Genomic DNA, 137,852 nt, shown 5'->3' on the forward strand with positions numbered 1-137,852 from the left:
AGCACCACCACATCACCTAATGTTAACTTGGTTCGAAAATTAATTATCTGCTACTTGTTTGTGGGCCTGAAATGGGCCATTGAGCTAAGGCCCAATCCAGAAACATCATATTATCTATGTCACATCAAGACTCGTACATAGGCATATTATGCAAGCAGCATCGAAGCAACAAAAGCAAAAGGCCAGTAAATCGAATCAAGAACCTCGGACACGTCATGATGTTGTCACATCCCATGTGAACAACTTGGATTAACATAAGATTTAACCCAACAAATATCTCCGTGTGTCCGTAAGCATTCCAAATCGATAGACTTCGCCTACCCGTCTTGTGATTGGTGAAGCTTCCGTGGGTCCCGCAATTTTGGGGCGGGAGTACGGATTGGACTGTGGTCGACGTGCCACGTCAACGCGCGCCGCACCGCAGATCTTTCGGGGGGCCTCCAAAATATCTGTCTCGGAGATGGCTACGCTACGGTGCTCGCCACGTTGCGGTCAGAGGGCGGTCCCTCCACGTGGAAAAGCGGTGCCACGAAGGAAAGGGGCCCAGAGGCCCCACCGCCCACATAAATATCTCCCCGCCCGCTTCCCATGGTTTTGTTTTATTAGCAGTCTCCTCCTCCAACGCCACCGGTGCGTCGACAGGAGGCGATCCGAAGCGGCGGACATCAAGGAACGAGGTCTGCTCCTCGCGATCGGGTCCGAGAAAAGGTTTCCTGGGAAGAGATCTGCGCCTGGATGGGCGACATTTCTTCGAATCGGCCGAGCACGGCTGAGATTTCGGCGATCGAGGGCCCGAGCAAGGTCAGTAGACGATGATTTGTGCCTCACTGTACGGTTGTGAGTAGTTCTAACTTTTAGGTGTAAATTGATCGGTTCAAAGGTTCAGGTCTTCAAGAAGGAATCTTGGTGTGTATGTATTGTTTGAATTAATCTGGGTTTACTTACTCTTAGGTTTCCATCCATTTCCCCTAAATCTTAGGAGAGGAGCGTCGATATTGGATACAAATGGAACATTTTGATATCTTAAATCGGATTATCTTCTTCTCAAGAGAACAGGGTGGAATTGTGAATTTTGCTAAGAGCGTGGATCACCTTGGTTTTACTGTAGGTTGATCATAATACCAAAATGATTGCTGCTGTTTTAAGGAGATATTTTTTGTTGAAAAAGAAGATTATGCAAGAAAGTGAAAGAAAAGGTGTGATTCATGTAATTGAGATAGATGTCATCCTGCAACCAGTTAAAGGTTAGTTTGCATCCGGTTCTTTTGTTAACTTCTGAAACCAAAACATTAGATAAAAGGCAATTCTAAAACTCTGCAGGAGGTTGTGCGTGAGATCATGTCCATAAGGTAGAAAGATGCAGTATTTACCCAATAACCTTTAGACCAAAAAATTTTTGACCAATTCCTTCGAGTAAGAGGTCTTTTACCCCTTAAAACAGGAAACAGAAACAAAGTTCTGGGATTCTGCTCGAACTTCTGGGTGCTATCATACATGTTTTCCACCGTCTTTCACTTTTATTCTTTGTATCATCTCATCTTGTGTGACAACTGACCAGATGAGCCTGTATTCTCCATGAATTTCTGGAATTCATATATGATAACAACAACAACAAAACCGTAAAAGTCCCAAAGGGAATTCATATCCGATATCTTACTTTTTAGTTACGATTAGGCTATAGTGCTGTTGCCATGTCTTGTTGCTTGATTTGACAAGATCGGTTGTGTCGAGAGAAGGCAGTTACACAGCTCTTTCTCTTCCTCTTGAATTTACACATCTAATTCCCAAGGGGAATTTGCCAAGAAGTCTTGACTCGAGGTCGAGCAGGGATTGGGCATGGATCGGTAGGAAATGAGTTGAATGGGCATATTTATATCTATGTGTATATATGTGTGTGTGTGTGTGTGTGTGTGTGTGTGTGTGTGTGTGTGTGTTATGTATAAAACTATATATGGAGATGTAAATAGGGCTGACAAGTCATTCACTATTTCAAAAGATTAGTCGGCAGACAGTGTAATTATGTAGGCCAGGGATGGATAACATGGACTAACCTTGAAATCTTGTGTTGCTGACTAGTACTTATATTACTTATGACGTCAACTTTTGCAAATATTTGATTACATTCTCACTTCATAACCTGTGTGCTCATTCCTTGGTTGTCTGTTCTTAGTTAGATTAGAAATATTGTTGTTTGCATCATCTCATGTCTTTTAGTGTTTTTAGCGTATTCACTAGTTCTTACCAAGTTCATTATGTATATTTGTATATTTCTCTTATCCTTCAGGATCCTCAGGTAGCAGATTCTGTATCGAAGGGATGGACAGATGAGAAACATACTTTGTTTCTTAACTCCATTGAAGCATCATTTGTCAATGAGTTATACAACGAGCATTATCATTCAAAGGCTTTTCAAGGTTGGTTATCAAGGACAAAAGAACATAAAGGATCAACCGGACCATCTGAAAATGATATGAAATATGGCCAGGTAGTAAGAGATTCCCACTGCCCCTTTTTTTACCCAAGTGGTATATTCCATAGTTTAACATAAATAATATGCAACTCTGCAGTTTAAGGTTTTGCGTAAGGGATGTTGGAAGAATCTCAGATTTGAAATGGATAATAATCATGCAGCAATCGAGAATGGTTCTTTCCCTTTACATACAAACCCATGGGTTCAACATTTTCGATCACCTTACAATATGAAGGAAAAGCATCTTAAGTCATCTGACAGAGATGATGATACTGAGTTCAATAGAATCTGTCATCAAGATTCTATTGACAGCAGTACAGGTATTTCTTCTGCCATGCAGCCTTTGTTCACTTGCCTTGTCTTTCCCTATTGATCCTATAGCTCATTATCTTCTCGGTTCCCGATTAATGAAAGGGAAAATTTTGAGTTTGTTATGCACTAATCATTCTACCGTCTGCCAGTATTAAGTCGACAACAATCGCCATTATACAGAGTGAATTGAAAAGATGGATTTTTTTCTCTCTAAACATGGACAAAATTTGAAAGAAAGATGTTGCATAAGGGTATGCATACATTATACAAATGGCATTGTTTTCAAAATGCTGCACATCAGAAGTCAGTGCACTTTGGAAATCTTTATAAACACATCTGCATACATTTTGATACCACTGGGTATATGTTTGATTGGTCTTTTGCTTTTGCTGTTGTAGTACGAGATGAGAGAGATCTGTCACAAAGCCAGTTCAAATCTACCTAGATTTACATTTTGCAAAAAATGTATCAGTTCCATGCTTATTTTTAGTGCTTCTTGCAGACTCACCGATTACTGTATCGTCTGTTTTCTCTTACAAAGAGATTTACATTCTTAGAGCAATAAAAGAAGTTACATTAAATGATATGATAAATGCACATTAATTCCATTTTTAGAGGTTATAAGCTTTGCGAATTGTATATATTCTCAAAATCTCTAGTTTTACAAATTCTGAACCTCATGAAAATCCACAAAGCTTATCATAGTCATCTTTATTTTACTCGAAATATGTGGTGGCCTGAAACGGGTAGCTTCGTTTTGCAGAAGTGTCGGATCAGAACTTTATTGCTGATGAACTTATAGTTGGGCAACAGTCGAGTAGAATCTGCAGGAAAAGAAGACGGGGGACTGCACCGGTTGATGAACCAATCAAGGATCAAGTAATGGGTGTGCTCTTTGTTCACAAGGCTTACAATTTTGTAGATATCTATCTGAGTTGAAACAAAGTGTGCACCTTGCTGTGAATTACAACTAATGTCTACACTTGGTGGCTTTGCAGGTTGTTCCATCCAGAAAAGCACTTGTTACCACAATCTCTGATGTGAACCATGCTTGTCCACATCCAGCAAATTTCAGATCTGATGCCACAACGTGTGAAGTGATTGCAAGCATTGTGCCCCCTGAAACTGCGCTTCATTGTGTAAAGATCAGGAGGTCAACAGTTGAACTTGAAGGATGCCAACCGAAGCTCATGGCACAGAGTAGTGGACACAAGATTTAAGGCTCGATCTTAAGCTTTTGCTTGTGATGCAAGTCAGATGCATCCTTCAAGGGCCAACATAATTTATTTGTTGTTTTAATATTTGTTTGTTTGGTATCTGCAATATGAGTGAATAATTTGTCCAATTACTTATGTTTCTTTTTTATTTAACGGCGAACCTCGAGTGAGAGGGTAGATCAAACTAACCTGAAAATTTTACATAACAAAATGATGAGCTACAAAAACTCTAAACGATCATTATGCCCATGGCATAAAAGCTGATACATCATATAACAATTTAGAAGAATACTAAATTTAACGTTCGTTAAAATATTATATTTATCATTTAATCTGATTCATATGTTAAGATCCAAGAGCGACATAAAAGCATATCGCAAGCATATCGTTTAGAATTACATAAAAGAAATATAGATAATATAGTTGGATCGTAACATCAATTCATTCACTTATCATCTGCTGATGTGAGATCATAAGCTTTCTTAACAAGGCTTCTGAACTCATCAAAAAGTTGGCTTATCGGCGAAAAAACAAAATGATGAGAACATAGGGCCATCCATCCTCGAAAGAGCCTCGGAAGGGAAATACCATGTGAAGATGCAGTACATAGTACATAGCCCAGAGGTAAAACTCAATGAATTCCCAAGATAAAATACTTGTTGAGTCCTAAATTTGTTGGAAACACAAAAATGTTTCTTGTGTGAAGGAGTGCAAAGAAAAAATCGTTTGCAATCAGCAAAAGAATAGAGCAATCCAAGTTTCTATGCACAAGATGTAAGCAAAAATGATCAAGGAAACTATAAGATGATAAACCTAGTTTACATGAAGCAAAAGAGAAGGCATACAATATGACGAGCCTTATGAATCATTTTTAAGTTGTCAAAAGCCCATCAATAAAAATCATGGTTCATCAAGAATAAATTACTGAACAAGCACATAGCAGTCTCTCGTGGATTTGAGGGCACCGGTGACTTCTCATGGCGAAGGAAAAGCCAAGGATCAACTTGGATGAAGAGAGCAGAAACAATGACCTCCGTTATTATGAAGGAGAGACGTCATCATCAAGTTTTAGTCTGGCCTTGGCTTGATAGTCCACTGCTTGATGGCTTAGCCACATATATTTGCTTCATTTTAGGGGGGCCGATGTTCTTGTCCATTCCAGAACCCTGCTTCCTGACCTGGAATCCAGTGGTCCTCCGAAGCCATTCACCTCCAGAGCCTGTTCTCTGAGAGATCCCCCGGTGCTGCTCATGTCCAGCTTGATTATGGTGCTGCTGGCCTGATGAAGTTGGTCGCAGACTCTTAGAGGGCAAGCCGGTTGTCTGGCCACTACCCTCACTGCTACTTGCACGAGTGCCCCTGCTATCAATTCCGGATACAATTGTTCTCGCTACCACCTGTAGATCCTTCTTCTCATTCGCACTTGCAGTACTTTCCAGAGGCACAACTGTCTGAGTAGTGGCAGTGCCGCAAGTTGGCTGCTTTGGTGGACCTAGCTCATCTGAGATCTCGGAAGCAGTAGAGTTCGGAAATGGGATGCTCCTACTAATTTCAGAATTCACTGATGGACGAGGATCGCCAAACCTGTTATTTCCGGTGGTTGCATCTCCTGAAAGATTGCGGCCTAATTGTGAAGGAATCCTACTCTCCACGTGATGCTGCTGTAGCGGCATGGATAAGGGAATCGAGTGGAGTGGTGGAGGCACATGAGACCAAGCTTGCAATGGAATATTGGCAGCCGGCTGAATAAAAATGTGAAGCCCAGTTAGTATAATAAGTATAATAAATAATGGAACATATCAAAAATCTAGATGTTTTACCATCACTAAAACAGGGGCATATATATCAATCGACCAATCAAAATAAAACAAAGAACACAGTTTTATTCTTAATTTTTGTAATCTATGATGCTGCAGATTGATATATTCAACTTGCGAAACATTTACTTCTCACAAAGGATCCATGTGGTTGAAAATTTGATTTTTTCACTCCTTTTGGTGCATCATGGAGCGCAATGGAAGGGGGAAAGGAGGAGGGCAGGGCACGCACAAAATTAATGCTGCTCACATGATATGTATTCTTTCCACAATGACTTTGAACCCACTAAACCAAAAGAACACAGTCATGACCAATCATGTTGAGTAGACTTTCCAATTTCAGCTTGAGTATACAAATTCATATCTCGATTGCTCAAAGCAACCTTGACTACTTTCTCAACAATTTCATCCAAGTCTTTGCCCTTTCTACCTTGTTTCAAACCCTTCATCCCAGGATCCTAACCTCGAAGGGTGCACCAACCAACCAAGCATTCCAATTGTTGATTTCACTTTAAAAGCTAGAGAACATTAAAAAAATGGTTGCCTCAAAGCCTCTCCCAACAAATATTAACGAAGGTTTTCAATTTATGATCTCTACTTTTGCTGGTCATTTTTAAAAATCATACCTGGAATGGATTCATGTCAAACATGGTCAAAGGAGAAGCCACCATGAGAGGTGAACCTGGGCCTAAATTCTGGATAGCTGGCGCACTGGTTGGGGTTCCCTGACCAGAAACAGCATTTAGATTGCTCAGGTCACCCTCGCTGTCATTAACCGTAGAACATACTTGATTTTGCTTCCATTCTGGTTGCTTCCCAGCAGGTATATAAGTAGTTCCCATGAAACCTACGCCTACTTGCCCAAATTGTCCAACCGGAGCAAAATGATTGTAGAAGACCATATGTGGCGGGCATTGAACACCAGGAATTCCTCCAGGGTTGATAAATGGGCCAGTAAACCCTGCCGGTGGGCGATAAAAGGAGTCAACGCCAGGGTGGTACTGTGGCCAAGACCCCAGTGCCCCAGAACCCAAAGCAGCACCTTTTTGTGGCTGTCCCTGAGAGCCAGCTGACTCATCATTGGACCCATAAGCAAAAATACGCCCATCTAGTATACCATTCATCTCAAAGCTGGGAAAATGAGAAGGTGAGGCTCCAGGAAACTGTGAGAGCACTGATTGGGATGTCTGTGGGCTCGGTAAAGCCGGCCATACTGAGAGTGCAGTATCTACTGAAAGATCTGCTGGGAGAGCAACTGTCAAGGATTCTTCACAGGATGACTGACCAGTTACTTCATGGCTATTTGCTGCACCTGTTGCAAACTTTCACAATTAATACATTGGACAAGTATCAAGCTGCGGAAGCCAAAGCAATTAATAAAGCATGAATTTCTTAAATGTTGGAGACTTGGAGTAAGGTAGGACTCATTTTATCACCTGCGGAAGCCAAAGCAGTGCCATCTGCAGAAGAGAAGCTTTTGGTGTCTGAAGCTGTACCAATACCAGATCCAACCATTTCATCATTGGTGATGGCAGCAACTGCAACAGCAGAAGCAGCTGCTTCAGCTTCCGCCTCTGCATCTTCAAGATCTGCACATGGTTCGCCAGGGCACTGTTCTTTGACAAAGAACATAGAATAACTGTTATTAGCCAGGTTTTGACCTATTTTTAATTCTGGCCTGCATGTATTTGGTGGCCCAGTTCCCTTGCAAATAGCTCGGCTGACAGGAGGTAAAATGTTTGGTGGCATCACGGCTCCTGAACTCGGAAAAAAAATTGTTCAACTAAACCGGGGAGTTACAGTGTCCAGTGACACTAGGCAAAACCAGCATTTAAAGCAAAATACACTTACCGAACTGAATTTTCTCATCAGCAAACAAGGAATTAACAGGGCTTGCACATGAAGAGAAAGGTTTTTCCGGAGTCACAACAGATGATACGAGTTTGTGGGGCTCAAGAATAATGCTAGAAGCTAACTGTGAACCAAATTGTGTTGGCTTCATAGCTTCATCAAGCTGAGTTTGAGTCAGGGCAATCACCTGACAAAGTCGATAATAATATTGTCAGAATGTACATGTATCACAGACTTGACAAAATGTCGTGCATGTAAAACGCACTCTACATCTATTAGGAAATGGAAGTCCAATACCTAAAGGTAAGCCTCATGTCCAACAAGACAAGAAAATTTTGTTTCATTCCTACGAAAATCCCAAAAGAAAACCTACCAATATGATTATCTATACTACAAATTTCCTCAGCATAATATTATCCAAACTAGTAACAGGCTAAAATTCAGCCCTTTACACCAACCCTGGTTACAGGTGGGCTTTGGAACATCAAGACCAGCAAACTCTGGTAACATATCAACTCCCAACACATCAACATCAAGATAGAGAACCTGACTGAGAAGATGATTGTGTATGAACTTATTTTGTAACAATTATTTTATGAGACTATTAGAGAGAATTAATAATGCAATATAGACTGTTGTAGACATTTGTTGCACCTATTCAACTTTGACCTCCAAAGAGCTGTTGTGCAGAAATAACGAGTTTGTTGAGCGAGAAGGTGCTCTAAACAGACCTGAGGATGTTAAATGTCCAAAACATGGTATACGTTGTTCTATGCCCATGAAATTTTCACTTCGATCTTTGGGAATAGAAGTGTTATTTATTAGTAACGGATACACTAATGCTGGGATAAGATGCAATACAGTTTCTGAATGATATGAGTTCTAGCTTGAAAACAAGAAAAAAAAGCCAAAGAAAAAGGCAGAAGAGAGAAATGATATGGAGATGAAAGAGATCATTGGAAAATGAGAGGAAACAGAAGGGTAAATAGAGCCAGTAGCCACAATACTTTTTTTTCCCAACAGTTCCGACTGATCAAATATCAATAATGTAAGGCTAGATATTCCAGCATTGGCCTAAACAATAATGGGTAAGTGTGGTGGAAAGACTAGACAAAAACAAACAAAAAACAATAAGAACAACAAGCTCTCAAATATTCTAAATCCATTCATGAATAATTATAACCTAACTAAGAGCCTAGACTGTCCAATTTAGAAATCTGTTCATAAAAATTACTAATCTGGCAGCCTAAATTGCTTAATAGGATTTATACCATAGTACAATACCATATGGCTACAAGCAGCAACAAATTCAAACAAAACTACATCCATATAGCATCCAAGTTCAAGACTAACCAAAAACTACGACACCAATGAAAAGATAAAATGTTGGCAAGTTTGTGCTTTTACAATAACTAGAATATTGAATGTACTATATAAGAGGCATTTATTAAAGAAAAAGAGAAAGTGATGCCAAAGCCAACTACAAAAGCAGGACAACAAAAGAATCAACCACAATAGTTCTCCTCTCGTAAGCTTACCTGATGACTCGTGTGTGTACTGTCCCAGGAACTCAATGGCAATACAGCATATTCGGGACACGTGTTTTTGTTTTCTAGTAGACCTGGAACGAGTATTGACTCGCTATCAGATACGGCAGGTACAATGATTGCCTGACCTGACCTGTAAATTCAATGTAATCAAGAACCTACTTGTGCAAAAATCAAAACATAAGCCATCCAGGGAAAAGAGCTTACTTTGAGTCATTCAATCTTCTTTCAAAATCAGCATTTACCGACGGGGTGCCAATTGGAGGTAGAGTTTGAGATGTCAAATTAGCAGTGGTAACAAATGATGGCTTTAGTCTAGTAGATTCCCTTCCCTCTGCGACAAGAGAATTAGCACAAACAATAGTAGTTGTGTCGCTAACTGAAGATGTCACTGCTTTATTAGGGTTGGAGCTAGCAGCATTACTTTGTGGAACAGCAAATTGCTTGCCAGGTCCCTGTTGACAATATGAAGAACAAAAAGAAACATCGCTTTAGAACATTTTCAACAGAGAGACAAACTTATGATCTGAGAAAGATTCGAACTACCTTTGGCACCCTGGATTTTGACTTATTTTCTTTTGCCCTCTGTTCTCGGCGGTCATTCAGCATCTGTCTCTTGGACCTTACCTCGATAAAGTCATCCTCATTACTAGGAACTTCAATTCCTGTCTGTTTGAAAACACGAATAACTCCACTCAACAGAGGAGCATCAACATCGCCCTCAAGACTATCACTTGCCTTGATATTGCCTTTGCCAGCATGAGACTTGTCAAAGATGCTTTCACTCTTTAAAGTAGTTTCATTTCTAATGACTTTCTCTGTCCTATCAGAGCTCACAACTAAAGAGATAGAAGCACCTGAACTTAGGTTGTCAGGATCATTAGCAATCTTGACTGACCTATCCAAAGGTGCATCTTTCTTATCTAGGTTCCTTATAGAAATCCCAGTGACCATTGAATCCTCATTTGGCCTCTCATCCTGCCCAAAACTATTTAATGACTCTGTACCTTGTGTTTGCTTCCTCGCAATATTCTCTCTGACTCCAAATTCTGTTCTTCGAATATTTCTCCTGGCTCTTCTCTGAAAGCCACTTGATTCTGCCTGCAATGTATCTTCACCTGGAAATGATGACCTTGTACCAGCATTTTTTACACTATAAGTGTATCTCTTCCTCCTCCCACCAGAGAAATTGCCTGGATTCCTTAAGGGAGGTTTTCCTCCTGGAAAGAACCTGGAGGATTGTAGTTCAGTATGCTGCTGTTGATGTTGAGATTCTTTCCACTTACCAGTGAGCCTATAGCCCTTCTTCATGGTGGCATCATCTTCACCATGGCTTTCAGCTTGGGAAATTGAATTGTTTGCACCTTTCTTTTCAACCAAAGATGATATTTCTGTCCGACTCTGAGAAGCTATAGAAACATTCTTTCCAGAATCTAACAATGCTCTATGCTGTGAAGATTCGAAGGGGTTTTTCACAAGATCAGTTTGTTTACGTGAAGAACCAGAAGGCTTTTCATCTCGTGATTTGTCTGAATAGTAATTTTGGGTTGTTTGGTCACACAAAGAACCAGCAGGATTCTGATTAAAGGAATAGGGAGCTGAAGCAGAAGGCTGAATGAAGGCTGTGCTAGTAGGAGCTAGTGGCAATATACTGTGAGAGATGGTTGCGGTATAGCGCAGCTGGCCAAACTGGAATAAAGGAGGCTGCGAAGGGTGCACCTGTGGTAGAGAAGGGTTTATATGTGTATGCATATGTATCGGCATCTGAATAGAACCAATCTGAATGGCTGGGACGGGAGAAGGTATCAAAGAAGGACCAGAAAACAGACCAAACTGGAGACTAACAGGTGCTTCACCCTGACTGACGACAATAGAAGGAAAAGATAAGTTGGGTGAATCCGAGGCTGTAGATGTCATTGGACAGCTTGTGGCAGAAGTCACTGAATGTTGAGCTGGCAGTCTTGAGCTCTGAGATGCTTCAGCACCATTTACAGAATAGCTAGATTCTGAGATTAGATCAAGAGACAAATCTTTCAATGACTTTTCAGGTTCACTTTGTAAAGAACTATCCATAACATCTTCTTGAACAATAATTTCACAATTACTGATGGATTCTTCCAAATTACCAGCCGAACCTGCATGTATCCTGAATTCCTTTTCGCTGTTGCTAGAAGTTATCTCAAACTTGTCTATACTAGGAAGTTTAACCTCAACACCTTCATTAAATCCAAGAATTACTTGTTCCATCTCCCCAGTTGTAGTCTGCACATCAGAATGTAAATCTTCTATCTCCTGGACTGAATCAAAATTCTCATCAACACCATCATGTGCTTCAGCTATGTCTTGGTATTCATCACCTTCTTGCTCCTGTATCTCTTCATTGTTCTCAACAGGCCATTCATCATCAACTCCAGGAGAGATTGACCTTGAAGCCATCATTCTATCGACAGCACCACCCTCCAATGGCAATACAATATGCTCACTGTCAGATACGATAGTCCGCTCACCATCAGCAGAAGCTGGCAGCGGGGGAGAATCCCTGGAAATGTCCATCTCATGATGCAAAAGCGCAGGCGAGCTAGGTGGGCTCGAAACAGAAGGGGACAATTGGGAGTCATATCTTGGGCTCATCTTCTCTGCCTCTTGCTCGAAATGGCTAGCATTCTTTTCGAGAAAAGCTGTTGTTCCACCTTGCTGATGGGTTTCATGAAACACATTGTCATAACCTCTGTGTAAAGTCTTTTGCTCATATCTACTTGGATGATTATAATGCACATCATCATCTATGAAACATGATGAACTTGCTCCTTCTGCTGGATCTCTGAAAGAGCTTCTCTGAACTGATGTCACAGATGGAGGTGGAGGCACACGAGGCTGCCTCAAGAACTGACGATACCTCGTAAATGAGGAAAAGCCATCAACCACGGAGTTATCCGATGATATTTCAGTATATGGAGCCTGAGGACTTCCCTGTGAATTACCAGGTACCATTCCAACATCTCGAAACTTAACACTATCAATAAACTCTGAATTGATGTCATTATTTCTCTTGAAATAATCAACCTCTTTGTTAGAGTTCCACCTTTGTTTCCTTGGTTCATGGTATTCATCTGGCCTCTGTGATGTTTCAATCATTGTTGCTCCTTTTGATGATGGCCTACTAGACCTTGTCTCAATACCACCATGAAACTCTTTCTTGGAGAAGCCTCCTCTATGACCAAATGCATCTTGCCTTGGATTATGATAGAGATTGTCATCAGCTTGTGAAGGAAGAATTGTGCTGCCATAAGCATGTTTTTCTCTTTCAGCAAATGAAGGAAAGGTATCCCTTGGAAATTGAGACTTAGGACCCACTTCCAGAATCCTATCCACAGACAAAGAATCAAATAGGGCAGAGCTAGTGATTTGTTCTACCATCCTCTCACCATCCTCCCAGCCTCCAACTTCTGTGTCTTGTGGTACATCTCTTTCCTTTACTACTCCAGGGACTCGTTCCTCAGAAGCAGTAACAGAAGAGTGAACCCTATCATCTTTTCCATTATCTTCAACCTGCCGTCTCGCAATTCTGGCTTCCAACTCCAAAAGTTTTTTCCGTGCAGCCTCTTTCCTTCTTTCTTCCTCCATCTGGTACCTCCTCTTTTCCTCTTCCCTTGCAATCCGTTGCTCTTCAGCTCGCCTCGCAGCGTCCAACCGCTCCTGCTCTGCTTTCCAAGCAGCATTTCTTGCCTCTTCTTCAAGCATTCGCCTCCGTTCCTCCTCCTCTCTGGCCACCCTATCCCTCTCCTCCTCTTCCTTACGTGCAAGCTCCAATGCTCTGGCTTGCTCTTCCACGATGCGTTGGCGCTCCTGCTCCTGCGTCCTCAGAATTCCTTCAAGCTCTGCTTCAAATGACTCCCTGATGGGGTCAGGGAAATCAATCTGTTTTTCGAGATCCTTCTTTTTCTTATATGCTTTAGCATTCATGTCCCTGATGCCCCCTAAAAAGGGATCCTTGCTGTCAAATTCAGTGTCTTCAAGATATGGCTTTCCAGCACTTGGTGCTGACCGCTTTTCTCTACCAAAGTTCAGCGTTGGATCATTCAAGGAAGTGCCTCTAGTTCCAGTAGAGAATTGGCCCTTCAAGACTGTGGCATTCTGAAAGGAGCCTCCTTTGGACCAGTTATTGGAATGGCCATGACCATGAGTCCCACTAAATGCTTCTGCTACAACTTTACCAATTCGAGTGTGCTCAGAAGAAACCAAATCCATCTTGGCGTTTCGATAATCCTGGCTCCTCTTAGCAAAACCATCACTACCATTTTCTCCAAAAGATGACTGAATATTAACACCCTCCGTACTCATTTCCCTGTTTCCACTTATGGGCCTAGCATAATGCCTATCCCTGTCGACTCCCGGTGAACTGGTGTTCAATCTATCCCTTGAATTCATTGGAAACCTCCACAAGCCAAAATCCTGACTTTCATTGCTTGCAGCCCTTACATCCTTCCCAGAAGGATACCCTTTGAAGGGCTCCCTGGACCAAGCACTGCCACCTTCGGTATCATGCAGCCCTCGGCCATCATAAGCATCATGAACCTGAACCAACTCGGACCTCAAGAACCCCCGATCCCTCTCTCGTTCAGGGATGCTAAGCCCTATGTCGCGCTCATCGTCAGTCCAATCTGACGTGTGCTGAAGCCGTACGAGCGGCAGCAGACCCGGCAAGTCCCTATCCTGTCGCTGTGACTGTTCTGAAGCACAGAGTGGTCGGATCAGCCCCCCATCACCATCTGACATGCTGTTGGCAATAAGACGAGAGGATTTGATCTGCGGCCTCATCTGAAGAGGCGAATGTAACTCGGACACCTCCCGCCTTTCCGACTGCTCTTCCACTCCTAGCTTTTGCTTCTGCTTCTGGCTTGATGTGTCTTTCTGTTTCGCAGGTGAGGTGAAGGTGGCCCGAAGAGATGGGAAGTCCTCGCCCCTCAAGATCACAGCTTTCTCGGAAAACCCCTGACCTGGTGTGGCATTGAGCGGCTGGCCACCAGGGCGAGCACCAGGAGAAATGTAGGAACTACCGGCAAGCTCGTCATTAATGATCGCCGATCGTCCCAACTGCGACTGGCCTCTGCTGCCGGCATCCTTCTCTGGAACCGGGAGGGCAGGTTTGCTCCAACCCAGGGCGGAAGTGCCCGCCCGCGATCCAAGACCAGGGCTGCCATGGGTGGTGGCAGACCCCGAGGAAGCCGGGTCGAAGCGCTCATGTTCCTTCCTCAGCGACGGCAGGTTCAAGGGGGGCGGAACGGCAAGCTTCTGGGCGGTCTTTGCTGCGGAGGTGGCCGAGCTCCGGGACCTCGAGAGGACTACCATCCCTCCCCCGCCTCCGCCTCCGCCGCCGGAGCCGGGGCGAGAGCGGCCATGGACGGAAGAGGAGGAGGAAGAGGAGGGCTGGCCATAGGATCTATTGAGATTAACCGACACGAATTTGCTCTGATGGGCCATCCCAAGAGGACTCTCCGTCCCCCGCCGCCGCCTCCGCCGCCGCCGATCGCCGGGGCAGCACGTCGAAACCCTAACCCTCGATTCCCCCTCGATCTATTAACGCCGACGATGAGGGTTAGGGTTTCGGCAATAGAAGTGACGATACGAGGAAGCGAGTGAGATTACCTCTCTCCGTAGCGCGCTTTGGCGAGGTGATGGAGAAGGTGGCGCGGCGAAGCGGACGACAAATGGATCAAGAGCGAGAGAGAGAGAGAGAGAGAGAGAGAGAGAGAGAGAGAGAGAGAGAGGGAGGAAAGGGAGGGAGGGGGGGTTGGGAGGGGAGGAGGAGGGGCGGCTCCTTCGTTGTTGGGGTTCGGTTGGGGAGCACGCATAAAAAGAGAGAGCGTTGAGGAGGAGACCGAAAGCACGCAATTAGCACTCTCTAATTAGACCCTCTCATTTGGTTAAGCCTTAATCCTCCTTCAAAACCCGATCTTAATTACAATATTAAAGGGAAATCATTGATCGAATACAGAATTAAGGATGTTATCGGGTTAAATTTTGATCTAATCCTGTTATCTTAACTTATCGGATTCCTGTTATTTTTATTCGATAAGCGCATATATATATGATTTTAAAAAAACCTCTAATTTTAAGATTTTCTTATAAAATATCTTAATTTTAAAAAATTCTTATAGATAACTCGTGAGGTATGAAAAGATTATTTTATCTCTATGAGTCACTAGTCACCTCTACGTATAGCTTTTCTTTTCCGTAGGTGATGAGCAATTATTTCGAGACGGAGGTGTGATTAGACGCCTATGGATTGGTTAAAGAATAATGATTGATAGAAATAAAATGATCATTAAAAAATTCTATAGGAATTTAAAAATTAGAACAAGAATTTCTCAAAAATTTATTTTTTTTAAAAAAATACACATATATATATATATATATAATATAAAAGAAAGTTAGTTGCTTCTTAATCTTTTATGTTATTCTTAATATATTCACATGTAAATTAAAAAAAATAAATATCTAATTATGATAATAATTAATATTCATATTGATTAACTTGACTCGATACACGACCACACGGGGCAAGGAATCATACATGAATAAAGAAGGGGCTTGAATGCTCGCTCGATTGTTAAGGGGTCTCGAATGTTTGTTTGTGGTTGACTTACATGAAGATTAAGGTCGATTGAATTTCTTGACATGATCTATTCGATATTTAAATTAATAATCGATGATGAAATAATTTTAATAATTAATAATTAATTTTGGTTATCGTGTCGAATGTGGTTTTTATAGTAAGTTAATCAATAGAAATATTTTAGAGTACAAACAAAATTTTTCCTGCTTATCATTTTCAAAGTTAAAAAAAAAAAAAGAAGATTAATATCATGTCTATCTCACAATAAAACTGAATATGATTTGGCATTAAAGACCCATTGAATTGGGTTTAAATATGTCAAATAAGTTCAATATCAGAAGAAAAACATGTCATTATCATATATAGGATAAAATGATGAGAAAAGTTTTAGAATTTGAAGCGTGGAAATAAAGTTGTTGTGGCTAAGAGCCAAAATCCAAGAATTCACTTTAGCTAGTTGGGTGAAATGTCCACTTTTGTTGGTTACAAGTTTAGTCATAACCTTCAATTATATTGAAAGTTCAACTTCTGTCATTCAATAACATGATTGTACATGTATTTGTATGAATATTGTCATGATAGTGATCAATTTGAAAAGTTGGTCAACTAAAGGTTCCCCACTAATTTATTACAAGTCAAATAAATATCCAACCCTCATGGTTGCATATATCCTTTTGCATATAATTCAGATTATTATTTGAATTGGTTTTACTATTTTCTTTTTGAATCATATTTAACATTGTTAAGTATAGTTAATCCAAATTCAAGACATGAAGATATACTCTGTATTTATAGTGGTAGAATTGATGAAAGTTTGGTGCATTGGATTTCTTTTATTCTTTCAAGATCTATCATTGCTCCATGCAATGCAAAGCATGTCTTGAATCTTAATTTTCCTCTTTCATACATTCTCAATTTGAGAAGTCACACATCCAAACATGTGGCCCTTCCCACTCCATTGCTTTCTTGCAATATCTTTTTGTCATCTAAGTTTCTCCATGATTGGAAGGCCAAACATATCATAGTCAAGCTTTGGTAACAGCCCTTTATTTACTTCAAGACAACAACAACAACAACAACAACAAAAATCTTCCAATAAGAGGGTCATAGCTATTCTTCTTCTTCTTCTTCTTCTTCTTCTTCTTCTTCTTGAGGTGAATGTTAATAAGACAAGACTAAAGGCAAATTTGGATGATGTCAAGATGGAGACAATTGCATTTCTATTTGTCAGCAAAGTTGAGGTAGATTTAACTTTTTTTTATCTTTTTTTTTTTCTCTTTTGTAAGGAGATGTACAAAAAGTGATGACAAAATTGCCTTTTAATCAAGTTTAGGTTGGATTCAATTCTTTTTGCATGTGCATTGGATAAAAGAGATTGATTGCATGAGGCCCTACACACACCCTTTGATTGTGCTTTCACTCTTTTCACATCAATGTCTATCAAGATTTATTTTCAAACTATCTCTAATCTTCTTAGCATTCAACAACAAAAGTTTATAAGACTCATTAGACTCAAACAAATATTAAAACCCTATATATAAATAAATAAATATATATATATATAATATTTATAAAAAAAATACATAAATTGATTATTATTATTATTGATGATAGTAAAATTAACAATTTTGTATTTGCTTATCCCCTCGTTTATTATTCATATTTTGGTATAATTGATTAATTATAAAAAGTTAGATTAATTCGTAATCTTAAAGAGCCTCGAAAGATCAATCATTTTAAGTCCATCAAGTAAGAGTAAGACTCGTGTCGAGTGATAATTTGTAAGCAATGTATCGTAGCTATAAATGCTAACCCCCATAATAATGGAGTTCGTATGAGATATTGTTTGTTGTTCTTTAATGTTCTATATTTTAAATTATTTGTGTTGTAAAATATGAAAGACTTTCGAGGGAAAAAAAAGATAATATTTAATTTTTTAAAAAGATATTTATTTATAGTCTCCATATTTTTCAAGCATGAATGTGAATTATTTTGTTTTTATTTTTTAAAATTTCTTAATTCTTTTGGATTAGTAAAATATTTTATAATATTATGGGCTAATTATATATTACTCATGTAGTTAGAATTCTTTAACATCTTAGTTCCTAAATAAAAAATATATATTAAAATCTCTATAATATGAAAGTAAAATATTTAATCTTATTTATCTTAATGCTGTTGACTTTATCGATGACAGCACATGTATGAATGACACTGCACCGCTCTACCTCACCTATCTCCTCTTCCACCTCTCTTCTTATCTCGATAATGTAGATATCTCGTATTCCTCTTCTTCCTCGTTCAATATCGACGTAAATACTTTATCACTTTACTTTTTTATCCTTTTTGTTGTTGATATTTAGATCAATATCGACAAAGCTAATCACTGTGTCATTGTCATCGTCATCGATCACTCCCATCACAACAACTATGATGTCACCATCAATCATCCACATTAAATTTATTTTTTTCTATCATTTTTATGTCATTGTTATTATGTATTGTGTTCCGTCAGAAAAGTCGACAATATTAAAGTAAACGATGTTAAATGTTTTATACTTTCGTAACTATAAAAAATTTAATATAATTTTTTAAGTATAAAATCAAGATGCTAATTAGATTTATCTACGGAGCTAATATATAATTAGCTCTAATATTATTATTATTAGGTTGAATCGATTGGATCCTGACCCCGAATCCGATAATTAATTTTGGGTTATCGGAGTCGAGCACGAGTAAGTTCGAACATCCAAATCCCTCTCCACCAATAAACCAGGAGGCGGAGCAGCAGAGAAGAGGAGACCATGGAAGTGGGGAGAATGGCGACTTGGGTGGAGGGGCAACTGCGCCGGCTGCTGGTGGAGCACCCGGTCATCGAATCCTTCGAGTGGAGGCCAAACGAGACGTTTGGCGCCTCCGTCCCCTTCGTCGCCACCGCCGTCGCCACCTACGTCACCCTCGTTTTCCTCTTCGGCCGCAGCATAATCCCTCTCCCCCACCCCTCACCAGCCCTCCTACGCCTCCTCTCCTCCGCCCATAACCTCCTCCTTCTCATCCTCTCCGCCGCCATGGCCGCCGGCTGCGCCCTCTCGGCCACCGCCCGCCTCCCCTCCCCCCGCTGGCTCTTCTGCTTCCCCCCCTCCGCCATCCCCCGGGCCGGCCCCCTCTTCTTCTGGGCCCACGTCTTCTACCTCTCCAAGCTCTACGAGCTCGGCGACACCCTCCTCATCCTCCTCGCCGTCCCCCGTCGCCGCCTAACCTTCCTCCACGTATACCACCACGCCGTCGTCGTCGTCATGTGCTACGTCTGGCTCGCCACCGCGCAGTCCCTCATGCCGATCGCCCTCGTCACGAACGCCGCCGTCCACGTCGTCATGTACGCCTACTACTTCTCCAGTAGCGCCGGCCGGCGGTGGCCCCCGCGCTGGAAGAGGGCCGTCACGGATCTCCAGATCGCCCAGTTCGTCTTCAGTTTCCTCGTCTCCGGGATCTTCCTCTGGTACCACTTCACAGGCGGCGGGTGCGAAGGGATGCGCGGCTGGCTCTTCAACGCTGTCTTCAACGCGTCGCTCCTCGCCCTCTTCATCGACTTCCACCTCAAGGCGTATAAGGAGGCCAAGAAGAAACCCAAGACGAAGGCCGCCGCCGCCGCCTCGCCGAAGGCGGCGGAGTCATGACGCTCCCCCGCAGCGGTGATGGTTGGATTCCTCAGCCATTCTCGACCGGGCGGTGACGGGACCCGAGGAAGGGGCGTGGAACTTTGTAAGCCGTATTTATTCTTCTCTCCTTATTTTTAAGCTTATCTTTGAAACTTGGAAATGAGCAACACGAGTTGGGATCCGATTCAATTCAGAAGATTGAAGAACCTTGAAACCCTTTTTTACTTTGCTCAATTTGTTTGTGCATTTTATTCTCGCATTGTTCAAGAAATTGGGTGTTTCTTCTTCAGCACTACAACTTGTCTGCCTTAAAGAGACCCAAATTCTTAAGAGCTCTACTAATTCGAGTGCCAAAGAATGTAGGAGTATATGTTTGAGTTACTTCACCCTCTTTTGGTTTTAAATTTGGCTAATGTACTTTGAGGGATTTTTATATGCAACTAAACAAAAGTTACCATGGTTTATATGTAGCATGTAGAAGAACAAGATTTTGCTGCACTAAATTGGTATTTGCTATCAAATTGGAGCTACATTAGATAAAAAAGATTCAAACATAGGCTACTTTTTTGGTGTCTGCTAATGCTTTTAGCAAGACTAGTGAAGTCTCAGTTCTGAAAATTATATCTCTTGAATAGGGAATTTCATAAGACAAGGGTATGACTAATTAAGCTATCAATTTGCAAAAACAATTTTTTGCTGAGCTTTAACTATTTGCAAATGCTTGTCCTACCTGCAAGTATTCTGGTACTCTTCTTGGTAATTTGGATTTCAAAATTTGACCATACAAAGTTCTACACTGATTGGCTTGATTTTGCATCTAAAAGGTGAAAAATAAGCTCCAGAGCAGATTTATCGTGTTGCTTTTATCATTTGGATCTTCAAATTGACAGATCAAAGCAAATTGATCCCTAAATGCATCTGTTGGCTTCTGACCAGAGCACATCACCTTAAACAGTCATGTTGTAAGTCTATCTCTCTTATTAATTCCCTTTTACATGAATGTGATCAGAAAAGATTCCGCGGTGCATGAAACAGTCACTAGTATCATATATTATCCTTATTAGCTAATCAATATGGAAATAAAATTATCAGCATCTTTTCACACAAAACTTTGAATCTTTAAATAAGCAGATCCTGTTAGAATGTCGCCAACCTTTGTTGTATGTGCAAGTACTTCTACATGTACACCGCTGTTCCGGTGTCCAGGTGCTTGCTATCTGATACATCTCATAGTAGTAATCAGACATATTAGCTTCCTTGGATGCATCTCATTGGATGGCTTACTCTGGCATAACTCTGGATGAGTTCAATTTTCATAGTGCTTGTGTTTAGCTTTGTGTGACCAGTGATGTTGCTTATTTTGTGTGCTATATCTTTTTTTTGGCAATTAGATCATTGAATAGTATGATTCACTACTGACAGTACAAAAAATATATTGAGCTGACAGATGACCCATTTTTGGTAGTTATGCTTTTAAATCTGAGTTTAGAACACAAAATTTGAAAACTTGCATGTGTTATTGTAATTAATCTTCGTTAGCTACTGTAAATTAATTATTTGGTTGAAACTTAATTTATATTGTTAGTCTTTAGAAACTGATTGTGATGTTAAAAATATTGGAGTTATTTTTGATATTTTATATCTTTGTATTATTTCTTTTAATTTAATAAATTTATGTTAACTTAGAAGTGAGTAATCTAATTTTTTTTCTATTAATAATAAATACTTTTACCGAGAAGATTACAATTTCACCAGGTTCTCATTTCCTCAGATCTCTCTAATAAATGCTATTGGCTCTTAATAGTTCTTTGACCCAACAAGCTCACCATGGCTTGCTCTGTACTATCAAAGCATGCATGTGTAGTTTATGATAATTTTCATTAGTGCTCCAGCTTTAGGGTATAGTCAATAATGAGTGAAGCAAGTTTCTATCAAGGAAAAAGGTACTAAAGCAGCTAATCTGAGGAGGGTCATTATGACGACCTCTACAGATCCTTCCAACATCGGCACCGTGTGCATCATCGAGAACTACAGGAGATGAGAGATGAAGAATTTATGATGCAGAACATCACTTATACGTTGGTGACTGGTTCATAGAGGCGATACATAAAGTTGGTCTTGCTGCTAATGGCCATGGCATGGCCGAGATTAAGCCCTCAAGGTTTCTTCGCAGGTGGGATGTCGACGATGGCGACGAAGTCGACGGAGTTGGCGGCCATGGCGTCGTCGACGGACTTGGGTAGCTCGAGTGCGCCATGCTTTTTTCCACCGGAGGTGTCCGTGGACTGGCTCAAATGGTCGGCGCTCTTCCCCCATATAAGAGAGTAAAGGCCGATGACTATGACAACCGCGCCGATCACCCTGTCAATGGTTTCCGAGAGAACTCAGGTGAGTTGCGCTGTGTGTGTGTGTGTGTGTAGAGGAGAAGGTAATGCGATGGTTAGAGAAGCGGGTACCTCCCGAGAGCGATCTCCTCTGCAAGAATGGTGGAGCCCATGAAGGCCACTATGATCATGCAGAGAGGGCTGAAGGCGGTCACGAAGACGGGCCCTCTCTCCTTCATTACCACGGCCTGTAGATAATATGCCATCCCCGTGCACATGATGCCCTGTGCAAAAGAGATGATTTGTCAGCATCTCTCTCACTCTATATATATGTACACGCGATCATTTCATAAAAAGCTTAATCTTTTGGGAGTATTGATCATCTGATTCAGAGTATCCATCGGTGGCTGTCCTATATCAGTGAGAAGTGTAATCTTACCGAGTAGATGGCGGTGAAGAGTCTCATGTCGAACCCTATCGACCAAGGCTTGACGCCGCGTTCCATGAAGAGAGCCACTGCGCCACCTTGTCCAGCGCCCAAGACGCATATCAAGGTGCTCAAGGATAGCTCTGCAGGGTACGCCTTCAAGGTATGCGACTGCACCCCCGATTCCCCAAAAGTGAATCAACAGTTCTTTCACATGGCCAACACAGTCCGAGAGAGAGAGAGAGAAGGTAGAAGGGATTACTTGGAGTATGAAGAAAGCAGACCAGCAGAAGCAGCTGAAGAGTAGCATGAAGGTGCCGGCGAGCCAGTGGGCATCGCTCTGGGCGGCAGCATCAGCAGGGTGGTGGCGCCCTCTGTTCCACACGAACTCCATGATCGGACCTTTGTACAGTATCATGATCAGCGCACCCATCACCGTCACCGCGGTCCCAAAGATCTTCGCCTGACTACGCCGCTTCTTGATATCTATTATCTCCATTCTGATCACGAAACGGCATGCGATTGATGTGAGATGCCGTACGTGCAGTAGCAGATCAGATACATAGGTAGCTGGTGGAGAGATCGAGCTTTCACCTCAGAATAATGGCGTTCACGAATGTGACCGCAGGCAGGATGTTGTAGAGAGCAGAGGAGAAGCTTGCCGATGTGTTCTTGGTGCCCATGTAGTAGAAGTTTTGGTCCAGCACTGGCCTGAATGAAATCGATGTGATGCTTGTGTCAAATAATAGCCAGATTTGATGCACAATGCAGTAACTCAAACAGTGTATGGTTTGTGGATCGATACTCCAGCAGTGCGAGAGCCATGATCTTGAGGAAGATGGGGAGTGTCATCTTGGGCCTGCCTTTCCTGCAGTGATACGATCAACCTCTCTCGCATAAGATGAAGCACAACACACGCTATATGCGTGGAGCGTGGAAGAGGGAGACGAACCTTTCGAACCACAGCGCGAATGGACCGATGACAGCGGCGGCGATGGCGTTGCGGTAGACGACAAGCACGTAATGGCTCATGCCCTGCTTGAGCGAGACCACCGAGACCACGTACATGCCTGCGTAGCCAAACTGCAAGAACACCATGGCCAAGTACGGTCTCACACTCCTCCAAACCTCACCGACACCCATGCTGCTTGCTATCTTCTACTCCACACGCTTCTCCTCGCTCCGACCTCACAATGCATGCAGAGCTCGAAACCCTAATGCAGGCTTATATAGGGGAAGGAGAAGCCACGGCCCTCACGTAAGGCCACCGCACTCCATTATGCTCGTTCATAAACGACACCAAACTAAAGGGCAGTGCGGTCTTCATGGTCTATAATTCGGAAAGGGACTTAAGAGGGAAAACTACAAGCGAGAGGGTGCAGTTCCGTCTTCGGGGTCTATGATTCGCAAAGGGACTTTAGGAAGAAAGCTCCACAAGAGAGGGTTGATTAAAGTGCTCCACTGCTTTTGGTGCTTCGCATCGCATGTATTGCGCGATGACGCCTCAAAGGCGCGGCCAGTGGAAGCAAGAGTTAGTGCAGTCTGATGAGGGCTGGCCTCCTACTACATATGATGAGGACAAGTTGTGCGCAGTGTAGGGCGAGCTCGACTCAGGACTCCAAAGTCTGGAGCTTATCCGAGGCTAGGGTAATTCCAGGGGGTGAAGCTTCTGGTAAGGTTGGCGAAAGCAAGGGTTGCCAACACCATGAGTTGGGAACAGAAGACACTGCTAAAGTGCATGCACAATAATGTTGGGGAGGTGGAATCCTCTCTCTCTCTCTCTCTCTCTCTCTCTCTCTCTCTCTCTCTCTCTCTCTCTCTCTGTTTTGGAGTTCTACTTTCTATTATTATCAGATCAATAATAGACCAGTTGCCCACTCCGGTTTCTTAATTGACATGCAGCGACAGCTGCTTGTAAAAACCACCTTATCCATGCAGGCTTTACGTGATTTGTTTGGAGACCAATTCTGCTTGTGAAGACAAGGAAAACTTTGTTTGGAGACCAGTTCTGATTTGGATTTGGTCTCACCAAATCTTCAAACTTCTGCACCTCAAGCTGTATCTGCTCCGAGAAAACAAACAAGAAGATAGAACCATATGCATCCAAGAAATATGTACCTTCTAATTTGTGGAAGAGCCATCTGAGACATGGGTACCTATCCAGTTATATACTGTTGGTGTGAGATTTGGTGTTCGACCTCATGCATCAAGGTTGATCCAACTTTCTCCGATTTTTCGAATCTTATCAAGTGTAACTAGTTCGAATTCTAATAAAACTAAGATCCTTCTGTCGTTCAAGTTAGTATCACATGAAAATAGAAAGATCAGAAAAATCTGAAGTCCACATTATATTTGGAGAAATCATTATCTAGTCTCTGAGAATATTGATCCTATCACACAGCATTTACCAGTGATTGTTCTAACCATCAATATATTTAGCTTGGGGTTTTCTTGGGGATCCTATGGTGAAGTCCTCAGGTCCCTCATGCCACTGCCTTCTTTGCTTTTGGGCAGAGGTCATCATCAATCACCAGATAATTAAAGCTAAAAAAGATGGCCGGTCAGTGTAAGATAAAAGAAGGCATCTTTGATCATGCAATCTATTAATAGATCATCTATTTGATTGGAGGCTTGTCATCTCCAACTTTGTCTAGAATAGCTCTTCGTTACTACTCAAACTAGCTTAAGCATCATCTATTCGATTGGAGGAAAAAGAAGAGAGACATGAAAATATAAGCATGAATGTTTGCATTCTGAATTGATGGATCACAAGAATTAAGACAAAAGAATGTTCTTCATCAATAATCCTTTCAAGAACCAATAAATTAAGTCACACTAATTCTTTAAATTTCAACTACATCTAATCATCTTATCGGAGTATTACAAATCTCCCGAGCTATAGGTAATTATAAAGATATGTAACATTATATTATTTTTCATACTCGACAACATATCATATCAATATTTTGATGATCCCAAATGATATAGAACAGATGGGACACAGGAATATAATAAAGCTTGTATATTATTTGAGGTCGTTTTGGCATGATGTGAATGATGTCCTACCGAGTGAAACGATGGCACATAATTGAATGAGATTATCAAATAATAAGATGATCACTTGAGTTAAAGTGGGAAATAGCAATTTCTTCACAATCTCAATTGCATCCATACATTCTTTTCTTGCACCTATCTATGCTCTTGAAGCACAAATTGAGGATGTGAAGCAAAGACTAAACTAACACTCTCATCAACACACTAACATCCCAACATGTTGAATTGATGTTAAATGAATGAGCTAAGGAGAATTCATTTTGCACATTGTGTTTATACTCTCTAATATAATTTTGCAACTTTTTTATGAATTTTTATTTATTTATTTGAGTAAAAACATGACATGCAACTTGATATGGGTACTTCAATAATCTTTTCAATCAATTAATTTTTGTTCTAATTTTTCTATACAATTTTCCTTATCAATTAACATGTATATATATATATATATATATATATAATGCAACCAGGGGAACATGCTCAACTCGGTGACTCGGTCCGTTACTGAAGCCAACTCGGAATCCTTCCCCGGGCCACGCCGAGTCGGGATTCACCGAGTCGCAACGCAACTCACCACTATACAAAGCGTTTCTTCACGATCGTGTACTCTCAGCCCCCTTTGAAACCCTCTACCGCTCCTCTTTCCTTTCTTAGATCAGGTCTTTTCTGCCGCTTCTTGGGTGGAGTCGCTCGACAACCGGAGCCCTAATCTTGGTGAAAGGACTGCAGAATCCTTCATGGTCATATGATATTTTCGTTTCTGTCTTATGAGTAGAGGATTGCTGATTAAGATTCCTCTGTTACTAAATTTTTCGTATAGTTTGTTGTTTGCTCGTATAGTTGTAATAGTCTCGGAGATGTTAGCAACTTTGTCTCTTTACTAGACTTCGATCATGATAAAGCTGTTGTTAGGAAGGTGCCCAAAATATCTGTAAGCTTTGATATCCCCTCTTCCAAATGTCTCCAATCATGATGTGTGAATGAAACCTAAATGCTTAATACAAGTCCAAATGAGTAACGAGCACCACACAAATGCATGATTCAAATTCATATATACATTTCTTTATTTTTTGCAAAGGGGATAAGTGGCGAAGGGGATTTGAGCCCCGAACCTTCCGATAAATGGTTAGAGTCTTTACCCGCTAGGTTAGCTAACACCTTCCTGCAACAGTAGAAATATATCGGATGAGATTTGAAACCTTTAACCTTTGGTAAATGGGTTTGGTACACTGCCACCAGGCCAATGTTTAAGGTATTCAAATTCATAACTTGCTTTGATATTACGATAAGTGTATTTTCTAAGTACCAAATGCTTAAGTTGTTAGGCAAGTGCTCAATATATTTAGAAGTTTTAATGGATTAAATATTGGTAATTAAGATTCCAATGGTACTGAGTTATTATATGTGTAGTTTCTTCATTTGCTCATATAGTTTTGAGACAGATCAGAAGGCTTACCTGTACAATTGAAAGGAAAGAGAGACCAAAAAAAGGAGAAAATGGAAGGGGGAAAGAAAGGTGATCATTTTTTCCGGATCAGTTGGTCAGTAGGATCAAAGATGAAAGTATTGCTTGCAAGGCTGTGGCATGGGCTTTCTTGTCTGTGACTTGCTGACTTGTAGGTAACATGTCATGACATGTCTGAGAATAGAATCTCACTGTGGCATGCCTTTATTGAACGCTTGTTGAGCTACACACCTATTGTTTGGGTTCTGTCTCCATTTTGGCCTTTGGTATTTACTTTGAGCCTTCCTTTAGATTTATAGTCTCAGATTTATCTTCTATGACAATATTGTCATATGCAAAAGTTAATTCTGTTGAGAAGGAAAGAAAGAGGTAGGTCAAATGTGAAGTTGACTACGAGGAAATATATACTTACTTCCACATATTAACAATGAGTTAATGCATTTTGCATAGTTGCATCTCTTTGATGGATTTATTAATAGTAAGTTCCTAAGCTCATCTCTAGTTAGACTCTTTGGATGGTGATATTTGTATTTCTTGGGGTGTCATTGAGGTCAAGCAGGTGTCATTGAGGTCAAGCAGAAAGCAGTAGGGTTCCTTTAGGAAGATAAATATATTGTATGTCCCTTCCATGATTTACCATAAAGAGCACATTTTGCCTGTTCGTATGGCCTATTACCTAATTGTTTTTTCTCCAAGTATTTGGCTCAAAATGCATTGTCAGAGCTACATACACAATGCTGCTCATTGCTGAACTTGCCTGCCTTTGAACTGCTTAAAATGCAAGATGTGCTTTGCTTTGCATAGATTTGCCTCATCTGTTGTTGCAGAACACTTTGCTTACAGGAGTCCGTATTACATTCCTGAGAAATGTTCTATTTACTGAGTTAAATTCGGAAAGAAAAAGGAAGAAACAATGTGAAGGGAAGAAGAAACAGATGAAGCTTCTGGGTAAGAACAAGTCTCATCCATAATTGCCTTCTGCAATCAGTTTTAAGTGACCGGTCACCAAATTAGGTTGGCTTTTACATTCTAAATGAATTGAAATGTTGTGATAGAGAGAGACAGAGAGAGAGAGAGAGAGAAAGAGAGAGATGGTCCAACAGCTCTTGGCCGACAGACCCATCATGGCCGGCGGTGGCGAGCAGAGCTGTGCCTGCTTTGTCGGCCTGCAAAGCCAAGCGAGAAGGTATCCCCACAGGTTGATGCAGACACCACAGAATAAAATGCCACCGTCTTCATCCATGCATATCAGTATCCACTTCTATATTATTTGCTGGTCTGGATGTTGAGTCAAGCGCATGCATGTACTAAATTTCATGCATGTTTTCCCAGGTCAATCATGCATCTGCATTCTTTCATTTCTTTATAGGCATCACTTTATATCACCATGTTATCAATGAGAAGAATGAGGTTGATAAGATAAGAACATCCTATACCATAATCCTTATTATTCCCTGTATGATTAATAGTACAGGAGGCAGCATGATGATACCAATACATGAAAAGAAGGAACAATGGATTGTAGACAGAGAAAAAAAGAGAAGACATGTGATGCATGTTTTCAACGAGAAGAACGAGGTTGTCAAGAGAGATATAATGCTTACTACCCATTATTACTTATAAATTAATAACATGTGATGCATCATGATGAAAAAGAAAAAGGAAGAAGATGAGATTATTATTATTATTATTTTTTCCTTTGGTATAGGATAGAGTTAGTTGACATCTTCTAGGCTTATCGGATGAGGTTTCCAACTTTAGATCTTATCATCCTCTTAAAATTTTAGATATACGAGTTAAAATGTATCAAGATGAGCTTAATTTGTTGTAATTTGCAAATCATATGCAAATTATAAGGTATTTGCTTCTATGATTAGGGATAAAAAATCTGAAGTTTAATAGGTCTCATCAAATCTTTGTATGGTTGAGAGAGACAGAGAGAGCAATTATGAGAGGTAAACAACCTCAAATAACTTAATATTTTAATCGGTATATATATATATATATATATATATATATATATATATATATATATATATCATGAATTAAGCATGCATATAATGCTAATTCTATACCTAACAATCAAACATCTGATTTATGTTTTGTTTGGAGGTTCAATTGCCTCCTAATCCTATTCTTTTTTACTTTCTTGGACGTGTTATATCATTCAAATGTTTCCTTTTCGACTTTATTGGACGTTGCATTTTTCTTTTCATGTAAGCTCAATTTTAAATAAATAGGATATTACGACTTGTTGTTGTTGAATATGATCAACATCATGATGAACATCAAAGGAACAAGAAAAGACAACTCAAGTAGTTTTTTGTCTTGAAATTTGAATACAAGGGAACATGTTGGCAATGTCATGACCATAATTGGGATTTCACAAAGATGTGGACTAGTAATATATATATATATATATATATATATATATATATATATATATTTTATGCATCATTAATTACAAATATGAAGACTTATGAAAATATTTTTTTCCCAAAAATCATACGAATTAATTTGATGAATTTAATCGATACGATCAAAAGGATTTAAGTTCAAATTAATAGAATTAGGCGCGCTTTAGTCCCATATAAATAAAAGGGATTCGAGGATTACAAAATATAATATCGATCATATTGAGAATTATTATTATTATTATTAATTTTATTATCATTTATTATAAATATATTTTATGGATGTAGAAACTAGAAAGCATTAATACTAGTCAATGACATGACACTCCCACATGCGGTGGATGCATGTGGATCCAAATATGTCATCGTATCTTCGAGAAGCATCAAACATATTGCTATGTGATGTTTGTTCCGAACAAATGTGAATACAATATTGCATATACATGCGATGGACTACCATGAAATATAATTCCACATATCAAGCCATGAATCCATCACAATACGGAATGACCAACTTATATTTATTATACATATAATTTAGATTAATGGCCCACCCACACTATGTAGTTGGCACCCAACCAACCCATCCAATTGCAACACGTCTCTCATTATTAGATCAAATTCCAATTGCATGTTGCCAAAGGAATATGATTCAAATTTAAAGCCAAATTCTCTCTCTCTCTCTCTCTCTCTCTCTCTCTCTCTCTCTCTCTCTCTCTCTCTTCCATATAATAATAATACATGCACACATCCACCAATTTTTACCCAAAATTCCTCAATTTCTTCTTCTTTTACTTATTGTTTTTACATGTCTATTCTTTCAATGTTTCAAATTAACGGATGTGCCCCTACAAATTTACATATATTTTCCTTTTAAATATTAAAATCCTTCATTCATCCATAACCATACTCCTATGATAAATAAATAAATAAATAAATAATATATTAAAAAATTAACAGTGAATTATGTATCGACTTAATTTAGAAACTATTAATATTTTATCTATGAACACATATTAGAAAATTTACCAATTCATCCGGTCCGTCGGTCGGGTGATGATTTTAAAATTTCCTCTAAAAAATTTTAATACCTAAAATATTGATAAATTTTTATATTTAAAATATTAATTTGATGATGGTATATCGGATTCATTTACTACATATTAAAAATTTAAAGTATTATCTAATAAATTTATATATAAAAAATTAATTTGATGATAATGTATAAGATCAAATCGTCAAGTGTTTATGATTCAAAATCTCATAAAATAAATAAAAATATTGAAGAGTCTAATCATTATAGTGCAATTGATAATAAGCGTATAATTGTAAATATATACTAAGGGTTAAATACGAAAACCATTAATGTTGGAGGGGTATTATGTTAATTTGCCTTTTCTTTTACAGGGAACCGCGAGCTGGAAACGAAGCACTCCGAGAAGAGGCGGCAGCAGCAGAAGGCGAGGAAGAAAACAACACGTTGAAGAAGAAGAAGAAGGTAAAGCACAGTCGTGATTGAAACGAAACAAGAAGAACCAGAGAGAGAGAGAGAGAGAGAGAGAGAGAGAGAGAGAGAGAGAGAGTTGGATGGATTCGACGTCGCGATCATACGGCCGCACCCCCACAAACCTCCCTTCCTTTTACCTAATCTATCTTCGTTGACGTTCCCGATTGGTACGCGCGTCGGGGCGGAGGGGTCGGTGCGCTATCCGGCATGGTGGATTCCTCCGCCTAGGGGAATTGATCCCACCCCCACTCTTCCACTCGGGAGGGTATTCCTTTCCCTCCTCCTTTTGTCTTTTATTTTCCTTTTTCCCGGTTTTGTACCCTTGACTCTTGTTGCGTCTGGTTGGTGCTTTTCTGGCTTCTTAATTTGCAGGGTTGATCTCTTTTCTTGTGTTTTTTATTCTTGACGCGCCGGTCGCTGATCTCCGAAGAGGGATTGGGGCGGACGAGCTGAAACGAGGTGGGTTCTGCCGTCTTCTTTGCTCCCTTTTTGGATTTATCTTGTGATTCGATGGGTTTCTTTGAGTTCTTGGCTGAAATTGATAAAAGCTAGTTCATTTCTACCAGGTGCCTTGATATTTGATTGTATTGGTGCTTCATTTTGGGCCACAATCCCTTTGAAAAAGGAAGAGCGTAGGATAGGTTATTGTGTGAGGGATTTTAAATTGAATTAGACATAACCCTTGGTTTTTGATTGTATTGGTGCTTCATTTTGGGCCACAATCCCTTGGAAAAAGGAAGAGCGTAGGATAGGTTATTGTGTGAGGGATTTTAAATTGAATTAGACATAACAAGGAATATGCAGACGAAAAAAGAATCCTTAGTTTCAGACTAGACTGCATGACGGCTTATATTGTGCGAGGGATTTTAAATTGAATTAGACATATCAAGGAATATGCAGAGGAAAAAATAATCCTTAGTTCCAGACTATACTGTATGGCGGCTTATAAATTTGGAAGAAATAAAGGTAGGATTTTGAATTATTCAAATCTCAGTAATGGTAAGCTCGTTCACTGAGTACGCCCACTTGGTAATTTGCCTGGAGACAGTTCTATCGATGAAGCAATTTGTGTTCATTTTCCTACTTGTTCTTGTGGTTGCTGATCAAGTCAGTAACTAGAATCTTGCAAGAGTAACGTCTATGGTTAATGACAGAAGGGCCTGAATGACCCTTTTTTGTCTATTTCAAGATGATGAATTTTAGACCCTTAATTGTGTCCGACCTCTTGAAAGTGTGATTCTTTAATATATGTTATTAATTTTTCTGTGTAACGTGTAATACATCTCAAGTTCTTTAACTGGACAACTTATTTAGTATAGGATGCTTTCGTTCTTGACACTAGTTAGCAGAAACTAAGCTGAATGATGCCCTATGAAATGCAGGACACATTACAGCAACTAATAAAAACTCATAATTGCATATCAACGATGCATTTTTTTTTTGGCCAGACAAGGACATGGAACAAGAAAACTAAGGGTCATAATCGTCTTGGGACATATTAGGAGGTCAGCTTGTCATATGAACTCTTTTTGTAAGCACCAAATATTTTTAATAGTATCATGCCTTGATAGTGTAGTAATCTGGAACTTCTGGATTTATTTATTGAAACTAGATGCAGTGTTTTATTTATAGACATCACACCAGCAAAAGCTAAACTGAAGTATACAAGTAACCTTAGATTTACTGTTGTATCATCTTTCTCAAACTAAGCTCATCTTTCTCAAAGAATAAGTTATATAAAATGCAGTATGCATTTTTATAAAATAACAAAAATAGGTAGTCCCACCACTTTGGAATCTGGAGAAGGTCAAATACCCAATGCCTTGCCCAGCTTTAATTTATGTTTAGCATAAACTTAGTTTTGCCTTACTCCACCAAATTTGTTGGAGTTTAACGTTTCTATCTACTGAAAATCACTCTGAAATTCAAATTTTCAAAAAGTTAAATCAAGGTGAGATTATTTGGAAACATTGACAAGAACTATTTTCTTTCTGTACTTATCTGTGTAAGGTTGACTAATTCCATAGGTGTAAGGATCAAAGAAACACATGGTAGTGACACAGTCAGACTCTAAATCTTGCCCTTGTAGTTTTCTTCTTTCTAGAACTTATGCTATGATTATCATAAGATAGTTGTACATTTTATGGTTAGATGCTTTTCTCCTGTAATGCCTTGTTTAATTTGATAATTCTCAATGTTGCAGTTACTCATCTGTGGATCTGTTAGCTTGTGACTTTTATGTCTTGGCAGTAGAAGAGGAGCTCATATCTACTCTCGCATTCATATGAACATTTCTTTGGAATCTATTGCAGGTGCAAGTATGAGCTATGAGCATGGTGAAAGGTGAGCATTTTTCACTTCTTTTTATCAACTTTTATATTCTGTTACTTTTATATTCTTTTTGTCAATCATCATATGAAGTTAGATTTATACGCTTTAAATCTGCTTTTTTTCTGTTGAGGTCCTAACTATACCTGTTTTGCTAGTCATGCTGAGAAGGTTCTCTCAAACGGAGATGTCTATGTTGGAGATTTTAATGGTTTGCTTCCTCATGGAATGGGGAGATATACATGGTTGAATGGAACTATCTATGATGGTCAATGGGAGAAAAACAAAATTACTGGCAGAGGAAAGATACTCTGGCCATCAGGAGCTGCATATGAAGGTGAAATTAGTGGAGGTTTCCTCCATGGATCTGGCAGTCTTTTTGGATTTGATGGATCAGTTTATAAAGGTTCATGGATGATGAACAGACAACATGGAAAGGGAATCAAAACTTACTCTAATTTAGATGAATATGATGGTTTCTGGAGGGAAGGGTTGCAAGAAGGTTTCGGCACACACAAATGGAGTAATGGAAACACTTATAGTGGAAATTGGAAGTCTGGGAAGATGAGTGGTAAAGGGGTCATGAAGTGGTCAAATGGTGATCTCTTTGATGGTGATTGGTTAGATGGATTAGAAAATGGATCTGGCTATTATAAATATGCTGATGGGTCACTTTATGTTGGAATCTGGAGCAGAGGGCTAAAAGATGGACATGGAACCTTTTTTCCAACTGGAAGCAGAACACCTTGTCAACTTACTTGTTCTAAATCTATTGTGTGTGGTAATAAAGTGCAAAGTCTTGGTCCTGCTTCATTTTTTAGTAATGAAGGACCCGTGAGTAAAATGTTGTCTAAAAGAAGCACAGTCAATAGATGGAGCATGAATGGTTGTCTCCGAAGTACTAAACGGATATCACATAGGCCGTCTTCCCTTGATGGCATCTGGAATGTTAATGATGCTTGTGTTAGCAGTTCATCGGAGAACACATCTCGTACATTATGTTCAACTGATGAAAGTCAACTTGAGCTCCTAGATGACAGAATTTTAGTTTACGATAGAGAGTACATGCAAGGAGTTTTAATAACAGAAAGAATGAGATATTGTGACTTTGGAAGACCACAAAGGGCTAAATGGCACTGCAAAATGAGCAAGCAACCAAAGAGACCTGGTGAAACTATTTACGGAGGTCACAGGAGCTACTATCTGATGCTAAACTTGCAACTTGGAATTAGGTAATATTTCTTAAGTTAATGCACCCAAGCAGGTTGTTACCACTTCATTATGTAGCTAATATGTTTTGCAGTTACAGTTTACATAACCATGTTGGAAACCTGTGTACCTTCTCTCAGCTTTTTGTTTAGACCTCACTTGTGCTCTCTACTTATCTCTTTATGTTATGAGCTATTACAAAACCAATTTGTGCCCATATTTCACTGGATCATGAATGTAAGCAGGTTTTCATGTTGTAAAAAATGAGTAGATTTGAATTGAAAGTAAATTTTTTAAGTACCAACTTCGGAAGGACATTTGAGCAAATTACATTTTACACCATTTAGCCACCTCAACCAAACTATGTTTTTTTCCCTCCCTTTTCTTGATGGCTTCCTGCCCATGAAAAGAAAGTAAAGCAAGATTACCCGAAAAAAAATCTCTGGATTGAACTTAAATGGAAAGTTTGCCTGGGACTAACTGGCTGACCAGATGAGTTTTAGTTAAGCCAAGAATGATAATATGTCCATTTAAATGCCAATAAATTTTCCTTCTTTTATCCTGATGATGTAAAGTTCTTAATGAAACAATGTTTAGAAGCTACTGTATCTACAAATTTATCCGTTCAGCATCCAATAATTAGCATCTCTTTTTGTTTAGTAATTATTTGCTTCCTGATCGCAATATAAAGAAACTGGAGTTCTCATTTCAAAGTTGACAGGTACACGGTTGGGAAAATCACACCCGTGCCTATGCGTGAAGTCCGTTCTTCGGATTTTGGGCGTCGAGCTAGAATACAAATGTACTTCCCGAGCAGAGGCTCCCAATTTACGCCTCCACACAACTCGGTGGGTTTCTTTTGGAAGGACTACTGTCCAATGGTTTTTAGGTAATTGGTCGACTTTCCAGTTCTTCCTTTTTGCAGGTTGACCCTCTTAAATAAATGTATTAGTGATGTAGCTATTAAAGCAGGTTAGATAATAATTCTTTATACTACCTTTCATCACCCTAGGATCAAATAACAAACAACTGTCTTGGAGTTGTTTGTTGATAACCATCAATCCATAAGAGAACAAAGAACTTGTGAAACCTCCAGAAAGTACAATTCATATTCTTCTAAAAGTTTTGTTCCTCTTTGGTTATAGAATCTCGAGTTGCAATCATAAGTAACTTAGCAAGCATGATGCCATTAATACTGGTCCATACAATGAGGATCTGGTGGCCTTGTGTAATCCTTTTCATTTAAAGTTTGCCACTCCCTGTCATATAATTTAGATTACAGATTGTATCTGTTGTCCTATTTACATGTGTAGGATTTTATGTTTCCTTCTTTTCAGTTGGGTGTTAAAAAATGGTGATTGCTAACAATATATGCTTGCAAATTTGCCGGTCCAATTCACATATCTTGGGTAAGTCTTTTCTATCATCTTGGAATCCACAAGCAAGCAGAATAACATTGATAAAATGTTACCTGATCATACTTTGATTATGACAGTTGGCTTATTGAAAATTTATTAAAAGTATTATAATTTACTATTTCCTAAAAGTAAGTTTTAAATTTTGTGGTGAAGGAGCATGCCAGTGATGCTGTTTTGAACTTATGATATCTACGTCTAAATCCGATATATGATTCTAAATGTAAATCATTTCAATCGATTTTAAGTTATATTTTAAAATTACAAATCAATGTGTAACTTGTCAGTAGAGAAATCTCAATAAGAAAATAAGTACCGCATTTCTTGAGGCTATAGGTGATGGCTTGTTTTCATTCTTTTCATGAGAAACCTTCAATCACTTGTTTAATATCTTAAACAGGTTTGCTCTTTATGATAATACAGTCAACTTTGACAATTAAATGGTAACATGTTATTAGGAACCTTCGTGAAATGTTCAAGATAGATGCTGCTGACTATATGATGTCGGTATGTGGAGGTGACGGTCTCAAGGAGCTTTCTTCTCCAGGAAAAAGTGGCAGCATCTTTTATCTTTCACAGGATGAAAGATTTTTAATAAAGACCCTCAGAAAATATGAACTTAAGGTTTGATATGCATATTCCCACAGTCAAAACTAGATGTGTAATTTTTTGGCAAGGCATTTGCTTTTCCTCAGCCATTTTTTCGTTAAACATTTCTTCTTAGCCATCTTATATTAGTACATTACTCAGTCAAAATAGTGGCATAGAAAACAGTTTAGGTTGAAAATTGTCGATGTTTCGGATAGCAACTGAATTTGTATCAACACAGCATACAGATTATGATTGTGCAAATTTCTATTTCAGATTCTACTGAAGATGCTTCCCAACTATTATGGTCATGTTGGAGCTTATGAGAATACCCTGATAACAAAATTTTTTGGTCTCCATAGACTGACCATAAAAGGAAGGAAGGTATATATACCCTGAATTTCTAATGCATTTCTGGATTGCAAATGATTTTGCTGCCGTCTAATATTTTGCTTTTGCAGGTTCGCTTTGTTGTTATGGGGAATATGTTCCGCACAGAACTGCGAATTCACCGTCGGTATGACTTGAAGGGTTCATCTCATGGGAGATCTACAAGCAAGCATAATATTAATGAGAACACAACATTGAAAGATCTTGACCTCTCATATGTCTTCAATTTAGAGAAATCATGGCGTGAGTCGCTTTTTAGGTTAGCTGCTTCTGATCCATTGGGTCTTCAGGATGCTAAAGCTATAATCATATTTTTTTTTTTCTTTGATGAGAAGGATAGGCAACAACCCATCCAATTTCATTAAAGCAATGGAATGCAAAAAATAAAGGAAACAAGAATGGTGGGCCTAATCTTGAACACAAAACAAAAGACAGGAAGAAGCTTTATCAAATTCCATGGAAAGAAGAGACCTGAAAAGAAAAATAAAAGAAGCTCTTCATATATTTCTTGGCATGGTTTAAAATATCAGGTACTACACCTTTTATGGTCCAGCCTGGTTCATACCGATGTACTAACACACGATATGCTTGTACGTACTATTGTACCATTAAGGAGGGAAGAAGAAGAGGAGGTGGAGCATAGGAGGGGAGAGAGATGGAAAGTAGAGGAGGAAAAGGAGGACGAGTACCTGGGCTAGTGTTGGTGGGCCGGTGGGCATCAAGAAGGGATCACGAGGGGTCGAGCATGATAGAGAGGATTTTAGCCCTATATTAAAAAAAAGAAAGAGAATAAAGGATGAACAGAACCACCTGAAAAGGGTCAGTCTATATGCTGGTTTTCTGTCAAACTGGTAAATATTACACTGTATGAACCGGTTCAGGCAGGATATAGAACCATGCTTCCTGGCAATATTGACTCTCCAAGAATGGAACCACCATGGGAGTTCTTAAGAAGGTCATTTGCACTATTGTTAAAATTGTTGATAATCTCGCTTTATCCTTGGCCCTCCAAAGTTTATATAATATAAAATAGCAGAGCCATCTCACACCTTCATCCATAAATCTAGAACAAATTCATTTCTCCAAGCATCTCAAAGATCCTCCAAAAAAAGTAGGGATTTGTCTAATCCCCAAAAGCCTGCAATGAGAGCCCACACATCAATAGGCCTTCACAGTAGAACAAATTATGATTGATATTCTCACAATGAAAATTGCATCACATAATGTAAATTGTAAGTTGTAGGTACTATTTTATCTATCTGCTCACATGCTAGAGATACTGGTCAACCACTTGAGTTTTTTATTTTCTTTTTTCCGCAGACAAATCTCTCTAGATTGCAAGTTCCTAGAATCACAATCTATAATTGATTATAGCATGTTGTTGGGACTGCATTTTAGAGCTCCTGAACATCTGAAGGCTTATTCAAAATCTCAGAATTTACTGAAGCATAGTGCAAATTCAGCAGATGATAACGGTAGGTATCTTCTCCAGTTCTGGTATCTAACTAAGCTAAATACATAAACTTCTGTTTGTGTTCATATATCTGCCATCTGCATTTTAATGAACAGCTTATGCTTTGACAAATCAGTATCTTTTGACAAATTAGCATCTTTTATACAGCTTCTACAGCTTACCTGATTATCAATTTTAATTATATTGTCTATGTTCTAAACTTCTAATTGTATATAATGTTCCCTTTTTTCTGTAATTTAATCAATAGTCATTCTTTATATTATAATTGATATATATGTTCTGAGCAAATTAATTATATTAGCAACCTCTAAAATTTAGCTAATCCTTTAGAAAGATGCATAGTAAAATGTGAGGTAAGTTCTTATTGACATACATTTCATCTCAAAGTTTTTTTAACCTTGTATAAAGCAACCTGGTTCTGTCTATAGACATGCTCCTTTTTTTCACAAAAAAGAGAAACTATATTACTTAGAAACACTCAAGAAAAACAGGTTGCTTTTGTCAAAATTTAAGAGAAAAAAATTGTGAAATGCAATGCTTTCTAGCATAGCTCACCAGCCAATTAGTGCTCCTATTACCTTTCTTGAAGACATGGGTAATCTAAACTTATCAAAATCACAAAAAAACCAATGGTGTCTCTAACATTGTTGAGATTTGAGAATAACCCAAGGGAGGATCGCTTGGTCATTCAGGCAATCAGCCAAAACAGAAACATCAGATAGTGTAAATGTCAAACCCTTTCACGTGTGACCATCTGAACCTTTCTCTAATAGCTAAAATGTCGCAGTATAAACTTATTTGATTCTTGATGAACCAGTACCCCTTCATGTGTGGCCATCTAAACAAGTACCAGAATCACTATGAAGAATAGAGCGAGCACCCCTAGCTTGAAGCTATTGTTTCCCATGAGTCCTTTGTGCTAAGCTTCAAACCATCTTGGCTCCAATTTTCCCATCTTACCAATTTATGATAGATGATAATATTTCCCTTGGAATTAGGGATATCAGCATAATCAAGTGCTTAACTATGACTTTTTAAATCAGGGTCATCGTAATAGTTTCTTTTTTTTCTCATTAGAGAAAACATCAGTTGGTGGATTTCATAAATGCCAGAGTATCGGCAATTAAGGTTCTTTATCTATTTGCATTTTGGCATCGGCCTTTGGATGTTGAGGAGGATGTTTTTTAAATATTGAGTGAAGTAATGTTGAATATATATGAATTGCAGAAACCAAATGAGCCAGTAAATAATCAAACACAGTTCTATGGAGATTTATGATGGCCACGTACTTGCATATGTTGTGCCTTAGTTTCTGCATACAGATTTATCTGCAACATCTAAGAATAGTTATAGTTTAATGGAGTCCATGATGGAAGATCTTGAGTATTCAGTGAAGAGAAGATATTTCTCTATAAGCAGTTCGGGTTAAGCTTTATAATTTAATTAGTCAAAAGCTCCATGAGTTCCAGCTTGCTTGTTCTTTAGATTTTGCTAACTATATATTGACACATTCTGTCTTCCAGCTGATATTCAATTACGTGATGAAGTCAAAACTCCACCAAAGGGTTTACGCTTGGTCGCTCATGAACCAAGTTCCGTCAGTAGCCTGCCAGGTTCACACATACGAGGCAGCACCTTAAGAGCATCTGCAGCGGACAATAAGGAAGTTGATCTTCTTTTGCCTGGTACAGGAAGGTACTGTTTCTATAATCCTTTCCATAGCATCTTGCAAGGAACATAGTTGGCAATTTTGTTGATAATAGTTCCCATTTTGACACAATTTATTGTTTATTTAGTAGTCAACATAGTACTAAAGTAAAATAATTATATAGTATTGTTCACATAAAACCTTGGATCAGGTGCTTCTCTTCTCACAGTTGCCTGAAAATTGCTTTTTGTGATTTGATTGGTGGTAGTCATGGTCCGATCTTTTTCCTTCTAATATTAAAGGGTCTTAGTGCCACGTGCTGTAGTTACATATCTAATCTGCCCGCTATTCTGTACAACAGAAGGATGAAAATTTCTTTTGGGGTCTCGAGTAATATTCATTAATGTTTTTAATTTGAAGGCTTAATATTTTCTTGCTTACTAATATGCATTATTCTAAGTGGAAGTATAATCTGAAAAGATGTGCAAACTTATGCTGTGAAGTCACTTGTCCTAAAACGTATGAAAGATGATGGATTTGTGATGGTATTCATAGAAAGTGAAACTCTTAAATCAGGGTTTTTGACAGCAATACAGGGAGCACAATCACTCTATCTGACAGAAATTTAGATAACATTCCAGGGTTGTTAAGTAGTTTATCATTCAAGACACCAGCTTCTTTTTTATTTGTCAAGGAAAAAAAAATCCTCTTTGGTACTGTCAAGTTGAAAATGCTGTGTTCTCATGGACTTTGCAACCCATGTGCTGCCTCCTATTGTACAAATCAGCCTATACACCATGTAGTTGGTTGAGGTAATTCTACAACATACTTCTAAAACCTAGGCAGTGATGTAGCGGAACATAGGTGCCCAAGAAACTACAAACTTCTAAAACCTAGGCAATGATGTAGTCAAACAAAAGAGCCCAAGAAGCCTGAAGCATTTTACACAGATTTTAAGGAAACCATATGTGGACTTGAATGCTGAAAAATAATGATCTTCTTCTCCACTAAAAAGGTGAGATGAGTTTACATATTGCTAATCTTGCTAATGTTTGCTGCCTTTAGACATTATAAAAGAGCTTATGGTTAAAATTACGCCAAAGAATTTGTTTGAACTATTCCATTTGATTCCCTGCTCCCACCGCCATGCATGAAAATATGATTTGTCTTAAATTAACAATGTTTTGATTTTGTTCTGTTTTGCATTGATAATCCCAAATCTACTACTATATTTTATTGTTGAAACCTAATTGTCCTGTGACCATGTCAGAAGTTGATTGACTTGAAACCGCATCAAATGAGATGCTTATTGACCAAGCTTTCGTACCAGTCATTTCTTCATTAGACTGTTCAAACATGCTGTGATAACCATGGTTTTTGGACTCTACCATCCCTAAAGATATCCGGGTTGCCGTGAATCTTGTGGAGGCTTGTGCAGAGTTAGTTAAATTAACTTCACATACAATACCCTTGCTAACACTCTGTTAATTGTTTAGCATGTTGTTAGAACTTCCCTTGAAGCCTTTTGGCCATAAAAAATTTTCATTCTGTTCAGATTGTCTCGAGTTTGAGAAACTTCTAGATTTTTCTAGTCATCAACAACTCCTGTGTTGATGTCCAATTATAAGCCTGCCTATAGTTTTGGAAAGAACTGCAAGAAAAACAATCTCGTAGAATGTCCGTAACAATATATATTTTGCCATCATTAAGATCTATAAAAAACATATATTTAGTCAAGTTAAGAGTATTTAAATATTAAAGTTCGTCTTTGTAAGTCTTCATCTAACTCCTCAGACCATCAATATTAATCATTTCAACTCCTTTAATTACCATAACACCGTCAATGTTAGTCTCAAGCCTAATGAAAAAAAGGTTTGAGTGTTGTGTTAGGCCATCGACAATTAACATAAAACTATGTCAGATTTCATGAATATGAATCTTAACCATATCTTGTAGAATGTTCATATTTAGGTTTAAATTTTGTTTAACATTTGTGGGACTGAGTAATTTCAACACTGTAAACTTTTGGCTAAGACATCCAATAAAATTTTAAACAGGTTGCGTGTACAACTAGGGGTGAACATGCCAGCTGAAGCTAATTGGAAGCCTCTTCACAACAAAGGGCTACATTCAGCAGAATTTAATCCTGTTGAGGTCTATGATGTTGTTCTCTATTTTGGGATCATAGACATATTGCAGGAGTACAACATGACGAAGAAATTTGAACATTGCTGCAAATCACTCAAGTGCGACCCGCTATCGATCTCTGCTGTTGCACCAAAGATGTATTCAAAACGATTTGTTGAGTTCCTGGAGAAAGTTTTCCCTGATTAGATATGCAGCGGAGGAAAACCTTCTATCCGGTTGACAATCTTTCTCAAAAGTTTTGTGTAGCATCCTGCAATCTGTCAGTTGGTGGAAGAAGCTTGGTAAATGATTGTATCTATTCCTATTTGTTGTATGCAAATGACAGAATAATTCCATAGTTCAAATAATATGTTCTCAGGTGGTTCATTCCTCCGGTATAAAGTTGTTCATGGAAAATTAACAGACCGTACGTCCTAACCAGCCATAAAGAGGAGTTTTGCGAACATGTTCGAGAAAATTATTTTACAGGTTGAATGACAAATTATCATAACCTTCCCAGGTGGGATGACAGATTTGGTGATCCTCATCCATGTTACCTGAGCCAGTGACGGTTTGATCATGGTCAATGATGGTTGCAACCAAGGTAAGTAATATTGTACCGTACCGATGTTTCGAGGTTGGCTCGGTATGATACGGTACCGACGTACCGAGCAATACACCAGGACGTATCGAGCGATACATCAGGGTTTATCGAACAATTTTAAATATTTCTTCCTCTTACTATAGCACGATCTGTCCGATAACGGACGGTCCGCGTATCGATATACCGTCGAATTGGTACGTATCGCCCGTACTGAACGGTACCATTCGAAATTACATATCATAGTTACAACAATACATGATAACATTGTATGAATTGTTGTATAGTGTAGTAATGTTACAAATTCCTGCCATGAAAAGTAGTAAGTGAGAATTATTTGAATCTTTAATTTCAAGGAGTAATTCTTGTGTTCCATGTAAAAGACTTGGTGCTTTTGTATTCTATGCAACCCTGATCCAGTCGATCCAGATCACTTCCTTTCACAAGGAATTTGAAATATTGAAGAGGGAGGGTACATGACTTTTTTCCGAACCTGATGAGTTAGTTTTGGGCATTTGACAAGAATTAAAATCTTCTATGTGTCGTAAACTTGTTCCAGATTTGATTTCCAGGAATGGCAGTTTGAATCCTTCACATCCATCAATTACCTTAAGCCATCGGAATTATGTCCTGATATGACCATTTACATCTTCCACAATTGTATCCACAGGATTCAGCTTGGCCCAGACAGATGCATCTAGATATCCGAGCTCGTATAGCTCATCCAGGATGTGATCATCTGCAGGTTCCAGGGCCCAATTGAAAAGCTGAAATTGACACAATGCATCATGATGCACATCGCTCACTATAAAATCCAGTGAATGAAAAATAAATGGTGCATGCTCCTAAGTAATCACAAGTACCTGTCGCGGAGTAGCTCTGTTTTCTGGATTGCAATCTGGGCTAATTCCAGTCCCTTTCAGTCCCAATCGACTGGCAGGGAAAGCACATACACGAACCTGCAATTAAACAACAAGGATCATCTCAAGCATTTTGATTATGTCCAACCATCCACGATAACCAGATGGTACAAGTTAACACATCAATGCTCCCAAGAAAAGGGTAGTAAAGTGATATTTCAGATGAAAAAGATGGAACATATTTAATTGGACTATAAAATATCGATAATATCGTATCAGAGTAAAAAAACTCGTGACAGCAACTCATGAACCCCAAGTTGCTGCAGAGTTACATCCAGGTCAGGATTAAATTCATATATGTAACAGATACAACTATCAAACAGACTGGCAAGTAAATCGAAGTCAGCCCAATGCAGTGTCCATTAACATTGAAGTGGAACCAAAGGTGAAGTACCATGAACTTTACAGTCTGGTGAGAATTTTGTAAAATGATTGAAGAGGTAGTCCATCACTATTTGAAATAGGATAGCACTAAGGATTATAATAGAAAATTGTTAGGTGTGCTGTCAGAGGCACCATCATATCCTTCTTACTTGGGAGTTAAAGTTAGAACAGTACCGACCTTTCTTATAGCACATGTTCAAGGGTTGGAACTTCACATGTCCGATTAAGAATAGAAGTGGCAACTTGATTACCATTGCTGTTTGGAAGATATTTAAAATGAGAGAGAGAGAGAGAGAGAGAGAGAGAGAGAGAGAGAGAGAGAGAGAAATGAATATGCCATCCGGCATACATATGCATCTTCATTGGGAACATCAGAAACCAACAAAAACACGAGTCCAACCAGTGATTTAAAAAGCGCTAGGCGCCAAAAGGTGCCAAGGTCCAAAAACGCCCGAGGCGCTAGGCGCTCGCCCAGGCGCTTGCCCGAGCGAAGCGAGATGCTAAAATATAAAAATATATAATATAATTAATAAATATAATTATTTAAAATTTTAAATAAAAATATGCTATTAAATTAAAAAAATCTAAGATATAAAATTAATAGTATTAAGAAACCTAGCAATAATTTCAAATAAATAAAACATAACAGTATTAAAATCAAAATAATATATTATTAATCTATTAACAGTATTGAAAATTAATTATTTTAAATAAACTTAATAATATTAACAGTATACAGTATACGTATACTGTTAAAAGGAAGTGTAAAGGGGTGCTGAGCCTGCTGACTAAGAAAAGAGGAAGCGGCAGCGGCGATAGCGGTAGTGGCGAGCGGCGAGCAGCGGCGAGCAGCGGTAGCGACGAGCAGTGGGAGGCGCGAGCGGCGACAACGGCAACGACAGCGGCGGCAGTGGGAGCAGGAGCGGCGAGCAGCGGGAGGCGCGAGCGGCGACAGCGACAGCGGCAGCAGGAGCGGGAGCGGCGGGATGTGCGAGCGGTGACAGCAGCAGCGGCAGCGGCAGCGGGAGCAGGAGCGGGAGGCGTGAGCGGCGACAGAGGCAGCGTTTGCGAGCAGCGACAGCGGCAACAGAGGCAGCGTTTGTGAGCAGCGACAGCGGCGAGCAGCGGCAACGGGAGAAGGAGCGACGAGTAGCGGGAGGCGCGAGCGGCGACATAGGCAGCGTTTGCGAGCAGCAACAGCGGTGAGCGACGACAACGGAAGCGTTTGCGAGCAGCGACAGCGGCGAGCAGCAAGATTGGGATTGGGATCGGGAGCGACAGCGGCAGCGGCGAGAGTTAGGGTTGGGTTCTCACTTATATCGATTTTAGTTGGTTCGATTGAACCAACTAACCATCAGAGACCGAACCAGGACCGAACCAGACCTAAAATCCTGGTTCGGTCGCCTTGGTTAACCCAGGCGCTCGCCCGAAGCGCCCAGCGCTTGGGCTCGGGCGAGCGCCCAGGCGGCGCCTGTTTGAAGGGCGCCGCCTGGGAGATTAGCAAGGCGCTCGGGCCTCGCCTCGCGTTGCCCGAGCGCCTTTTTAAATCACTAAGTCCAACTACCCTGAAAAATTCCACCAAAACATACATCAACATATTATGGAATATAGTCTAACATATAGTCTAACATTACTTACCGTATTTGGAGCAGAAGTTGGCGGTATAAACAATGTCAAACCCCCATCAATGCATAATCGATTACGGTATATAGTGGCTGGCCGAGGAGCTAGATAGCTGGACCAGAAATGAAGTCATTCTTTAATTGATATCAAAGTTCTTGCAAAAAAGAAAGGAAAAGAAACTAAACTAACATACCCTGGAATAAAGGAAGACGTAAAAACTGCATTTATTAAATCTTCCTTGGAGTCAAATTGGTCCACGAGTAATCCCTTTGGCCTCCACAATAGTTGAGTGATAGCAACTGCATGAAACGAAAATTTGTAAACTCCAGCAACATTACTTTAAGTTATCATTGACATCAACAATACAAGTCTGGTATCAGTTAAATAATAATGACTTTTCATACAATATTCAAAATCTTGAATGTGGTCCCTAAGCTATGTAATTCTAACAGGTTTATAAAGCCATAAAAAAATAGTTGATGAAATAACTAGTTTTGTACCAGGATGGCAGGATCCATTATCATAGATGAATCCAGAAAAAGGAGTGAGAAGCCCATGAGAGTATGAATACCATATAAAGGCTAAAGATTGTAATGTCATTCAAATTCAACATCAGCACTCCTTTATCACAGTAAGCTTACCACGAATTCTTCCACTGGATCTAGTGTGCACATCATCTGGAAGAAAATCATTCAGAACATCCCTAAGTACTGCCTGAACAAAATAACATATAAAAGCTAAGTTAAAATAGAGTTTCAATTTTTAACAAAGATAGCATGCAACGATTAAAGTATTCTATATATTTTTTGGGTGTGCTTCTAATTTCTTTAAAAAATAAACATCATAATAAAGTAATATAATAATAATAAAGAGCACAATGAAGTAACTAAAGGCACAAGGGTACTTTTATAAGTATTTCTGCACTTAGTTTATGCATCACACAAGGACCAAATGAAGAAAAGAAGACTAATTTGATTCAGTCTAATTGTGACCTTCCAAAATACAAATAAAAAATCAGTGCTAGTATATAAAAGTACCCCAAGCCGAAATGCAGTGCCTTTAAGTCGGCAATCTTCAGCCAGAATCTTGGTTGCCATCAGAGCTTCTTGCATGGTCTTACCAGAAGCAATTACGACACAGACTACGGCACCAGCTGAAGAGCCAGCGAGTGGTGTGGTTTCCTGAATCAATGAAATGATTTAACTCATTATGAGATCTACAATGTAGACACACAAATAAAGTCTAAACATGATTAATTAACATACTGAGACATAGCTTCCATCCAATCCACACCCATATGACAGCCATGTATACAAACACACATTAGAATGCCATGCCAAAAGGCAATTTGGTGGAAACACTAATAAAGTTCAAGGTGGATTGAAGTCAATCATAGAAAAGTCTTACTTTGCATTATCTAACGTGCATAGTAACTCTTTTCTAGTCTTGCAGTCCATGTAACCAGCAAAGTCACATGAAATGAAAAGCTGGACTAATGCCCAATGGGAGCATAGATACCAAAATAATATATATAAGTTATTGTAAACATCTGCAATCAGATATCCTATTTTGCGTCTAAAATGTTGTAAATCAGGTCACTGACTTGGAAAGGACTAGACCTCGTAGCTAAGACCTTAGAAAAAGGATGAACAAGTAACATTGTCTACAAAAGAAGGATGGCCCTTTTGAGAAGAAGTTGAATGCTACCTACTCCTGATGCCGAACACCTAAAGCTTCAGCAAGCAAGGCAGAATGGAGAGTGAGAGATCAAGGCACCGAAAAAAATGAGAAAAATGGGGGTTTTACAGTCTTCTCATGTTATCAGGAAGAATCAAATCAAAAGTCAATGCTGACACATAGACAGAAAGAGGACCTTTTATCTTTACCAGAATTCACACATAAGTCGTAGGACTAACATACCGATGACATAAGAATAGACATTGCTATGCTAATAAATTACTGCCTAATCTCTCTCTCTTTCTCCGTGCATTGAAGAAATGAAGGACTTTCTCCAGGTGCAACAACCAATACCATAGCAAATAATCATTTTCATTATGCTTGCTGGGGTTGTAAACCTGTTACATAGATCTAGTGGGCTACCACAATTGACTAAATATTCCCTCCTTAGCATGAGAACTATGTCAGAAATAAGCTTATAATACCTGCAGCATATATATACACTTTCAATCATATGCAAAATGTTACAAGGACACTTAAATTTACATGCACTGGGAACCGCTGATTTGTTACTCAATTTTTGTATCTTTCTATCCCCCAATTCTACCTCAAGACTTAGGACATGATAAATTTGATCAATAGACATACATTCATGACCTACCTCATACGGGATACAGTAGCTCAAGATACAACACCTATGAAGGTTCTAAAGCCCCAAACTGGAGGCTAATAAAGGCCATTTTTCCTGTTTTCACCATTATTCGTTGGTCATTCACCTCCCTGTAGTCATTCATATTTTGACCAAAGATGGAGGCATAACCTCTCGTCTGACCCAGCTGAGGAGGGAAAGGAATGTCATGTGGAAATGAAGGTAGCTCTTCTTCTTCTTCTTCCTCCTCCTTCATGCAGGTGTCTCTGCAACAGTCATTGTTGTTCTGAGCTACTTTTGGCCTTTGCAGCTTACTTTATCTTAAGAGAACTTTATTTCACAACAAGTGTTACCTAAGCCACAGTTTTCCTCTCGTTCAAAGGGTCCAAATAACACAAAGCCAAGCCACATTTTGGGGAAGGAGCTAGACGGATCCAAATTGAGGCCGATCCCAAGTTCTCATTCATATTTTGCATGGAAAGGTGTTGCTCTTTGTAGTGCTTTGTCTATAGTCAGAGATTCTATCTCTTTTAATGATGTTTGAAGAATATACTGTTGTACACGTATAAAGGAAGGGCAACAGGATTCCCAATTGTTTGGCAATCTATGGTAGAGCCTCTAAAGCAACTACTACCAGGAGACGGGACTGGCTATCAAACCGTTTCTGGGTGATCTGCTCCGACATCAGGGGGTGAATTTTGTACTCGTTTTGGCAAGTAGTAAAAAAGGAAACCAATTCCTTTCCCACCAAACAAGCAAGAGGTATAAACAAACTACCAACGTGCCATAAACTCCCAAATGAATTGCAAAAGAAAACTAAGTTTGATTCCCCAAAATGACACCTTTTCTTCCACAACACGAAATGCTAAAACAGGCAGGCATCTTTGGAACTAAAAGATGATTGAATCCTTTCTTCCACAACACGAAATGCTAAAACAGGCAGGCATCTTTGGAACTAAAAGATGATTGAATCCATAGTCAGAGGAACAAAGAATCACCTTAATGTACCCCTTCTCGAGAAGGAATTGAGCCACCCCGAGATGGTAGGGAAACAGTAAACCAGCCGCGGAGAAACTGAACCCTGGGCTCGTAACCTTCTTTCGCTCCTTCTCGGCCTCCACATCCTTCGACCTCTGCTCCCAGATCACATCTCCATCGACCGACTCCTCCACCACAGAGCCGTTCGAACCCCCTCTACCGTCAACATAGACCTCCGCGTCAGGGGGCACGGCGACGAAAGCTGAGCCCCTGCTCCTGACGAGCAACGATGCGAGGCCCAAGAAGAGCTCGCCGGTGGCCACGGCGAACGACTTCTTCTCGGGGGGCAGGGACGGGGGCAGCGGCGGTGGTGCCTCGGGTTTGCCACGGCGGCCTTCAGCCCGAGCGCGAAAGCTGAGGCGGGCGGGCGCCGATCGAGAGTGGAGAGGGTTGGAGATAGGGTTCGTAAGGAAGGAGCGGCCCCGACGGTGGCCGTCGGCCCGAGGGCGGATGCTGACGCGGAGCGGCGCCAATCGAGTGGTGGCGATGGAGTTGGTGAGGGAGGAGGGGAAAGGGGAGCAGGATTTGGGAAGGAGGGAGGAGAAGGCCATGAGGATGAGCAAGGCGAGGAGGCTTCGGCCTTCAAACAAGGCACCGCTCGCTCCACCTCCTCCCCGCCGCCTGCTATTTATATACGTACGGGGATACGGAGGAGTTGGGATCCTGTCCAAGTATTACTAATCCAATAATGTTGCAATACTACATCCTAGCCGTTCCGATCGCCAACCCTCTAACATCCAATCGTTCATTACGGGTCACATTAGTTCCCTGGGCGCTCAACTGGTGGGGCTCACCGTAATCGACCAATGACGTGAAAGAAATATTGGCTGAGACGTTTCCTTCCTTTGACCTCAAGATCATGTTTATAGAAAATAATTTGATCTCAGTAGTGTGTTATGTATAAAATAAAATAAAAGTAATTAAAATTACTAAATTAATTTGACCAAAACTTGTATTAGGTGTTCTTAAGTCAGCCTCCAGTCCAAGGTCAGAAAAGTCAACTCCATGTCTTCTCTGTGAAAAATGTGCTGAAATGGATGCTGACTAGGCACGACCAACATGTTAATCCTCCACGTGTCCCTTTAGGCATATCAAATGGTTCTCTTCGTTTGATTATTTTATTTACTTTAAATAAAAAAGAAATATTATGACAATTAATTTGACCTAAGGAGATTAGATAGTCGACAGGATCCATATATATGACACAACTGCAACAATTTTTGGCAGGCATTGTTGCTGCTTTCACTTAACGTGATTGATACATTAATCATGCAATTTGTCATACTGTCAACATCAATTCTTGTGCCGGTTAATAAGATCGATAAACATGAATAATAGGCACAAATATTAGGTGAAATGATACATGTTAATTAGTTCTGACATATCTCTCTCAAGCCAATAGTTTCACCACTTGTGATACTTGGGACCGGAAGAACAGAAACTTGTTAGTTATCTTAATAAGAACCCATGTTGTGAGATTGGTATCTCAAATGCTGCCATTCTTTCTCCCCTGGCAAATCCATTGCGATCGTAAGATGATATTTCGAAAATATTCAAATCCTTGCATGCTTTGATGAGCTCCTCCCCGACCTTTCGAGCGGCTTCCTGCAGCCAAACCCGAGCACCATTATAAGAAACCCATCATGCAAACTGAAGAATTTTTGGTAAAGTTAAGTTTCTGGTACCATTGTTAGAATGACAAACTTTTTTAAAAATTCTAAGAAAATTTGCACAGATAGATTGCCACAGTACATTAGTAAACTACCACGACAGCCAGCCTAAGCAACTGCTTTGATGCCAAAGTAGTACCAGTGAATGAAAAGGCAGAGCATATAAAAAGGAACTTACCATCATAACCTTTAGGCTTTAATAGAACATGTAAAACTCCATGCTGAAACTTTCTATAATAAATGCTGTAAAGAAGTTGATACTTGCCAAAGGACGACCTTACAGGTTTGCAAATGATTGACAAGTGATCCACCATGCAACATAACCTAGCTATTTTGAGTGTGTGTTTTGTCGTACAGATTCAGCAATTATATATAGAAGTTTAAAAAACATGTTGGAAGTAGTGGAGTCATGAAATGTTGGTTCCCAGGTGACATGATCAACAAGGTTCTGAAGCACATGAAAACCACTAGTAAGTACTATCCAGCTAATTTTTTAGCAGTGATCCGCAATCTGCAACAAAATGTCGATATCATCCACCACGTCAATTGCATATACTGCACATGAAACCTACTGTTTGTCAGTATAAAAAATGATCAGATGTATCTTTAGGTTCTGAGGCACACATAAAAGCTGTACTAATTCAAAACAAATATCCACCACATCACATGGATATGGTGCAAAATGAATCTACTGCCTATTGGCACAATACCACAAAGCGACCAAAGTTTGCTCGATTTAATCGTAGAGGAGTTGCAAAAGGCAAAGGCCAATCAAGCTATGTCACTAATTCCAATCCAATTAATTGATCTCTAAGGATCCTAATAAGATTATAATACAAATTAGACAGACAATTTAGCTACCAGATCTTTGTATTTAAAAACTCTTTTGATGAAATTTTGAGGGATGACAAAAATATTAAAAAAGAAATTGCCCCATAAGACCTCTTTATATATATATATATACATATATATATGTATACATATATATATGTATGTATGTATACATATATATATGTATGTATGTATACATATATATATGTATATATGTATACATATATATATGTATATATATATATATATATATTTATTTATTTATGTATGTATGTATGTATGTATCTTTATGCAATTAATTTACTAGTAATTCTTCTCTCTTGTTTTTACTTGGGAGGATCATATCTTATCACATATTAATCATCAAATGATCTCAATTTAGTTGATATCTTTGTCGAATAAACAACAAAAGATATGAAAGTCAACAGTCATGAATTAGAACAGATAAGGAATGGTGAGGTGCAAAATTCCTCAAAGGAGAAAAGAGCACCTGCAATGTTTAGGTTCACTTACTATACTGGTACATGGAGGATCTCCACGAATGGATCTTTGCAATTAATTTAGTAGTAATCCTTCTCCCTTGTTCTTACTTGGGAGACATTCTCTTCAAATTGGAGAAAGCCCCATCTGAGGATCATATCTTATCACATATTAATCATCAAATGATCTCAATTTAGTTGATATCTTTGTCGAATAAACAACAAAAGATATGAAAGTCAACAGTCATGAATTAGAACAGATAAGGAATGGTGAGGTGCAAAATTCCTCAAAGGAGAAAAGAGCACCTGCAATGTTTAGGTTCACTTACTATACTGGTACATGGAGGATCTCCACGAATGGATCTTTGCAATGTGCTGGCATAGAAAAGAGTCTTCTTGTTTTGATCATCAACCAGCAATGCATATAGTTGTTTGTTGGAGCAGAAAACAGAGAGCCTGGGCTTCGTAGCCGAGCCATTGTACTTTACAGAAGAAACACGCATCAATTAGCAGTAAAAGCTTAAACCCTAGCGTAACAATGAGCCCAAAACTAGTTACATAAAAGACGGACGAAGAGTTCGAACCTTTCTTTGCATCCTACGGTTCCTTGTCTTTGCGCTCTCTTTTCGGGAATCATTCCTCGCTTCGACCCGAAGTAATGGCAGGGAGGACGCTGCAGAAGCAATGAAATTTCAATATTAATCCGACGAACATCACAATGTACACTTTACACGATCAGAAAACTTACGGGAATGATTGGGAAAGGCGAGGTGAAGACTACCACAGAACCGGATCCTAAATCCTTGGGAGAGCGTTGACGGCAGCCCCAGTGAGTTCCCCGTTGTGGAAGGAAGCAGCCGAAGAGCCATCGCTCACTCAAGCAAGCAATTGCTCTGTGCGGAATATTACCAAACGGTTGGTCTGCAGCCAATGCCGGAATGTCGCTTTTCGTATTGCCATAGATAGCAGTGAAAGACAGCCTCGTGCGCACGCAGAATAATTGGACTAAATGGGCTATATATCAAATAAGCCGATCAAAATGGGCCCGATCTAATGAGCCGGTCAAAATTGGCCCGATCTCATGAGCCGGTCAAAATTGGCCAGATTGACTGGGCCGGGCGATTGTCCTGACGTAGACATGAGAACGCGGAAGCTAAATGGACGGCCATGATCTTCCCATGCAACGCTCTCGGCCACGCCTAGGATGCTCATGTGATGATTGATTACTCTCTCTCTCTCTCTCTCTCTCTCTCTCTCTCTCTCTGTTATCCATAAAATTTTTCCTTAGTCATGACCTTTGTGATCATCTTTCTACATTCTATGAAGCAAATTAAGAAGGGGAGGGAGGGAGAGATCTAAATTATATTTAAATTTAAAGTTTTCTGAATTGTTTACTACCTAAACATTTCAAGGCTAGCAATTGTCTATGTTTGAAATTTTTGCATGGGCTTATTATGTTTAATTTTTTTGTGGTCGAAAAAATTTCCATCTACTGCTCTTAGCAACTCATTTTGTGGATCGGATTCGATATGAACTATGTTAATGAATTATACTTTAGTAAAAAATGTTTGTGGATGATTCATGCAAAACTCTGACTCAAATCCTCATCATCATCATCACTATCATTCAGAATATAAAGAAATAGTTTTATTATGATATGTCAATCGTTCACCCTTGACTTCATTTGCCATCCCACATATTCTAATATTATCTCTCTACACATGCATGCATGTGAAGAGGAAACTCAGATGAAGAAGACAAAAATTATAGAAAGAGAATTGATGATGCTCCTCCCACATGATCTTGGAATCTCCTTCCATTGGATTACATCTGCATGGGTCTTAGGATCCTCTCACCACCCAGTGCAAAGAGACAGCCAATTATGAGCCACCATGAATGCCCCAACAATAATATATATCCATCAATGACCACTGGAAAATAATTGGCTTCTTTCTCATGCAACTGTTGATCTGTGCATTTGCTCTCATGTCACCAACTCAGGAACAGAGACTGACTTAAAAAGGGGTGGTCTAAGAGAGGGAAATGGGATGATACAGGCAGTGTCGTGCTGTGCTGCACTCATGCAACTTCTTCCTCTGCAGTCTTTGTTTATTGATTGATTCCAAGGAAATTAGTCTGCATGGCACATGTGCACATGAATGGGGACATCCAGTCAAACAAGGAGCAGTAATCTCAGCTGGTTTCTAATTAGTATTCATCTCTTGATTTGGATAATCTGTCACAGGCTTATTTGGAGCTCTATTTCTCTTGGTTGATGTGATTTCCCAGACACTGACATCACCACCAAAATGAGAATAAGAACACTAGTAATGTTATTTTTGACTTGATAATACAGAAGTTCATCAAAAGAGAAAGAAAAAGTGACGATTAAAGCACATAGACAATACATATAATTCAGTAGTAGAGCATGGAAAGTTGATGTAATTTCTGATTTGTATGGTCATTTTATATTCAGATATATTCTGATCGACCAACTCTTTTATGATTGCCACCAGCTCCCACGGAGTGCAGTGTAAACGCATACATGCATGCTGTCCTTGTCCTTCTCCTCTGTGTTATCTCTCCCCCCAAGACTTGGTACAGTAGAGAGAGAGAGAGAGAGAGAGAGAGAGAGAGAGAGAGAGAAGAGGTGGTCAGGAGCATGGAAGGTGCTCATCTCCACGCAGCACTTTCCACAGCTCATTTTAACGTACGTCTCCCTCGATGCTTACACTGGTGTTTGCACTGCAGGCAATGTCTCCACCACCGTGGCCATCTACATCGACCAAGCCTGCGATCTGCTGTCGGCCTTGGCGACCGCGGAAGTGTTGAACAGAGCTGCGACGGCGTGGGCCGCAGTGAGGGCGGCGGTGGTGGTGCCGTCGATGAAGGCGGCAGTCGTAGTGTGCTTGGCCATGTCGGTGATGCTGGTAGTTGAGAAGCTGTCGATGGCCCTTGTCGCCCTCTACGTGAAGGTCTCCGGGCGCACGCCGGAAAGGATCTACAAGTGGGCGCCATTGTCGCAGGATGTCGAGCTCGGCTCTCTGGCCTATCCTCTGGTCCTCGTCCAAATCCCCATGTTCAATGAGAGGGAGGTAACTTGATCTGCACATTTAGCCATCATAAACATTCTATCTATCAAAACATTGATGCAAATAATTGAAGCAAATTGTACCTGGAATAGCTCGTTTTGCATAGATAGATCGTAATAGATGGATGAAATGTATTAGAAATCCTCTGACAAGAAAGGAATGTAAGTTCTATGTAGAGTGTATCCTTCATAGGAAAGTTATGAAGGGGAATAATATCTGCATGCAAACCAGGAAGCATCAGAAATTGTATGATAGATGTAGATGTGATCAAAATACTCACATTGGAAAACTATGATTTTTCTCTGAAAAAAGAATGTAAACTCTGTGCAGCTATTCTGATGCAGGAAAGCTATAAAGATCTCACAAAAAATATACATCACACTCCTATCTCAAATTCTCAAAATATCGCAAAAAAGATCGAGCAATCAAGATTAAAAGAAAAGCGGAATGAATGATTTTGCAGGAACCCTGTATCATTCTGCCTGTGTTTCTACTTTGAATAAGAAATATCATAATTCAATCTGATCAAACAAGCAAATGATTGACATTGAGAGTTGAAGTTGGATGGATGATTTTGGAGGAACATCTTATAACTTTCCCATATATGATACCCTACACATAATTTGCAATCTCACAGACTTTAGGTGTTGGACATCAAGTGCATATATCTCAGTGCACTCACTACATTCATGTGATAGATGGTTTGATGGAATCTCTTTAGGAACATAGTTCACAAGTCTGTGAGATAGTGTGCAAGGTGTGAGGGAATGGAAGAATGAGATCTGTTCAATCCATCGCATTCTGCAGAATATAGAACAGAGTTGGATCCTTCACTCACTACTCTAGGGTTCAATGCTTTGTGGTTTTAGATGCTACTAACCTTTTGAAAAGAACAAGCTGTCTAGGTGGAATGGATCACACTGAAATGTTTCTGATAAACTTAAATTGTTTGAGATTCAGTCAACTTACAATAGCAGATTTCTGAGGTCAGCTTAACAAAGAAAACATCATAGTAGTGGCAACCAAGTGGAGTGCATTATGGAGGATTGCTCTGATCATATACTATTGCAAAGTCTCTAATGGTGCACCTTTATCTTATACGAGGAGTTCAGGGCTACTGTGCTTCTTCCTTGTCTGACCCAGCCACTCCTTGCTCCATGTGATCATTCTCTCTTTTTTTTTTTTTTTTTTTATCTTATATGTATGTGGAAGGATTACAATATCTTTTTGATGAATTCTTCTAGCAGTTTCAGTTTTCTTCTCTAGCTCTTTGACTGTAGATGCAGGCAGAATCCAGCTCTTGTTCTTTACTCAAAATGGCCAAATCTCACTGTTCAATTCTCTATCATTTCAGAGAGTCAGCTGTTCCTAACATTTCTTTCTCTCTACAGTCAGTGAATTTGGTGTCTTGGAGCACTCGATCCATTTAACACATCTCCCTCCCTCCCTCCCTCTTAAAAGTCACATATCTGCCAGCTAAAGATATGTCAGTGTGCTGCCAACTCATGGCATTCTGGAAGACAGTGGACATTAAAGCTAAGCTAAGGATTGCCATTCAGGTGTCACTTTGAAGAAACACAAATGAGATCAAGTTCATAGAAAAAAGGATAATACATAAAGGGATTAATGACTCCAATAAGAAACATGTTTTGGAAAACAACATGACAATCATTATGCACCATTAAGCATCAAAATTAGGATAAAAAGAAAAGGTCCAATTTTTGCTCTTTATATACTACTTTATCTACATGCTTGTACAATATAATACTTCCAAATTTACTTTCCACATTTAGATTGCAATTCTTTGTTTATCAAGGTTTTGAGGAAATATTCCCATGTTGTTCTCTGAGTGTTCTAATGATGTACAAACTGCATTTTGCAGGTTTACCAGATGTCAATTGGAGCAGTGTGCACGCTGGAATGGCCATATGACAGACTCATAATACAAGTTCTAGATGATTCAACAGACCTAACGATTAGGGTTAGGTTTCTTGCAATAAATTGAAACATGATCAATGTGACATTGTGAAGAAAACTTACTACACTCTTTCAATTTGAAGAATCTCTTTTACTCATCAATAACCAGTAGTATATTTGCAACACATTTTGATATATTCTGTGGATTTATACATTAAGGTGGAGATAAATTGAGCTTGTTCATACCTTGTTCCAAATGAAAACATAACTAGCAGTCAAAAAGTTGCATTTCTGATGCATCATAAATGACTATGTCATCTGATGAAATCATCTTCTCTTTGTTTTTCTCTTTTTCAAGAGAGCTGTCATCCATCTTCATCATGACATCAAATTACACTTTCAGACACCTGCACTGCAAATGAAGCACAATCAGTATGTTTTGGAGAATGACATGAAACCTAATGATGTGCAGGAACTGGTGCAAGAGGAATGTGAGAAATGGTCTAAGAAGCAAAGGAACATACATTACATATCAAGGGACAACAGGAATGGGTATAAAGCTGGTGCCCTGAAAGAAGCAATGGATCTCGACTATGCGAAGAAATGCGATTATGTCGCAATATTTGATGCAGATCATGAGCCTCCATCAGATTTTCTTATAAGAACCATCCCTTTCCTCATCCATAATCCCGAAATCGGTCTTGTTCAAGCACGTTGGAAGTTCGGTAAGTTTATGAATCAAGAACAGCATGCATTTGAAGATGCAATTCATGTTAAACAAAGTTTAAGCTGACACTGGAGATTCTTTTCATTGCACTCGAAAGTTAATGCCAAGATGATGACTGACTTCTCTGCAGAGAATGCCAATGAATGTGTAATGACAAGGATACAAGAGATGTCATTGAACTACCATTTCAAAGTGGAACAACAATCAGGTTCTTCAACTATGGCATTTTTCGGATTTAATGGTGAGTTTACCCTGTTTTAGGTTTTATGATTGGTAAGTATCACTGAATATTCAGCATACTGCAATTGTAAGGAAAGAAGAATAATATTCAAATGTTAATTAAACTGACAAAAATCCTTACATTGCATCAAGAACAGTTAATTTCATATTTTAACCATTATAGTCTACCATGAAACAAGCTCACATGAAAAGCCTTCTAAACAGTATCAGGATGGACAATGCAGCATTTTCGTTTAGGTCTTATACTCTCATGCATAGTAAAATATGTGGCTAAACGAATATAAAATCCATGCTGAGCTTAAATTATACCAGTCATAAGTATTATATCTCTACCCAACTTATGAACAGTCAACAAGCAAGATAAGAAGTAATCAACCACCTTCTAATCTATGTTGTATCGAGATAGCCAGGACGTGCATAATTTGAGGTTTCTAGCATGATTCATTGACATGGTCTACTGATTTCCTTCTTTTGCATTAGGAACTGCTGGTATTTGGAGAATTCTAGCTATTAGTGAAGCAGAAGGTTGGAAAGAGAGAACTACAGTTGAGGACATGGACTTGGCTGTTAGAGCAACACTTCAAGGCTGGAAATTTGTATATATTGGAGACCTTAAGGTTTGTGTTTACTCGTCAACCTCTAGCTAAACTAGCAATTCCAAAGTCATGCATGTATAACAAGAGACAGACTTGTGCAAAACCTACAAGAACAAGGCAGCAAACTCCTTTCTCTGTGACAGAATCTATCCACTCTGAAGCATGGAAATGGATATGGCACAATGCAGATACTCCATCATAATAAATATTCAAGAAGCAGAAAATGCACAAAAAAAAAAAGCGAAAAAAGAAAAGAATTTGTATCACTTTTGTCTTCAGAAGTTGCAAGTGCAAGACCAATAAGATTTTACAGTCTCCTGCACGCTATATATTTTTCTTTATAAAATTAATCTGTCGATGACATCAAATTGTTAATAACGTACTTGATTTTGATATTGGTTTTCTAGGTTAAAAGTGAATTACCAAGCAATTATAAAGCCTACCGTTATCAGCAACATCGTTGGGCTTGCGGACCTGCAAATTTATTCAAGAAAATGACAACAGAAATAATAATGGCCAAGGTCAGCTCTTATTCTTAGTTGTTCACTTCAATCCACTGATTATGAAGTTATGAGTGAGCATCATACTGTGCAAGTATGCATAGCTTGATTAAGAACAGAAATCACATAATGAACAGTTGTTGCCAGATTCTCAGTGAAGCCTAAAGTTTTGTGTCTCATTTTGTTTGACTTCTCTTTCTCTACAGAAAGTGCCTTTTGTGAAGAAATTCTTTTTGCTCTACAACTTCTTCTTGGCAAGAAGGATTTTATCCCACAATGTGACTTTCTTCTTCTACTGCATCATCATTCCAGCATCTTCATTTTTCCCTGAAGTTGTGATTCCAAAATGGGGGGTGTTCTATATCCCAATAGCCATTACCCTTCTCAATTCAATTGGAACCCCAAGGTCTGACACTTTTCCTATGTTATTTCTTTTGCACTTGAAAACATCATATGCATCTTGATCAAATCATTCTCTTTTCACATTTTTTATTTCTCATCATTTTGACAGGTCTTTACATCTAATTATCATCTGGATATTCTTCGAAAGCGTCATGTCCTTGCATCGATGCAAAGCAGTCTTCATTGGTCTGTTTGATGCAGGGAGAGTAAATGAATGGGTTGTCACAGAGAAAGCAGGGAATGCATCAAAGACTATACAAACTTCAACAGCTGCTAAGAAATGTCCAAACAAGTTCTGGAAAAGGTAATTCTGATGACAATTATTTGCCAAAAACTTGGTCTAAATCCCTTTCAGGGATGTTTAACCCACCCCTTGTTCTTTTTGCTGTCAGGTTTCATTTCTTAGAACTGGGGATGGGAGTACTCCTCTTGATATCTGCATGTCACAATTGCATCTTCAGAACAAACCTATATTTCATATTCATCTTCCCTCTATCTCTGTCCTTCCTCACAATGGGCTCTGGTTTTGTTGGTACTTATACTACACAGCAAAGTAGCTGAACACAGCTTGGGCATCACAGTTGTCCACCATTTCATCCTCTCTCCACAGATTCTTTTGTGTCACTAATGATTCATGTACTATCCTTTATGAATAAGAGGGACAGTCAAGCACCACCCTGGAGGAGGAGAATTAAACTGATTCCATACCGAACAACTGCACTAATGACTGAAAAATGTAGCAGGCAGAAGGAACATATAGTCATGTACATCGAGGGCAAGTTTAGGCCCCTGTTCTCTTAAAAGTAACACAAAGCAGTTACACCCACCAAATAGCAGTGTAAATGTTCAGTTTAGTATAGATTTTTGTTCATCTTGTTTTCCCTTGATGACTTGCTGAAGAAGTGACATACTGTTGAAGTTTTGTAGCTCATGCTCTCTCAGTCACTCTCTCTCTAAAAATGAGAGAACTCTATTTCCGTTTCTCAAAACATTGGATGTGAAAAGGCAGACATATTTATCAATTTAGCAGGTACTCGACCACATTGCAACAGTCAACATAAAATGATGCATTTGAGTGTCTAATTATCCTTGCAGATATATTGAGAGCTTTAAGATTTCTTTCAGACGAGGATAGACAGATGCATTCCTGGTTGGATTTAAGATTTAGAATACTATGGAAACCCAAAAATGATGATAATATTCAAATCAAATTACTTCCTTTCTCTTTTCTTTTATTGATAACTGTTATAATCAATTTGAATAGCACAGTGTAATCAAATATTTGATTCCACAAAAAATTATAGAAAATGTACGACCAAATACACTATAGACTCCAAAATGATTCTCGGTTTGCAGATACAGGAATTATCGGTTTCTTGAATAAAAAGCACATTATGAGGATTAAGCATGCTACGAAATACAATACCAAAAAGGATCAATCAAAATATACAAATCTGCCCAGAAAGCATGCATGTTTCAAAGGAAAAATGATCTGCCGAGTTGTTTAGTCATTGGATTGATTCCAAAAGAAGTGTCCCGCATTGTGATTGTTCTCTTTACTTGACTCCAAGCAATTCGAAAAGAGAACCATCACAATGCGGGACACTTCTTTTGGAATCAATCCAATGACTAAACAACTCCAATTCGATTCGTTCGAGAAATGAAACAAAATGTCTGCCGGAACAAGAAGAACAACACTACTTTTTCGCCTATCGGTGCTCAAGAACCATCCAAAAGTAATCTTCCTTTTTCTTGGAAAGGAAAAAAGCAAACCTTTTTTCCCTAATCCAACGCTCAACAAAAAGAAACAGAAGCCAAATCGATCAAGAGGACGGAGACCGCCCAAAGACGCATCGGCTGGTGATGAAGAAGCGTCTTCCCACTCACCACACTCTCTGGAGAAGACGTCGAAGGTGTCAAACAGCGGCGATGCCGACGATTCGATGGGTCCAATCGCCTATGGTTTCCGGAAGATTCATCTCGAAAGCACACATACAGACGGGACCGACATCGGGAAACGAAGCACCGAAAGCGCCCGATCTTTTCGTCTTCTACTGGGAGCCAATCTGACGTGTAGCTGCATCGTTTTTCCACGTGTCCAATAATGTCATTCATCATTTTTCCACGTGTAATAATGGGTTTTTATACGTAGTGATAGACTTTCATGGGATATATTATTTACATAATATAATATGCAGCGACCGCCGACGAATGATTAGAAAAATATCGGTGCCGACGCGAACACGCAAACGACGAAAGATACCCAACGCTTCCGCGTGACGTGCCGCGTTCTGAACCGGACGTCTACGTCGGCCCCGCGTGGCGACTGCGGGCCCGTTCGTCGTCCTGTGGTCGCCGCCTCTCGCATACACAACCTGGTATTCCACCCGGGTAAAGGTTCCAGATCTTTCCACGGACTTTCGCCAGCCCACCATATCAAATCCCCCTTGTTTCCTCTCCCCAGTTCTTCGACCTTCTCGGCGATCTCGATCGATGGCGGCGGAGGCGGAGGCGGATGCGGAAAGCGTACTTGCGCGCTTCGAGGAGCTCCTGCGGAGGGCGGGTGGCGACGAGCGGCGGGAGATCAGCTTCTTCCCCGTCGTCTTCGCCGTGGTTGGCGCGCCTGCCGCGGAGGGGGCTGCGCCGGGGCTGGAGCGGGTCGTCATGTTCAACCCGCTCACCCGCCGGGTGGTCATACTCCAGGGCGACCCGGCGCTGCTCTCCGAGCTGATCTCCCCAGAGCCGGCGGCCGGCGGCGGAGGCCCTCCGCCGGCCTCCAAGGCCTCGATCGAGGCGTTGAGGACGGTGGAGCCAGGCGAGGAGGACGCGGGCGAGGAGTGCCCCGTGTGCCTCGACGGGCTGGGGGGCGGCAGGGGGGCGGCTTCAGATGAGGGCGCGGTTCCGCCGTCGGTGAGGGAGATGCCGTGCAGGCATCGGTTCCACGGCGGGTGCATCGAAAAGTGGCTGGGGATGCACGGATCCTGCCCGGTGTGCAGGTACCAAATGCCGGCGGAGGAGGGAGAGCCAAAGACCATAGGCGACGCCGGAAGGGAGAGGACTAGGGAGCTGATCATTACGGTAGCATTTGGAAGAAGGGATGAAGGAATCGATGAACAATAAGATCAAGAACAACAAGAAGAAGGAATCAATGTACATAGATAGTGATTGGGGAGGTGATGATTGTGGAAGAAACTATTCATTTGTCTGATTAGGACTCTTCGTTCAACACAGTGCCTTCAATTTTTTTTGCTCTAAAGACTTGGGGACTTGGTTGAAAGATAAAAATCTGAGGTCGAAGACAATCTAAATCCATATTTGGATAACCAGATGAGATCAAAGACAAAAGTTTCACTTGATATGCTTCCACTGCTTTGTGCTCAAAACTGCAGTTCTTGTTAGTGTAAACAACTTTATGCCGTGGCCTCGGGCCGACGCAGCTTGGTTCGGGTCCGAATGCGGGGGAATCTTGCGCGGCGTTTCTCGGGACAGCTGGGGTGGTCGGTTACGATGGTCCGGGCGGGACGTTGCGTGGGGAGTGAGGCTTTTCCGCGACGTTGGGGAGATGCAACCTCGCCCTTGTACCTGCACACAGGTCGGGTCGGAAGCTCGGCCCGACTCCTCCGACAATCAAGTTAGATGATGTGGAAGGAGTTTTTTAGTGAAGAAGTGTCCTCCCCTTCGTTTAGAACTCAAGGGTATTTATAGAGCAGTTGAGTGTTACCTGACGTGCCTGCCTGTAGGAGGCAGGATCGTACCTCTGATGGCGTCTAACATCGCTATTGACGTTGCGTGGAGAACCGAACTGTCGTAGGGTATGGGCGTGCCTCGGTGGTCGTTCTCCTCTGCCTCGGTCGAGCGCGTTGGGTCAGACAACAATGAAGTCGGTGTCTGAGAGCGAGTGACGTCAGCGCACATCGCGTCGGCATTATTGCCCCCTTCCTCGGGTAGAGTGTCGTCCAATCATGATTGACGTCGTAGTACGTCATGTCACCATTATTACCCTCATCAATTCTATTGTGGTAGCACTATTGTCCTCCTCATCGGTTCTCTATCACACTGCAACTTCATATTCCCAGCTATGGCAACAATTTGAGGAGATCTCATTGCATCAAAATGCATATAAATTCATTATTTATGTATTGATATGAATAAAATGAGGAAGAATATTATCATTTAAATATTATAATTAGGAGATGAAAAGCAATACTATCATTTATAAAGAGAGATATTAAAAAATATATTACATATTATAAATGAAAATTCAAATACTCCTTAAGACAGACAACATAGTATAAAAGATTGAAGTACCTTTTTCTTTTAGAGCAAAGGTCAAAGCTTCCTCCAAAAAATGATAGATGTTGCAAACAAAAGCTGCACTCAAGAAGATGTCCTGTTCTTGATACAACATGTGCACAAATATATTCGACATCATAGTAGAAATATACTCACTTAAATAGGTTGATAGCTCAATTCACTAAGGTATTAAAATATCAATTATACTATTAAAATATATATATATATATAAATAAGATTATTTTTTTACGACTCGAAGAGATAAAAGTTCGTATCATCCTTGTATTTAGATATAAGACTATGTGCATTAAACTTGTGGGGCGGCACTTGTAATACCATTTTTTTTACGCTTAAATGATGTTTAAATAACCCAAAAAAAAGAGAAAATAAGAAATTAGCCACTTGGATGATAAACTTCAATTATTCTACATAAATATGTCAACATTGATATCCACTCACAAGAAAAAAAAAAAGAAGGTATTTGACACCTTTTTGAAAGAAGCATAAGCTTTGAAACTATTTCATGAGAAACTAATAATCCTTTCTGAAAAGAAAAATAAATAATTCTTTCCAGAGAATTTGAGACAGGAGGCCATATTCTTTAATTCTGTCAAGTCATCATTTCAATAGGATAAATAAGCATAAAAGATCATAAAATTAAACATACATAAATGTTCCACCTTTGCTTTTAGAAAGTACCCACTAGCAAAAAAAAAAAGTAGGGAATCTTCAGGAGAGAAAGTAGAAATTTGGAAACTATTTCACTGGCTACCAAAAAAAAAAAGAAAAGATTTTTACATATCTATCATTTTAAAATTTAGAAATAGTGTATTGCATAACCATCCAAAAATTTATATTTTACATATGTATTTAAGTATATTATATATGTTCCTCCTATTCATATCTATCCAATAAATTCAAATCGACTACTTCCATGATTCATTTGACACCTTTCATATTTTAATATTTTTCGATATCATTATACTAAAAATATATGATAGAGATATATCTATAGGCTTTTGAACTTATATGAAAAATATATTCACATGCTTACCTTAATTTTAGAGAGATAAATAAAAAAAATCATTAAGGATACTAATGTTAATCAGATATCAAGTGCAATGATATATGCTAAACTTAAATTTAGAGAGACAAAGAAAAATATATATATGTAATTTTTCTAAAGAAAAGGATATATTGTGAGCCAATCAAATAGAGATGAGAGAGAAAGAGAGAGAGAGAGAGACTCCCTTTTCATCCCCTTTCTCCATTTGGCCAGTCGGTGAGCCAATTTAATGCTGTAAACACTCCAAAGACTGACTTAATTGGGACACCACAGCACTATGAATTGGTCAAACACTGAGCACAAGCAATCCATTTTTGTGCAGTGATGGTGGCAAAAGCAATGGTGGGATTGGAAGACAAAGGTGAAGAGCAGAATCAAATAACGCCACCCCGATGCCACAAAGGAACTCGTGGCTCAGAATCCCCTCCTCCCTGCTCACGTGGCCTCCTTCTTCCTCCTTCCCCTTCCTCCTCTGCTAAACCCCGCGACAGCTGAGAAAAGAACACGAGGAGGCGAGCTGAGACAGAGCACTTGAACAGGGGAGACAAAAACAGGGGAGTCCAGAAGATGTCAGAGAACAGAGAAAGCGCGATCAAGCTCTTCGGCATGACGATCCCCCTGCAGCTTACCAGCAGCGGAGACGACGACGAGGTACTTCTTCTGGCCTGCTCAGTGATCTTATAGGGGTGAATGATGATTTGACTTGTGTCGACAGAACTGCAAAGATTGGATTTTTGAGTTCAAAGGTTGCTCCTTTCCTTCACACCGAGTGTCAGGCAGCAATACTTGCATCGATTGTTGTTGATCTGCTAGTTTTTTATGGAAATCTTCGAGATTTGTCTTTGATTTTAATTGTGAGCTGTGAATTTTTTGAATCTCGGTGATGATCCTCCATTGATGTGAGAATAAATCACTTGTGCTTCGGTCTCAGGATGTCGACAAGGAAGACGCTACTGCTACATCACAAGAACCAGAGTCGCAGGACAAGAACGAGTCCGCCACATGTTCCAGCGAGATCCATAAACCAGTTTCCGCCGATCAAGAAGACGCGTCGTCGACGAAGAACCCCACGAAGACGGCGGCCGAAGGTGTGAAGAAGACGGAGAAGATCCTCCCTTGTCCTCGGTGCAGAAGCCTCGACACCAAGTTCTGCTACTACAACAACTACAACATCAACCAGCCGCGGTACTTCTGCCGGAACTGCCAACGGTACTGGACCGCCGGGGGCACCATGAGGAACGTCCCTGTCGGAGCCGGTCGCCGCAAGAGCAAGCACTCCTCCCACTGCCGCCTCCAAGCTCTTCGGCCCGACACCCACGAACCGGTCCATTACACCTCTCTGAGGCCAAACGGCACGGTTCTCAGCTTCGGCACGGATGCGCCGGTGGCAGAGAAGGCGAACGGCTGCAACAAGAACGGTGGCGATGAGCTGCAACAGGAGAACGAAGGATCGACCGCTCCAGTTCCATGTTTCAGTGGATCTCCCTGGCCGTATCTTTGGGCGCCGGCTCCGCCTCTCTGTGCTTCGACCTTTCCAGTTGCGTTCTACCCGGCTGCGGCCTACTGGAGCTGGAGCATCCCATGGCCGTCTTCCTTACCTCCTTCCTCCCCTAACTACAGAGGATTAGGATCCAGTTCTGCTGCCTCAGGCAAGCACTCGAGGGATGCAAGCATGATCGAGAGCAGCATTCACAAAACACCGAGGAGGATCGATGACCCGGAAGAAGCCGCAAAGAGCTCTATTCGGACGACGGTGGGCATCAAGAGCAGCAAGATCGACGCAGTCAGCAACGGAGGGCTCCTCAAGGCCTTCCAGCCTAAGCTATACGTCAAGAACCAAGTGCTAGAGACACCATTACTGGTGCATGCCAACCCTGCGGCACTCTCTCGATCTCTGCACTTCCAGGAGACCTCTTAGAGCAGCAGAATCTCTGCAAAGCGAACTCCTATAGACACACACAGGTAGAAACTGAGTTTGGCCAGGCAGAAACAAGTATACTCAGATTGATGAGGAGATGTAACAGTAGGAATTGGTTCTGCTAAGTATTATTCTACATGTCAATAGGTGAGATGTGTTAGTGAGAGGTTCATTTGTACATCAATAACTCTTGCAAACTTGATCGAGAAGAATGATAATGAGTGGCTGCTTGCTTAGATTCTCCTTTGATTTCTGTACCTATTTGGATAAGCATCAGTTTATGTTCTGGATGCTACAAGAACAGCCAGAAAGAAATTGGATCCAAAGCTCAGATGTCATAAGATATGTCTAAATAATAGGCACTGCCATGAGTGAGAAGCTAACAAAGAAGAATCATGCTGAGAAGAGGACTGAGAGCATAGTCCATAAGCAAATTATCGAAAATTTAATATGTTTGATTATTGTTTGATCTGATATAATACATGTAGTAAATCTTATCAGTAGATATCCAAAATAGATTTATTTTCCAACAGCCAAAGAGATGTTTTGGTAATTGCTACATATAATCAAATTCGAGTAATTTCATAGTAAGGGAGGTAAGTCGGATTTAGTTGGCTTTTGCATAACCTCATTTTGTAAGAGATACTGATGATATTTATTTTTGTGATAATTATTCATTAATCAAACTATAAAAGAAGTAAACACATTGACATCCATTATTACTTCCTATAAGATCTAACGAAGATTAAAATTGTTGATATATCAACGAAGCTTAAGTTTTTAGATTGAATTCATACTTAATCTATCTTAACTCATACTTAGAAGAAGCAACTGCAACCACTGCTGAATGGGGTGAGAGAAAAGGTTGGGAAGAAGACAATGGCATAGATGACATGAAAGATTCCTCTTAATTAGTCCAACTATTGTCTCATTGAAGGTAGAGCTGAATTCCTGTCACATTCAGCCAAGCATCTATCTATCTTCTGCCAAAAGATGGAGAAAAGAGAGGAGGGAGGGAGATGATAATGGAGATTTTTCTCTCTCTGTCTCTTGTTTTTTTCTATATGCTGTAATGTTCTGTAAAGATAATTGTATAACATCACAGGAAATTGGACTTGAAGCAACCATCTTCATTGAAGAAATAGTTGGATCCACCAATTGCTTAGCACAGTTCATTCCTATTATGTTAAGCATAATAAAAGAAATGTTTAAATACAGTGGAGGTAGAAGAATTCTCAGTCAGTCAAAGGGTTGAGTTAAAAGTCAGCAGAACATGAAATGAAATGTTCAACCACTTTGAGATTGTGATTTCTGTCTCTTGGAATTTTGGAACCTGACCTATATCTTTCTCCATCTATCTACTGGTTGACTATCTTACTCAGGTCACCATGTTTGACCTTGGCAAGAGTACTCTCACTGTCTTACTCTACATCAGATTAAATGAGGAAGCAATGGGTGAGTAGGGCAGTGCCTTCAGCATTATTGTTATTGCTGGTAGGCACTCAAGCACTAGCTTCAGTCAACTCCTCTGACCTCTGAATTATGGTCAGACAGGTGAAGAAAATGATCAGATAAATGCAAGAAGTAATAACCAATCATGATTTGCTGCAATATGTCATTCATTATTTAGAATTCCTAAATAATCAAGTCAACTGAAAAAAAAAAAAATTTATCAAAAAACTTAAGGATTCAAAATCTCATTAAACAAATTTTAGTACAGTAATCATATGTTCAAAATCAAATTTTTGAATATATTATTTAGCTTAGCTTGATTGCAGCATGATCTTTAAAGATTTGTGATAAAGGATGTCTCCCTGTTTGGCCCCACACTGAGGCCTGTTTTAGGTCATTGATCAAAAGAGGTCAGCTTCTTTTTGACTTGATGAGGTTTCACTTACAATTAGGACAAATGCTTTGTCATCAAGTGATTGGAAGGTTCATTTGTGATTGAAGCACTCGACCTCACAAAGTAGAGCACTTTGGCAAAGCATGGCTGCACTTTCCATCAATGGCAGGATAAAGTTGCAAGCATGGCTCAAGTGACCTCTCACTGTGGTAACTTAGTGGAAGGAAAAATTTTGAGAAGATGGAGCATGACAAGGGGAACTATAGAACATACAAAATACAAACAACTCATGCTTTTTGGTGTCTCCTCTGTCAGTGTGGTGTGCATGCAAACAAAAAGATAAGATGGAAGAACAAAGAATGACCTAATAATCATTGTAAGCTCCAGCGATTTAAAGTGTTTTGCACAGATCTTGGCTTGTTTTTTTTCCTTTGGAGTCAAATTTGTATGACTTGTAGCTTTGATCTCTGTCTACATATATGCACACAACTTTATTTTTATGTGTAATACATACAAATGAAGTCTAATTTGGAAGTAACTAAAAAATAATATTTCTTCTCCAGTAAAATTCTATTATAAGATATCATCAATACTCGAAGAAAAAGGATTTTATTAAAATCACTGATAATACATATTTTTAATATATCGATTATTACCGTCGAAATCTCGACAACAATAGTAATAATATCAAAAACATTTATGTCTCGAAGTTGATTATATGAATGTTTTATAGTTATTAAGTTATAATTTATTAACTCTATTTATCAAAAAATATTTATGACAATTGGATTTAATGCTATTTATTTTATTTTAAAACAGATCTACCAAACTATTTTTTTGATAAAAATATTTTAATCATTTTATATAAAAAATAGATAAATTCTAAAAAAAAAACTCCTAATTTGATAAATTTGTATAGAGCATCCATTTTTCAAAAATTCTTATTGTGTGCTTCATCTTTCGTAAGAAAAATGATTTTATCCCTTCTATCTTTATCTTTGACCACCTCCACTTGTGCTCTCTCCATCTTTTGTTCATTACCCTCGTACCTCCTTAGTTACATTTGTCTTCATCGATTGTCATGCTTATGACGATCGTAGAGGACAAAGGAGGATTGTCGAGAATCACCTCCATGCCTAATCGCTTGTGCCTCGACACACGAGCCCCTAATCTTCTCCACATAGAGGCACTTGCCTTTATTTGCCCTTAGCCATTGCATCGCATCGCTATCCTATCCTCCCCTTTTTTTCTACCGCTATCGTCATCCTCGCTCGTTATCTTTTTCGTTAAATATGACAATATGAATGACGAAGATGACCAACAAAAGATGAGAGGGATGAGAATCTACGGAAACAATCAATAGCCCATATACCAAGGTACAAATGATTAGATTAGGGACGAAGAAAAAAGAAAAAATCTATCTTTTTAAAAGATTAGGTGTTCTCTAACAATTTTTGAAAATAGGAACATTTCGTAAAAAATTTCTCAAACCTACCGACTGTTTTTTCATAAATTTACCCAAACAGAATTCTTGGTGGGTAAAATGAATAAAAAAAGAAACTTCAAATTTCGAACCAAAGAAGAGAGAGAGAGGAGAGAGAGAGCGATGAGGTCCTTTTGCTCTCGATAAGCACCGCCATCCCTCTCCCTGGGCTACGACTCCATCACCGATCGCTCCCAGTTCTTCTATCCCTAACTCTAATCCTGATGCTCACAGGTTCTCCGCTTAATACCAGATGCGGGCTTCGGCAGCAGCGAGTGGCTCCAACACGCCGACCTCGCGGAGGCGGCGCCGTCATCCGCCACCATCTGGTTGGAGCTTGACACCTGACCCAGACATGAATTCGAGACTGAAGCAAAGTTTCAAATCGAATCCGGACTCGGATTCAATGCCCTTATATCCGGATTCCTTGGGCGTCGTACCCCTGCCTCGTTCGTTCCCCATCGTTCCTCGGCCTTTCGGTGTCTACGGTGATTGCTTAATCTCCCCATTCAAGTACGCGATGCACCGATCTCTTCCTCTAATTTGCTTCTGATACTTTTTACTTCAAGATATGATGATTGCAAGACTCCTAAGACATCTAATGTTCTAATTCTTTTTCTCCCTCGTGTTGTCGGTTCTCTTTCCTGTCTGCACAGTATGTTTTGGCAAAATCTTGGCAAAGATTCAACCTTTGCAAGACCCTCATGACATGTTACGTTCAAGATTCTGATTTTGTTCCTCCGTTTTGCCTCGAGTTGGCAGAACGCTGAGAGAGATCTAAATTTTAGTTATATAAGCTTCTGATGATGTCAATTATAAGAAGATTACAAGATACTCATGACATGTTATGTTCAGGATTCTCTTACAATCCTTTCCGTTTCTTCTTCAGATTTAAAAAAAGTTTTCAATTAATTAGTGATGGAATTTTGGCTTCCGAGCAGCAGCAGTAATTTAATCTTGATGCAGCTTGGGAGACCTCCGATAGCTGCATGTATATGATTTGAAGGAAGAAGAGAGAATTATCACCATACTTCATTATTTGAGAATGACTTGAGCTCAAGCTGGAAATGCCGGTCTGCCCTGAATGAACTTTCTTAGAATGGCAGCTGTGCCTGTTCTAGAGCGACTACATTTAGAGGAAAGGCTTCTCAGGACCTCAGCAGACAACTGGTGTATAGTTAACGATGGGACAAATCATCTTGCTATAGTTATGGCTTATGGGAGTCTCTGGGTAAAATTGTGTTTCATAGCATATTTATTTGTTGTTTCCGTGTTCTTTTGATCTCTTTAGGTGCGCCTATAACTATTTATATCTCTCTTCTTGCATGATTTGGCTACCTAAAGATTGTGTTTGGGGCTATTAAAAGAAGACTGACCATCAGCATGAAATTATAACTTCAGGAGGCCTTCAGAACTAATTTAACTGAAGTCTGTGCTTCATGATCAAATTCCTGTAATTAGAAGATACAGTGGAGGTGGTACTGTTATTGTTGATGATGGAACAAGTTTGTCTCCTTTATCTGCAATAAAAATGCTATTCTGGGGCTGCAACCATATCCTCGCCCTATATATCATGGACCGGCCAATTGTATGGCGAGGTGCTTCATGGATTTGGTGACTTCCATCTCTGTGAAAATGGTATGCAGGATGAATTTAAGCTACTTCATTACACGCTCAGCATTATTTGGTATTTAAATTGTCTTTACATGTATGATTTCCTTATTTCTTCACTTGTAAATTGCAACATCTGCTTGTCACTCACCTGCCATTTTTTATAAATGGAATACTGGTTCATGATACTTTTGTAAACTAAACTTATCATCATAGGATTATTGTGATACCTCTAACAAAAAATGCTGAGATGCCAACTGATTCTGAGTAAATTGGTCTCTTTCAGATGTTTGTGGATTCTATTTCAACCTTAATTGAGCAGATGTAGTTGTTTTTCTTTTTGTCAAAGCTAAACCATACTTAAAACTTTGATATGTAGTTCTTGGTGACATTCCAAAAAGATCATGGGAATATCCCTCTGGCACTTACAATTATATTTATGGAGGTTCATTTTGCATTTCAAATAACTTGAGATGACTTGTTTATCACACTCACAATTATCTGAAAAGTCATGAAATTAAGACTCGTATCAATTATCTTGTTTATGAAACGAAGCATCTCGTCTTGTCAGGTTGTGTTGTCATTTATCTATTATCATATCTCTTAAAATGATATTCCTTTATCCTTATTTTCAGATTATGCATTTATAACCACAAGTTTGATGGAAATGGTCAGTCCATAATTAAAGAGTGATGGATCCATCACACATCATTTCTATGGGATTATGATATATAGAATATGGAATACTTGAAGCTTCCCTCCTGTGCTCTGAAATATCGATCGGTATAGCTCTATATCAGTCTATTTCTCTTGGAAATGTGAACATTCTTATAATTGATGCTGAGATTTTCCTTTATTGATCATTATTTCAATAACTTGTTAAAAAAATGATCTTTGTGTTACTTAAGGGGTATTATATTGTCATTTTGGAAAAGAAAAGTTCTATTTGTTCCCTCAAAAAAAAAAAAGGTGACTTGTCAGTTTCCTGATAAACTGCATGTACAAGTTTGATGGTGAGATGATTTCGATACCAGTGTTGAGTTGACTAGCTAAGTGATTGTAACACTTGAGTCCTCTGTTCATCCAACTTACACAGGGTGTGAACTATAGTTGTCATCCCTCAAGGTTATGCCACTTGGTAAAAGTATCAAATCTTTGTTCAGTTATAGATCATCACATGAATGGCATTATTCTTTATGCTGCAAAACCCACCAAAACTCTGGTGGTTATTGCACTTTGTATGCATGTTTGTATGTCGATTCCTATTAGATTTTTGCTATCATCTTCTGTCAGTTTTTTCCTTAACTTTTTTTGTTGTTGAAGCTCTGCTCCATGTATCAAATGTAAATTATTTTCTAGTCCAATAACAATTTTTACATTCAAATTTAAGATAGATGATCTGGTTATCTGAATGCTAGTAATCTGAATTCTCAATGCTTCCTATATTAGACACGATCTCATGTTAAATTCTTGTGCTGAATGAAAGAACATGCCCCATCTAGATCAACTTTTATAGAAAGAACCATCAAATATCTTGGAAGCTATTTCTTAATTAGACCATTTCAGCTGGATGAAATTGCAGGTCGTCCCAGCACTGTCTTTGATCAGGAGCTGGAGGATGCATGTTCATTCATCACAGTGCGAGGACTCGAGATTGCTGGCTTTGATCAGGATCACATCCTGATAACTCAGTAATGGCTCTCAGATTCTCTAGTGTTCTGTTTTATTTCATGTCACAGCAATGGAGGCCTGATTTGAGGCATGTATCTCTCAAAACATTTGAGGCACTGTCGATGAAAGTTAATATGATAATGTAATGATTCAATCAATTTATTATGACATGTTTCATTTTGGTGATTATAAGCTTTTATGTGCCATGTCAAATTTCATTATATATCTGTCTGCCAGTTTGATTTCGATCATACAAGTCTCTTCATGTGATCATGATTTCCTTTTCAGTTCTTTGTTCCCAATAAGCTTTATTTGCAATTTTGATTACTATACCCATGCACCTCACTGCCACATCAATACAATTAGCTCAATTTTCAATGTGCCAGCATTGAAATAAGAAGGAAGGAGAGCAACATTACACAAAAAAAAAAAGAAGAAAAAGTCCCAACATGGATTTGGGAGCGACCATTGATGAAGTCAAGGAATTAAATTCATGCGAAGTTAGGGCAGGAATTCAATTTGTGCAAAATGAGCCCTAACACAGATTGTTTTACATATATATATATATATATATATATATAACAATTAATTGGTGTTGAACTGACGATTTAATTGGTGTTGAATGTTATAACAGATTGTTTTATGTACTGATCGATAGTTGGACATATGTAAACCCTGCAGGCATCAGTAAACCCTGGCAATCAGCACAAAACAGGTTTGTATGTAAACCCTGCAGACATCAGTAACTATTTTGCTCTCCTGTAGAAGATATCATCGCAAACCCTCCCAAGGAGGAACATATCTGAAGCCTGATTCAGGTTATGAGCACTTGTAGAAAAAAATGTATCATACTTGAATCCAGATAACTAAGTTTCTAAGAATATTATATTAGGTGCAAGTGGCATACATACCAAGATAAAAGCAAGGGTAACAAACTTGCTTCAGATACAAGACTGGGAATGCCCGAGGAAACCTACCCATGAGTTAATGATTTGAAGCCAATACACTTCCAGAATGACATGTTAAAGTTTTAGGGCATCACCAACACTGAAAAACCTGAAAATGGAAGCACATTCCCATGCCCTATTTAAAGCTTTTACAAAAAAATCACCCGGGGCACTCAAACTTCACAATAACTGCGAAACCATGACACAAAAGAAGCGACCACAACTGCCAGTCAGACAAACCGGTTCACATTTTGTTCATGGATTGACTACTTGGGGAAGCATGGCTTTTATGTTCCTACTTGTGACACGGCTGCACCATCTTGTTAGACATGGCTAGATGTCTGATGACGAGGAGCACCAAGATGTTCCTTGACCCACTCGTATTCCTCCTTGAAAACCATTGGATGGACAGAGCCCACTTTTCTTCAAATTCTCTGCTCGTTCCTTGGCCGAATTTCCCTTCAATGACAGCTGCCTCTTGAGACGGTTCCGACTCGACAAAATCATCTTACTCTGGTTTGGCGTGTGTAAAGCCCCTTCTACACAATCTCCCACCTGTGTGCAGCTCCACATACTCGAAGGCCCTTCTCCCCTTGGTGATCTTAACCTTGGAATTCTATTTCTCGCCAGGCAAACTGCCCACTGGTCTGGAACATTCTTGTCTGGCTTCATGCAAAGCGGGCAAGGCGGATCATGTTTGTACGTCTTAGGTGTGACCTGCTCTAAGCATTCAGCATGATACACATGCCCACATGACAGGACACTAACTACTGGCATATCTCCGCTACGAACAATCCGGCGAGAACCCCATGGTGATCTTTGAGACAATAACCTCTCACAAAGTCCACATTTGGAAACCTCAGGCACAGCATTATATGGATAACCCACCTCAGGTTCCAATTGTTCAGAGATGCCTGTGAAGTCAATACTGCCAGTGCTACTCCAACGCACTGATTCCCTTGGAAGGTTGGCACCAATCTCTGAGAACCAAAGAGAATGAAGCTCTGGCAGCGGTCTGGTGGACCTATGATCAGAATGTAGACTGCTGCTGGAGATTGTAGAACCAACAGTATGATTTTGTTCTTCAATTCCAGTAATGTGGTCAGGGAATGATACAGGATGAATGGGCTTTGACATGAAAAACCGATGATTTGAGAAGCTGCGGCGGGCAGAACTGTGGGATTTTGATATAGGATCATATTCACTGCCATCTGAACGGGAAGAAATGGAACCATTAAAAGATGAGAATCCTAGAGTTCCCTGCAGGACCATAGCACAAATTAGTCCATATTGAACTCAGCATAATACAGGATATATTATTTGTGCTCATCGCATTGCAGTTGAAATACCTCCACCAATGATGAGATCAGAGGTCCAGACGCTGGATCTGGTAATCAGTGAAACAGCTTTCAGTTGAAGATATATCATTAACAGAATTTCAAGATACATATACAGATTACAGATATGTAGTATGCATATGCTTTTGGCAGTCAAAACATGTCCAGATCAAATTGTATGATATAATAAGGACAAAATTGTCAATGGAATAGCAGGAAGCATAATATCCAACCAAGATAGAGCACATGAAACAGTCAACTGATAAATCACAGGGAAATGAATCTAATTAGGGATTAGAATGAGCCAATAATAGGTCAAGCTTGAGCCTCATGGGTTCCAATTCTTGTTTTATGCTTTTCAAGTACATCCATAAATTTTCATCATGTTCTCTAGCTGTTTAAAGGAATTATACAAAATGTATTTTAGGCAATATCAAACCAAGATAGCAAAATAGTCCCCATGTTCTTGTTAAGATTAGTTTTATAATACTAAAGGATCCAGGTGCCCTAACATAAAGGGGAACATGGAAGAGGTGCACTAGCAGCTGTCTTTTAAAATACTCCCAGAGTTACCAAGTTTTCTCCCAGACTTCATTTGATATCAAATCTGAAGAAACCTAATAGCAAGGTTCAAAATATTGGAGTCAGTCCAAAATTGATATTGGACTCTGGGATCAAGAAAAGACTGTTGAGTCAAAATTGATTAAAATCAGATTTAGTCCAGTCAGGTTGACAGGTAACAATCAGTATATACTGGCTCAGCTAGGAGAAAAAGGAATCATCATTTTCTGCTGAAATTGGCTACATATACCGAGAAACTGTTAAAATGAGCTCAAGGATGACAGGAATCACCTTACGAATGGCTAGGATCAATCAATAACAAAAAAGTTGAATAAAATTGGCTGGAAATGACTAGGACCACAGTGGACTGAAAATATCTCATCCCAAAACATCTTGAATTTTATGGCGATCAAATCAGATCAAGTCCAATACAAATTGGTCGATTTTTAAAACTCCACTAATCCCACTTGCAACCTCCGGTTCCACCCCAGAGATAAATTAATTTTAAGCAGATGTCCCTGGTTCATCACAGTCAATGTTACTATTAATTTAGAATTGCTATGTTTTATAATGATACTAATTAGAACCACCAGCTCACTGCAAACTATTGTAGCACAAGGACAAAACTTATAGTAGCAGAACATGTACCATGCTACCAACCAACAAACAGAACAGTGGGATTAATCTAGAAGTTCAATCCTATCCTTCCACTATGGAGGGCATGATCAAAGTTGCTATTAGTTTTTTAGACAACTGCTTGCCTAGGAGAAGAGATAGTGGTCAATAATGGCAAGCCTCAGTGTAACAGCAAAGTTGCTCCTTTGTGACTTGGTGATTATGTATCAAGTCATGCAAACTTCTTTGCTCGAGAATAAGGCTGAAAATGTTGACACTCGTTAAATCTTGTGTTGCCAGAAGTCTTATACATTTGAGTCTCCCCTTTTAGAAAAACAACAACAACAAAGCCGAAAACCCCAACTACTTGGGGTCAGCTACATTGATCTTTTGCCGCCATTGAGATCTGTAAAGAGTCATATATCTAGTTAAGTTTAAAGCAATTCTAGTTAAGTTTAAAGCAATTGAATCTTTATTTATAGTTTCTATTAAAGTCTTTTTAGGTCTTTCTGTATCTCTCCTCATACCACTAACGTTAATCATTTCAGTTCTTCTACATCCATAGGTTTCCTAAGCACATGCTCATACTATCTTAAATGATTTTCTCTCATCATAAAGCATTGTTACTCTCACAACTGTCATATACTTTTTTTTTTTCTCAAAGATATCCGATAATCACACGACTCTTGATGCCTCTCATCATTTTAATCATCCTATTTTTACTCTATGAATATATTTTCTTATCGATCTATCCATCTTGTTGACTAATTAATCCAAGATACCTAAAATTTTTACTTAAAAGAACTTTCAATCCATCCAACTCAATTATATATTCTTGATTATTCCTAGAATTACTAAGATTGCAACTCATATATTCAGTTTTAGTCCTACTTAATCTAAAACCTTTATTTTCTAAGGATTGAGTAGGAACATTGAGTGAGGAAAATAAAGTGGAAGAAGATTTGGATAGATATCTATATATAGTATTACTTTTTCATTCTTCAGCCTCTTATGTTCCATCAATCTGTCTCAACTTGACGTGCATGACCCATCCGGGGGGTTCGTATAATGTTCTGAAAAACAGACTAACCATTAAACCAAAATAAAGGGAAGGCCAGGTTTACAGGTTCAACCGAGTCAGACAGGAGGTCACACTGTGTTCACAGATGGAATGCACTTGAAGTATGCAAGACGGAAATAAACCTATCATCGAAAGGCATATAGGAGATGTCCCTTTCAGAGTCAGCTTATCAGACAAAGTTGTCGCTCCTTACCTAGAATCCCTTGTAGGCATTCACCTCACGATAAACTATATTTCAGTTAACCAATAAATTAGTTATGTAGCATTAAAGATGTAGCATTATAGGTATTGGCGCAAAGACAATGACTAGAATACTATTCTTTTTTTAAATGTCCAAAAAGTTTGTTTAGTGCAAATGATGGTGCATTCCAAGACAGAATCTGGAAACAGAATGAGTAGTAACTTACACAGAGAAGATTAAACACACATAATGAATTCCTTATTATTTTCAGATTTCTTCTCTGCAATATATATCATAAACGAACCTACGTCAATTCACCACAATCTCTCTGATAGCTTTCAGAATGGTACAAGCATGCTATGCTTGAAACACTAAAATTTTTTCCTTAAGATAAATTCACTAATAGAGATGCTAAATCAATGTATCAGCTAGCGTCCTTATGAAACTTGATGATATGCAAATAATTGTATGGTCTAATCTGCAATGAACTACAATACATTACAATTTTGAGTTACTTCAAGCATACAAGATTTACAGTGGCAAGATAACAAATACCAAGGCACTTTATCCTCATAAACACCAAAATACACAAAATAAAAGCAATAATACTCCAAATCGAAGAGTACCTCCAACAAACTCTTCAACATTAGCCCCTTGTGTGGGTGCTGGTGTCAATTGATGATTTTGGAAGCTATCAGAAGGGCTACTGATATACGAAATTGCACCATCAGAGGCAGAAAATTGATGATTGCCAGGAGAATCACCCCTCCCCCAGCTCCTGCTACTTTTACTATTTGATGAACGAGATGATACATAACGTGCAACTCCACCATCTCCTTGAGAGCCAAACGAGAGCCCTTCAGAATGGAAACGATAATCCCATCTCGTCGACAAGGGTGGTGAGATGCTCGAGTTTGTCAGCCAAAATGGTTCATTGCGACCCACAGACCATTCCCTACTGGTGGTGCTAGACCCATGTGGCCTTGCGGCCACACAGCAAAGCGACCCTATCTTAGCTATTAACTTTAAGACCCCACGATAATCAAAATTCTCTTCTTTTAATCACTCTATCACAAACACAATCAGAAGCACATCACATAAAAATAACCCCTCTCGACTGTACTACACAGAAATGTAGCAATCAAAACCACAAACGACTTGCAGCTTTACCTCCAATCCTGAAGAAGCAAGTAAAACTGCATCTTAGCAACCAAAGGAAAGAAGAACACACCTACTAAAGCTCTGTGCATGTTCCAGATTCTAAAATCTACTCTACTTTACAGAAATGCAGAACTCAAAACCCTCAATGATTTGCAGCTCTAAATCCAACCCTAAAGAAGCAAGTAAAACTGCAACTTAGCAACCAAGTAAGAAGACTGCCGCGTGCATGTTTCAGATACTAAAATCAAGAAAGGTACACAAAAAGAAAAGCCGAATCACCCATAACCCCCAAAAGATTCAATCTTTAACCTAAAGAGGCGCTCGAAATGATCAGCAGCAATTGTCGGTGCAGGAAATAAACCTAAACAGATGCAAACGGAAACATCAACATAAACCCCTCAGACCTACCTTGAATCTCCACGATTTCCAGGTTGGATGAAGAAATCCAACATCGACTAATCCATAAAAGTAAAAAAAACCTTAACAAATCGATTTCTTTTCCGTACCAAAGGGAACAACTTACAGGGTTATCGGAGGACAAAACGGAGCGACAAGAGAGTGCGCGCCATGGAAACCACAAAAGCAGAGCCGAACAGGAGGCGGAGTCGAAGGGAAACCCAAAAAAACCCTAATCTTTTAGTAGACGCGAAGCGAAATAAGAAAGTGGGTTTCAAAGTGGGAGGAACAGAAGAAGAAAAAGGCTATAAAAAAGACAGTTTTGGAGTGGGAGAGAGTAACATAATGAGTAGTATTCCACTAATACCCCCTTTTTATATTGACTTCAATAAAAGAGGCTTTACATATATCTATCATTGTAAGTCTCCCAATATTATATTTATCATTATATGATTTTTAATATAACATATATGCTTATGTCACTAATATCCATCTAAAATACTCGATTTTCTTACTTAAAGTTTGAACAATAATAGTTTTATTTAATAAATATTTTGATAATTTAGATTTTATAAAAAATAATTTTATTTTGATTTATAAAAATACATAAATCATACAAAATACCTAAATTTTCTTTTAAAATTCTTATCATCATGATAATTTTTTAAAGGATTCGAATTACCATTATTATATATGTAATCAAAATTGTTACACTAAAAATATCATAAATCTATTTAACATTGAATCGATCGAACTTGTTCGATTTAAATCATAATTATATATGATAATTTTTTGTTTTTTGTGCATTTTGAAAATAAGAATTCTATTTCTTGAGAAATCTCAAACTTATATATAATGAAATATATACAAAAAATTATTGACTTTTGGGAGAGATAGAATCATGTTCTAAATATCCTTCTAAAACACTTAATTTAATCACTTTTTAACTATAAATAATAATTTATTTGAGCCTACAAAACATAATAATAAGATATATATATATATATATATATATATATATATATATATATATATATATATATATATATATATATATATATAACTTATTCTATTATGCTATTTCTTGAGCCCGCCCGCTTCGTCATCGCCACGGCTCCGAAATGCTCCTGCCAGTCGCCGCCAAGACGAAGCGAAGGTCCCAGAGACGAGAGGCGGATGGCGGCGAACCCGTCGACGTACTCTCCGTCTCAGAGCTGGGAGACCAGGCAGCAGAAGCGAAGACGGTTCCAGAAGACCGATTCGACTCGGTGCAGGCCCGCTTGTTTGTATCCTCTCTCTTTATGTTACGCCCTCGAGTTGTTCGATGTTTTGCCTACACGAAGAACATTAGAGGAATTGACTTTGTGCCGTGCAGCTCTCTGGACGGGCGCTGCCAATTCTGCCTCAGGATCTGCTTACGCGGCGTTCGGAGCGACCACGGTCATCGTATCCGTGTAAGCAAACTCCGCCAGTGCTCAAAACTTGTGCTTTCTGCGAAATGCATTCATAGAATTCTCATTGTTCTGCTCAAAATTGCGAATGTCGTATGGTATAAGTAGGTATTTTATGAAGTGACATATCTACTCAAAATGCCTGCTCGATCCTTAATCTAGCATCTCCATCAGTCTTGCTTCTCTCCTCTACAACTAGTAAATTGAACTGAGCAGTATATGCTTGTCATCTTCAAAGTTGCTGGTTCGTATCATTTCCTATATGTGTTCAGTGTCTTCCATGTCAATGTAACCTCAAGAATTAGATACATAAGAATCTACTTACTTTTTCTAGGTCAGATTCGATCTGTGATGGATTCCTATTCGATCTACTCGACGCAACAATTTGGTAGGTATCATGTTGACTGTTTTGTGATTTGTGCGCTATGACATGGGCAGATTCTTCGACGAACCATTGCTGACGCTGCAAAGGCCAGAGTTGTACTTCCACAACCCACTACGGACTTGTACCGAACAAGATAACGACAATTCCACCAATAGATCTCTCCACATATCCACCATCGCTCAAAAAGCAGCAGCAGAGTGCATGAGATGGTGCGGCAGCAGCAAAAAGCTAAAGCTGAAGCAAAAGTGTGAGCTTTCTTTGGTCTTGCAATCCATATAGAAGTCACCCACTACTCACATCACATGCTTCCAGTGTTCATCTCCTCTGTGAACACAGTTATCTTCTTGCCATTTCGTCTGTCGTAGAGCTTATTCCAAGATTCTTCACAAAGGGATCATTGGCTACAGCTTGGTGTTGTAGATTCTGAGTCCGATGTCCGGAATAGAGCAGTCGATGACCGGCGTCCACAGGCCGTCCGTGTCGGCGACCACCGTGGTCATGGTCGCGGGAGTCATCGCCTCCACCGCGCTCTTCGTCCTCGTCTTCTTCCTGTACCTGCGTGCCAAGCGCTACTGGGGCGCCATCCCGGTCAGCATCCGCGGCCGCTTGGCCGAGCCAGCGGCTGCTCAGCAGCGAAGCGGCCTAGACGCCGCCGCCGCCGTGGGGGCTCTCCCTTCGGTAGTGGTCCGCGCCGGGGACTGCAAGGAGGGCCTGGAGTGCGCGGTCTGCCTCTGCGAACTGTCGCGGGGCGAGGCCGCGAGGCTGCTGCCTACGTGCGGCCACGCCTTCCACATCGAGTGCATCGACGCGTGGTTCTCCTCCCACTCCACCTGTCCTCTCTGCCGGAGCCCCGTGGTGCACGAGAAGCCCCAAGACGCTGGTTCCGCCGCTGAATCGGTTCCTGGCCGCTTCCACTCGGAGGAACCGCCGCCGGAGATAGAGGATCAAGCTGGCCGGAGCTCGAGCCCTTCCGATCCTCCTTCAGGTAGTACGCCGGCTGTGTCGGTGTCTGAGACACCAAGAATAGCAGTGGACGGATTCCAAACCCTGAATTCTTCGGCAGCAACGTTGAGGTCGTTGCGAAGGCTGCTGATTCGTGGAAGCAGGACGGGCGGCGCTTCCTGCAGTAGTCGAGAATGCGACGTCGAGCAGGGACGTCTTCCCGTTTGATAAAAGGCTGCATGATGCAGAAAGCATTGTTCTTCCACTGAAACAAACGAAGCTTTTCATCATCTACATTTCCATTACATCTGTACAGTGTCTCAAGGCATTTAGGAGTTGCAAGCAGAGGATTATAGCTTCTGCACTTTTTGCTGCTTCTTTTGTAAATCTAAGTCAATCCATGTCGGAACATTTGATACTGAGTTCTCTTCATGGCAAAGATCACTCATGCTTTTCTTTCTCCTCCTCTTATGGGATCGTTTTTTACTTGTTGTGGCGTTGATGGAAATGATGGATCATCCACAGATATTACTGCTAATTTCATGATTCAGCTAATCTGTGAAGACATCTATGCAAAATGGAGCTTCCAGATTCTGATCTACGTTGATATGCCAACTGACCAGACCACTGAACAATCCCATTGATCTTATCCAAATTGCTTTTGAACCACAAATTGATAGTTCTGAGAGTGGTAGATATCTTGACCGACATGTTCCAATGGGTGGCTTACAGCATCCTATTCTCTCCATCCTTTTTCTTTGAAGAGAGAAACAGGTCAATTATTTCTTCATTCAGATTCTAATCATATGACCACTTGAGATTTCACGCACACATTCATCACCCAAGATTAGATCGATGTACTATAATTGAATTCGGACTACAGGATTCCTGATGAATCTATCGAGTAGATCATGATAAATAATATCGAAACTAATCTAATATTAGATATGACGAGTGACTCGGGTAGTAAACTAAGACTTAAATTCTTCAAATGGAAAATTCAAAATGCTATTATTTCAATATCATATTTGAAATGTGAGAAGATTTGAGTTAATCTATATAAACTGAAAAACAATTATACTAAATTGAATTCAAGTTTTTTTTATTATGCTTCAATTCAACTAGAAAAAAAAAAAAAACATCGTACTCTCGATTTAGCCTCCGTCCAAATCTAACTATGATTGAGTGAGAGGTAATATAAGTTTTCTGTAAGATGTTACTGCAGCTATCACATTCCTCTCTCGGAATCTGCCCAAAGTGAATGCAGAGACAGGGAGGTCCACCTCTTTGTTCTCGAGCTGCGAGACGCCCAGTGAGACGACAAGCGGCAGAACAGTGGCGACGGGTTCTTGGCCGTGCGTCTCCGTAGCTGCGGCGTCCACGCACTCCGGCAGTACAGCCGACCATGTCGAGTGGAAGCGGACGTGGCCAGAGCATAGAACGTGAAAGGAAGTTTTGGAGTTGCAGAGCATGAGGCCATAAAAGATAAACGAGTCAGGGAACTGTCAATTAGAAGATACCAAATATCATCTGTTCATCCATCATTTATTCTCCTCCAATGGAACTGCCACTATTTTCCAATTTGTGATCATTCTCTTTTTTTTTTTTCCCTTCTTGTTGTTGTATTTCTTACTTAACAAGTTTTAGTTAATGAGGTGATGAATTATCGGTGACGTTTCAATCACTCCAGAGATAATTAAAGGGATGACTCATGTTCGTCGAGGAATCGATATATACGAAGTTCAATATCAATGTATCCGACAAGATCTATCCATCCGACGTTCAAGTTAATTAATATTGAGATGAAAAGTGAAATCACAAGTAAATAATATCTAACTTTTATAATAATAAAATAGTAACTTTTATAGATGAAAAAAAATATTTTTTGTAATATGAGCATAATATTTTTTTTTTCCATGGTCCATTGTCATAATTATGTTAGGGTGGCTATCATGCTGACTATATATTTAAATTATACTGATCCCACCACTTGTGACATGAGGGGGACTACCCAACAAATGCAGTGTTGCTGAAAAGCCTTCTCTCACAAAAATTGATGCAGATGACAAGGTAGAAGATTTTTGGTTGGGTGTTCAAAGTTTCAAGAGCTTCGATTGCTTGATTCAGCAGTAGAAACAACCTATGCAGCTTTGCATGCTACTCCACAGAAAGGGCACTACCTAACATGTGATGTTCCAATATCTTCATCTCCACCAGCCAAAGATAAATGCTTCAGAAGTGTGACCTGTAGTCCATGACAACTTGTTCTTTCCCTCTGGAGAATTGTGCAGTCGGTAAAGGTCAGAGGACTCCAAAAGTTTGTCTCATGAAGGTTCACCAATTGTTTGTCCTCTCTAATGTTCAACAACACACGATTAGTTCCAGCAAAGTGACATCTGCCCACCACTGGCAGAAACCAAACATGGAGAAGAAGAAGAAGAAGAAGAAGAAGAAGAAGAAGAAGAAGAAGAAGAAGAAGAAGAAGATAGGTTTAGCAGTAAGTAAGCAAATAAGTCAGTGCTGTCAGCAATCCTATGGTAGGGGATAGGATAGATGATGGCTTAATAATGTATCCACCAGATCTGTACATCTGTTTAATGAGCAGATGTATCAAACCCACACTATTTATTGGCAAATCATGGATCTTGTAAGTCAGATTTTGATCATTATTTCCGCATCAGATCTCATATAATACACTAGCTTGGATGGTTAAGACATTCAAATCCTCTCATTGATCGACCCGATGTGGGAATCTGATAGGATTATTCAGCATAGAGCTTTAAACTTCAGCCATGGAAGTGGATCGACCTTTCAATTCAGCTTTTTCTTGCTCCAAACATCTCCTGGCCTACTTGATGCAACTGCAAAGGTGTGGCCAACTTCTGATAGTGATCTCTAGAGTTGCACTTGGACTGTTTCTTAGCTTCTTCAATTATGCATGCGGTTCTGGCCGTCCAATTCTCTCTCACACACAGCACTGCCTACTCATCTTGATTCTATGTTACCTCTGATGGGTCCAACCATTTTGATCATGAACAACCAAGACAACACTTGCAAACACACGAGAATTGAGGTGGATCCATCCTTACTCTCTTTTTGCTGCATAGGTTAGCTTGTCTGCATCAGCTTTTCATATCAATGGTTAATGTGCACCCGTGCATGCACAAACAACAGCCTGTTCATGGTGACATGTGTGTTTACTGTGACAACGGACTTCCGAGATGATCAACCTGCAGGTAAATGGCTTTGTCAGATTCGATCTGCTCTCTCTGATGATAAATGTGATGACCAGAAAACATACCTCACTCGAAGACCTGAAATCGGATTTCATATGAGACATCGTTCATGTGGTCTTGCTGTAAGGGCTCTAAATTCTTGAATGCTGCCATTTTGCTCTTGCTGTGGTTGATCCTCGCAAATCTGCTGCTTGCTGAAACAAGGACATTGTACCCCACAAAATGCTTTTCGATACGTTTGCGATCGAAAGGGAGCTAATTTTATTGCAGCATAATATGGCATTTCAGCCTTACACAGACAGTCTGTAAACATCAAAGACGATTTATTTTTCTCTTTCTAGTCTTGTCGACGAGTAGCTCTCGGCTTAATTAAGACAAAAACTCATGAAGGAAGCCTCCTTCTAGATCTCGGACATGTGAACAAACAGATAGACTTGCCGGTGATGCTTCTCGCTTGGAACTACTTAGCGCCATTAAATGCAGCTTCTCCATCAGCTGCCAGGGGTACAGACTCGGCCTGAAAATAAAGATCGAGCCGATACAAGCATTAGCCAAGTGACAATACGATGAGCGACTCGAGTAAAGACACTGATCTAGGTGTGTGGCTTTTTACCAAATTGCGATATTTGAGGGCATAGAACATCTCAAGGTAACGGCGAGTCTCGCGCCTATCCAGGTTGGACACATACTTCCAGAAGCCATAAACTCCCGACAGTGTCATCAGCCTCTCAGAGTAGAGCTTCCAGGTATACCTAATTTATTTGAATTTAGAGTGCAAGTTAGAGAACTATTTACAAATCCTTGATTTTGGCATTCATTGATAATAAGAAAGCATCACTGATAGGAGGAGGTCTTACTTCTCTTCGATCCTCCGCAGCCCTCCTTGGGAAATCTTGTCCCAGTAGGTTGGGTCTTCCTTGCACTTCCCAAAGAAATTTAAGATGATATTAGCAGCTTTGTCACCCTGGTAAGGATCGATGTGGAAGCCGGAAACCCCATCTACGATAATTTCACCGGGTCCTCCGTGAACAGTTGCGAATGTTGGCAGGCCACATGTCATGGACTCGATAACAGTGAGTCCAAAGGCTTCGTAGAAGGCCGGCTGAGGAAACGAAAGTAGAAAAAGTAGGTTAGTAGCACTTCAACTCAGAAGGTAATTCGGCTATCGAGTGTTCATAGCATGCCATTCTTCCACAAAGGAGAGAAGTACTTGAACGAAAGCTCCTCTTGAGTCGGCAATGTATCTGTAGAGCTCGCCATTGCGAACCCGGTTCATTTGGGCAGAGATCCAACGAATATGCCCATGCAAATTGTACTTTTCAATGAGACTGTACATCTTCTTAAACTCTGCTTGTTCTTCACGATCCTTTGATTCTTTCCCGTGGTCGCCGCCAACCACCACAAGGTTCACCAGCTCCTTCAAGCGATCATTCTTGCCATAAAACTCGACCAGGCCTGTTAAGTTCTTCACACGGTCCAGTCTTGCCATGGAGAATATGATGGGTTTCTTGGTGTCATTCAGCACACCCCTGCAAGAGACTCGAGTCAGTCACCGCGCCAAGCAAGACAAATATAGTAAATGCAGTAGAAACAATGGGTGCTTACTTGTGCTCGGTGTTATCTTTAGGATTGAATAGCAGCTCCTCGATCTCTGGGTGCAGTGAAGTGAGTCTCTTTTGCTTCTCGGTGTATGGGAAGTAAATAGTCATATCAGCCCCAGGAGAGACAATGTTGAACTTCGGGTCGAAGACATCAATTCCATGAACAACCCGGTAGAGTCCAGGAAGAGTAAAGGCAGTGTGAGACTCATACTGCCCCACGGTGTCCTTGCTGAAATCATATAAGATATCAGAGAATCTCATTTAAATAACAATTGTCATTTTGGTACTCCGAGATTAACATAAGGATTTTGGAGCGGAAAGCTGTTCGGTCTTAATGATACCTTCCAGCAATCTCCTGGAAGGTGCTAGTGATGATAAAATCAGCATGATTCATCGCAATTAAGTCAGCTGTGAATTGGCATGAGAAATGATACTGATTCTCGAACTTCTTCCAGTAGATGTCTGAGTTAGGATACTTTGTTTTCTCCAGCGCATGCGCAATGGTGCACTGTATGTGAAAGAAAATGAGCATCACCAGTTCAGGAAGCTTATAGTCAGTAGTGCCAGGGAGCAGCACCAATAAAGCAATTACGAACTGAAAGATTTGAACCTGGGTTACTCCCAATTTATGCGCTAACAAAGTTGATACGAGATTCCCATCACTGTAGTTTCCGATGATTAGATCAGGAGTGGCCTGCAGTTCAGCTGCCAACTCATTCGCAACGCCCTACAAGCATAAAGAAGACATGAACTTTCTAGTACAAGTTTAACAGAGCAGATCAAGTAATCATGATATTAAGATGTTATTGAGGTGTGTACCTCAGTATAGGTCTCGAGGTAAGGCCATACTTCAAAACGGGAGATCCATTTGCGGACAATTCCGTTCTCTGTTCTAAATGGAACTCGAAGAATATGAGTGTGCTCAGTTCCAAGGACCTTCTCAAGTCTCTGCCCGCAAGTAGTGCCTACTGCATCAGGAAGCAATCTGGTAACCTGCATCACCACAGTAACATAAGCTCAGGCCGGCTACGTTACCCTATATTATCGTTAAGATCTGGAGAGAATCCATGACCACAAGAATTTGCCGATCAATCTAATTCCAATCTCACAATAAGAATTCGAGGTGTGATATGTAGCCCTTGACGCTTGATCCTCAAAAGCATCTCGTTTTCTAGAGCACGGACTTGATCCAAGATGTAAACAACCTGCAAAGGAGGCATCTCGTGAGAGATTATTTCAATTTGATCAAAGTCAACGCCAGTAAAGAAGAAATCATACCTGACCACCGGTGTCCGGATAACCCAAGACATTAGCCTGGGCAAAGTAGCCATGCGGAGAAAGGATCACGACGTTGAACATCATAGGAATTATTCCAAGGAAATTTTCCAAGGTGGTTGGGTCAGGGGCCTCAAGAAGATCTAGCAGTAGATGGATGTTCTCATATACACGCCGAGCTGTGTCGCCCCAACCCTTTTCCAAGCCAAGTTCTTGAAATCTAAAGCCAGCCAAAAAAAGAACTTTTCTGATCACAAACGCAATCTAAAGTTCCCTCCTTTGCATGAAAAATAGAACTATATATTTCAGTTTATAAATAGCCGGGGAAATATGAACAAAAAAAGAAATATAATCGATTACCTGTGGTTGAATTCTGAGTATGGCGTTTTCGATGGGATACTCAATAAATGTTGCTCTGCCTTCCTTAGTGCAGCTCGGAGGGCACTGAGGCTTTGTATTCTATCATTCAGCATCATAGACTGCAAACACAACAACAACTACATAAATTTGCAGACTCCAGTAAAGTTAGCTATCTATGCCTATAAATTTGAATGATTAAGCCATTTGATATAGAAGAAATGAGTATCGGACGTATAATAACACTTGCCAGTCATCTCAAGAAAACTAAATTTTCAGTAGTCAAATACCATCAGTGGATTGCACTTCTTTCTTTCCCTCAACTACAACTCGAGTCTGAAGTTTATAATCTTTATTAAGATGCTTAAATAGGTTTCGTGGATTTAAGATCCTGAACTCTATGATATTATAAATTCGTGGGTAGAACTTCACGAACAGTACAACACACAATTACTCAACATCAACAAGCTATATATGCATTATAAACCTAGAGAAGAAACAAATACCATGCCCTTGTAGTTATGCTTCCTGAGGAAATTAAGCAAGGGGTACAAGCTTTCTTTGTCTTGGAACAACTTCGAAGAAAGATGACGGTTCAGAAACTGCACCCCATTTCCAATGGATTTCGATAGTGAGGGACGAGGAAAGGAAGCATTGAAGGGTTCAAAATCCAACTCCAGCACAAAGTTACTATTTTGCGAACTGAAAGAAGGCAAGAAAGGTAACAGAAGATCAAATAGTTGTTCCATGTAAAGTAAATAAGACTCTACTGACCACACTATAAAGAAGAAGAAAAAAGAAAAGGATAATCATCTCCTGATATCCTACCACCTACCTTCCATCAGCAAGTTCTTCCTTGAATTGCAGGTACTCGGGTACAGTCAATTCTTCCACGGCAAGCTCACTGATATTGACCCGGACATATTCCCAGACTCCAGGCCTCGGACGAATAGCTAAAGCAACCCATGGAGGAATAACTATGGCTTCCTGCATCAGAGGCAACATGATGTTATGAGAGCATAAAAATCTAAAATTTGATGGCAAGAAAATGTGATCGTTCAATTTATACCTGCGCCGCTTGTATTACATCCTCAAAGGCCCCATCCTTGAGCTTTTCCCTATCTGCTTCAGAAAACACAGCTCCGTATTCAGCCAACAACTGATGAGGTTGCAGCATACCCTTTCCCTGATGAACAAACCTGCCAGATGAAGAAGCATAAACAGGTATGACTTCTGCAAATAGTCATATTATGACCAAATCATAACTGCTGCAATGATCGGCCACCATGGATCATGTAATCACAAAAGTGCTAGATAAATTTAAAGGGTAATTGTCAACAGGGTGAGAACTGATAGGTGGGTGATCTGTTGGTAATTTGGAAGAAGAACTAAATTTGAGGTTTAAAATTCATGGGAACCGATATCCAACCAATGAGTTGGATTCTTTCAGGCAATCTAAGCAAGCATGCACAACTACAACATCCATAAGGAAGGATCAACATTTCTCACAAAGGCTAAACAGTACATGTGAGATATTTGCAAACCTCGAGAACAGAGCCACCAGTTCGTTTGGATGGGAAGAAAGAGAATCGCCAATGCGTTCCCGAACACTGTGAGCACGGGTCAAGGTGCGTTGAGACATCTCTTATGGTGATTCCTTCAAGCTACAAAGAGCCTAACTGCAACACGACCACAGTAAGTCAACAAGACGAGAATCAGAAATCAGTGCACTAGATGAGTGCATATTGTGTTGAGACTGAGATCACTAGGCCACAAAAGATCGCATCGACATCGTTTTATTTCCAGAATAAAACACAAAATAAAATAACTAAAATCTTGAACATTTTAAAGAGAATACTTTCACTTTTAATGTAAAAGAGGATTAACATATTTAACATTATGATAAATTTTAATTGTAATTTCAACGCAAACTTACCATCACTAGCCACACAAAAATAAGCAGATTCCTAAGGGAGATCCAAGAAAGGGACAGACCCAAGAAAAATACTTACAAGTTGTAAACAAGAGGATTTAGAAAAATTAAAACAAGAGAGAATAGTACTCAGCTGTATCAAGTTCGAATGTTGAGTTGGCAAGTACATGGCTAGGCAACAGCTTAGATCTCAAAGAAAGCAGGAGCTCCAAGAGAATCACACAGCGAAAAATATTGATTAGAGACAATAGAGTAGGTTGATTTTTTGTTAGATTCTATCTCCCTTTGTGTTTTCTATAATGATTGTACCAAAAATAATTCTCTAAAAATAATCACGAAAAGGCAAAGAAGCTCTGCCGGTTGGTTCAGACTGGAAATGTGTTATAGCTTACAGATGAAGCTTTTCAGGCTAAGGCTCAACATTTTCGTAGCTTGTCCAAGGTTTTCTAGGAGATTTCAGTACTTAAAATGAAAAGAAATTGGAAATTGGTGAATTTTCTTTTACTCATAGGAAGGACTGCAGAGAAAACACCATTAGGAGGGAGGGGTGAGAAAAGAATGCTAGAATGCATAGAATTCGAAGCATTTGGTGTGAAGAGAGAGAAGTTTGGGTTAGAAATAAAAGGTAGCAAAGACTTCAACCTTCTCTAAAAATGAGACTTCTAGCTGGACCTCTTTCAGCAAGTTTGACAGAAATTCAAGTGTAAGGAGAAAAAGCAGAGATTTTGACAGAAATTTTCGTTTTCTTCCTTTTCTGACGAACTGTTTTCAGCAAAATAGAAACTTTTTTTCGCTGAATTTGTGCATGAACTTGCGGTAAGATCAACATGATACTACCAACAAAGTAGAAATCTTTGATGCGAGCTTCCCTTCACGAGAGAGCTCAGTGCAAAAAAGGTCTGATTTTTCGGCAGAAATTTGGTAAAAAAACAGAGCTTTATCCAAGGGAAATTTTCCGCAGCAATTCGGCTGCAATCTGCAACACCGTCAGATCATTCCCCCACAGGAGCAAGAAGAGAGCTTCTCACAAATGCGCGAGAGAAGAACCAAAGAAATAAATGCCATAAGCAAACAAACACAACGCACCGAGTGGAGAACAAGAGAAGGGAGCGAACGGAGTCAGGATGGATTGGTGAGCGGAGCTGCCCTCTCCACCCCTCTTTATACTACGAAAAAGACCCCACCTTTCGCTTTCTTCAACAGAAGCGATGGTAGGTGTCTCCTCCTCGTTCTCGGTTCGTCCCCCAACACCACCCTTCACTGTGGGCGATTCCGCTTTCCCTTCCTACACTCTTCATACATTCTGGAAATTCCAACAATTCATTACAAACTCGTATTTATTCGTCGAAAAATCTCAACTTTTCATAAAAAAAAACAAAAGAACAAACTTAAATTGCCGAGCGTGACTCCACCGCGCATCGCGTGCATCTGAGCTCAGATGCCATCAAGATCGAATTTTTCTGCTCGTTAGGCATGCAAGCACACTCACGATCTCTTCCAAGTAGTCTCGCGTGCAGGATTATTCATGTGTTCGCTTCAGAAAAAGGAACTGCCGAGAGGATCAACAACAATAAACACTGTTGATGAGGGAAAAAAGGTTGGGATTACGGAGTCTTTGTACAACTTTTAATGATGAACAACGGGAGAATACAATAAGCATGATATGATGATATGTTTGTAGAGCTGACGTGCGGGAACTACAAATATGAGACCCCACACATCGGGGATGCACCATGTGACACAAACCCTGTCAATATTGGGGACGATTCACATCATCCACCCGGTGACCGAGTCGGAGTGATGATCTATCAAAGGAGAACGACGATCGTCGACACTCGAGAGAGTAATACTGACGGAAGAGTCAGTAGTACATAAGCATCCGAACTTGACATCAACGGAGGAGACTTCAAGAAACACTGTACTGGCGGGCCAAACAACACATTCGGGATCGACCCGATAAAATTACCCTTCGCATTAGGGGAAGTAATTTCTTATCGGATCCGACCACATTCGACGACTATGAATCTGTCTTTGCTTTTAAATCCGAATAGGATTCAAGTTATTGATTTACACGAATCGGATCCTTATTGATTAGATCCAAATTAGATATTGCTTCAGATTAAAATTAAATTTTACTACAAAATTGAATATACGTTATACTGATTGCATTGAACATATTATTTTTTTATAGTATTTATTAATTATATAAAGCCTTGTCAAATTAGAACGGATATATGCTCCCAGGATCGTCCTCAGAAACTTATCGGATCCATATCTAACAGTCTCCAACCGAACCCGATATCATCACAGGTTCGGTGTTCGAACCGAAAGATCTTGACCCGAGTGCTAACTTGGCACTAACTCATAGCAAGCAGTGGAGAAGAGAGTGGGCCCCGAGCTATTTGGCTTATACCCGTTGTAGTCACATGATCGGACCAGGAATAGAAACAAAAAATTGTGACCCGCTTGTTGAGCTGGCATCAATCGAACCGGTCATTGGACCAGAGAGTGGAGCCCAAGCTGCTTGGGTTATCCAAAAGAGGCCTAGTGTCATCCTGGGTACGACACGCACGTGCTTGTGGTTACTATAAATATATATATATATATATATATATATATATATATATATATATATATATATATATATATATATATATATATATATATATATATTTATTTATTTATTTATTTATTTATTTACGATGTTAATGGTTTACGAGAGAATTTAAAAAAAAAACCTTTAATTTCAAACTTTTTATATATCATCCCAATTTTAAGAAATTTTAGCATAATATTTTTTAAAATGATAAATTTACTTTTATCAATCGTCGCTCTCCGCCTAACCCTTGGTTATATCTTTGTCTCATCAACAACTTTTTTTGTCTTAAATAATCACTCGTCATCTGTGATGCAAGTATAGTTATAAATAAAGACGACTAGTATCGAAGGTCTTACTCTCGCAAGACCCGAACACTCACCTCCCCTCCCCTCTATCCCCCTCGAATCTATTGTCCACAACCCTTACACGAGGAAAGAAATGGCTTAGGATAATGATGCAAGAAGGAGGCAACCGAGATAGAAATTTTTCAAAGTTCTGATGCTTTATAAGAAATTTTTAAAATTATAATTTTTTTCAACAATTCATCTATAATTTAATAATTACAATAGAGACAGTAGAATTTATATTATTATTAATATATTTTAAGATAGTGAGATCATTAATGGTATTTTAAATATTTTAAAATTTTAATTATCATTATATATATATATATATATATATATATATATATATAAACAATGTGGAAAAAACTTTATCTTTACAGGTAGAGAGAGATTGTTTTTATTGTTCAGTTGTTGATGATAATCACAAAAGGAACTTTATTGTGATGAGATAATAAATACTAAACATTGTTTCACTAAGCAAACATATCTTCTCTAATTACCAAACTCTTTCACCCTCCATTTTGCTACCTTTACAACTCATTGGAAGTCCCCATCAGTTGCATATTATGTGACACAGGAATAGGTTCATCTTGATGAATAATGGAAGTAGAAGAACAAAAAGAACTCTCTCACCCTCCATTTATCATCTATCTAGCTCTTTGCAAGTCCCCATCAATTGCATCTTATGTGAGTGACACAGGAATAATTTCATTATGATGAACAATGGAAGAACAACAACAAAGAACTTCCTTTGTTTTAATATAGCAGAGAATAGGTAACATTTGGTGCAGCCAATGTCTCCTTGACAATGGGGGAATAACATGAAACTCTTCTTTTCTCTTTCCCATAGAGTGCTGTCAAGATTTTGGCATCAAGCTTGAACTCTAAGCAATCAACTAATATTAATTAATTAGTGATAACTCTTCATGTCTGATGCCTCTCACCTCAAGTAAAAAAGTAGGCAGCAAGCAGAGAGCAGCAGCTTCAACCCTGCAAGGATCTGAAGTTGATGGGGACAGAGATGATTGCAGGTGGCAACTCTCTCTCTCTAAAGTAACATCAAATAGAGTTTCTTTCATCAGCGACCACTCCCTTGATTTGTTTATCTTATCAATGGATAGCACATCTCATTGGGATAAGGTGGATATTTAAAGTTGCTGATAACTTTTTTGCAGACCATATACTGTCTTTAGGTGTCAAACTATGGAGTTTAAAATGTGTATTTTTTTATAGATTTTAATACACACAACATGATCCTTTTTATTTTAATAACACTCTTAGCTGATAGATATAATTGGGTGAAATCTAGATTGATTTAAGATTGGAGCAACAGAAGCAGTGATCATATTCACATTAAACATGAATGCTATTACTGTTCATAAACACAGCATCTCTATAGTAACAGTGATACTAAACCCAAGTAGTATTAGATCAGTTCCCAGCTTTTAGCACATGGATTCCACAAACTTCAGCAGCTGGAACAATCACACAAATGATACAAATCCAAAAAAAAAGAATAAGCTGGCCTCATTTGATAGCAGAACATAGTGCCTTGGAACACTAATTTGGCCATATTGAACAATCAGGAAAATACAAACTTTTACTACAATGTCATAGCAGAGTATTATTTTAATACTTTGATTCAAGGTATCAACATCTTGTTAGCATCATATTGAAAGCAGTTGCAGTGTCTCTCAAAACCTATTCCAAGAAGCCATAAAATGCTTAATACATTTTGAGAGTTACTTTTTACCTTCTAATAAGATAAATCCAAATAAGGTAGATCAGCCAGCTAGTCTTCATCATCCATACATGCTTAAGTTACTGTAAGTGACTGCAAAATTTCTACTTTCAACTGGTACACAAACACACAGGAAAAAAACACATTCTGACAAAATATTACATCCTGGATATTTGGGCTCATTCACTAACATGTTTATTTATGCTATTATGTACAACAAAACATCTGGTTGGACACAAAAATAAAAGGAGCTTAGCTCTGAAAGAATTGCATCTATATACCGATCCATACTACTGTTTTTTGAGACACCAATCAAATTGTCTGAGACCAAATATGCTGGTGCGGGACCAATATATTACAGATGAATGTCGTGGGTGTTGTTTATCCTTCTCCTAGTTCAATCTCCATATATATGCATCCTTCAATCCTCATTGGAACTGAGCAACAACGGAACTCACAAGGAAGAAGAGCAATGATGAAAAGGATCTAAGCGATGATGCAGGTACTTTGACATCAATAACAAAGAGTCCCTCCGTAGGCAACCCAATGGGCAAACCCATCTGAAAATTCACCAAGGTTGGAGCTTTGTGCAGCATCAATGGCAGGTTCACCTTGCTTTGGTTCTACTTCCTGTGTAAAAAGTAACATATCTTATATTCTCAATAGTTAGAAAAGAAAAAAATACAGCAGTTGCTAGATTCAACTATATGAGATAGAATCATGTACCATGAAACAAATAATTTATCAATCCTGATTTATTGATCTAAGTATTTACAACACAAATGTAGTTGGGAAAAAAACCCATTTGTAGACAAAACAAGTAGCTTGCTTAAATAATATGTATAGGACACAGTGCTGTCCACTACAAAAGATTGATTAGTACTTTCTGACTCACCAATGATCTTACTTAGCAACTACGGTTTATTCTCCATAGAACAATTTAAGAAACCCATTCATTGGTTTTAAGAATACGGCTACAGATGGACGGATGTGCTACAAGCAAAAGATCAGTTTTCAACTTGCACAGATTAAGAAACAAAGTGCTTAAGAACAATGGCAAAAAGAACAAACCTCGATATTAGGACCTTCGTCACTCAAAATGTTAATTTCTTCATCGATGATATTTTCAGTGGAAAGATTCCCCGTTGGTGAGTTAATAAGAGAGGACCTGCAAGAAAAGCGAAAGAAAGAAGAAAGAACATATCCAAGTTAGTTATAGTACTGAGGCATAAAGAAAACCACTTCTTTATAAGAAGGCTCGAGCACTTTCTAAACTAGGCTCATATTTGAAGAAACAAAGATTTTCTTAATTAATTTATGATAAATTTCATGAATTTTAATCGTCTAATGCCATGCTTTATTACCTACAGTGAAGCTTTAAAGTGCTCACTAAAGTACAAACAGGACAACTGCCAGGGTCATGTAAATTGCAACATAATACACACATGTTAAACAAAAAATTTTAAAATTGCTACATCAGAAATCGTCATAGGAGAAGACTGAACATTACTAGTAGATTTAGCATGTCACAGTCAAAATACAACAAAGGCAACAAGTCAGAGTGCTTCACCACGATGTTGTGATGCATGCCTCAAACAACATCACTTAAAATCTGTAATGTGCAATTGTGCATACTTCTCATACTACTCAAATTAAGTCCATCTGTCGATAAAGAAACAACCAATTAAAATGATGATAATTAATAAACAAATGACATTTTTGTCTTTTAACACTTGAAATGTTTTAAAAGTACTCAAATCTAGAAGACTAGTTGGTCCTGAAGTAGAAGAACCAGAGTTACTGCTATGGAAGTTGTTTGATTCAATTTTCTTCTTTTAAGTGAAGTATGGGCCACATATCAATGCCTTGGAACTGTCTTTTTCTCTTATTAGTGATGAAGTACACACTGTTAGCCTACTAAATAGTATTTCACGGATCTACGGTATTTTCCATGTTAGCCTATTTGGTCCATACCATCACAACCTGCACAATAATTTATTCTTTCTGAAGAATGACGAGCAACATAATCCTTATAAAAAAATTACATCTATAACACTATTTTATCACCATGGTAAGTGAAAGATCGTCTATCAAAGTTCGTCTAGGGTCTCAGACTCTGAACCATCATCTTATCTATCAAACATAACTTCATTTTCTCCCAAGAAATGAAAACATGATATGAAATGCAAAAACGCTGATACGGAATAAGTTCCTTTTTGGAAAAGAAGATACATAGTTATAATGTTGAATTTCATCAAGATCATTCATAAAATAGATTGAATCAGCAGCAAAACAAAGAATTTACTACGAAATGCAGTAACCAGTATCATTAGAGACACAAAACTATTAGAAAATTACCTCTCATATCCTTCATCCTCACATGAATTCCCAGATGATGAAAGCCAATCAAAGTCCAGGAAGTTCGAACAGTTTGAATCATTAAATCTATGCTCACTGAAGCATACATGTCCACCATCTGAGAAAAGTTGCCTTTTAGAAATTGTTGGTGTGTACCTAATGCACAGAAGAAGAAAGCAATTAGGATATTTATGGAAGAAGATATGAGACCAGCAAGATATCATTCCCATATCCATAGGGAAAGGCCTAGTAATCCATATTTCTGGAGTTCGTGCAATACAGAAGAAATTAGACTCATTTCATTCCTGGAGTTTTTGCTGCTATAGTTTTCCTGTCGGAATGAAAATCAGCAACCAAAATAACATATATAATCTCTTCTATTTGCAGTTAGGCAGGCAAACAAGAACCAAGATGACACAAAAAGGAGCCCTTTAGTTCAACTATTTACTTATTCAACTGCATAAAAAATATGGACAGAGAGAGAGAGAGAGAGGTTACCAATGGATCAACTATGAATAGTCAAAAGAAGCTCACCTGGAATATGATATATCATTTTCACAAGTTGAAATTTCTGGTGTGGAGTCACAAAGACCTTTGACATCTGACTCTTGTTGCATTCTCGGAGGCAGTGCTGAACTAACTAGACTTTTGGGTCCAGTATCAGAGCTTGGAACAGGTGTATGGCTTTCACATGGAATATTGCCATCTGATAGGGATCTTATGATAAATGACCTGAAAAATGAAGATCTGAATTTTAATAGCACTAACATATGCACCTGAAATTCCTATAGCCACTTCATAAAGGGAAATGTGTGAATTACAACAGTTATGGTTTCCCATTGGAGATATCATGTCACATGTATGATTAGACAACTGCATGTAAGCTTGCAGCACTCGTCACAAATTCCCTAAGCAACTTTTAGTGTAGATTAAGTTACATTCTTGATGCTAATAACTTGAGGTTTATTACCTCGAATGTCATCAGCAAAGTACATTCTACTTACCTCTTCAATTGCAACCACTTTGTTGCCACAACAACCAAATAACCATAGATTGAAAATCCAGACAAAATATAAACCTTAAAAAACTTAAACTTTAGTACCTTTTATTTTCATCAGCAAAGGTATGATGCTGCCCGATCATCCGCTGCTGTTTTGTATCCAGCTCCCAAATTGCTGGCTTACCTTGCTGGGGTTGGAAGTGTCCCAAGAATCTATAATGTTAACAATAATTAGCGCATTAATAAGAGTACGTCATCCAAAAGAAAAGATATCACATCAAGTAAACTATTTACATGCAGTATTAACAAGGAGCTTAAACCTACAAATTAATAGAATCCTGTTTTTCAGCATCCATGTATGCATTGCTATAGTAGCGTTGGATGGTCCTAAATAATTCCTGGGACTGGGTTGCGGCCTTCCATTGACCTCTTCTTTCAGAAAAAATCTGTGCAGAATTAACAAACATATGATTAACTATTAGTGGAACAGTTTGGAAGTATATTAAGAATTTTGCTACCTGGCCAACTGAGCTATAACTGTTGGTACCTTATTTTAGAATGTTGACAAATGAATTCAAATAACATAGATGATGCAGTCTCAGCTGCAATACTTAGATTAAACATCTGCTAACGGCACTATATCAAAAATATACATACTACTCAAAGGAATATTGAAATATAGTTAAACTAATCTGGGAAGCAAACACAATCATGATGTGCATTCCTGCATAACTAGTTTTGGGTAATAAACAAATGAGAATGAGAAGCAAATCATTTTCCTCTTATAGAGTATGCGGTAGAGAAAACACTAAATCTGCCAAGAAAACAGTCTAAAATCAGTTAATTGATTAGCCTGAACAGATGAAATTGTCATTGTTCTAAGAAGCACGGACACGGACACAGGACATGAACATGATATGGACATGGCGACAAGCAATTTAAAAGAAAAAAGGACACAAACACGACGAGGACACATGTATTTTTAAATATATATGTGTATATAATATTCTATTAACATGAGTTTTATAGTGTTTATATTTAAATTTTATAAACTCAGTAATGTGAACAAATAAATATCATCATCATATAGGTTGAAACAATTAAAATATCTAAATTTAAGTATCCAAAATAAAAGTTGCAATCTTCAGATATAATTAATATTTGTTTCCTTACGACGATATCCAGATATCTTTTCTTGTGAAACATATGGCCCTTACGTGAGGGCCACGCAAGCGTAATGTTTCCATGTGTCCGTGTGTCCGACACATGTCGAACAGGGACATGTGCCTCTTAGTCATTGCTTATTCTATATCTTTCACAATTGTATGGCTTACTAGCATAAACTAAAAAAAAGGTCAAAACATGAAATATTCTTCTTCATTCATCTGAGCATATTAATCTATACAAATCTGAAATACACTTTTAAAATAAATATCAGGCTTTGTCAGGCCAAAAGTTCTAGATTGTGATGTATTCAGCTTTCATCATACAAACCTCTTCATTTATGTAGGTTAGCAATAAAAGAGATGAAAAATCCAGTAGAGTATTTTAACATTCGACAAAAGTCCTTTGAACAGTAGTCTACCTAAGTTCAACTCTCTAAAGTTAGTGCTGATACCAATCCATGACAAGAGAGAGATTTGTTGGTTGGCAACTAATAGTGTAATTTAGGCTCCTATGCAACCAGGAAGTCACCCTCAAAAAATTTCTTAAATAGTAAATACTATTAAGAACTTAGAAGAAAAAGGTATACATAAGCACTGCCACATTGGCAAGTATTTGACTCAAAGGTACTAATAAACAAAAGGCCAAAATTACAATACACTAAGAAGTTTGCAGAAAGAACTAAACAGCATTTTGCAGAAAGAAAAAAACAACATTTTAAAGATTAGCCACCAGTAGAATGAAAACTCAAACAGAATATTCTACAAAAAGTAATTTTATATTTTATACAATACAACTACCTTATTGTGGGCAGCAGAACCACCATACTGTAGGGCCAATGTATCACCCATTCTCTCATACAAAGCCATCAAATCATCAGCTAAAGGTGAATCTAGATCAACTTTTAAGAGATCCATAAATCCCAATGCATGAAGCTGATAACCAAGAGCAGCTAAACCATATGCATATTGGGCAACATTTGTGCGGTCCAAGCAGTCTATACAATTGGTCCTAAGGACACCTTTCTGGAACTTCAGTATTTTTGCAAAATTGTCTCCTTTGTATCTAGTTTTATCTGCAGAATTTTTATTTTGAGAGCTAGCAGAGTTCTGTACTTCATCAGCCAAACTGTCTTCATTTTGTTTGGTTTTGTCTCCAGAAAATTCACTTCCAGTGACATCTGAGTTATGCACTTCATCCTTCCAGGAACTGTCGTAAGAACTAACGGTAACTTCTGAGCTGTCTGGACTATTGCACAACAATTCTCCAGAATAATGTCTTCTGTAACACATCACAAAAACCAATTTGGAGATTAAATGAAACAGCAACTTCAAATGTGTAAGAAAAAATATTGTTCAGGTGCATTACATAAACCAACAATGTGTTCAGTAAGTGCTACATAAGAAAAAGTATCAAATGATGATGTCACCAAGGTTTTTAATTTTGATGTGTACCGCCTGATATGGGCGGTATATACCGGTCTGAGAGCTTCTCAACATGTGAACAGTCCGGTACCAAGAGCTTCTCGACACGCGGACTGCCCGCTACCGAGCGGTACCAAAGTTTTGGCCCCATATCAGGCGATACAAGGCTGTATCAGGTGGAAGCGGAAAGCTCAGTCTTTTAGTCTACAAACGCAGGGAACACTGATGCAAGTAGAGTCCCATCGTCAAATTCCCGACCCAGATCGCAGCAACGGAGAATATTAGTTGCAAGAAGGGGATCAAATCCAAGGTAGAGAAAGAAGACTGAGATCGAGGAGAGATCACCGCGGTGGTGCCGAAAGGAGCCCCATCGATCGACCGTAGGGCGTGGAGATGCTGCCGCACGGCTACGATGAGGAGAAGTGGCTGGCGGAGGGCATCGTCAGCATCCAGCACAACGCCTTCTACATGCACGGCGCCTTGGTTGGAACTCAATCCCGTTACGATGCCCTAATTGTTAAACCTAACTTTCACCATTCACCCAACGTTGTTCTGCTACTCGTCTAACCCCGATCTACTATCCTGTGTTAGGATTCTAATGACTTGAAGGATGCACTCAGGTACTCGGTGCAGATGCTATCGGAGCTGCGGACCTCTCTGCTCTCCCCGCACAAATGCTATGAGCTCTGTGATTGGGATATCTATTTGATCTTGCTTGTAGTGAATGCTGCTTGTGTAGAAGCTGAATCTTAATGTGTTTCTTTTCCGAGGACTGGGAAGATATGCGGGCCTTTCACGTATTTTCAGAGAGTTTTCAGCTATTTTAGGCCTATCGTCCGATACACCTTAACTCGGTACATACTGTACTGAGTAAGGCTCGGTACGGGCCGAAATTGCGAACCTCGGATGTCACCATGATGGCTCGATAAGGAGCATTACAAATATAAAACATTTCAAAAATCCACTTTCATTAGGAGCAAGCTGTCAATAAGCATACAACTCACAGATGTGTTAACAAATTCTGTGAGGTTCATGCAAGATTGTTCGTTTGGTATGGTTAAGTTTGCAACTGTAAAGAATTAATATAAGAGAAAGTTACATACGTCATGGTAAAGGGAAGAATCCCTTATACTTAATGTAGCAGCAAATAAGATAATATAACTTGGCTCATGATGATGCTAGATAGCTTTGCCAATCAAGCGAGTGTCCAAGGTAGTTTTAGTAGCCAAGGAAAATACTGAATAACAAATGAGATCCTAATTCTTATGTGCAATATAACATAGATTTTTTCCTGGGTCATCTCAAATGATTCCAATGACACCCAAGTGAAGAAAAACCACAATATTTTCCAGACAACAAAAGAGAATAAAAACTTAAGTTACAGTGTTCACTCGAGTCTAATTGACACATCAACAGTTTGGCAGTATGAGAAGGAGGTGATTAAAGTTCAATTCTGTCACCCACGGTTCAACATGTGGCTGCCATGTGACCAAGTCATATTATCAAGAATCATATTGCATACCATTTAGAACATTATATGAAGAATATTTTCTCTCATTCACGGGTTGACACGTTGTTGCCACATGATTGGAAAGGACAAAAAACTCAATGAACAAATCCATCAACTCAGCCACAATTAGAACAAAAAAATATTGCTCGAATAGTTTTCATTCCTGGAAATCTCTCTCTAAGTGCTCACAAGGGGGCATCAACTATAAAAAGAGGTCACCATATGGTTTTCTAGGTCGAGCTCTCAACTCATTCTCTCTCATCCACTTTAGGGCTACTAACTTAAGTATCGAAAGGACCACATTAGAAGCCCCTCCCGACATTGGACATCGGTCAAAGGGAGGCCATCTTCAACTCGGCACCACATTGGAAACTCTCAACACACAGGATGATGGTAGTTTTCTTTGTGCAAGCAAAAGCCCAAACCAGGTCGAGCCAATCGTTCTCATCGAAGGTGACCGCTGACAGCTAATAATTTTCTTCATTACATTTTTGAACAATAATAAGGAATTTTCAGCATGACAAATTTGCTTGAAGTAGAAAAACTTATAAGTTCTAGAGTTTGTGACATGTATATCTAGAAAAAATTATTATATTTAGCATTTTTGAAGTTTTGTTGACTATCAATGTTATTTTATATTGAATTGTCTCCATGAAAAGCCTAAAGTCATTATTGGTGAGTCTGGCTAGTACTAGATGCAAAATTTAGGGTGTTACATGAACTTGATAATTGTTGGAATATCACAGCTTGTCGTCTTCATCGTTTGTTGCTGTCTTCATAGGCGATCTTGATGATTCTGAAATTTGGATCTAACAAAAATATAACTTGAGCAGTTTCATATGTGGTCAAGGTATGGTAAAAATATACTTCTGGAAGGATTTTAACAGACTCATCGGTATTTTATGTCAAAAGTTGTTATGACAAATACAGAGATTTACTATGTACAAATGCTCACAATTCAACTATGATTCAAGTCTATCTAATGTAGCTGATCGATAAGCATCATACATATATAGGCAATCCTGTGTCATGGACCAAAAGTCCAAAAATGTTACAAGAAAACGTGAAATATAGGCATGACCAAGAAATTTACAGATAAAACTATTAATCATGGAAGCAAAAGAAACTTAATTCTCAATTCATGAACTGTGCAAAGGTAATTTCTGAAGTAACAATGAAGTAGAATATTGAAACAAAATGTGTGCTTGAGTAAATTACAAGAAGATCCTTACAGTTGTTCTGGACTCTTAGGACCATCCTCAATTTTCAAGGCTGGTGTTATTTGACAATAAAAGAAGCCTGTTATATCCAATGCATATGCTGCAACTTTGCCTAATAATTCCAGCACATTTGAACCTTTTCTGAACACAAATAGTAAATAATGATCACTGAACAAAAATAGTAAAAAATGATTACCAGCAAACTTGAACAGGTTACAACTATATGCATAAGATGCTAACATGCAATTAAGAAAAAAATTAGAATAAATAGTTTCTAACTCAAAAGGTAAGCTACAGAAGGATAACAAAGAAAACAGAGAGAGATAAAAGCAACTACATACCTTCTAGTATGCTTTTGAATATCCCAGTGCAAAAATTTCAGGCGTTTCTCCTCTGGTAAATCTTTATTTATGAAATCAATCGCATTAGCAAACTCAGCTCGAAGCAAAGATTCTCGAGGCTTCTTCTCACGTGACTGATCATATTGGTCATGAAAAAGAACAAACAAATTAAAACAATCAAAGGAGTGGTGATAGATTACTTGCAGTCCAAAATATTTTGACAGCATTAGGTATTAATGCACAAAACACAAAAGACAAATATTACTATACACTTTGGTGCTAAAAGAATAATAGAACGGCTAGAAATTACCTACCTTAATCAAATTTAAGATAATTATTGGGTTGCCATATCTCTTTACAAGATTTCCAAAGTGAAGTCGGGTAGCTTCAAAGTTCCTGTCCTTCTTGTGCACTGAAAAAGTATACAATAATAATATAACCTTTCAAATATATTAAGAAAGTACTAGTGCATAGAGTTCAGAAGCTTACAGATAATATCAGGCCGGATATTTAATTTTGAAGTTTCCTGGGACCAGAAGAGGGGGATGGAGCCTCTATTCTGCACGATGGAAGTTATTTCTGCAGGAACCCCTTTAGAAATATCTTCAAACACAATCTGTTCTAGCTCAACATCATTGGCTACACGACCCTTCTCATTAACACCACGTTTGAGGAACCTGAGCCATGACAAAGTAGATGTATTAAATGGTTGACCAAAACATGGTGTATTGGAATACCCCTCCAATCAAGAACTAATTAGCCTGACAAGTAATATGTAAAGGAAACAATAGTCTTCACAACTGTTTGTTAGTAACCTGGTGCCAGCACAATGACGAGAACGTCTAGCAATGAGTGTCAACCAAAAATCTTTGCCACATATTGAAAGTTTAACCTGAAAACATAACAGAGAATTGCAGGAGTGAGTGTTAAACAGTAAAATACCTTGATACATAAAGTACAAACATATGCCTAATAGCAACAAAGAAATGTTATCAATGTGCCAAAAATAGAAATTGGTGGAAATGTTGGCTTAGAAGCTAGTGCTTCTTTATATGTTATTAGCAGCAACCTAGTTACTATCTTATTTAGGTAGCCTAATTTCTGTGGCGGGAGACTATATGGGTGATCTGAATTCTCTAACAAAGGACCAATACATATTGTTTTATCTTGGAAAGTTACTGATACAAAGACTGCACCAATTGAAACTACTACCTCTCCGCCTCTCTTAGGATTGCCTTCTTAGTACATAACCTGCTGGTAGATAGACTTTCTGGAAAATTATGGAGGTCATATGACCAAAAAAAAAAGAATAAAGAGATAGAACAAGTCAACAGTCTAAGATGTTAGGAATCAAAATTGAAGTTATAATTTGCCACTGTAAAAAAAATTAACATAAAATAACTATTTTAGTATTACTTCAATGACAAATCATTGAACTACTGGAGTGTTTTACAACCAAAAAGCCCTCTTCGACATTTAAGATTCTGCAAATACAAAAAAAACATGTTGCTTAATGCTGCTGCTGAAATCTTGAAGGGCTTCTAGTTAACTTTATGCTTTAACTTATGTCAGCATATCTGACATATGACCTAGGTCCAGATACACTGAATTAAACACCACCGATAACTCCTTCTAAGCCAATGCCACCTGGTTCAAAATCTGCAATTGCACATTCTCCAGTATAATGCCACAGTATTTCTCACTGATCCAATATCGAACAAGACTAGAGCACAAAAGTGGCATTGCAAATCTTAGGGATCAAATTCTTGTACACAGAACTAGTGCAACTAATTGAGTTTCTAAGAAATAATAATTATGAAACACAAATCAGAAGTCAAAGTTTTACCTGCTTAAAATATCCATAAACTAATGCAACAGTCCAAGTAGTGTTTTTGAGATGATTACGAACACCACGTGTCAAAAACTCATTCCAGACGAACATTGTTTCATAGAGAATTATCCCTGTCTCATTATTACATAGGTTCATTTGAAGACTGCGCATGATGTTGTATGAGTAGCTGAAGAAGAAGTCCTTTGTGAGATCCACATTGCATAGTAGCCTCTTGTATCTGTGCAATAGAGAAAAAAACAAGACAAGATCATGAATGCCTCTGCAAATGTGCATCACAAACTGGTAAAAAGATGTGTGAAACAATATTGATGATAAATGACTTTTTTTTCTCCAGCAAAGAACTATAAGAAACCTGTACATCTTGTCTGCAATACCTCGAACAATGGACAGTTTATGACAACCCAAATACTTTTGAGTTGCCTCGGTACAGAAAGTAATTGATCTGACAATTATGCCCCAACAAAATGTAATGACTCAAGATGATTAAAGACACCAGATTGACTGACAGCTACTTCCAGGATTGTTCCATACTTACAAGGAGGACACTGTTCCTACATGTTTGGCTAACAAAAATGATATGAAACGACCAACCATTCAAATATAAAAGCAGCTAGAGGATGGTTGATTGGAATAGTGAAAAACAAATAGATGAACAGAGCTTGAAGTATTATCACTGTCACTTTACAGGTAGCCTCCACAGCATGTTCAGGTAGTAATTCAGAAATAGAATCTGTTGGCACCTTAGACCATTAGTTCTATGATGGGAATACTAAAAAAATTTAAATAAAAAAAAATTAAAACTTATACATTTTGAGGTACAATATGATAGCAGTGTTTGGGTCTCCTTTGGAAATAAAAATGTACATGACAAATGTTTTACATGCGGAATGGACAGAGGACCTGTTCTCATCCTTAGAATAGGCAAAATTGGACTGAACAGCAGAATTTGGAAGTGGAACCATTTCACTCTTGGAGACAGTATAAATAGTGTGACCGCATATAGTACCAATCTTCCTTCTTCGAGTAATGAGCAGCATGTAGTAGGGCCCCAGGAACTTGACAAACCCTGAAAAAGTAAGTGTTTGTCATAAGAACTTATTATGCATCACATCATTTGTGTGTGTGTTTGGGACTTTAGAGGTGACGGGTCGGCAGCCCACCAAAATTCTTTTATGCAAGCACGAAAAGAATCAACACTGCACGTACCAGCAATACCATAACATTTGGTCACAAATTTTAATCCACCAGTCGAAATGTTTCCCTCATGTACTCGCTTCAGCAACTCATAACATTCACTTTCAGAGTACGTGGTTGGGTCCTCACGAATACTCAGCTCAGAAGGCTCCAACCTATCAATCTTTAATACTTTCCACAGTGTTCTACTCTTATTGCTTCCAACCATATAAAATTTCTGCAGCATAATGAGATAAAAAGTAAAAAAAAAAAAAACAGGATATGTTAGCATAACAAACATAAATTATGAAAACACATAAACATCTGAGATATTAATGGCAAAGAAGACTTGAAGTATTTCCAGCGAAAAGAAAAAAAAAAAGCAGAAAAGATTCTGCATCCATCAACAAGCATGCGACTCATACAAATCGTGACAAGGAACGTCTTAAGATCGACATAAATCATAAGCAGCTGAAACGTTTTTGTTTGAGGATTCACCGGACAAGTAGTCGTGAAGAGCGTCAAAACATAAAAAGGAGGAAACTAAGGCTCTTCGAGTACTCTACCAATCTAGCTGTATCAACATCCTCCGAGTTTCTAACAAGTGACCAGTTCCCAGGGCTATTAGGTAACCAAAACCGGCAAGAATGAAGAAATTACTATGCAGTTAACTCAAAGAGCTTCAAGGATCCAGAATTCGAAGCCGTCAAGGATAGGCAAACCTGACCATCAGATAGCAAGCGAAATCAAAGTAATAACATGCGCATAAAACAACAAAACGACCGATGACGAATCACAACCATCAGAAACTCCCACCCCAAAGAAGACCCTTTTTTTCAGTTTTGTTAGACGGCGGAGCTCTAATCAAGAAATGTTGTCGTCGGCAGATAACAAGCAGCAAGAAAGATCAAACGAATCGTGGAAAGATCCAATTCTTACAGCAGCAACAAAAAATCAAAGAGATCATAGAAAGATCCAATTTTACACGACGCATCCTGACTCACCGATCGAGTCTCGTAGAGCCTAAACTTCTGGAGGTAACCACTCCCGGCAGGGGCGACGGTGGCGGCCTCCGCTGCCGGGTCCTGATCCGCCGCCATCCGATCCGCCTATCCCGAGCCCTTCACGAGGCCGGCGAAGCGACTCACTCGCGCATCACCCACCTCCCGGCCCACCTTCTCGCTCCCTCTCTCCCATTCACGGGAGAGGGGCACCAAAAGCTTGAATATTTGAGAAGCAAGGAAAGGAAAGAAAAAAGCGGGCGATCTCTCTGTAAACAGCTTGTGATCTTTCCCAAAAAAAAAAAAAGAACCGTTTTTGAGGCCGAGCACGAGGAACCGAATCAAAAGCGAGAAGGAAGAAGAAAAGGAAAGAATTCAATACTCCGAAGCTTCTTTCCTTGGAAGAAACAACATCACAGAATGATCAAGAAAACACTCTTCATATTTCTCCGCCTCCTCCCAATCAATCACTCCGCCGTGGATCGGGATCTTAGATGGGAAGACCGCGAGAGAGAAGAGAGCTAGAGAAAGGAAGAAGAACGCAGCTGGGCAAACGAGAGATTTGGGCTTCCTCCTCGAATTCTCCTCGCCTATCGAGTCCTCTCTCTCTCTCTCTCTCTCTCTTATTTCTAGCGGAAGAGGGCAATCATGGGAGGCAATCGTAGCCGTCGGCCGATGCTGTCGGAAGCGGTGATCGAGTCGTGTCAACTTAGGCTTCCTACACCCATTCACCGGGACGAACGTGACGTACGTGTGTGTCTTGTGTCGTAACTTATGTCTTCACACGAACCGTTCCGTAAGCCACTCTCGACCAACCCAATATCAGCACTGTCACGCTTGTCGTGAGTTCAATCGTAACCAAGGGTTCCCTCCTGATTCCCAATTCGCCGGGAATAATGTCGTGCATCTGTCTCAAGTCGTTACTAATGTCGTACGTGAAGTCGCCCGTTTCTATCCGTGAATTATTCCTTCGAATCCATATAATCGTAGCCGAAATCGCGACGATCTTATCGTGACACAAAAAGTAGTAAGTTAATATTTAGATTCATTGCTTGGATTCAAATGCTATTACATAATTGATGAGAATGAAACATGCGTCCTCCTTATACCTTTCTTATGTTATTTGACTTCCTTAAAGACCACAATCATTTACTTTTTTTACTTGTATAAAAGTCAAGTTTTATTGCTACTATATCTCATGTATTTTCTCCTATTGTAGATGAGGATTTTTTTTCTTTTCACAAATGGTAAACTATGAAGAGTTTGATTACAGATCATCGTGCAATGATCTAGTAGATTTGTACCAGATAAGTAAGTTAATCTTCTTTAAATTTATCGAATGAATTTTTGAAACAATGATCGAAGGTAAATGATTTAATTACATTATTATGATATTAGTATAAATTTATTAAATGAGAAATATCTTAAATATTTATACTTATTCTTAATCGAAATTTCTTTTATGAAAATGGTAAGTCATGACGTCTTTACCTATTAAATTAGTTAATATTTTTAGAATTTATTGAATAAAATTTTATACTTTTAATTTAAGTAATAAGAGTCAATTATACCATAACCAAAGTAATATAACTTTTTTATATTTCTTTTTACATAAATAAATAACAATAATAATAATAATAAAATTCGAGCTCAAGACATTATGATAAATCTTTACCCACTAAATTAGTTGATATCTTTGGTAACCATTTATGTACTGCATTAATTCCCAAAACAGTGAGTTGATGATGTGACAAACATTAGTCACATAGAGGTTTAGGCAGTAAGAGGATTAATAATATAGTGGAATTTGTGATCTTGGATTCACAGTTGGAGAAATTAGTTGCATTCCTCCAATGGTGATTCAACCTTGTGACTCACATGATTATAATATATATATATATATATATGTATGTATGTATGTATATAGGTAAAAAGTCCACCACATATTGTTTCACTGCCCTATCATCCCTTCCCTTGAATAGTGATAACATGTGTGAGTTAAAAAATTGAAAGATGATAATATTAGTTTTTGGCTCATATTTTTGACAAGTTTGAATTTTCATGTTGAATTAGTACTATAGAATTTGATCATCATATATAATTTTTTCTTATTTTGTTTTTGCTTAGAGCTCCTCTCAAAACCTAATGATACATATTGGATCTTTTCTTAGTGGCTTAAGGTTTTATGATTCTTGGCAGTGTATATTGTGGATTTGATACTGTATTAATCTCTTTTTTTTCATCTGGTATTTAATAGAAGTGTTTAAGATTTTTGACCAGTAAATCAAAATATTTACAATGAATTAAAAAAAAAAAGTAAAGAAGTACATCTACAGAATGAAGCTGAGCTTTTTCCTGCATGAAAGGAGATGCAACCACCAAGTGCAGCAGACAGAGTTCTGAACCCCTCATGTTGTGGGTGAGGAAAAGAGACAGAAGCTTGTCATCTCTGGTACTAAGCTACAAGACAATGACCCCAAACCATGCAGCTGCACTCGACTCATCACACACCACAAACCCCAACAGCCATCTCTCTCAAAGCTCTCCTGCCATGGCCACCACACATCTCACCCCCCCCTCTGATTCACTCACTGTGGATAACTCCTGCCAACAACTCTGAGCATATCTGCAACCCTTCTGGCTTTGTCTGTACTCATCTCCACCAGAACTTGTCATGGGGGTAAGTTTTCTGGGAGGAAGGTCATGATTGTGTTCTTGAGGTTTGATGACACAGGTTTGGAAGCATGTGGTAGGATAAAGCTGAGGATGAAGAGGCTCTATTGATCTCATCCACAATAATAAAAAGAAAAAAAAAAGGCTAATTTCATTCAATTCCAGCTTGCAAGTAGAGAACACAATTGGTGCAGGCAAATGTCAGCTATCAATGTGTGATTTGACACATGTCCCATCAATCACAGGATATATGAATTGCCAACTAAAGATTTCATCTCCTACTATGTTGGGTATGATTAGGCCAATCAGTTGGCTTCTCATCTGCATATCCTTCTTTGTTCATCTAACACTTATCAGAGACTATGATCCTTAAACAATTTGGGTTTTTCTAGTATCTCTTTGCATTTCTTAAATGTTATCCAAAAGCTTAAATTACTTTTATATTTTCAACACTTCACATATAGGTGATGGATTAATTCAAGTCTAACATGTGAAATCAAACCAAACTCATCAAACTTGAATTGAATAATAAATTATTACATTTATGATTTTATATTAGTTCAAATCCTGTTTACTTTTTTTTTTTTTGTGCCATTGACTTTAAGAATTGGAGACTATTTTTCTAAAGAAAAGAACAGAAAGGGTTTGTAAGTTTACTTGGTCAAGATCCTAAAGCTCTTCTAGAACTGGTTTTGAGTATCAACTAAAAGACAATTGCTCAAATGAAATGGTTGATGATATAAGATCATATTTTGTTAAATTATATTTGACTAATTATCACCTTCATAGTTTGAAGCCTATAAGTCCATTTTTCATTTGAAATTAGTTTGCTAAAAATGAATGTCTAGAGAACTTCTATCCTTACAGTATCAAAATTCTTTTCAGGTTTACTTGGTGAGCAACTGAGATCAACTTCATTTTCAGATTGAGGAATTAATCAAATAAAAATGATTAGTTCTTCTTTGACTTGTGTACCACTAGAAACATCCTTAATCTGCAGCAAGCTACTTGTCTGCAGCTGAACAGCATGTCTCAATGTGTCACTATTCTGATGACCTTAACCTTGTCATTATGATGTCTAAGATAAACTGAACCGCTCCTATTTCTTAGGCTTCTCGGATGTCTGAAACTGATTTGGAAGAATCAATACTTGTGCTTGAAGACTGAGATTAGTTGCTGGGTCACTTTCCATTGTTTGGACATGAAGAGCTACTGGATACTGATAGCTTATGATTGATGAGAAAAATAATCTAAAGGAGTTCATCAACTTAATGGAGTTGGAAGAACATAGCAGCTCAGCTGAAGTAACAGCAATGAATCATGCCTCCAATAATCATAGTTTGTCTTACCGATTTATATTGATGTACTAATCAGCTATCGATACGATACATATCGAACCATATCGAATCGTACCAAGTACATTGACACATGATTCATAGGAACATACCAGTGCATCGATCATATCAATCTTCTATCGAATCGATATGTATCGCCCATATCAAATGGTACGTTGTGGTAGGAAGATTCTTGCCAACAACTACTTTTGTTTTCCTATCTCTAAGAATAATTCTAGTGGACATGTATACATTTCTAAAGCCTATATAAATTTATTATTAGTAATGAGCTTAATCATCTTGAGTCAAAAGATTTGAGTCTAAAAAATAATACTCAATGAGTCAATTATTCCAACAAATCGAATCATAACAAAATAATATCAAAATCGATATAATGTTGTATATGATGAAAGACAAGGGTATACTAGTGGGATTACATATGGTAATGTGGTTTGATGTCAGTTCAATCCGATATCAAAGTGAAAGAAGAGTTGAATATATTAGATTTGTTTCATGCCATTAACTCAACTATTTTGGATAGTGATTCATAGGAATATGTTTGTGATATACCCAAACCTTGATCTGGACAAAAGGTTTGGGCTTTGACTTCTGATGCTGCAGCTAAACACAGGCAAAGAAGGAGCATAGCATTATGTTTGACTAATCACAGAAAGTTCATCTGGATAACTTAAAACATCTAACTGGTAAGGAATGTGTGATGATTGCTTCAACTTAAAACATCAAATGCAGACTGTTTGATGACAGGTTTCAGTGGAGCTGACAAAGAGCAACCCAATGACATGATTCAATGGTTTGTTGTTCCTGAGGAATGATGGAGTGGAGCAAATCAATCGATGCACTCGACCATAAATAAGAAAAGGAGTGAATGGTGAGGAACCGAGGAAAAAGGTTAACCGGAGGGAGCCAGCAGTGTCTGTGGTGGGGAACAAAGGACAGAAAGGAGTCATCAGTGATCATGTGCCACCTGACACCATCTTTGGCTGCATTTATGGACATGGCCATTCCATGGCACTGTAGAGCTTGTTGGACTTGTTTGTGTTGGGGATGATGAACTACAGGAGATGAACACTACATGTTTAGGATCCAGAAACATCTCATGTGTGCCTTTACCTGAGCCCTGCAACAAATGCAATACAACCCAGTTTAATCCATGTCATGGGACTTGGATTCATATGGTGATGGAAGACACCAAAAAGGTCAGGGGAACAAGTGCAAGAAGTGAGTTGATGGTAACACTTGTGCAAGAAGGTAATAGGAAATCCCTATCACAGAGAAATCTCCATTCTGATAACCATGCAACAATGTATGGAAGACAATGAACAAATTTACCTGTAAAATCTTCAAGAAATCATTTGAACTGCATGTTCAGAGGGTATATATTCTTATAAGTCATGCTATATTCAGACAAATGCTCATCACTTCACAGATAAAAATAAGATGTGAAAATATACTGACTTCTCTCTTCCTAAAACTGGCTTTTGCATAGACTCAAAGGCACAATGAATACTTTACTTTCCCATGTAACAAATATGTTGAGATTAATCTATTAAGAATACTACATAAGGGCTAATTTTCTTGTAGGTGAAGGATTGAATGAGAAACAACAGATGTTATAACCCTTTGACCATAACTCTTAAAAGCAATTTATGATAGCTGAATTCTGAATCACTGCAATAGCCCTACCTCAACACATAATTTGAGATAACTTGATATTTCTAGACTACCTTATGATCTATATATAAAAGGTGTTCTGATTACTCATGCTAATGAGCATTGGTGACACAAAATAATTATCATGACTTACTTAAGAGCCTCCAAAATGGACTACTCAGGAATTGTTTTGATTTGAGTTGTAACTCATATACTAATTGCACTTTACTTTGCACTCAGATGTTAGACTAATCAATCTGAGATTTTACATATATTAAAAAATAATCATTCTAACAAATTATATATATATATATATATATATATATATATATATATATATATATGTATGTATGTATATATTAATCATGAATTGTCGATTCAAATCAGAATTGAAATCGTCGGTTTCGATTTAGGAACCATTAGTTCAAACCGAAATCGTCGATTTTAGTACCTGAACCACTTAGTCAATTTTGATTCAAATCAAAAGACAGATCCGAACTACACTATGCAACAAAGATAAGCTCCATCAACGATGGGGTAGAAGGCACTATTCAATATACATAAGCTCTCCATCAATGATGTGTTCTACCCCAGCAATGGTGATGCAGCGCCAGCAAATCAATCCACTGCAATGAGTACTCTTATCATTTAGTTTGATGGAATAATTGAGTCATTAATTTGATGAAATAATTGAGTCATTAATGTACTGAGGCTCGATAATAGTTTTGAGCATAAGACAAGTACGAATAGGAAAAAAAATTCATTCCTCAACAGTACAAACTCTCGCAGCAATAACATGTTTGGTTCAGTCATTTACTCATATAATCTTACTAAAATAGAATCCATCTATTAAAATTAGGTTCATATCAATCTGTAACGATGAAAGTCGAATCAAGAGCTTAATAACGAGGCAAATTCAGCGAAAATACAACTTATACAAGTAGAACTCGAGCCTAAGTAGCTAACCACATTCAAGAATGGACATGGAAAAGTTCACCATTGCAGAGTTGAACTTGTAGTAGCATTGATTTGTTGAAGTGCATATGTTCAAACCAATAGCAACTCCACTCAGCCAGACAGATTACATCTATAAGACAACAACATCCAAGCGTAATTAACTCAGGAACCTTCTGTGTCGACCATCGACAGAATCCAAGTTCGAAATCACAAGGGCCGAGCCCTAAATAGAACTCAGAAGAGTGATAACATCCATTATTGGAACAACAAGACAACAATTAGCAGTGATCTCGGCATCTTATGATCCATCATAATGAACATTTATGACCACAAATCTGAACATGATGAACTTTAATCCACCTTGTTCAGATGCGTGGTACACAATTCATAGCAGCGATCTCGGCCTCTCGTGGTTGATCATGACATGGTTCCTGGTGATGTCCCTGAGAGTGGGGCAGCCTGCAAGGGCCATGGTAAGCTCCAATTCATTCTGAAGCATCTTGATCACGCTTCTTACTCCATGCTCCCCATTCGCCGCAAGGCCATAAACCACAGGCCTTCCGATCTGTTTATTATTGAACAGAGAGAAGTAGAAACAAAGGTTCAGTAAAGTTTCATCTATAAATTTTATGAACATCAGAAATATGTATACATGTTTTTGCTATGTATTAGTCACGACAACATTTGAATCGTATCATGCCGGTCAATGTCAAGATCGACATTGTGCTCAAGATCTGACACCGAATGATAATTGATATTATTCTCAGGATCAAAGAAAACGCACCATTACAGCTTTGGCACCGAGTGCTAAGGCCTTGAACACGTCTGTTCCACGACGAACTCCTCCATCGAGCAGTACAGGAACTGCTCCTGAAACAGCTTTTACTACCTGCAGGAGGCTTACAATTTGATATCAAAACCAAGCAGGTAGCAAAAACTGCCAAATTGATACTAATTTTCCACAAATTTTAACACTAAAGGAAACATAATCATCAAATCCTTCGACCAATCCATGCTGTTTTTTGTTCCTCGCTCTGAGAGCTTTGGTCAGTTCGAAGTAACAATAGGAACATTCAAATAAAACAAGATTTTTCCAGTTTGAAGTAACTTCTCTTCAAGAAGATGGGAATGAAAGCACTACCTCCTCGAGGACAGATATTGTAGGTGGTGTATAATCAAGCTGGCGACCACCATGGTTTGAGACGATGATCCCAGATACTCCAGCATCTACTGCTTTTCTAGCTGCTCATTTTCATAAACGTTTTAGCTCCACATGGCTCGATCTATTTAAGTGAACTATCAAACACTGTGTTATCCTTAACCAAGAGATGAGAAAGAACACATTGCTACCATCTTCTGCAGTGATGATACCCTTCAATATAATTGGCAATTTTGTGATGGATTTTAACCATTCGATATCCTGCAAATCTTGCCATTAGAAACAGGTAGGAATAATAGACTACAGCTATAACCTGCAATATCTATGTCACTGATTTGTTATTCACCCTCAAATCCTTCTTCCATCAAGCACAAACTTCTCAAGAGAGTTCAAAAAGCTCAAAAAAACTTCAACAATCTCCATATATGTTTTTTTAAAATTCAAATTCATTTAAATGACTGCATGTCAATTCAGATATTCCTATGACTTTGGTGTGCCGAGAACTTCTTACACAGTATTTAGCAAAGATAACGAACAATCCAAGGTCTGATGGAAGATACGGATTATAGATTTAATTGCCATTATCTTCAAGCTGGTAGTATATTAAGAAATGAATAGATGCCTAGTTTACCATCAATTGCATCAAAAAATATAAAGGTCATACGCAAGTTAGTGTAGAAAATCATAAATAACAGAGAACAAATTTTCCCCTTACATAGATCTGCATCATATATTTTCAGTTTTCATCCATACATGTGACCATAATATAGCCGTTAATGCAATGAAACTTACCAAGCATGTCACTTTTACTTACCAACTTAAATGAATCTCATCTAGGAAAAAAAAAGGAGGTAAGTTTGCTGTATACCTTCCAACTCAAAGAAGGATCCAAAGTTTCAGATGCGTAGGCCTCAAGTTTAGAGCCACCTGTCTGTAAACTCGAGAGTGAGCAAACAACACAGAAGAATTAAAATGCATGAGATTCACCTTTTCCTAGTTGAAAGGGTGTGATAATGTAGAGCAAGGAATCTATCCAAATCGCCGCTTGATGAAATATAGTTGTAGAGCAGTAGATTAATTGCTACTCTGTTATTTTCCTAGCGTTTTCCCGCATGATCGCATGTCACTGAATTATATATGGCAGTTGAAGCAAAACTATCTTCAAACATCTCACTTTGTCACTATAGTTGCGTAAACATTATGGTCAAGTGAATGATGGAACATTCATATCAAACATTGGCATTGCTAAACATAATCTACACTATAGTTCATGGTATGCAATTTCGAATGGTACCACCCGGTACGTACCGGTTCAACGACATACCGGTACGCAGACCGCTCGCTACCGGACGGACCGTGCTACAATGCTACAGTAATACACTATAGCAGCACTATATTGTTACAGTGTTACACTGCAGCAATGCTATAGTGCTACAGTAAGAGAAAATCGCTAGGTAAGCCCTGGTGTACCGCTCGATACGCCGGTACCATACCGTACCGAGCCAACCTCGAAACACCGGTACGGTACAATATTGTATACCTTGCTATAGTTACAGAATTCTATCCCTGTGGTTAAAGAAAGACACCAGGAAAGTGCCAGATAGAGTGTGTTTTTGTTTGTTTAATTGGAAGTTCAAGTCATTTGACTCTACATCGGTGCAATGTTCTGACAAAATTTAATATTAGCTGCTCTGTTGGATTATTCTGGATTTATGCATAAACCTTTTGTTTCATATTTACAATATGCAAAATAGAAATTTGGCCAAGTAGCAAAAAAAAAAATGATGATAAGTTTAGCCCATATCCTCAGATATAAACTTTGTTTCATGGCCAATCACATTTGTTACTGCACAAAGGCTTTATTTTCATGAAGTAGTGGGGAATCATCCCTCATCTTATCATGGTATCGCATGTACATGTTTATCTACTATATAAGCATATTCCATTCAAGTATATTAACCTTCAAAAGATTAAATGACAATGAGATACAGCATACTCACAGGATCGGCATCTACTGACATCAGACCTTCAAGGTTCGAATTCCTTGGTATAATCATCCTGCAGAGGGCGATCTGATTATTATCGATAAGATTGAAATGACAAAATAGTGCATCATAGGATTGAAATGACAAAATAGCTGTAGTGACTAATTGGAGTTTTGTGTTATAATAACTGAATCATCGAGACACCGATAACAATAATACCAGCTGATGCTGATAAAAGGCACAAGTAAATGCCTTGAAAGTTTGGAAGTATCAAGGCCATCAATCTTACTTGTTTTTTTCATCTGCTTCCCTTCTTCCAAGCCTCGGGGTATCGACTGTTACAACAATGGCCTTATACCCATTTCTCTCGGCTCTTTGCAATAGTGTCGCTGAAACATCTCGTCTCTTGAATACCTGAAGGAATTGCTCAAAAGAACAAGTGATAAAACAATGGAAGCGCAAACAAAATGTATCGAAAAGGGGACCAAACAACTTATTCAGGAAACCAGAGCACACATATAACTGGTAGAAGCGAACAGCATTGCAAGTGGAAGCAACGTCCTCGAGAGAGTAATTGGATGCGAATGACAGTACCTATGCCAAGGAACAACGTTTTACACCATGAAAGCAGCAGAGAAGTAATAGCCAAAACCAAGTCTACCATTATTGTGTTGCATGCTGCTGCTGCCCTTGCCGTCGCCAATTCTCCTGACATAAACAAAACTTTGGCAATCAGATGTGCAGGAGGAATCTACATGCATAACTTGTGCTTCATAACACTCAATGTTAGATCAAAACCTTGAGGATGTGCTAATTGCTGACTCCCAGTGGGTGCAACCAAGATAGGTGACGACATATTATACCCCAACAATGTTGTTGACATATCTATTTTGCTAACATCTACAAGAATTCTTGGCCTTAACCTGAATATTATATAACAGGATATCAGATCAGCATTCTGCTTCCGAAAATAATGACAGAGTTGAAAGCAGCACGCAGTAGCATTACATGATTCTTTGAAATGCTTCCACATTCTCCCGTAAGGTGAATTGGTCTTCTGCTCCTCCACTGATGTAGTCATAGTACATCTTCGGCAGATTTCGCTTGGCAAGCTCTTGAAACTCCCTCAAATTCACTGGGCCATCCTCCATGGTGTATTTCTGCAGAGACCAATATTAAACGAGTAACTATCTCATCCTAATCCATGCAAGTAATATATCTCCTGGTATACAGCAGAGTTCAAAGATTCAGACTGGTTCTCATCTTTAAATCCATTTCATTCCCTCATTTTTCTTCTGTAACAAAGTTTATCTACTAAAGCATGTATGTAATCTAAGATGCTGGATCACAGAGGACCAAAACCCATAACAGGAGGGTTCCACGAACCACCACAATTTGGGCAGCCACAAGCTTGAAATCTAAGAAATCCTGTCATTTTTACTCCGTTGCAGAGGCTAAAAGTTGACATGTGTCTAGAGCAATCTTCTTTTGGATTTGATCTCAAGCTGACGACAGGTTCGTTCATCCAGAGAAGGTATTAATGATCATGGCCACACTTCTTGTACCTCGCCAGGTTCCTAAAGGTTTTCTTCCAAGTCAATCTCATGTGATCGGCCGGAAAGCTTGATCTCTTTAAGAAGGTCGGAACCTAACAAAGATCGGATGGCCGTGGGGGGACAAAGCTTACCTTGAGATTGAAGATGGAAGAGAGTCGTCGACGAGAGACAGCAGCTCAGCAATGTGAGAAATTACATGTGCTTGTCGGGACTTCATGGCTGTCCACCAACCTTATCACATCCGCTTCACCGACTCCGATGTCGCGGAGAAAAAGAGGGGCCCGTGCGGGACCCGTTGGCAACTATCATCGGCTCACAGACCGAATCGAAAACTAAAACCCGTCTACCCGGCCCAGCATATTACCCTCTTTCTTACCTCTGTGTTGATTGGAACACTATTGTGAGGCCCACCAATTCGGAATAAAGGTCAGACTTACGTTGGATCATCCCGACTCGGCCCTGACGTTTGAAAACCAAAACCTCTTCTACCCTGCCGTCGCCTCCCGTGCCGTCTACCTTTACGTTGATTGGAGGCGACCCCGTGGGTCTTGGTGTTCTCCCGTGGCGTCGACCTTTACCGATCGCGTCCGTCACGAATTTAACCATGCATTATTGCAACGACTTTAGACATAACATTTGATCTTAAATTCTTAAATCATACCCCTTTATTTGAGTGTATAACGATTAAAAGATAACATATGGCTTAACAGAACACATAAAACTTTAGTTTATTATATATGTTGATACGAAAAATATTTATCCCAATCAAAAGATATCAGCGCAAAAGAGAAAATTATGATAATATAAAATACTTTCTTCAGTTAAATTTATTATTATTAAAAATTATCAAATCATAATAATCGAAGTTAATTATTATTTACTCGAAATTATTAATTTCTATTTTGAGACTAATTAGAACGTAAATATTATATATTAAAAATTGCTAAAGCTTTTTTTTTTTTCTTTTTTGTACTATTAATCCTCTTATGTTATCATTAGTTTTCTTTGTACATATTCCTTCTATCTTAGATATTGATATTACATTTATTTTGCTACATTTAGTCTTTTTTATAATCGATGATTATATAATAAAAACGCTCTTGCAATGTTTATCTTTTATATTTAATTCAAATAAAAATTGATTTCATCTTCAAGATCTCCAAATGTAACATAATTTAGGTTAAGTTTGGTAATCTTTGTCGATCAGAGTTGACGATCAAAATTAATATTAATAAATATAAATATAATTATAATCAGTAGTGAACATAAAATCATTTTTATTCTATCATCTCTACTAATTAAGTTACATACCAAATGCAATCATACGGGGCAAGCTATAAAATTGAATTCTTCTAATTAGTAGGAGGGTGGCAAAAGCATTTAAGTGGAAGTGAATGAACATTAATGTTGGGTTTTGATGCCAAATAATTCTTCTAATTATTAGGAGGGTGGCAAAAGCATTTAAGTGGAAATGAATGAACATTTATGTTGGGTTTTGATGCCAAATCCAAGGCATGAATTCACTGTCAAAGGCCAAGTAAGGTGGTGTCTTGAATTAGGGGATCGATGAGGTCCTTTTCAATCTATGCTCCGTCCGAACTCTGTCCCCCATTTAAATCCTCATTCAATCCATGCAACTGTCGTCTCCCCTTCATAAAGACACCACTGTGCCTCCAAACCATCGGTGTACACGAGGACAAGTAAAAATGTGCAAGCCAAATAAAGAAGGAATCCAACTTTGTTTGGCTCATTAATGTTCTCGCGTAAAATGTCACCCTTACTTCTCGGTGGTCCAGAAGTTAGAGTCGAGGTTGGACTTCTCAGTAGGTTCACGGAGCTTTTCGATCCGATTCTTTTGATACTTAGTTTTTTTTGTGATGATATAGAGTGAAAATAGTTCACAGACTATGTCGAGGATCAACTTTTATATCTAGACGATCGAGGGAATCGTTAGTAACTATCGTAATGATTTTATTTTGATGCTTTATCCGCATGGATAATAGGCCTGAATGATTTCGTACGAGCTATCGTCAATAGAGACCAACCAAAGGAGAGCAAACTTGAATGCCCACCTGAGGACTACTGTCCTCGAGGGTCAAAAGATCGACACGATATATTATCCTCAAGGGGCAATAGATCGTTATCTCTCAAACATGTCTATCGAGTAAGAGAGTGACTTGGCCCTCGTTTACCACGTCTACATCACAATAACGATCAATTATCGATCACCAAAATATTTCTTATCAATAATTTCCTCGTATGTCTCGATCAGTGTCTCATCAACACGAACGGTCGTGATGTCTGAATTATATATTTTCAAAACACCAATCTTTAATTAATCAAACGGAATCTTCCCACTATCAAACGTTAATGACGTGAGAACAAAAATCGAGATCGGAGATCTGCCGCTAATCTTCTGTTGGTGACCGCTCGAAACACCTCATTTATAACTTATACGTGGTTAGGAGGTTGCTTAATCCAAAGAAATTTGAGCAGCTTAAGTTGTTTTTGGGATTGCATTGATTGATGTGATGTACTTCAGCTTAGTCGTAGTCGTAGGACCCCTTAAATGGCTGATGGAACCAATTAAATGATCTCTCAATTCAATTTTTCTTTGTACCACCGCTTACGATCATCTCATGTGCTTCGCACTGACAACGCCATTAATGTTGAAGCGTTAATTTTGTACGCATATTTTAGATTCCAAAGCATTGAATTCAAACTGTCGCAAAACCGTCTAAGCGAAATAAAGATATATATATATATATATATATTCTTTATTTCACTTATACATCTTTAATATGTATATATATATATATATACACTGTATTTTTCTATCACTAGTATTTTTTCTGGTCTTGCCTTTTTCCTCTCTCTCTCTCTCTCTCTCTCTCTGTTTCACACTTGGGAGAGATGGCTGTCTTCTCCACCATCCCAAACACATCTGTGTCTTCCCCCCACTTCTTCCTCTTTTTCCCCCTCCGCCTCCGCTTCTTCCCCTCCAATATTACCATCATCAACCTCTTCTCCTTCCTCTTTTGTATTATTCTATACGTCCATTTATAAGCTTCCCTCTCTCTCTCTCTCTCTCTCTCACATTTATATATATATATATATGCATACATATTTACATAAGCCAACTATCTTTTCTTGATCTCTATCTCACTTTCGTTTGAGATCGCGTTGCGATGGCGGGCGCGGCGGTGGCCTCGCCCCTCTGCACGCGGCTAGCCGCGGCGGCGTGCATGTCCTCATCCGCCGAGTGCGACCGCCGCCGCGCCGCGGGGACCAGGCGGAGGCGGCGGACGACGGCGACGGCGGAGATTCGGCCCCCGCTGGATTCCGACATCTGCCGGTTCGGGATCCAGGGCCCGATGGGCTCCTGCCCCGCCTTCGAGGCCGCGCCTTCCCTCGGGTTGTCGAAGGCGGAGGCCAATCGACGGCGGCGGAGGACAGCCTGTGGTATGTACAGCATCCGCGAACCTCCCCCGTTTCTTTGACCCTCTCTTTGTTCCTTTCTCATTTGGTTGTTTCTTGTCGTTGGGTAGGGCACTAATGAATCTTGATATCGGTGTATTGATTTGCTGATGTTCTTGATTTGTTCGGTATGATTTCTCGATCGCTCTTTTCGTTTGGGAGATCTGGGTTTGTGATTAGACGATGTACGTGGAGATTTGGGTTCAAGATTGGGTGTTAACCGTGGGAGCGACATCAGCAACCGAACCGACCCTGGCGAAAGATCTTTTTCCTTTGCTCATCGTGCATGATACTTGAATCTGCGTTCTAAATTTCTTTGTATTTTGATCATTAAGAGTAAATGTTAAACTGGACGTCGGATTCGATCGATCGGGGTCAAGAACAATTCTTAGATCGTGTTTGCCGGTATGTTTCTATGATTACGGTACAAGAATGGAGACACATGCAGAATTGTTTGTTTTAGGCAGGGTGGCTGTGGTTGCGGATGAGGGCAAACTAACATCGGCCGTGGCATATCGACAAGTCTCGTTGCTTACTGCATTAGGACTTGGTTTTCCTCATCGAGTGATGTACGCGATGCTGGTCTACGGAAATCTCTTGTGTTTTTGGGCTAACGTGCTTTCTTCGCTGCAGGAAAAGCAATGGCGGTTGCCTTGGAGCCAGCTAAGGAACTCGCAGTGAATAAGAAAAGGCAAATGAAACAGAGGAGGGTTGTTGTGACCGGCATGGGTGTGGTCACTCCTCTAGGCCATGATCCAGATATCTTCTACAATAACCTCCTCGAGGGTGTTAGTGGCGTAAGCGAAATAGAAACGTTCGACTGCTCCAATTATCCAACGGTACAATCTCTACTGAGCAAATTTATATCTTGATGTTCTAAGATAATAAGGAATATTTTGTATTCTGTTTATGCTATACTCAATGATTTGGGGGGTCGAAGGGGCCGTTCTACTATGCTAAAGAATTGCTTTATTATTTCTGATTACATAGTCTTTTGTAGAGAATCGCAGGGGAAATTAAATCTTTCTCTGCCGATGGGTGGGTGGCACCTAAACTAGCAAAGCGCATGGACAAGTTTATGCTTTACATGCTTACTGCTGGGAAAAAAGCATTGGAAGATGGTGGAGTTACAGAAGAGGTCATGAACCAGTTTGAGAAAACAAGATGTGGTGTTCTAATTGGGTCTGCAATTGGTGGGATGAAGGTGTGTGTCTCCTCAGCATATTCAAATAGGGAAGCTCTAACTTTGGCACTTGAACCAAGTTGTTTACATTTGAGGATTCATCTTACATTTTCCATGACTTCGCGTATTACCAAAGTTGGGTTGTGCATCTGCATAATGCTGTTCTGTGAATTTTATGTTTATGATAGTACTTCATCTGGCAGGTCTTCAATGATGCCATTGAAGCTTTGAGAGTCTCATACAAGAAGATGAACCCCTTCTGTGTACCCTTTGCAACCACAAATATGGGATCTGCAATGCTTGCGATGGATCTGGTGTGCCAGATGACCCACTCTTGGAAAAATGGTTTTTCATTTGTCTTTGAATATTTAAAAAAAAATTAAATTGGACATTCCCTGTTCTTGTGATCCTTAGGGTTGGATGGGTCCAAACTATTCAATTTCAACTGCATGTGCAACTAGCAACTTCTGCATTCTGAATGCAGCAAACCATATTATACGAGGTGAAGCTGTAAGTCACTCGCCTCTTTCTCTCGTCGATTACCAGCAGAAGTTGAAATTTGTGTGATAGATTTCCCATTTGTCTAAATCTTGAAGGATGTGATGCTTTGTGGTGGTTCTGATTCAGCGATCATACCCATTGGTGGGATTTCTCATCATAAACCAGCAGCCTCTCATGATTATGGTCAGTTGTATTTATAGTGCTACATAATTGTTAAATATATCGCAGGATTAGGTGGTTTCGTGGCATGCAGAGCACTTTCACAAAGAAACAATGATCCGACAAAAGCTTCGCGCCCGTGGGATATTGTATGTAGACATTCTACATCTTCTTATTCTATATTTAAAATTTAAACTTAATGAAAGATATATTGTATCCTGGGTAGCATTTCTCTGCTTAGTGTTGTATTTAGACGCTGTCATACACTGAGATTTTAAACATAGGACCTTTTTTTCTCTTTGCAATGAGCTGATATTAGTCATGTTGGAATATTCTAGCTGATCCTTGTGGTAGAAGATAAAGACGGAGGACTCTAGGAAGAACCATTTTAAGTAAAAATATGTCAGTAAAGGACAAGTTTAGATTAATTTATCTCCGGAAATTTCTGCACTATAATTTGGATTGTGGTTTTATCTCTTGAAAGTTCCTCCAATTATTGTTTTGGTTCCTGTGTCAGGTGCATGAACCTAATTTATTTTGTGACTGATAATTATTAGGATCGTGATGGATTTGTAATGGGGGAAGGGGCTGGTGTGCTACTGTTGGAAGAGCTAAGCCATGCTAAGGTTGAGCTACACATTGTCAAATTTATAGCTCTGGATTTCCTGTATGGAGCTTGACATATCTTTGCTTGCCGGTGTCCTATATATCTAATTATTTGCGTATGCTTTTTCTTTCATTTTCTACAGCAAAGAGGAGCACAAATCTATGCAGAGTTTCTAGGAGGAAGTTTCACCTGTGATGCCTACCACATGACCGAGCCACACCCCGAAGGTAACAAATTCTTTCCGTATTTCATGGTGTAAATAAGCTCGTCTGGAACTTGTTTATATTCTTTTGATGCACTTTGCAAACTCTTGGGCATGTGTTAAATCAGGGACAGGTGTTGTTCTTTGCATTGACAAGGCACTATCAGATTCAGGGGTATCCAGAGAGGATGTTAACTATGTAAATGCTCATGCAACTTCAACACCTTCCGGTGATTTAAAAGAATTCCAAGCTCTTATTCGTAGTTTCGGCAATAACCCTGAGGTATGTGATTAAGTTTGACTATGTCTTCTTGATTTAGTCTATTGGATTAACTTGCTAATCTTTTCAGTTGAGAGTGAATTCAACGAAATCCATGACCGGTCACCTATTGGGTGCTGCTGGCACAGTGGAGGCTGTTGCTGTTGTCCAGGTAACCATTTCTAATTTTATTTATCTTTGTGGATTAGACTTCTCAATATCCCAAAATTTGATCTCTTCAAGTGCTCTGAGTGCTTCTCATGATGTTTGATGTTGAATCTGGAAGTGTATATTTAATTATGAAAACCTGTTAGTCTTTGTAGTGGTTATTGGGGTTGTGGGATGTGTATGTTGCACCATGATACCATCAGATCGTTTGTAGTTGACATACAATGCTTATTTTCCTCAGAGCAAACTTGCTTCCATAAGAAATTCAACCCCAACTTTCAGGGTTAGTGTCCAAGGATATCTGGACTTAATTTTATAAAATATTTTACTAAATCTTTTTTTTTTTTGTCCTTTATGTAGCACACCACAGTTGTGAGGAAAGCTATATTGATAGGTTAATGCAACAAGGATTATGCATGAGAGTGTGGTTTGGATTACAAAAATGATTCTTTTACTTGTTTACAGCATGACATTGAAAGTCATAGGTCAGTAGTGCATGCCGTTTAACCATGAAGCACTTCTTTGAGCCCTATGCTTTGGCTCATGTAAAGGTTGACATGAGGAGAAAATTTTTGGATATGAGTTCTATATAATGTGAATAATACATTTAAGTTAAATTGGTAGACTCTTTCTCCCTCTAATGTTTTCTTCTTCTATTCGAACCTTGGATATCTAAGGACAGTTGGAATCAAAGATAAGACCAGTTATTATGCCATGAAAATTCTGGGGTTCTGGGAGTGGGCCCAATTGTTTGATCCTGATCCAGATTGAGAGTGGTTAATTTTTGGTAACTTTGTGATTAGTTGTTTTAGGTTGGACTCAAAGTGGTTGGACTCAAAGTGGTGTCCCTTGCATAATATATTTGATGTTGGACTCAAACCAATTCAAAACAAGGGAAACACAAGGACTGCAGATTTGTGCATAATTTATTGTGTCCTTCTTTAGAAGCATTTCTTGATAGCGAGGTTGAACTGCATGATTCAGACTTGGAAGCTTCAATAGCACTAGGTGCTAACCATATGTCCCCAGAAATTAAAAGCTCAAACTTGTGTGGATTGTTTTAACAAAAACAACATGAAAAAGGACCTGGTTGATCCTTATTGGAGTTGGCTTGTAAACTGCTAAAATCAGCCATGATCAACCGCAGTTGATAAAGTCTAATAAAAATGGTTGATTCTTAATTGGTTTTAATTGTTATTCCTGCCAATATCTGATTCTTTACGAGTGTTGATGGGTGAATGTTGTTGACAAAATCCTGAATGATGTATGATTAGAAGATCTTAGTCCTGTTCTTTTATGAATAATTTGAACCAGTTTTGCACATTCCAAGAGTTGTCTTTATTAGGTATCATGGAAATTGGATTATGGTACTTAATGGTTATTTAACATACGTGGCATATTGGAACATGTTTTAACCATTTGGTGTCTCCAAGTGTTGTAACTTTCAAATTTGAATACCAAATGCCGACTCTATGACATACTTCCATCTAAAAACCATCACTTATCTCTTGTGACAACTTCCATGGACATGTAGAATTGAATGTTATTAATTGAGAATTAAATGGGTTAACTGTCAAAAACTTTACTTGTAGATGATTAGTAAATGTTTGTGGTGTCAAAGCTCTACTATTTTCTTGAACAAGTCATTTCATGATGTTCTCAACGAGAATTAAAGGCAAATTCTGTTGCACCTTGACATGGCATTTATGTAGAATATTTTGGCTGGGATTTTCTAAGGTATTTCTTCTAGTGGAGTATTCTAGTGTTCTTTTCTTGAGCTGCTCAAGTATATGTTAATATTTATCTTTAGAATTATGTTCTGAATGAAAATAGTGATAGTGTAAAATTTGTTACCAAGTAAATCATAAAAATCTAATAAATTGTATTTCTTGTCAGTCCTAAGCTTGGTATGGAGATATGGGTTATTTTCTATCATGGTTGTTCACAAGATCAAAACCATGATGTCATAGACCTAACTGATTTTGCCTAAGTCATGCAACACCCTTGCGTGTTCGTCCGCAAAGGATCAGCCTCTCCGAAATGACTTGATAGACGAGTTTGAGTAAGCGTTTAACTCGGGATCCCATAAGCAAACATTTCAACAAACACTTGATAGACAATACAAATTATAAACATAAACTTCATAAAGTCTGAGCGATCGTGTGACAAAGGGTCCAAGGTGGTTCGCTACAGTCAAAAGTCCCCACAAGTGCCCACATGACACTATTGCGAAACAAGGCCGCGAACTAGCCCCAGACATTACCCCAAAGACCCATCCAGCCATGTGCCACCCGGGTAGTTCTTGGATGTTGTGCTGGCTAACATTTTGCGTCACTCTACGGAGCTAGAAAATCCTCGGAATGGTTACCTAGATGGCTTGTTTCTGGGTAATTTTGCCTCTGCGTGACAACTATACACAACCTGTGTTTACAAGCTTGAAACTGCCACGAAAGCCAACCAAAATGGGGCTGTCAAGCCTACTGCAAGTCCTCTACATGTTGTGCAAAGCATGAACAAAACCAAAAGACACGGACATACACAAGCATTACATCGAACACCCTATTTATGGTTTTGTCCGTGATATTCTCACATACTTATTCCTTTGACGTCCTCGTCAAAACCTTTGCGAATGTTGCATCTCCTCGTCTTTGCTGAATCTTCAATCTTCTTCTCTAATTGCAATACGTCTCTTGGCTCTCATGTGTTCTCTGTCGTTGTTGTTGAGTAGTTGAACTTTGATTTGTTATGCTGCTTCAACTCGCCAATGACTCTGAACTCGGTGTGGGGTCGATCGAGTTGTGTTAATCTTTGTTGGTTCCTATTGATCCTTTAGATGAAGGAAAAGACCTTTCTTGTTGTGCGCCAGTTTCTCAGACATCTCGCGCCGCTTGAACTGGTTGGATGCTCGTTGGAGCTTTATCGAGTATTCCTTTGCCGATTTTAAAGTTTTTGAAGTCTTTCCTTCGTAAAATTTGCCAATTAATTCCTCTTCTACTTAGTTGTTGCCTCCAAGTAGATTCGCATCACTTTCATTTTCGATTGACATTCTGTTGGGAAATGAAGCAGACGGTCTACTCTCGGTAGTTACGATCACCATTGGTGAGAATTTGACAACTGTTGTCTTCCACTTTTTTCGAAGGCTCTTTGAACATGTGTAGAGCTCCTCTTTTGGATAAATAAGAGAACTAGGGTACTCGGTTTTGCCCATTCTATTAAGGGTTGAGAAGGCAAAGGTTACTCGACTTTGCTCGCCTTCTTGAGAGTTATACTCCATGCATTGAGCTAGTTACTAGCCTTCGTCTGCTCTTTGCTCACACTTCCGAAGCACCCAAAGTGTTTGCACTCCTTGCGTTGAGCTAGCTACCGTGATTTGCCTCCTCATTGCCATCGAACTTTTAGAATGAAAAAAGTTTTGCTTGAAAAAAGCAAAATTTTGTCTCGACTTAAAGCAAGTCTCCAATAGTTTTGGTTGTCTCTGGGATTGTACCGTCTTCTCTATCATCTCTACTGCTTACTCATCTGAGTAGAGAAGGTATAGCACCATGTACTGCTTATTTCGTTCCTTGGTCGAGCACTCTTGCATTGACTCGAAGTCACCTACCTTCGGCTATTTTGATGATAAGCCTGTTGACATCGGTTTGTGTCGCATTGCCTCGAACTGTTTCACCATGACCCATTGCACTATGTCGCCTATATCCTAACCTTTGCCCTTCAGCCTTGTCTCGGTACTTAGAGTTTGCTTCTGCATTCTCCACCTCCTCGGCCCTTTTCACGATTAAGGCTCATTCGATGCAAAATTCGATGTATGCACGAAAGACCCACCTCTGCGGTATTATGACATTTACTTCTTGAATCCATAACTCTTGTCATCATGTTATTTATCGAAGTGTAACTCTTAGTAGCTCCCAATCATTCCTTCTTATGATCAAGTCCCTCATGAGACTTGTCCTGTGTGTGTTGCATTGTCTTGAATTATTCCACCACGATCCGCTGCACCATGTCGCCTCCTTGTGACATCTTCATTGGATTCTAATCTTTGTGGGATGACCTCGGACTACAATCTCTCCATGCGTGGCCTTTGCCAACACATCATAGGGCATTTGTCATCTCCGATTGTGTTCGCTCCTTTGTTAATCGACATTCGTACTGGCTCTTGGGTCAGACCTGAATAAAGCATAGCTCTAAGGTAATTCATCGCCTAGCAGCACTCAAAGTCCACCAACTTCGCTGAAATTGGTACACCATTGTTTGGATCCTGGGCCCCTACCCCCAGTACAATTTTCGCTGCGCATCGCTTCCTTCGTGCACCTCGAATGACACCACTGTGGCATATTCTTCAAGATAACCCACCTTCGCGTTCTTTTGCCCCGTGCCAGGCCTTATGACCTATGGAACAACATGATCTCGTTCTTACCTATGCAAGTGTTCATGTCCTTGACATCTACCTAAGGAAAGCTTCGTGCCTTCGTTCTATGTTTCATCTTCTATTTTTTTTCGCATCTTGGATATATGTCATATTGGAGTAATTTTTCTCTTCGCATCTTTCTTTTTGGAAGTTTCGGAAACCATCATCTCCTTAGACTACTCCGCCTTGTTGAACAAATTATGTAATGTTTTGCCTCTCGCGAATGCACTTGCTAAATTGCAACTCTTTGCCAATACAACTCTGGTTGCACCCCTCAAGGCCTAGCAATATACTGAACTTGTTGCACACTTCAGCCTTCTACGAACATATCCTTCACATATCGAAGCAAAAGTTTCAATGCTCAAAAGTGTCGAGTATTGAATTCTTCGAGTTAGCAATTCTCCTCACCTCTGTGAACTTCGCACAACTCTTTCGATCATCGAGCAACCCATCCCTCATTGCACGGTCTCATCCTTTGCCAAGCGCCTCACTTTCCTTGAGCATCGTCAAGTTTGATTGTCAACGTCGAGCCGTAGCTCGAACTCAACCCATCCCAACCTTTGTGCACTATGCCTTTTTCCCATCTCACTTGTCCTTGTAATGCCTCTCGTGCGAAGGATTGACTATTCCTTTGAATGCCAATCTCGGATGTTCGCTCCTCTGAGATCCAAAACCCAAACCCTCTAACTTAAGCTGCACCTCCTAACAACATTAAGCATTTAATTGAGACCTCCTAACGACATTAAGCATTGCAATTAAGAAAATGTAAAAAAATCATATATATTTCTTTTACCCAAAAGGAAAATATATTAAGTTTTTATAATTCTACAATATAACATGTGTAGGCCATTATATAAAAAAAAAAGTGGACAAACCTGGTGGAAAGTTTTCCTTCCACCAAATAATAGTCAGTCTGTGTAGCTTGCATGGCAGCTTAGTCGGTTGCTTGGTTAAATTCTTGGAAGCAGTCATTTGATATCAGAAACATATTTGATATCAGTAATGATGGGTCACCCTTTCCATCTGTTAGTATCTCCTTGATAATCAATGAGTCTGTTTCAAATTGAGCATTCCTGGAGCTGCACTCCAATGCCATCAGTAGCCCTTTAATAGCCACTGCTTCACCCTGTATAGCAACAATCTTTAAGAGTAAAAAGTGTAGGGAAATCTAGGGGCGACATCACATGCACAACGGAAGAACAAAAGGAAAAATCTCAGATTTTCACAAAAAGGTTTCATCGTCGTGTGAAGATTGATGTGTAAAAATCACAAAATCAAAAATCTCACGTATAAGAGAAATGTGTTTTACTAAGAGAGATCATATTTCCCTGAAATCTTGTAGATCTGTGGGAGAGGATGAAGAAGGTCAACTGTCCTCCTCTTTAACGGTGATCCACATGGTAGGGCCTACGAAGACGCTCCTCAAATCACTGCCCAAATCTTCACACGCCCCAAATAGGGCTGTTGGCTAAGGAAGAGAAGGGGAGAGGAGAATAGGAGGTGGTAACATATTTATAGAGGCCCCATGTCAACTTAACCATATGGATCATGCTTTATTGGGTACTGAATCTCCATCCAACTATCAAAGCCTCTTAGATTAGTGGGTCTCTACTTAATAATCTCTCATTGGTTCTTATTAAATCTCATCTTTAGGATCCAATAATTCATGGGCTTATTGGATATCTAATAAGATAGAGACTTCAACAAATATCTCATATTTGAATCTCTACTCATCGCAACACCTGCCATATGTGTGTGACCCTCTAGGCCCAATATCGAGCTGGCCGTGAGGCATACCCGTCAGAATTCTTTCTGGCTCAGTGAATTATTATCTTCATAATAATTCACTCGACTCATCGACTACGGACGTAGTAAGCCATTCGTCGTAGTCCTCAGACGATACAGGGGAATCCAATCCTTTGGACATATATGTCCTCAGTTATCATGTATTTATAGTACCTCAGATATCGTATACCGGGTATAGTGTTGTCAGGCTCATACGGTTTTTACTTGAGTTTCGCTCTAATCGGATTTTTCCGGAGAACTCTTTTTCTATCAATCCGAATAACTCTGACCAGGGATTTGTTTGAGTATCTGATTTTTAGAATGATTTTGCATGTTTGATATCTTAGGTTGGTGCACATTTCATGTACAGGCTATTCGAACAGGGTGGGTTCATCCAAATATTAATCTGGACAATCCTGAGGAAAGTGTGGTATGTTTCACCATCTCATCAAATTTTGTCATTCTTCTTTTGTCACCAAGGATTTATGCTAGTCCCTGTTCCCGATTGGTTTTGCTCTTCTTTTCATCTGATCACAATATATAATGGTTATGTTTTGACTACCTAATGCCTCCGGTGCTTCCTTATATACATTTTCCTTTATTTATTTTATGTTTTATTTTTCGCTCTTCTCCTCTACTGTCTTTGTAATACTGAAGATTTGATTCAGGATGCGAGTGTACTGGTGGGTGCAAAAAAGGAAAGATTGGATGTGAAGGTAGCGCTATCAAATTCCTTCGGCTTTGGTGGGCATAACTCGTCCATCCTGTTTGCGCCGTACGAGGAATAGCATTTCGGATTTGGTAGGCACAACTCAATCCTGTACAAGGAAGGAATAGCATATCGGTTATGGTGGTGCTTTTCCCCCTCGGGACCGCGTGGATAGGCCTCCTTTTTTTCTTGTTTCATTTTTAATTTTGATATTTGTTGTTGCAGCAAAGTTAGGAAGAATCCAAGCGTATGTATGTTCTCGCTGCCTCGCTCGCTCGCTCGCTCTTCCTGATGAGACGGACGTCCTCACATTCGAGTAGTTGGTATATGCATTTCGGATTTGGTGGGCATAACTAGCAACGCTGACAGTTTATAAACCACGTTGGATCTGTAAACTTTCAATTGACATCATCAGAGAGGGTAGCTCTCTCATGATGCAGGGTTTTGTAAATTTTCATTCGATGTTGTTCATTCCCATGGCCTTCACGTTGATCCACCATATCATTCCTTCACTTTCTCTTTTTTTTTAACCTCTGAAATGGAAATGCAGAAAATAAAAACGAATGAAATACTTACGGGTTCCCAATAACTCGTCTCTCACACGTTCGTGCAATCCGCAACGATGTAGCGACAGAAGCGAAAAGTAAAATTAGTAGGCGCCCCGACCCGACTCTCGCCCCTTACGCCCCCGAAAATAAAGAAACTGGCCCCCTTTCTCTCTCTCTCTCTCTCTCTCTCTCTCTCTCTTTTTGGTCCAACATAAGTGCTGGCGTTTTATTGTGTTTATGACCAACAAAAGAACTCTTCATCACATTATTAGTCGTAAATATGTATTCTGTTAGCTTCGTATACCTATATACAAAACCATCTTACTTAAATTTATTATCATTCTGACCACTTAAAACAATACCCACAACATTTATGCTAACTATATTAATATTAATATTAATATTTTTAACAAACATTAAACACAAAAAATCTCATTACGTAACTAACATTCAAACATATAGATGGCTAAGTTATTATATATAAATAAATATTGTAACCCTACTACAAATTCCTATTCTTGCGTACCACTATTATCATGATCATGAATGACGGTGAGAAACTAAACTAAAATATAAGTCACGGCATTTCATTGTTTAACTTACGAGATATCTTTGGTTTCTGTCATATTAAAAGGAAATCTCATGATAAACTACATTTACTTTCATGGGGTTGCTTCATGGCATACTGCGATATCAAGAATACATATCGCTTGCCTTATTCATGTTGTCAAAATCATGTTTAATATGCGAATCAAGATTTAAGAATGTTAGGGTTACCATAACTCTCCTGGGCATCACAAGGCTTCGAGCATGGCAGCCTCCTGTGAGCTGTCCATGTAACCTTCCAAAACCCTAGGACGCATAATTAAATGCTACGGAATCTCTGATTTCGAATCCTTCCACCGATTTGATCGGCAATGAAAGACGGACATGGAAAACGAGCTAAAACACGGCCGATCCCGTGACATCGCTGCGTGGCACAATAACAGCGCCGATTGCATCAGATGCGAACCATATATCGCTCAAGACAAGATTCTCGATCTCAAAACCAATCAGCTTAAATCCAAATTCTTCATCCAGATGCGAACCATATAAAACTTATAACAAGATTCCGATCTGAAAACCAAGCTTATTAAATCCAACTTCGTTCTCAGAAAAAGCCGACAGGATCAATTCATCCGGGAAAACCTACGCAGATCTCCATACGAGCAAAGAGGGGGAGAGAAACATACGAAACAATGGACGACTCGCCGATCCTCCCAAGAAACTCGAGGAAGAGAAGAAGACACCAAAAGATCTAGGAATATTCTCGATCTCAAAACCAATTAGCTTAAATACAACTTCGTCATCCAGATGCGAACCATATAGAGCTTATAACAAGATTCCGATCTGAAAACCAATTAACTTCAACCCAACTTCGTTCTCAGAAAAGTCCAACAGGATAATTTCATCCGGGAAAACCATCGGCTCGAGAAAACTTACCAGATCAGCATCCAAGACGAAGAAAGCCTACGCAGATCTCGATACGTGCAAAGGAGGGGGAGGAAACATAGAAGAAACAAAGGACGACTCGCCGATCCTTCCAAGAATTTCAGGAAGAAGAAGAAAACACCTAAAGAACAAGGAATGATCCATATAAGAAAGACGTTGGATAAAGAAACAAAGGCGAAATCGAAGCCACACCGGAAATCTTACCCCTCTCTTTGTCCTTCGTAACACCCGAACGCCGCGAAGATGCCAAGAAAAGCTTGGACTGTTTCCACTTAAATAGGCACCGACGTTGGAAGAGAACATGACGTTACGGTCTCTCGGTGAACTTACCGCTCATAAGTCGGGCGATAAGAGCACAAAAAACATTAAGATGGCAACTAGTCAATTCAAATTCTCGTGTCTTGCACTCACCACGAGTGATCAGAACCTGAATCCATGGCGGCAAACTTCGAAACCGCCGCGCCACATTACCATCGCTGGTGAACTTACCTCTCGCCTCTCGTAAGGCAGTAGTGAAGTGGTATCGAAGAAGCAGTGGCGTTGTTATTCTTCCTCCGTGAGGTGAGTATAATCAACCTTTCTTCTGACGAGAACAATTTTTTTCCTACCTTTCAGGGCTACCCGTTCTCCTACCTCCCTTGTTAACGGAGGAGGTAATCACTCGTTGAGGGTCCCATATGCAAAGAAGTACATACATATATGTGAGAAACTCCACTGCTATATATAATACGTAATATATTTTACTTTTATAATAAATATGATATATGGTCACTCAAAAGTCCCATAAATCTCAATCTCATCACATCAAACCTACGAGAGACCACATCATTACAAACCACACAGTTCACTACGTGATGCATGTTCATCAAGATCGTTCGTTTTGCATCGCCGCTAAGACAGGAACCAAAAGAGGAGACAAACCTGAAACTTCTTGTTTTGAAGGAGGTACATCACAGAGAAGAAGCCAATCTTCCAAGCTATTATATATCAGTCTGCAACAATCCATCAACAGTTGGGGGGTTTCAGCCAATGAGTGCAGCAGACTAATAGCAAGACCGCCAGGTCCTAAACCAAGCAGCTGCGAAATGAAACAACACAATACAACGATGAGCAGACTATGGCACTTGAGAAGTCCAAATGAAACGACCACCATGAGAGATCCAAGTCCCAGTATACCTTGAAGATGGCTTTTGTCACTGAGTTAGGGTCCTCCAGCATGTCCATCCTGATACTGATACATGATCAACATCCATCATGCTTCGAGGTTCGTGCAGGATTTGGTGACTTTGAGATTGTGACAAGACTTAGTGGAAGGCAGGATTTCCAATCCTTCTGTACCACAATGGAGGGCAGGCAAATCCGTCAACATCTGGTTATCTGAGTCAACCACCCGAGCATGATGGAAAATTGGAGAATCCAAAACCCTAGAAAGGTGAAAAATATTCATAATTCATTCCGTAGTGAAGTCTTTGAAGTTATTCATGGTAGCATAAAGCTCTCAGTTTCCATACATCTTTCTTCAGATGATCTTTTTCTTTTCTTAGTACACCATAATTTAAGGGAACAAGAAGAAGAAACAATAGGCCTCAGTTGCCATTTTCAGATAGATATAGATTGTGCAAAACGGGCAAGATGAAATTTCAAATTCTTAGACTGCTGTTAAATAAGAGGCACCAAGAAAAATGAGTTTAGATGCAAATTTAGCAGTTTTACAGGTTTAGCTAAAGCAGATGGCAACCAAAACTTAAGTGAAACATAAGCTTTTTTGTCGCAAACATTCATGTTGGACGATGAAACATGTACAATTTTGTGCACCAACTCGTCGCATAAAGGGTATGCCTTTGAAATCATATTTTTGCAAAAATAACTACTGAAACCTGTCTAAAAAACTTACCTGGACATTAGTCTTTATAGCTGTAGGCACCATGGTGAAGCATATAACACCTGTATATTTTCACAAAAATGAAACATTAACGTGTAAATTTAAGTGATATAGGAGTTGGGAATATGTTTAGTTTTCACAAGTCTGAAAAAGGGAATGCTTCTGACATCATATTTTTGCAAAAAAAGAAAAACTTCTATAACCTATGTCTGAAAAACTTACCTGGGCATCAATCTTGCAGCAGCAGCCACCATGGTGAATGAAGCATATATACCTGTCTGGCACTAGAAGATGTACATGCATTTCTCCTGCCATCTGTTTATACAATGATTGTATATCTCACCACCGTTTCAACCGTACCTGGACATATGGAAAAGTCAAAAGTAATCAAGTCGCATAAGATGTCGCATGATAAAATTCTCAGGATAACATTTATTGGCATGTTAGAAATATATCTTTAGCTCAAAATTTCTTGTGTGGTTAGGTGGATTGTTTCACGACTTTTTGGCAGCTCAGAATGTTCCGTGAATTCTTCAACACATCCTTCTTGTGCTCATCAAAACATCAGTTTTCATCAACCTCATAAGTCAAAAGAATCACCCAGATGAGTTAGTCATGTGTCCATACATGTAGATTGCTATAACATATTTATTTGTACTTTCTTTCAAGTATGTGATTTTCTTCTGGAATTTGCATTGGTTGTCCTAATAAATCTTAATATAGTAGCCTTTGGTTCCACAATTTTTTTTCATAGTCTCTTCCATACTACCTAAACAAATTACATCTAAATATGGTTCATTCATTATATTTTAACAGTTCTTTTAATTTTTCTCTACCTCCAGTCTCCTTGAATTGGAACTTG

The 137,852-nt window shown here is 39.1% G+C and overlaps 16 protein-coding genes, 2 long non-coding RNA genes and 1 pseudogene across 40 annotated transcripts in view; 9 read left to right on the forward strand and 10 right to left on the reverse strand.

Moving 5' to 3' along the window:
* The first annotated feature begins 600 nt into the window (after positions 1–600).
* LOC135615184 (cold-regulated protein 28-like) lies at positions 601–4,127 on the forward strand. 3 transcript variants are annotated; one of them, XM_065113359.1, is made up of 5 exons: positions 601–801; positions 2,285–2,485; positions 2,568–2,790; positions 3,546–3,668; positions 3,781–4,127. In XM_065113359.1, exons 1-5 carry the CDS (start codon positions 736–738, stop codon positions 3,819–3,821), a joined length of 654 nt encoding a protein of 217 aa, XP_064969431.1. In that variant the 5' UTR covers positions 601–735; the 3' UTR covers positions 3,822–4,127. The 3 variants fall into 3 exon arrangements, with proteins under 3 accessions (XP_064969431.1, XP_064969420.1, XP_064969428.1); XM_065113348.1 differs by having other exon boundaries at positions 3,546–3,661; XM_065113356.1 differs by having other exon boundaries at positions 2,294–2,485; positions 3,546–3,661.
* A 647-nt stretch (positions 4,128–4,774) lies between these two features.
* LOC103977174 (uncharacterized) lies at positions 4,775–15,012 on the reverse strand. Of its 2 annotated transcripts, XM_065113372.1 has the most exons (9): positions 14,861–14,996; positions 9,761–14,788; positions 9,422–9,669; positions 9,206–9,347; positions 7,668–7,854; positions 7,253–7,573; positions 6,443–7,128; positions 5,584–5,741; positions 5,364–5,500 (listed from the first exon to the last, which is right to left on the reverse strand). In XM_065113372.1, exons 2-9 carry the CDS (start codon positions 14,693–14,695, stop codon positions 5,497–5,499), a joined length of 6,681 nt encoding a protein of 2,226 aa, XP_064969444.1. In that variant the 5' UTR covers positions 14,696–14,788; positions 14,861–14,996; the 3' UTR covers positions 5,364–5,496. The 2 variants fall into 2 exon arrangements, with proteins under 2 accessions (XP_009390897.2, XP_064969444.1); XM_009392622.3 differs by having other exon boundaries at positions 4,775–5,741; positions 14,861–15,012.
* Positions 15,013–18,568: 3,556 nt separating this feature from the next.
* Positions 18,569–19,707, forward strand: LOC103977173 (fatty acid elongase 3-like). Its single transcript, XM_009392620.3, has one exon. The coding sequence runs from the start codon at positions 18,635–18,637 to the stop codon at positions 19,505–19,507; it is 873 nt and encodes a 290-aa protein (XP_009390895.2). The 5' UTR covers positions 18,569–18,634; the 3' UTR covers positions 19,508–19,707.
* Positions 19,708–21,391: 1,684 nt separating this feature from the next.
* On the reverse strand, positions 21,392–23,449 carry LOC135615202 (WAT1-related protein At1g21890-like). The gene is made up of 7 exons (XM_065113382.1): positions 23,193–23,449; positions 23,046–23,108; positions 22,835–22,951; positions 22,503–22,740; positions 22,253–22,411; positions 21,946–22,097; positions 21,392–21,850 (listed from the first exon to the last, which is right to left on the reverse strand). The coding sequence occupies exons 1-7, from the start codon at positions 23,381–23,383 to the stop codon at positions 21,646–21,648; spliced, it is 1,125 nt and encodes a 374-aa protein (XP_064969454.1). The 5' UTR covers positions 23,384–23,449; the 3' UTR covers positions 21,392–21,645.
* Positions 23,450–30,567: 7,118 nt separating this feature from the next.
* LOC103977171 (phosphatidylinositol 4-phosphate 5-kinase 1) lies at positions 30,568–42,261 on the forward strand. Of its 3 annotated transcripts, none has more exons than XM_009392616.3 (11): positions 30,568–30,945; positions 31,053–31,139; positions 32,884–33,023; positions 33,167–34,240; positions 34,939–35,106; positions 36,091–36,256; positions 36,497–36,604; positions 36,682–36,869; positions 37,931–38,085; positions 39,608–39,779; positions 41,790–42,261. In XM_009392616.3, exons 3-11 carry the CDS (start codon positions 32,965–32,967, stop codon positions 42,064–42,066), a joined length of 2,367 nt encoding a protein of 788 aa, XP_009390891.2. In that variant the 5' UTR covers positions 30,568–30,945; positions 31,053–31,139; positions 32,884–32,964; the 3' UTR covers positions 42,067–42,261. The 3 variants fall into 3 exon arrangements, with proteins under 3 accessions (XP_009390891.2, XP_009390893.2, XP_064969484.1); XM_009392618.3 differs by having other exon boundaries at positions 30,601–30,945; positions 32,993–33,023; XM_065113412.1 differs by lacking the exon at positions 36,091–36,256 and having other exon boundaries at positions 30,601–30,945; positions 34,939–35,065.
* A 522-nt stretch (positions 42,262–42,783) lies between these two features.
* On the reverse strand, positions 42,784–49,365 carry LOC103977170 (uncharacterized). 2 transcript variants are annotated; one of them, XM_009392615.3, is made up of 7 exons: positions 48,712–49,365; positions 46,425–46,568; positions 46,029–46,101; positions 45,581–45,686; positions 45,403–45,499; positions 43,324–43,419; positions 42,784–43,199 (listed from the first exon to the last, which is right to left on the reverse strand). In XM_009392615.3, the coding sequence occupies exons 1-7, from the start codon at positions 49,300–49,302 to the stop codon at positions 43,158–43,160; spliced, it is 1,149 nt and encodes a 382-aa protein (XP_009390890.1). In that variant the 5' UTR covers positions 49,303–49,365; the 3' UTR covers positions 42,784–43,157. The 2 variants fall into 2 exon arrangements, with proteins under 2 accessions (XP_009390890.1, XP_009390889.1); XM_009392614.3 differs by having other exon boundaries at positions 42,784–43,227.
* Positions 49,366–49,991: 626 nt separating this feature from the next.
* Positions 49,992–52,714, reverse strand: LOC103977169 (uncharacterized). Of its 4 annotated transcripts, XR_010487920.1 has the most exons (5): positions 52,480–52,714; positions 52,316–52,404; positions 52,061–52,213; positions 51,766–51,879; positions 50,216–50,356 (listed from the first exon to the last, which is right to left on the reverse strand). XR_010487920.1 is itself a non-coding variant. In XM_065113430.1 (4 exons), exons 1-4 carry the CDS (start codon positions 52,598–52,600, stop codon positions 50,201–50,203), a joined length of 486 nt encoding a protein of 161 aa, XP_064969502.1. In that variant the 5' UTR covers positions 52,601–52,714; the 3' UTR covers positions 49,992–50,200. The 4 variants fall into 4 exon arrangements, 3 of the variants coding, with proteins under 3 accessions (XP_064969502.1, XP_009390888.2, XP_064969506.1); XM_065113430.1 differs by lacking the exon at positions 51,766–51,879 and having other exon boundaries at positions 49,992–50,356; positions 52,513–52,714; XM_009392613.3 differs by lacking the exon at positions 51,766–51,879 and having other exon boundaries at positions 49,992–50,356.
* A 1,327-nt stretch (positions 52,715–54,041) lies between these two features.
* Positions 54,042–57,404, reverse strand: LOC135615238 (uncharacterized). Its single transcript, XR_010487929.1, has 4 exons — positions 57,265–57,404; positions 56,987–57,152; positions 54,907–55,039; positions 54,042–54,836 (listed from the first exon to the last, which is right to left on the reverse strand). It is a non-coding gene; the product is annotated as an uncharacterized LOC135615238 (long non-coding RNA).
* On the forward strand, positions 54,269–60,086 carry LOC135615232 (probable glucomannan 4-beta-mannosyltransferase 11). The gene is made up of 10 exons (XM_065113449.1): positions 54,269–54,400; positions 54,483–54,826; positions 56,706–56,804; positions 57,213–57,465; positions 57,598–57,708; positions 58,188–58,324; positions 58,711–58,824; positions 59,010–59,209; positions 59,315–59,509; positions 59,598–60,086. The coding sequence occupies exons 1-10, from the start codon at positions 54,277–54,279 to the stop codon at positions 59,764–59,766; spliced, it is 1,746 nt and encodes a 581-aa protein (XP_064969521.1). The 5' UTR covers positions 54,269–54,276; the 3' UTR covers positions 59,767–60,086.
* Positions 60,087–61,617: 1,531 nt separating this feature from the next.
* On the forward strand, positions 61,618–62,561 carry LOC135615236 (E3 ubiquitin-protein ligase MPSR1-like). The gene has a single exon (XM_065113460.1). The coding sequence runs from the start codon at positions 61,699–61,701 to the stop codon at positions 62,323–62,325; it is 627 nt and encodes a 208-aa protein (XP_064969532.1). The 5' UTR covers positions 61,618–61,698; the 3' UTR covers positions 62,326–62,561.
* A 2,263-nt stretch (positions 62,562–64,824) lies between these two features.
* On the forward strand, positions 64,825–66,718 carry LOC103977387 (cyclic dof factor 1). The gene is made up of 2 exons (XM_009392881.3): positions 64,825–65,215; positions 65,496–66,718. Exons 1-2 carry the CDS (start codon positions 65,132–65,134, stop codon positions 66,480–66,482), a joined length of 1,071 nt encoding a protein of 356 aa, XP_009391156.3. The 5' UTR covers positions 64,825–65,131; the 3' UTR covers positions 66,483–66,718.
* Positions 66,719–69,906: 3,188 nt separating this feature from the next.
* Positions 69,907–73,380, forward strand: LOC108952392 (uncharacterized; annotated as a pseudogene).
* Positions 73,381–73,960: 580 nt separating this feature from the next.
* LOC135615244 (uncharacterized) lies at positions 73,961–78,877 on the reverse strand. The gene is made up of 3 exons (XM_065113490.1): positions 78,442–78,877; positions 75,390–75,427; positions 73,961–75,300 (listed from the first exon to the last, which is right to left on the reverse strand). Exon 3 carries the CDS (start codon positions 75,175–75,177, stop codon positions 74,374–74,376), a length of 804 nt encoding a protein of 267 aa, XP_064969562.1. The 5' UTR covers positions 75,178–75,300; positions 75,390–75,427; positions 78,442–78,877; the 3' UTR covers positions 73,961–74,373.
* Positions 78,878–80,461: 1,584 nt separating this feature from the next.
* LOC135584337 (RING-H2 finger protein ATL3-like) lies at positions 80,462–82,568 on the forward strand. 6 transcript variants are annotated; one of them, XM_065113509.1, is made up of 4 exons: positions 80,462–80,654; positions 80,748–80,826; positions 80,932–81,067; positions 81,158–82,568. In XM_065113509.1, the coding sequence occupies exon 4, from the start codon at positions 81,641–81,643 to the stop codon at positions 82,376–82,378; it is 738 nt and encodes a 245-aa protein (XP_064969581.1). In that variant the 5' UTR covers positions 80,462–80,654; positions 80,748–80,826; positions 80,932–81,067; positions 81,158–81,640; the 3' UTR covers positions 82,379–82,568. The 6 variants fall into 6 exon arrangements, with proteins under 6 accessions (XP_064969581.1, XP_064969587.1, XP_064969597.1 ...); XM_065113515.1 differs by having other exon boundaries at positions 81,163–82,568; XM_065113525.1 differs by lacking the exon at positions 80,932–81,067 and having other exon boundaries at positions 81,262–81,455; positions 81,616–82,568.
* Positions 82,569–85,623: 3,055 nt separating this feature from the next.
* On the reverse strand, positions 85,624–91,797 carry LOC135615270 (sucrose synthase 2-like). 2 transcript variants are annotated; one of them, XM_065113534.1, is made up of 16 exons: positions 91,639–91,797; positions 90,164–90,298; positions 89,689–89,818; positions 89,455–89,606; positions 89,126–89,321; positions 88,623–88,741; positions 88,266–88,482; positions 88,097–88,192; positions 87,807–87,980; positions 87,598–87,714; positions 87,329–87,495; positions 86,992–87,216; positions 86,597–86,915; positions 86,244–86,488; positions 86,000–86,138; positions 85,624–85,903 (listed from the first exon to the last, which is right to left on the reverse strand). In XM_065113534.1, exons 2-16 carry the CDS (start codon positions 90,259–90,261, stop codon positions 85,847–85,849), a joined length of 2,451 nt encoding a protein of 816 aa, XP_064969606.1. In that variant the 5' UTR covers positions 90,262–90,298; positions 91,639–91,797; the 3' UTR covers positions 85,624–85,846. The 2 variants fall into 2 exon arrangements, with proteins under 2 accessions (XP_064969606.1, XP_064969615.1); XM_065113543.1 differs by having other exon boundaries at positions 90,164–90,294; positions 91,639–91,788.
* Positions 91,798–95,364: 3,567 nt separating this feature from the next.
* Positions 95,365–108,993, reverse strand: LOC103977163 (phosphoinositide phosphatase SAC2). Of its 4 annotated transcripts, none has more exons than XM_009392606.3 (17): positions 108,662–108,993; positions 108,283–108,566; positions 107,312–107,516; positions 107,006–107,171; positions 106,100–106,322; positions 105,069–105,145; positions 104,743–104,930; positions 104,568–104,665; positions 104,254–104,387; positions 103,925–104,053; positions 100,559–101,039; positions 98,919–99,040; positions 98,697–98,807; positions 98,129–98,326; positions 97,595–97,750; positions 96,308–96,404; positions 95,365–95,866 (listed from the first exon to the last, which is right to left on the reverse strand). In XM_009392606.3, exons 2-17 carry the CDS (start codon positions 108,376–108,378, stop codon positions 95,750–95,752), a joined length of 2,598 nt encoding a protein of 865 aa, XP_009390881.2. In that variant the 5' UTR covers positions 108,379–108,566; positions 108,662–108,993; the 3' UTR covers positions 95,365–95,749. The 4 variants fall into 4 exon arrangements, with proteins under 4 accessions (XP_009390881.2, XP_018679207.2, XP_018679208.2 ...); XM_018823662.2 differs by having other exon boundaries at positions 95,719–95,866; positions 98,129–98,341; XM_018823663.2 differs by having other exon boundaries at positions 95,719–95,866; positions 100,556–101,039.
* A 5,963-nt stretch (positions 108,994–114,956) lies between these two features.
* LOC135615289 (peroxisomal (S)-2-hydroxy-acid oxidase GLO4-like) lies at positions 114,957–119,873 on the reverse strand. Of its 2 annotated transcripts, XM_065113586.1 has the most exons (12): positions 119,746–119,873; positions 119,067–119,218; positions 118,857–118,981; positions 118,720–118,766; positions 118,575–118,652; positions 118,348–118,472; positions 118,074–118,131; positions 116,942–117,004; positions 116,265–116,334; positions 116,056–116,156; positions 115,699–115,803; positions 114,957–115,479 (listed from the first exon to the last, which is right to left on the reverse strand). In XM_065113586.1, exons 2-12 carry the CDS (start codon positions 119,207–119,209, stop codon positions 115,300–115,302), a joined length of 1,095 nt encoding a protein of 364 aa, XP_064969658.1. In that variant the 5' UTR covers positions 119,210–119,218; positions 119,746–119,873; the 3' UTR covers positions 114,957–115,299. The 2 variants fall into 2 exon arrangements, with proteins under 2 accessions (XP_064969658.1, XP_064969653.1); XM_065113581.1 differs by having other exon boundaries at positions 118,348–118,652.
* Positions 119,874–122,491: 2,618 nt separating this feature from the next.
* LOC103977160 (3-oxoacyl-[acyl-carrier-protein] synthase II, chloroplastic) lies at positions 122,492–133,581 on the forward strand. 2 transcript variants are annotated; one of them, XM_009392601.3, is made up of 14 exons: positions 122,492–123,076; positions 123,725–123,930; positions 124,092–124,295; positions 124,478–124,588; positions 124,689–124,784; positions 124,871–124,916; positions 125,004–125,083; positions 125,492–125,560; positions 125,684–125,768; positions 125,872–126,026; positions 126,094–126,174; positions 132,731–132,790; positions 133,029–133,161; positions 133,295–133,581. In XM_009392601.3, the coding sequence occupies exons 1-13, from the start codon at positions 122,803–122,805 to the stop codon at positions 133,146–133,148; spliced, it is 1,587 nt and encodes a 528-aa protein (XP_009390876.2). In that variant the 5' UTR covers positions 122,492–122,802; the 3' UTR covers positions 133,149–133,161; positions 133,295–133,581. The 2 variants fall into 2 exon arrangements, with proteins under 2 accessions (XP_009390876.2, XP_064969667.1); XM_065113595.1 differs by lacking the exon at positions 132,731–132,790 and having other exon boundaries at positions 122,675–123,076; positions 133,295–133,449.
* Positions 133,582–134,249: 668 nt separating this feature from the next.
* LOC135615311 (uncharacterized) overlaps positions 134,250–137,852 on the reverse strand; it is a 10,523-nt gene continuing 6,920 nt past the window's right edge. Inside the window, exons 2-7 of one of the 3 annotated variants that reach the window (XR_010487967.1) lie at positions 137,213–137,350; positions 137,003–137,052; positions 136,285–136,532; positions 135,313–136,186; positions 135,100–135,229; positions 134,250–134,587 (exon numbers count right to left, since the gene is read on the reverse strand). This is a non-coding gene — a long non-coding RNA (uncharacterized LOC135615311). The other 2 variants (XR_010487968.1, XR_010487966.1) reach the window with 2 other exon arrangements.

The sequence above is a fragment of the Musa acuminata genome, chromosome BXJ1-3, assembly GCF_036884655.1.
Source record: "Musa acuminata AAA Group cultivar baxijiao chromosome BXJ1-3, Cavendish_Baxijiao_AAA, whole genome shotgun sequence".
In the NCBI taxonomy this organism is placed as follows: Eukaryota; Viridiplantae; Streptophyta; class Magnoliopsida; order Zingiberales; family Musaceae; genus Musa; species Musa acuminata.

What these genes read in the sequence shown, in the direction of transcription:
- LOC135615184 (XM_065113348.1), top strand. Translation starts at nt 736, where the DNA reads ATGGGCGACATTTCTTCGAATCGGCCGAGCACGGCTGAGATTTCGGCG. An exon ending in CGATCGAGGGCCCGAGCAAG is followed by an intron (nt 802 to 2,284) that starts GTCAGTAGACGA and finishes CTTATCCTTCAG; the next exon opens with GATCCTCAGGTAGCAGATTC. An exon ending in ATGAACCAATCAAGGATCAA is followed by an intron (nt 3,662 to 3,780) that starts GTAATGGGTGTG and finishes GTGGCTTTGCAG; the next exon opens with GTTGTTCCATCCAGAAAAGC.
- LOC103977174 (XM_009392622.3), bottom strand. Translation starts at nt 14,695, where the DNA reads ATGGCCCATCAGAGCAAATTCGTGTCGGTTAATCTCAATAGATCCTAT. An exon ending in AGAAGATTGAATGACTCAAA is followed by an intron (nt 9,348 to 9,421) that starts GTAAGCTCTTTT and finishes TTGAATTTACAG; the next exon opens with GTCAGGTCAGGCAATCATTG. An exon ending in TTGACATGAATCCATTCCAG is followed by an intron (nt 5,742 to 6,442) that starts GTATGATTTTTA and finishes ATTTTTATTCAG; the next exon opens with CCGGCTGCCAATATTCCATT.
- LOC103977173 (XM_009392620.3), top strand. Translation starts at nt 18,635, where the DNA reads ATGGAAGTGGGGAGAATGGCGACTTGGGTGGAGGGGCAACTGCGCCGG.
- LOC135615202 (XM_065113382.1), bottom strand. Translation starts at nt 23,383, where the DNA reads ATGGGTGTCGGTGAGGTTTGGAGGAGTGTGAGACCGTACTTGGCCATG. An exon ending in GTGAACGCCATTATTCTGAG is followed by an intron (nt 22,741 to 22,834) that starts GTGAAAGCTCGA and finishes TTTCGTGATCAG; the next exon opens with AATGGAGATAATAGATATCA. An exon ending in CTGCTTTCTTCATACTCCAA is followed by an intron (nt 22,412 to 22,502) that starts GTAATCCCTTCT and finishes TCGGGGGTGCAG; the next exon opens with TCGCATACCTTGAAGGCGTA.
- LOC103977171 (XM_009392616.3), top strand. Translation starts at nt 32,965, where the DNA reads ATGAACATTTCTTTGGAATCTATTGCAGGTGCAAGTATGAGCTATGAG. An exon ending in TCAGAAAATATGAACTTAAG is followed by an intron (nt 36,257 to 36,496) that starts GTTTGATATGCA and finishes TTTCTATTTCAG; the next exon opens with ATTCTACTGAAGATGCTTCC. An exon ending in CTTTTGCCTGGTACAGGAAG is followed by an intron (nt 39,780 to 41,789) that starts GTACTGTTTCTA and finishes AATTTTAAACAG; the next exon opens with GTTGCGTGTACAACTAGGGG.
- LOC103977170 (XM_009392614.3), bottom strand. Translation starts at nt 49,302, where the DNA reads ATGGCCTTCTCCTCCCTCCTTCCCAAATCCTGCTCCCCTTTCCCCTCC. An exon ending in GCACTGCATTTCGGCTTGGG is followed by an intron (nt 46,102 to 46,424) that starts GTACTTTTATAT and finishes TATTTTGTTCAG; the next exon opens with GCAGTACTTAGGGATGTTCT. An exon ending in ACAGAGCTACTCCGCGACAG is followed by an intron (nt 43,228 to 43,323) that starts GTACTTGTGATT and finishes TGTCAATTTCAG; the next exon opens with CTTTTCAATTGGGCCCTGGA.
- LOC103977169 (XM_009392613.3), bottom strand. Translation starts at nt 52,600, where the DNA reads ATGGCTCTTCGGCTGCTTCCTTCCACAACGGGGAACTCACTGGGGCTG. An exon ending in ACCGTAGGATGCAAAGAAAG is followed by an intron (nt 52,214 to 52,315) that starts GTTCGAACTCTT and finishes TCTTCTGTAAAG; the next exon opens with TACAATGGCTCGGCTACGAA. An exon ending in ATCCTCCATGTACCAGTATA is followed by an intron (nt 50,357 to 52,060) that starts GTAAGTGAACCT and finishes GTTTGGCTGCAG; the next exon opens with GAAGCCGCTCGAAAGGTCGG.
- LOC135615232 (XM_065113449.1), top strand. Translation starts at nt 54,277, where the DNA reads ATGCATGCTGTCCTTGTCCTTCTCCTCTGTGTTATCTCTCCCCCCAAG. An exon ending in CAACAGACCTAACGATTAGG is followed by an intron (nt 56,805 to 57,212) that starts GTTAGGTTTCTT and finishes AATGATGTGCAG; the next exon opens with GAACTGGTGCAAGAGGAATG. An exon ending in CAGAAATAATAATGGCCAAG is followed by an intron (nt 58,825 to 59,009) that starts GTCAGCTCTTAT and finishes CTTTCTCTACAG; the next exon opens with AAAGTGCCTTTTGTGAAGAA.
- LOC135615236 (XM_065113460.1), top strand. Translation starts at nt 61,699, where the DNA reads ATGGCGGCGGAGGCGGAGGCGGATGCGGAAAGCGTACTTGCGCGCTTC.
- LOC103977387 (XM_009392881.3), top strand. Translation starts at nt 65,132, where the DNA reads ATGTCAGAGAACAGAGAAAGCGCGATCAAGCTCTTCGGCATGACGATC. An exon ending in GCAGCGGAGACGACGACGAG is followed by an intron (nt 65,216 to 65,495) that starts GTACTTCTTCTG and finishes CTTCGGTCTCAG; the next exon opens with GATGTCGACAAGGAAGACGC.
- LOC135615244 (XM_065113490.1), bottom strand. Translation starts at nt 75,177, where the DNA reads ATGTCAAAGCCCATTCATCCTGTATCATTCCCTGACCACATTACTGGA.
- LOC135584337 (XM_065113496.1), top strand. Translation starts at nt 80,549, where the DNA reads ATGGCGGCGAACCCGTCGACGTACTCTCCGTCTCAGAGCTGGGAGACC. An exon ending in ACCACGGTCATCGTATCCGT is followed by an intron (nt 80,827 to 81,261) that starts GTAAGCAAACTC and finishes TGACATGGGCAG; the next exon opens with ATTCTTCGACGAACCATTGC. An exon ending in GCTAAAGCTGAAGCAAAAGT is followed by an intron (nt 81,456 to 81,628) that starts GTGAGCTTTCTT and finishes TTGGTGTTGTAG; the next exon opens with ATTCTGAGTCCGATGTCCGG.
- LOC135615270 (XM_065113534.1), bottom strand. Translation starts at nt 90,261, where the DNA reads ATGTCTCAACGCACCTTGACCCGTGCTCACAGTGTTCGGGAACGCATT. An exon ending in AGCATAACTACAAGGGCATG is followed by an intron (nt 88,742 to 89,125) that starts GTATTTGTTTCT and finishes TTGTGTTTGCAG; the next exon opens with TCTATGATGCTGAATGATAG. An exon ending in TCACACCTCGAATTCTTATT is followed by an intron (nt 87,981 to 88,096) that starts GTGAGATTGGAA and finishes GTGGTGATGCAG; the next exon opens with GTTACCAGATTGCTTCCTGA.
- LOC103977163 (XM_018823661.2), bottom strand. Translation starts at nt 108,378, where the DNA reads ATGGCGGCGGATCAGGACCCGGCAGCGGAGGCCGCCACCGTCGCCCCT. An exon ending in TTATCTTAAATTTGATTAAG is followed by an intron (nt 104,388 to 104,567) that starts GTAGGTAATTTC and finishes CAATATGATCAG; the next exon opens with TCACGTGAGAAGAAGCCTCG. An exon ending in CTGCTGCCCACAATAAGGTA is followed by an intron (nt 99,041 to 100,555) that starts GTTGTATTGTAT and finishes AATTCTGCACAG; the next exon opens with ATTTTTTCTGAAAGAAGAGG.
- LOC135615289 (XM_065113581.1), bottom strand. Translation starts at nt 119,209, where the DNA reads ATGGAGGATGGCCCAGTGAATTTGAGGGAGTTTCAAGAGCTTGCCAAG. An exon ending in CAGCATGCAACACAATAATG is followed by an intron (nt 118,653 to 118,719) that starts GTAGACTTGGTT and finishes TCCTTGGCATAG; the next exon opens with GTACTGTCATTCGCATCCAA. An exon ending in TCGGTGCCAAAGCTGTAATG is followed by an intron (nt 115,480 to 115,698) that starts GTGCGTTTTCTT and finishes AATAATAAACAG; the next exon opens with ATCGGAAGGCCTGTGGTTTA.
- LOC103977160 (XM_009392601.3), top strand. Translation starts at nt 122,803, where the DNA reads ATGGCGGGCGCGGCGGTGGCCTCGCCCCTCTGCACGCGGCTAGCCGCG. An exon ending in TTCAGCGATCATACCCATTG is followed by an intron (nt 124,917 to 125,003) that starts GTGGGATTTCTC and finishes AATATATCGCAG; the next exon opens with GATTAGGTGGTTTCGTGGCA. An exon ending in AAGAGCTAAGCCATGCTAAG is followed by an intron (nt 125,561 to 125,683) that starts GTTGAGCTACAC and finishes CATTTTCTACAG; the next exon opens with CAAAGAGGAGCACAAATCTA.